Below are 144179 nucleotides of genomic sequence, written 5' to 3'. Positions count from 1 at the left end.
TCTCATGGAACCCATAGGCAACAAGCCAGAATGGCAGTCTTGGCCAAACTGGTAGGAAATGCAACCTCCCCAGTCAGGTGACATGGCACTTTTCCTCTCCCAGACATGATACCCTCTCCTTTTCCATGACCACTTCCTAGTTTAATCTCTGTCTTGCTCACCATGCCAAAAGATTTCTAATCAGTTTCTATGCATCTAGATTAGTTGTTCTATGTGTCATTCTCCAGTGACTAGAATGATTTAAGGAAGGCAAAACTAATCAAGTCACTTCCCAGATTAAAATTCTTTGATGGGGGGCACCTGGGTGGCTCAGATGGTTAAGCATCTGCCTTCGGCTCAGGGCATGATCCCTGGGTCCTGGGATCAAGTCCCGCATTGGGCTCCCTGCTCAGCAGGGAGCCTGCTTCTCCCCTGCCTGCCGTTCCCCTGGCTTGTGCTTGCTCTCTGTCTCTCTGTCTCTCTCTCTCGCTCTCTCTGTGTCAAATAAATAAAATCTTAAAATAAAATAAAATAAAATAAATTCTTTGATGGTTGCTCATGTTACCATTAGGATAATTCAGACTCCTTAATTTAGCTTTCCTGGTCTCCCCAGCCTCATCTCTTGGCTATGGTGAACTTCTTTCACTGTCTCCCATTGCCAAAGTATTCTCTTTTACTTCTAGGCTTTCATAGTACCTTCTACTCTGCCAGAGACAGTCCTCCCTCAGACAATGTATCCTGCTTTGGGCCTGCTAAATCTCACTTGACCTTCACTTATCAGATGAAATGTTACTTCCCCACAGTACACCTGACCATTAATTCCTGTTTCATTTGTTGCTCCCTCCAAGGTGGAGTTGAAAACCTGCCCATCTTATTCACCAACCTATCCTGTCCCAGAGTATATACTCAATAGATATTTGCTAAAAAAAACAAAAAATAATAAGAATTAATTAGGGACCACTTAATCCTTGGGCACTAAAAAGAAAAAGTCAGTTACCTTAATCAGATCAAGCCTGGGCCTTCCGCCCACACCATATTAACATCTGACTCAGAGCAGATGCTAACATTATATCAAGGTATCAACAAGAGAATAGTGAATATAATCCATCATTTTTTACAACAAGCAAAAGCAAAAAACTTAATTCTTGTAACACAGAAACTTATCCTGACAGTCATGCATCACATACCTTTTCTCAAACTCAACTGTTCAAGTTGCATTATTGTTTATTTCCAGCCTTTACTGTATCTGCTAACTGCAAAATCATCTGCTCGTTCTCCTCAAAATTTTTGACTGTGAATGCAGGGAAAACAGGCATTTTATGAAATATCCATATCTAAATTTAGAGGCCAGCCTATTATCTTTCTACGTAGATTTCCCCAGTTTAGCAACTCCTCTCCTCAGGCCATTCAGGTCTTTCTTAACCAATAACTTCATGCGAATATGCTCCCTTAAACTCCCCAGAAATATTTATGTTTAAAAAAGAAAAGTCAGGTTAGGTGTTTTGGTTACTCCATTAGTTGGCTAGGGCTGCTGTGACAAAATACCACAAATGGGGTGGCTTAAACAACAGAAACCTATTGTCTCAGTTCTAGAAGCTGGAAGTCCGAGATCAAGATCAACATCTTGGATTTCTTTGGCCTGCAGAAGCATCACCCTGACTTCTGTCTTCATCTTCACATGGCATGCTTTCTGCATGTGTGTTTCTGTCCAAATTTCTCTATTTATAAACATACCCAGTCATATTGGATTAGGGGCATACCCTACTCCAGCCTGACCTCTTCTTTCTTTTTTTTTAATAAAGATTTTATTTATTTATTTGAGAGAGAGAGCAGGAGTGGGAGGGAGAGGTAGAGGGAGAAGCAGGCTCCCCAGTGAGCAGGGAGACCAACTTGGGGCTCCATCCCAGGATCCTGGGCTCACGAGCTGAGCCAAAGGCAGACACTTAACTGACTGAACCACCCAGGTGCCCCTGACCTCTTCCTAACTAATGACATCTACAATGATCCTATTTCCAAATAAGGGGATATTCTGAGGTCCCGGGGTTTAAGATTTCAACATAACGAGTTTTGGAGGGACATAATTCAACCTATAACAGTTTCAATAACAGATGCTTTTATTTAAGTGAAAAATAAAATTTACTGAAAAGGGGGCAGTTTTGAAAGGTCTCAGTGATTGGAACTGTTTGACTCTATCCCAGGCACTGCAGCTAGGAAGACTGGATTCTGCTTCTTCCATCTTTGGACAACTCAACTCAAGACTGAAAATCCTAAGAAAGTTCAACTGGCCAACTTTGGGTCATATGCCCACTCCTTGGCTGCATAGGATGGTGGTATGGTGATGAGAGGGAGTTTTGTCAGGAGGAGTCTCTTTGGTTTCCATAGCAGGAGGGCAGGCACTTAGACTTGCTATTCTGCCCATAAAGGAGGGGTGAAGTTAATTCCTCTAAAGAAATCTGAGACCCAGGAATGTCAGAGGGGGAAAATAGATGCTATGTAGCCAAAAAGAAAAGAAAAAAAATGCCTCCATTTTTTTTTTTTTTTTTTACAAAAAGAGAAAGTAAACTCAAGAGGAATAGTTTCTTTCTTTCTGGTGTGAACATTAGACCCGGTAATAATGTATGGAGATAATTCTAGGCAAATATGAGTTGAAGCTTTGGGAAACATTTTGATCATACTACATGATGACTTTTTTTCTGATGATGTCCCTTTAGAATAGGTTCTTTTCTATGAGAATAGGCTCAGTATATGCCCATCTTTTGTGATAAAGATTTCCCAGAAGGGGATAGACAGGCATTAGACTTTTGTAATTCTTTTGATTTTTGCTTTTTCATACCAATCATTGGACCTAGAGGGGCTCTTGTGTGCTTACATATAGAAAGCAGAACCAATCCTAGGTGAATGCAATCTGATTGCCTCCCAGCCCCAGTGACCCAAGGTCTTTATCTTCTGTGCCTGCTAACTTACTCACACACTGCTCCCTAAGTGAAGGCCCTAGCTCATCTTCTTAAAATAGCAGTGAAATTCAGGGTATGGACTTCAGATTCCCTTGGTTCCATGGGATGGACCAAGCTGAGTAACATATTTCCTCTGAGCCTCAAGACCCGCTAGTGTGAAATGGCAATGATACCTCACAGGGGATAATACTCTCACAGGATTTGTGTGAGATTAAGGGCAGACATATTTGCCAAGTACAACTCAATCGACCTGAGAATGTGCATTTCTGTGGTGACAATCAGGTTGTGTTAACATTTATCATCAGATTTTGCTGGCCAGTTATTTTCATCTTCAAAACCACAGTACGTCACACCTTGTTTTCTTTCCTCCAAAAACCCATCCAAGTGTTTTTAGAATTCCCAGGGCAACCTCTCATGTCGCCACAACGGCTGCCAGCTTCTTTTCTTCTTCGAGGACATCTTGTTGATAACATTTGTCTGTCCGCTTCTCCAGGAAGACAGCTCTCCCTCTGCTGTTTTTGCTCCTTTTGCTGTAAAGACACGGCTTCTACTCTCTACATATACACTGTCAGTCTGATCCTTAGATTCCATGGACTTCTTGACTCTAACTAAAAGTACTAAACATTCTTCAGGGGACACTGGATTTGAAAAGTGAATTCAAATCTGTGAGTTACAGCCTCTTGTACTGCCATGCTGACCATGTAATGAACGATTGTGGTTGTTTGATAGATCACTGGAGGAGCACCATCAACACCTGTAGCTCCCCAAAATGTGACTTGGCAAGATTGGAAGGTTTTATTGGATTAGCTCAAGGATCAGTAAATTCGAAAATTTACTTAGGAGATTAAATAATCTTTTATTGTGACTGCTCTTACCTTTCCACTCAAATCTTCTCTAATAAAATTTCGCAGCCAGTGAAAGCGAAGAAGATTATAGTTTTGAGAGTTTTGGAAATGTGTTCACATTAGACATTCACTATACACATCAAACCTCAAAACTTGGTAAATAACAGTGAATGATTTCATGAGGTTCTTGACTTTGCCCAAACTGAAAATCCATACTCTTTCCTTGTTCGTGCTTTCCCCAACAAGTGCCTGATGTGCCCAGACATGGCCTTTCTGCTCCTTCCCCTCACACTACCATGGCCCTCTCTGCTTCTTCAGGCTACCCTCCCTAGGTACATTCCTCTGCCCTGTGCATCTCACTCCTCTTCTTGTCTACCTGGTTGGTCACTTTATCTGATAATCTTTGTTAGGAGGACCTAAGATGCTCCAGGATAATACTGGAAGTTCTACCCATTCTTTTTTATTTTTATTTTTTTTAAGCCTCCCTCATTCACCTAGCACTTTCACAGTTTTGTTATATCTAAGTAACCCTTGCACTATATTTTTCTTTGAACCAACTCTCATTTTAAACTTAAATGCATATTTTAGCTTTTATCCTCAGCAATAATACGTGTGGAAAAAATGGCTTTGACCTGTAAGTTATATAATTTTTAGTGCACGTTAAAATAATAGCTGTTAAAAAAGATCCTTTGTATACCACCTATAATCATGTAGCACTAGTAGCACCCTCCTTAGTCTATATCAGTGCTATCCAACAGAACTTTGTGATGATGGCAACATCCCATACTGTTACTGTTCAGCATGGCAGCCACTAGCAGCTGCATGTGGGTATTGAACACTTGAAATGTGACTAGTGCAACTGATGAACTGAATTTTAAAGTTTATTTAACCAATTTATACTTAAATAGCCACATGTGGTTAGTTGCTGCTATACTGGAAAACACGAGTCCATGTGGGAGGTGGTTGGATTAAATTCTCTCTCAGTTTTCTTCCAGCTCTAAAATTTAAAAAAATGAAGGGTTTCCACAAGTAAGAATATCCATGTAGATGGAAGAAGGGAAGGGCACTGGGACTAAAACTTTTGGGTAAGAGGAATTTGTCAATATGGCTAGCAAATATCACAGCTAATGTCACATAAAAAAAATTATAAAGGGGTGGTAGCTTTCATCAACTCTCAAGTCACCTCATCAAGATGGTGGCCTTGATGATAGAAACATAAGATTTAAGGGACCTTGATTAATTAAAGCTGGAGTTTTTTTGGTCCCCTTATCACAATTTATCCAGGGCTCACTGTATGCAGAGCAATTTATGAGAAAGTGATGCAGGACTCAGGAGCATAATCCCTGGTATGTGGTCAGGGCCTTCCGGTCAGGGACACACTTTAATGAAAGCCGTAGTTTGTACAGCTTAGAAAACTTTCAAGCACAGTTTTTGCTCCAACTTCGTTTCAACTTGAACAAACACAAGAGCACTTGTAGAGAGAAATTCTCCTCCAAAGTGCACTCTTCTGGTGATTACCAGCAGGTCCACTGGCAGCAGCTGGACTGAGTGTCTGAATCAGCTTGGCTGATTACCTTAATCACCTTAATCATAGAATCTACTCTCCCTGGAATGGTCTCAACATGGAGAGTGGCAGAACAGCCTCTCTAAGCTGAAAACTCCTCGTTAGAACATATTCTGATGCTTTTAATGAAGAGCTTATAATTTATATTAGGGACAAGATAATTTCAAGGCTTTGTGAATCTTTTGCTATTCTTTTGTTACTGATGGAGAGTCTTCCAAGAATGTCTTGCTTCAAATACTGGGCACATCCTTGAGAGGTGTTGTTGATGTCCCAAGGTGAGTGTCTCTTCCCTGACTGCTCATTAACAGTTTAAAGCAGTACATGGGACTTTTTCTTCTCTAGTCCTGCATTTTGAAGCCCCATTAATGCACACATATTTGGGAATGGGGAGTGGAGCTTGATACCCACTCCCAGAATAAGAACATTCCTCATCATGAATCCTTCCAAGTTGGGTCACTCAATAGACATTCTTCTCCACTGGGGTCAGACTACCTGAATATTCAAAACTGTGCCAGGTTTATTATTTTTTTTTCTTTTTAAAAAATGGTACATCAGTACATAAGGAACAGCAATTCTAAAACAATATGATGCATTCATGCCTGTAACAATATCATTAGAATTTTTATATCTTTTCATCGTTGTATGGGTTGAGTTTGTGAGAGTAAGCCATCAGGAGCTGTTTATTTCCTCCAGCATTGCCTTTTGGTAAAAGTCACCACAGAAATATAGTGACAGGGCTATGCTGTATTATCCAAACAACTAGATTTTTAATAGGCATGGCTAATATTTAATGATTGCTTATAATAAATGAACTCTTTGCTAAAATAATAAGCAATATCTACTGATCCTTAATTACTAATATTCAGACAAAATTTTAAAGAATATTACAAAATAAATTATAAAATAAACAATATTTTAGTTATAGCTAGGGCTAATTTACTATATCCACCAGAAAAATTAATAGCCCATTATGATTAAGAACATTGATCTTGAAGTCAGGAAGACCTGACTTTGAATTCTGGTGTTTCACTTCCCTCTTCTGTAACCTTAGGGAAGTTTCTAAAACTGTGTTTTTTCAGTTTCCTTCTATAAATGGGGATAATAATGTATAACTCATAACATTTTCTGTGAGAATTAAATAAATTTTTGGAAAGTGATTAGGATAGTCTTTAGCACAAGGTAAAAACCAAATAAATGATTTAACTAATTAGCAGTGGTATTATGCTTTTTAAATCAGTCCTTGAGGCACCTGCATGGCTCAGTCAGTTGAGCATCTGCCTTCAGCTCAGGTCATGATCCCAGGGTCTTGGGATTGAGCCCAAGCCCTGCGTCAGGCTCCCTTTGCAGCAGGGAGTCTGCTTGTTCCTCTTCGTCTGCGCCCTCCCCCCGCTCCCCCAACTTGTGCTCTCACTCCCTCTCAGATAAATAAATAAATAAAATCTTTAAATCAGTCCTTGAGAATATCTATTATCCAAAATTGATTCTAATTTTTAAATTTTAGGCCATTTAGTTTTCATAACTAAACACATTTATTTAGAACAAAATACTTATAGTGAGCACTTACACAGCACTTACTATTTGGCTGCCAACTACTCTGTGCCCTTCACGTACTTCACTCATTTAATCATCACAACAACCCGATGATGTAGGTACTCTGATCATTCCGATTTTACAGATGAGAAAACTGAAGCACAGATAACTTACTTAACTTACTTAAGATTATCCAGATAGTCTTTTTTTTTTAAAGATTTTATTTATTTATTTGACAGAGAGAGACACAGCGAGAGAGGGAATACAAGCAGGAGGAGTGGGAGAGGGAGAACCAGGCTTCCCACAGAGGAGGGAGCCCGATGCGGGGCTCCGGGATCATGACCTGAGCCAAAGGCAGATGCTTAACGACTGAGCCACCCAGGTGCCCCTACCCAGATAGTCTTAACAGAGCCAGAATAGGAACCAGGCAGCCGGGCTCCAGAACTTGTGCTTTTACCACTCATCTAAATATGCTGTCTATTAGGGCAGAAACAAAGGTTGATTTATGATTATAACTATATTATAATATATAAATTATATAATATATAAACATATACATAATTATAATACATTATAATTTAAACTAAACATGTTAATTGTTAAAAAATTTTTTAAAGCCTATATAAATCAATAATGCAATCTTCAGTACTCCTTCAACGGGGATTACCATACCATAATTTGCTCCTCCCAGCCCCTTTAAATGAATATTCTTATTTAGTAGACATTCTGCATTTGATATTTAAAATTCAACTTTTTCTAAAAGTTTTCTAGAACAAATTGAAGTTTTCTTCTTACACAGAAATTCTGTTTCTTTCCAATCTCTTAGCTTTTATAAAGTAAGAAAAATTTCATTTGTTTGTAGAAAACATCCTGAAAAGAAAACCAGCATCTAGTGCCAGGAACATGAAGGGAGAGTGGAAAGTATGAGACATTATGGTTGTTCATTTGAAAATTAAAATTTTATTTATTTATCTTTTTAGGGGTGGGAGGGACGGAAGGAGAAGGAGGGAGAGAATCTTAAGGAGGCTCCATGCCCAGTGCAGAACCCCACATGGGGCTTGATCTCACAACCCTGAGATCATGACCTGAGCTGAAATCAAGAGTCGGACACTTAACCAACTGAGCCATCCAGGTTAAAATTAAATTAAAATTAAATTTTAAACTAGCTAAAAACGGACTAGGGAATTTGGCAGTGACTTGATTCTGTGACAGAAATGGGTCTAAGAAACCCCACACTATGTATACAACAGAGTAATGAGTTCTAGGTGCTATAAAAACTGAATTTGGGGGAGGGGCACCTCAGTCGTTAAGTGTTTGACTTCGGCTCAGATCATGATCCCAGAGTCCTGGGATCCAGCCCCACATCAGGCTCCCTGCTCAGCGGGGAGTCTGCTTCTCCCTCTCCCTCTGCCACTCCCCCTGCTTGTGCTCTCTCACTCTCTCTCAAATAAGTAAATAAAATCTTAAAAAAAAAAAACTGAATTTGGGGGAAAGTATATGCCATTGTAATATTTTAAAATGTGGGAACTTCCAAAGTATATATTCCTGAAGTAACAGATCTTGGGGGTCAATATATTTTAAAAGATATCATTAGGATCATAACTATATATCTGTATATATTTTATATTTTATTTATTTAAACAATGTCATATACTGTATTTCTCTGTTTCATTAAATCTTCTACAAGCTTATTGTAACAATTCTTCTTATAAAAATTAGAGTATTTCTGTTTTTCATTATTACAAATAATTCTGTGAGAATTACCCTTGTGCATGAATCATTTCATATCACTTATTGCCTAGGATAGCATTCTAGCTGTTTAACTACTAAGTGAAAAGTTCTAAACTTCAGTGCCTATTACCAAATAATTTTTCACAAAAATTATGCCCATTATTACTTTTGCTAGAGGTGGAGCAAGATGGCGGAGGAGTAGGAGACCTGGATTTCGTCTGGTCTCAGGAATTCAGCTAGATAGGGATCAAACCATTCTGAAGGCTACGAACTCAACAGGAGATCGAAGAAAAGAATAGCAACAACTCTCTGACCAGAAAAGCAATCACTTTCTGGAAGGTAGGATGTGTGGAGAAGTGAATCCGAGGCGATATTCGGGAGGATAGATGGCGGGGGAGGGGGCCTCCGTCAACCACTACCAGCAAGTGATAGAGCCGCGAAGCACAAAATCGGAACTTCTGGAAGTCGGCTCTGCTGAGGGACGTCGCTCCAGTGGCTAAGCGGGGGGTGGAACCCTCGTGGGGACAGTGTGGTCTCAGGACCCTCGGGGTCACAGAAAGACCGGGGGTGCCTGAGTGTGGCAGAGCTCCCAGGTATCGGAGCGGGGAAGCCAGCTGCAGAGACAGAGCAGAGGAGCAGGCTCTCAGCTCGGGGTTGCCATAGACTGTGATCTGCAGCACAGTCGAACCACTGCTCCTCCAGCAGGGACCCAGCAAGCGGCAGATCCGGGGAGATTCCCCTTCCTCCCCTGGGAGGAGCGGCCCAGAGCGCACGGCAGGGATCTGCTGGGTTTGGAGACTCCACACGGGGTCGTGTGCCAGAGATAGAGATGCTCGGTCACAGGCTGGGTGAGCATGGAGTACGCCGGAGACTGCGGAGATGGGAGTGATTGACTGCTTTTGTCTGGGGTCTCACTGAGGAGTGGGGCCCTGAGTTCTCGGCTCCTCCGGAGCAGAGATTGGGAGGCCGCCATTTTCACTCTCGTCCTCCAAAGCTGTACGGAAAGCTTGCAGGGAACAAAAGCTCCCGAGAGCAAACCCGAGCAGATTACTTAGCCCTGATCGGCAAGGGCGGGGCAATTCCGCCTCTGGCAAAGACATTTGGGAACCACGGCAACAGGCCCCTCCCCCAGAAAATCAGCAAGAACAGCCAGCCAAGACCAAGTTTACCAATCAATGAGAATGGCAGAACTCCAGAGCTAGGGGAATACTGCACATAGAATCCATGGCTTTTTTACCATGATTCTTTAGTCTTTCAAAGTTAATTTTTTTAACTGTCTTTTTTTTTTTGAATTTTTCTTCTTCCCTTTTTCAACCAACATCTTATCAATCCCATTTTTAAAAAACATTTTTATTTTTCATTTTTAGAGTCATATTCTATCCCTTCATAGTAGTTACCCTTATTTTTGGCATATATATATAAGTTGTTCTCTTTAAAATTTTGAGATACAGTTTCTTCTAACAGATCAAAATATACCCTAATCTCTAGTGTATGGCTTGGTTCTAGTCTCCTGCCTGATCACATTCTCTCCCTTTTTTTTTTTAAACCTTTTCTTTCTTTTTTCAAACAACTTCTTTTCAATTCCTTTTATAAAATTTTTTATAATTTTCATCTTTACAGTTATATTCCATCCCTTCATCGTATCAACCCTTATTTTTGTACATATATAAGTTTTTCTTTCTTTAAAATTTTGGGAGGCACTTTCTTCTAACAGACCAAAATACACCCAAAATCTAGCGTGTGGCACTGATCTATGCACCAGCCTGATCATATTTGATCATATTCTGTTTTGTTTTGTTTTGTTTTGTTCTGTTTTTGTTTGTTTTTATCTTTTTTCTTTTTCTTTTTTTTCCTTTTTATTTTTTCTTTCTTTCTCTTTCTTTTCCCCCACTTTCAGGTCTTTTCTGATTTGTTTAGAGTATATTTTCTGGGGACGTTGTTACCCTGTTAGCATTTTGTTCTCTCATTCATCTATTCTCCTCTGGACAAAATGACAAGATGGAAAAAATCACCTCAACAAAAAGAACAAGAGGTAGTACCGACTGCCAGGGACCTACTCAATATGGACATTAGTACGATGTCGGACCTAGAGTTCAGAATCATGATTTTAAAGATACTAGCTGGGCTTGAAAAAAGCATGGAAGTTATTAGAGAAGCCTTTCTGGAGAAATAAAAGAACTAAAATCTAACCAAGTCGAAATAAAAAAGGCTATTAATGAGGTGCAATCAAATATGGGGGCTCTAACTGCTAGGATAAATGAGGCAGAAGAGAGAATCAGTGATATAGAAGACCAAATGATGGAAAATAAAGAAGCTGAGAAAAAGAGAGATAAACAACTACTGGATCACGAGGGCAGAATTCGAGAGATAAGCGATACCATAAGATGAAACAACATTAGAATAATTGGGATCCCAGAAGAAGAAGAAAGAGAGAGAGGGGCAGAAGGTATATTGGAGCAAATTATAGCAGAGAACTTCCTTAATTTGGGGAAGGAAACAGGCATCAAAATCCAGGAGGCACAGAGAACCCCTCTCAAAATCAATAAAAATAGGTCAACACCCCGACATCTAATAGTAAAACTTACAAGTCTCAGAGACAAACAGAAAATCCTGAAAGCAGCTCGGGAGAAGAGATATGTAACCTACAATGGTAGAAACATTAGATTGGCAACAGACCTATCCACAGACACCTGGCAGGCCAGAAAGGACTGGCATGATATATTCAGAGCACTAAACGAGAAAACTATGCAGCCAAGAATACTATATCCAGCTAGGCTGTCATTGAAAATAGAAGGAGAGATAAAAAGCTTCCAGGACAAACAAAAACTAAAGGAATTTGCAAACACGAAATGAGCCCTACAAGAAATATTGAAAGGGGTCCTCTAAGCAAAGAGAGAGCCTAAAAGCAACATAGACCAGAAAGGAAGACAGACAATATACAGTAACAGTCACCTTACAGGCAATACAATGGCACTAAATTCCTATCTTTCAATAGTTACCCTGAATGTAAATGGGCTAAATGCCCCAATCAAAAGACACAGGCTATCAGATTGGATTAAAAAACCAGACCCATCGATATGCTGTCTGCGAGAGACTCATTTTAGACCCAAAGACACCTCCAGATTGAAAGTGAGGGGGTGGAAAACAATTTACCATCCTAATGGACACCAAAAGAAAGCTGGGGTGGCAATCCTTATATCAGACAAATTAGATTTTAAACCAAAGACTGTAATAAGAGATGAGGAAGGACACTATATCCTACTTAAAGGGTCTATCCAACAAGAAGATCTAACAATTGAAAATATCTATGCCCCTAACATGGGAGCAGCCAATTATATAAGGCAATGAATAACAAAAGCAAGGAAACACATTGACAACAATACAATAATAGTGGGGGACTTTAACACCCCCCTCACTGAAATGGACAGATCATCTAAGCAAAAGATCAACAAGGAAATAAAGACTTTAAATGACACACTGGACCAAATGGACTTCACAGACATATTCAGAACATTCCATCCCAAAGCAATGGAATACACATTCTTCTCTAGTGCCCATGGAACATTCTCCAGAATCAATCACATCCTAGGTCATAAATCAGGTCTCAACTGGTACCAAAAGGCTGGGATCATTCCCTGCCTATTTTCAGACCACAATGCTTTGAAACTAGAACTCAATCACAAGAGGAAAGTCAGAAAGAACTCAAATACATGGAGGCTAAAGAGCATCCTACTAAAGAACGAATGGATCAACCAGGAAATTAAAGAAGAATTAAAATAATTCATGGAAACCAATGAAAATGAAAACACGACTGTTCAAAATCTTTGGGATGCAGCAAAGGCAGTCCTAAGAGGAAAGTATATAGCAATACAAGCCTTCCTCAAGAAACAAGAAAGGTCTCAAGTACACAACCTAACCCTACACCTAAAGGAGCTGGAGAAAGAACAGCAAATAAAGCCTAAACCCAGCAGGAGAAGAGAAATAATAAAGATCGGAGCAGAAATCAATGAAATAGAAACTAAAAGAACAGTAGAACAGATCAACGAAACTAGGAGCTGGTTCTTTGAAAGAATTAACAAGATTGATAAATCCTTGGCCAGACTTATCAAAAAGAAAAGAGAAATGACCCAAATCAACAAAATCGTGAATGAAAGAGGAGAGATCACAACCAACACTAAAGAAATACAAACAATTAAAAGAACATATTATGAGCAACTCTATGCTGGCAAATTAGATAACCTGGAAGAAATGGATGCGTTCCTAGAGATGTATCAACTACCAAAACTGAACCAGGAAGAAAGAGAAAACCTGAACAGACCTATAACCACTAAGGAAATTGAAGCAGTCATCAAAAATCTCCCAACAACAAAAGCCCAGGGCCAGATGGCTTCCCAGGGGAATTCTACCAAACATTTCAAGAAGAATTAATACCTATTCTTCTGAAACTGTTCCAAAACATAGAAATGGAAGGAAAACTTCCAAACTCGTTTTATGAGGCCACCATTACCTTGATCCCCAAACCAGACAAAGACCCCATCAAAAAGGAGAATTACAGACCAATATCCTTGATGAACATGGATGCAAAAATTCTCACCAAAATACTAGCCAATAGGATCCAACAGTACATTAAAAGGATTATTCACCACGACCAAGTGGGATTTATCCCTGGGCTGCAAGGTTGGTTCAACATCTGCAAATCAATCAACGTGATACAATACATTAACAAAAGAAAGAACAAGAACCATATGATCTTCTCAATAGATGCAGAAAAAGCATTTGACAAAGTACAGCATCCTTTCTTGATCAAAACTCTTCAGAGTATAGGGATAGAGGGTACATACCTCAATATCATAAAAGCCATCTATGAAAAACCTACAGCGAATATCATTCTCAATGGGGAAAAACTGAGAGCTTTCCCCCTAAGGTCAGGAACACAGCAGGGATGTCCACTATCACCACTGCTATTCATCATAGTATTAGAAGTCCTAGCCACAGCAATCAGACAACAAAAAGAAATCAAAGGCATCCAAATCGGCAAAGAAGAAGTCAAACTCTCACTCTTTGCAGATGATATGACACTTTATGTGGAAAACCCAAAAGACTCCACCCCGAAACTGCTAGAACTCAGACAGGAATTCAGTAAAGTGGCAGGATATAAAATCAATGCACAGAAATCAGTGGTATTCCTATACACCAACAACAAGACAGAAGAAAGAAATTAAGGAGTCGATCCCATTTATAATTGCACCCAAAACCATAAGATACCTAGGAATAAATCTAACCAAAGAGGCAAAGGATCTGTATTCAGAAAACTATAAAATACTCATGAAAGAAATTGAGGAAGACACAAAGAAATGGAAAAACGTTCCATGCTCATGGATTGGAAGAACAAATATTGTGAAGATGTCAATGCTACCTAGAGCAAACTACACATTCAGTGCAATCCCCATCAAAATACCATCCACTTTTTTCAAAGAAATGGAACAAATAATCCTAAAATTTGTATGGAACCAGAAAAGACCCCGAATAGCTAGAGGAATGTTGAGAAAGAAAAGCAAAGCTGGCGGCATCACAATTCCGGACTTCCAGCTCTATTACAAAGCTGTCATCATCAAGACAGTATGGTACTGGCACAAAAACAGACACATAGATCAGTGGAACAGAATAGAGAGCCCAGAAATGGACCCTCAACTCTATGGTCAACTAATCTTTGACAAAGCAGGAAAGAATGTCCAATGGAAAAAAGACAGTCTCTTCAACAAATGGTGTTGGGAAAATTGGACAGCCACATGCAGAAGAATGAAACTGGACCATTTCCTTACACCACACACAAAAATAGACTTCATATGGTTTAAAGACCTCAATGTGAGACAGGAGTCCATCAAAATCCTAAAGGAGAACACAGGCAGCAACCTCTTCGACCTCAGCCGCAGCAACTTCTTCCTAGAAACGTCGCCAAAGGCAAGGGAAGCAAGGGCATAAATGAACTATTGGGACTTCATCAAGATAAAAAGCTTTTGCACAGCAAAAGAAACAGTCAACAAAACCAAAAGACAACCGACAGAATGGGAGAAGATATTTGCAAATGATGTAGTATCCAAAATCTATAAAGAACTTATCAAACTCAACACCCAAAGAACAAAGAATCCAATCAAGAAATGGGCAGAAGACATGAACAGACATTTTTCCAAAGAAGACATCCAAATGGCCAACAGACACATGAAAAGATGCGCAATATCACTCATCATCAGGGAAATACAAATCAAAACCACAATGAGATACCACCTCACACCAGTCAGAATGGCTAAAATTAACAACTCAGGAAACGACAGATGTTGGCGGGGATGCGGAGAAAGGGGAACCCTCCTACACAGTTGGTGGGAATGCAAGCTGGTGCAGCCACTCTGGAAAACAGTATGGAGGTTCCTCAAAAAGTTGAAAATAGAGCTACCCTATGACCCAGCAATTGCACTACTGGGTATTTACCCCAAAGATACAAATGCAGTAATCCGAAGGGGTACGTGCACCCCAGTGTTTATAGCAGCAATGTCCACAATAGCCAAACTATGGAAAGAGCCAAGATGTCCATCGACAGATGAATGGATAAAGAAGGTGTGGTATATATATACAATGGAATATTATGCAGCCATCAAAAAGAAAAAAAAATGGAATCTTGCCATTTGCAATGACATGGATGGAACTAGAGGGTATTATGCTAAGCGAAATAAGTCAATCAGAGAAAGACATGTATCATATGACCTCACTGATATGAGGAATTCTTAATCTCAGGAAACAAACTGAGGGTTGCTGGAGTGCGGTGGGAGGGATGGGGTGGCTGGGTGATAGACACTGGGGAGGGTATGTGCTACGGTGAGTGCTGTGAATTGTGCAAGACTGTTGAATCACAGATCTGTACCTAAGAAACAAATAATGCAATATATGTTAAGGAAAAAAAAAAAGAAGATAGCAGGAGGGGAGAATGAAGGGGGAGAAATTGGAGGGGGAGACGAACCATGAGAGATGATGGACTCTGAAAAACAAACTGAGGGTTCTAGAGGGAAGGGGGGTGGGAGGATGGGTTAGCCTGGTGATGGGTATTGAGGAGGGCACGTTCTGCATGGAGCACTGGGTGTTATGCACAAACAATGAATCATGGAACACTACATCAAAAACTAATGATATAATGTATGGTGATTAACATAACAATAAAAAGTTAAAAAAAAAGTTTTCTTCTGAGGATTATCTGCTTATGCCTATATTTTAATTAGGATATTAATAATATTTCTTAGTAATCTGTATTAGCTCTTTCTATATTAAGGATATAGACATTTTAACTTTGGGAAATAGTCTTCCAAGCTTGTCATTTGCAATTTAAATTTCCTTATGAGTTTTTTCATATGTTTTGAAATCAGGATATATAGTCCTTATTCATAAATATCATAACCAAATGTTATATTTGCTTTAATAAGGCAGAATTATTTTAATATATTTGTTTTAATACTTTAATAAATTTAAATAAATTTGATTTGATATTTACTATTCACAATAATAAGAGAGCAGGCATTGTCTTCTAGACTACCATTACCAGCAATTAGCATCAAGCTACTGAAGGAAGAACACATGGAGTTCTTAAAAGGGGTCAGAAATTATTATTGTAATAAATCCAGCATATTATGCAAAAGACATATATACTTTTCTTCCCATCACCATTCCTACTAATACCTTATTATTTCTTTCTTTTTCTGTCACATTCATATTCAAATTGCCTTAAAAATCCATCTTAAAAAAGAAAATCTTGCCATTTGTGACAACATGATGGAAACCAAGGGCATTATGCTAAGTGAAATAAACCAGAAAAAGACAAATACTGTGTGGTATCACTTATATCTGGAATTAAAGAAAAAAGTCCAACACACAGAAACAGAGAATAAAATGGTAGTTCCTAGGGGCAAGGGGATGGGAGAAATAGGGATAGGTTGGTAGAAGAGTACACACTTCCAGCTATAAGGTGAATGAGGTCTGAGGATCTAATGTAAAACATGATGACTATAGTAGATAACACTGTATTGTATAATTGAAATTTGCTAAGAGTAGAACTAAATGTTCTCACAAAAAAAGAGAGATAAATATGTGAGGTGATGGATGTGTTAAGTAACTATATGGGGGGAGTCCTTTCACAATGTGTGTGTATATCAAATCATCACAATGTACACTTTACATATCTTACAATTTTATGTGTCAATTATACCTCGATAAAACTGAAATTGAAAAAAAAAGATGAGTAAGTTCAGGGGATCTAAGGTACAGCATGATGGTTACAGTTAACAATAGTATACTGTGTTATTATATACTTGAAAGTTGTGAAGAGAGATCTTAAATGTTCTTACCACAAAAAAGAAATTATAATTATGTGAGGTGATAGAGGTATTAACTAATGCTACTTGGTAATCATTCCTCAACACGTAAGTATCAAATCAACACATCAAATTAAACTTCAATAAAGCTGAAAAAATCTTTTCTAGAATATGTCTCTATTAGATTGTAATACTGGAACTTCAGTATCCTGCCTTTTCTGTCATTTCATTTCTTCTGTACTGTTTGTGTTAGAAGAAAATACAAGAGGGGAAAAAAAACCCTTCAATTTTTCCATTGCATTTGAAAAGCAAATTAAGTATCCTGAGGGCTCTCCACTGTGGGACAGCATGGGGCTATTGTTAGCATAGTGCATGTCACTCTATACATGAACCTTGCATACATAATTCCCCCACATGCTTGGAGAATAAGAACTTTTGACATGGAAAGGTCTGTAGAGACTGCTCATTATTTTGTTTCTGTTTGAAAATTAGGTAAGGGTCCTGACCAAAAGAAGACAGCACTTTGAAAAAAGAAAATCATTCAGTTTCAGCAGGACATGATCTGGATCAGCTGGAAAGAGAGAATGGTAGTCTTGACAAATAGGATTATTGAACAATAAGATGAGCACTGTGCCCCACCAGAGCTGACCAGATGGTGACAGATGTTGGTGAGAGTTGTTATCATCTTGTTCTACTCTTGTCCAACCTTCAAATCCCAACTCAAACTGGATGTCCTTTTCTGTCCAGCTCTCTGCTCAGCTGCTACTGGTGCATTTAGGCAAGGGAAACTGGGGGGTAAGCTCTTTAGCAGAAAAGTGCAAATGACACCAGACTGTCCCCTTGTTTTATGTGTGACTCCAAGTGCTTCCTTCAACTTTTCCTTCAGATTCCTTCAACTTGCTTTCACGAAGGCCCAAGATGGATATACTAATGTCTCTTCCTAATGGGCAAAACTGGGCTGATTAAAATAATACTAGAGGTTAAATCTTATTCCTTTGAGATATTTTGTTTTGCATTTGTTCAAAGCTTTAAAGGAGCATTTTCAATGTTGATTTACTTGGTGCATAGCAATAAAAACCTGGCAGTGTTGGGGCGCCTGGGTGGCTGAGATGGTTAAGCATCTGACTCTTGATTTTGGCTCAGGTCATGATCTCAGGTTGTGCAGGCTCCTCCCTCAGTGGGGATTCTGCTTGAGATTCACTCTCCCCCCTCTCTCTGCTCTTCCCCCACCCTGCACTCTCTCTCTCTCTCTCTCAATAAAGAAAGAAAGAAAGAAAGAAAATCTTAAAATTTTTTTTAGAAAGTAAACCTGGCAATATCAGTATGGTGTAATATCATTTCCTCATCCAGATTTTGACCTACTATAGTCCTTTTATGCTGGGATAGGGCTAAAGAGATAAAGAAATTCAACTTAAAAAAAGTACTTCAGTAGCTGGGTATCCAGGACCTCACTCTCATGTTCAGTCTCTGGCCCATCCCCAGTGTGGTGATTTTGCCTACAGAGCCATTCACGTGCTCTGCAGGTTCGTCTTCTCTGATTGCATTTATTCTCTCAAGCCAATCAGTGGTTGACAGGAACATACTTCCACTGTGTTTTACCAGTTTTCCAGGTAATACCTTTCATTAGGTAGCCACCACTAGCCTAATGTACTATTGCCATCAGGAACCAAAACAGAAAAATTGTCTAAAAGACAATCGTCTAAAAGCCTCTCTCATGGCATTGCCAGCTATGGGCTATCCCTTAACACATTTCCCAAACTGCCAGATCATAACCATCATTTGGGGCGCACTCTTGAAAAAAAACACATTGCTGTACCCCTTCCTTGGACAACAGCACTTCAGTGGGTTTGCAGTGGGGCCTAGGAATTTATATTTCAAAAAGCCTCAAAACACATTAAACATGTTGTATTAAAAAACCATCCCAAGTTGGGTCTTATGATCAGGCACACTTAGGAAACTATCTTAATTATTGCTTTACATCTTCTGCCTTAACGATCTGATGATTTAATTACATCTTAAATCTCCTGGCTGAAGTATGCCTTGTGGAGAGATTTCAAAGAAACAAGAAGGGCAGTTGGATATTTTAAAAGGTGGTCATAGGGACTGGAGTGTGAAAAGATAATTAAGGAGGAGAGACAGGAAAAGTGCTTCACGAAAGAAAAAGGGACAGAGTGGGAGCGAGTGGGGAGATGGAGCATTCTAACATCTAGGCAGCGTGATAATGACCTCCTTATTGGTCTTCCCGCCTCAGCCTCTGCACCCTCAAATCCCTCACAGCTGTCACAGCCATCTTCCTCTGGCCTCTCTTTGATTGCATTATTTCCCCTCTCAGAGTCCTGTACCAATGCCCAATTACCTCTTAAGCCAAATTAGCACTCTTAATCACAGGTGTCAAGGCCCTTCACCCCCTGGTTTCCTGTAACTAAGGGCCATCCTCAACCCCACTCACTGCCGCTCAGACTTTCCTCTCTGGCTCCCAGGCTCTGTTTACCAGGCCTTGGATGAAATTTGTCAGCTTGCTCTTGGCAGAGCCCCATCTCAGCCTCACACCATTTCCCCTCCTTCCCAGGAGGTTATGTGCCTTTCTTTTTTAAAGATACTATTCAAAAGTAACTTTTTCATTGTTAAATTCTCCCTTCCCTTGTTCTGGACCAAAATGGCCTTACAGTTTCCCTTCATGAAGCTCTAGTCTTCCTGACTCTAGGACCATGATCTCCCTTTTCTTAGAGCATTTACTTTAGAAAACTTGTAATTATAAATTCTTTCTCGGCTCCTTTGAAATGATATAAATTTTCTCCCAGCTTCTTGCTGGTTTTACAACTCAGGACATGTCTTTCTTAAGGACCAGGGAACCATGTCTTTGAAATGTAAACATCAAAGTGGGGAGCACCTCTGTCTCCCAGCCTCTGTGTGGAGGTGAGGAGTGAGGGGTACGAGCCAAACTTTGATAGGCTAACATGGCCTCATCACAGAGGAAAACATATGTAAATGTGTGCATCACAGGGATGTGCTCCACAAATCTAACTGATCAACCTTCCACTAATGTCCTCTAGTTCTTTTCTCCTAGCTCACCCCGGCTCTCAGCAAATTCCCAACTCTTCTTTCTGTAGAATTGAGTTCAATCTCTCTCCCCTATTGCAATAGCTTGAATAAACTCTCCCTGGCCTGTTTAACTTTGTCCAGTGTAATTTTCACTTGACATTACTTTACACCAGAAATATAACTGTATGTATAAATATACAACCAATACATTTCAGAAAAAACAAGACTGTATGTATATCACTGTATCTGTATATCTAAAGTGTAAAGCTTTTGAAGGTGGTGACCAACTCTCTTAGTACTACATTCTTCTGACCAACTCTCTTAGTACTACATTCTTCTGACCAACTCTCTTAGTACTACATTCTTCTGACCAACTCTCTTAGTACTACATTCTTCTGACCAACTCTCTTAGTACTACATTCTTCTGACCAACTCTCTTAGTACTACATTCTTCTGACCAACTCTCTTAGTACTACATTCTTCTGACCAACTCTCTTAGTACTACATTCTTCTGACCAACTCTCTTAGTACTACATTCTTCTGACCAACTCTCTTAGTACTACATTCTTCTGACCAACTCTCTTAGTACTACATTCTTCTGACCAACTCTCTTAGTACTACATTCTTCTGACCAACTCTCTTAGTACTACATTCTTCTGACCAACTCTCTTAGTACTACATTCTTCTGACCAACTCTCTTAGTACTACATTCTTCTGACCAACTCTCTTAGTACTACATTCTTCTGACCAACTCTCTTAGTACTACATTCTTCTGACCAACTCTCTTAGTACTACATTCTTCTGACCAACTCTCTTAGTACTACATTCTTCTGACCAACTCTCTTAGTACTACATTCTTCTGACCAACTCTCTTAGTACTACATTCTTCTGACCAACTCTCTTAGTACTACATTCTTCTGACCAACTCTCTTAGTACTACATTCTTCTGACCAACTCTCTTAGTACTACATTCTTCTGACCAACTCTCTTAGTACTACATTCTTCTGACCAACTCTCTTAGTACTACATTCTTCTGACCAACTCTCTTAGTACTACATTCTTCTGACCAACTCTCTTAGTACTACATTCTTCTGACCAACTCTCTTAGTACTACATTCTTCTGACCAACTCTCTTAGTACTACATTCTTCTGACCAACTCTCTTAGTACTACATTCTTCTGACCAACTCTCTTAGTACTACATTCTTCTGACCAGAAGTCTCTGTTAAACCACAGAAAGGGATAATGGAGTCTCTCTCTATGATTGGGCTGTCATTACACAGAAATGATGATATGTTTTAAAAAATTCTGAAGACACATTAGAACTTTTCTAGTAGAAGACCAAAAAAAAAAAGCCACTCTCTTTTTTAAGGTCTGGGAAAGGTTTCCTAGGTCAGAAAATGTGTTTTCTTCACAGAGCTACACACCTCTGTGTTTCTAAAGGTAGGGAAATTTGTCTCCTATGTGTTTTGGTGCATAGCTGCTGCCCAATTAGCAGAACCCCAGACTCCAGGTTTCTTGTTAGTAGAAAGTATTAAACAGAAACAGAATAAGGGTTTTAAAAAAGAAAAATCAATACAACATACCTGAACATTTTATATGCAGCATATGCACATAAAATATAACTGTAGGGTTATATTGATTTTATTGATTCATCAAGAGAAAAAAAATAAAATGCTTCTTTACCCCACGGTTTCTTCAAATAAAGTTGGAGGAGGAATATTACATCAAGTGTGGAAAATGCCCATATATATGTTCTTGTAAGACTGTCTTTTGTAAGATTGTGTCAAGTTTTAAAATGTTTCATTTCATACCGTATCAATATAGTTTTTTTGTTAAATATGTGGGAAAGGAAGCTCAATTGTTAGATTTAAATTAGAACAGTGAAAATCTACAGTGTTTCTTTTCTGATATTCAACTCCACCTGGGCCACCCTTGTTTTCTCCCAGTAAAGGCAAAGGACCACATTTGCTATTGAGTTGGGAATGAGGGCTCATTAATTTGTGGGGGACAGAGATTTTTCCTGGCAGTGCTGAATTGCCTTGGGGATCTCATTCAAGTGTTCTCTGCAGCCAACAGTGGGAAGAAACTATGTTCTCTAAAAATTCCAAAGGAATCCCTGTCCCTGTCTTCCCTTTCCTGGGAATGTGAAGAATCAAACTCTACAAAACGTACAATCAATTAATTTGTTTTTAACCTGAGAGCCTGTTGGGTTTTTTTGCTTGTTTTGTTTTGGTTTTTTGGTTGTTTTTTGTTTGTTTTTGAACACAGCACTCCTGGGTTTTCTATAAGTATTATTATTTTGGCCTCTAGGTATTGAATTGAAAGGAAAAGATGGTTACATGAGTGGAAGAGCACCCTGGGATATTGATTCAGTGTCAGTTTTCAGGATTTTGGTAAATCTTTAGACCCTGTTCTTAAACAAACAAAAAAAGAATACCCTAGATTACAAAAAAGCTGTTGATGACACTTAACATTTATTTGCATATGGATGTGAAAGTATACATTTGAGAATCACTTCCAAAACAAGGAAGTGCAGGTGGCAAACTTGAACCAATCTGCTAATCTCTTGCATCAGGCCAAGATTATACAATTTTCTGTTATCATGTAAAATAGTCCCTTACAATTTGCAGATACTGTTCTATGGCCAAGTTTATTACCCCCTCCCCCCCTTTTTTTTAAAGGACCTCTAGTTAAAACTATTTCTGTACTTTCCATTTCCTACCTAGAAATGCAGATGGGAAATTGATTTTGTGGATGCATTTCATATTTAAAAGCTTAGTGAAAATCAAGTAAATCGAACTATTCATGAATGAGCTTAATATTAGAGATCGCAATTTATCACTTTTGGGGGTTTAAAAGATTTTTTTTCTCTTAAGCTAAAACGCTGTATGAGGAGCCAAACTTGGATTGAGCACACTTTTTATCTAGACATTTCAGGCCCTGTGAAGGGCTGAACTGTGTAAGCAATATTCTAAATTTTTAATGATATCCTCTGTCTCCTGCCCCCTACCCCATCTCCTGCTATGTCAGCCCCTCTTAATTCCTTTGTCTCCTCTCCTTTCTCTAACTATTCTATATTGAGTCTACTGAAGCCTGACCACTGCAGGTGTGTTTCTAAGCCAGTCTTCTAAGTTGATCTTCCTTGAGAGATGAAGTGTCAAGGTTTGAACTAGATCTGTAAAAAAGGCTATATTTTGATTTCAAAGGAAAAGAGCAGGGTGTTAATATGGGGGTTCAGTCATAAAAGCAAACGTTATCCCAGGGAATTAATGTGACCTGGGCAGAACCACACTTGAATCCTATGCCTACTGTCCCTCATTCTGTGCCTACTGTATATATGCCTTCTATAAAATCACACTTCACTTAATATTTTATAAAACTATGTAGGTAATTAACTCAAAGGAATGCAATTGGGAGGACATATTACTCCCAATTACTCATATTACTCTCAAGAAATTTTGAGAATTTCTCAGAGAAAATACGTTATAGCAGGATCTCTAGAACTTGAATATTTTTGTATTTTTGTACTGTTGTTTTCCTTGGAGAGAAGCTATTGATTTGAGGAATTTGAAAGTTTCTGGAGGAGGAACTTGTAAAATTTGTAGGAGAAATATTTCTGAGATTAAAGGGGTACCAAGACACCAATTTCTTCTTTCAAAGAATGAGGATTTTGAGTTATAAATCCAGGGAGTAAACCCAGGTGGTCCCAGGCCCTAGTGGCAGAGATGGGCAAGTAGCGAGAAAGAAGGGACTGCATAACTTTTCTATTGCTGCTCTAACAAATTACCATAAATAGAGTGGTTTAAAAACAACACAAATTTATTATCTTAGAGTTTTGTAGGTCAGGAGTCCCACATGGGTCTTACTGGGCTAAAATCAAGGCTACAATCAAAGGACTGTATTCCTTTGTGAAGATTCATTTGCCTTTTATAGCTTCTCAAGGCCTCCTTGGCTCATTGTCCCAATTCCTCCATCTTCAAAGCCTGCAATGATAAGTTGAATCCTTCTCACACTGCCATCTCTGGTTTTCTGCAGCTACAAAGAGCTCTCTATTTTAAAGGATTTGTGAATAGTTGGGCTCACCTGGATGATACAGGATAATCTCCCCATGTTGAGGTCCTTGACCTTAATCATCTCAGCAAAGTCCTTTTTGCCACATAAAATTACATATTCACAGGTTCTGGGGATTAGGGTATGCACATCTTTAGGAGCCCATTATTTCATCTACCATCAGAATTATGGGCTACAGTTGGTTGTTAGGTAAGGATGTATGTGGGCTCTTCATCTCTAAGACAAATTCCAGGGGTGGGATTAGGGTAAAGTGAGTGAGGTACTCTCTTCAAGTGCAAAATCTAGGCAGATGCCAAAACTCAGTAATCAAAATAAATAATATTTTAAAACAATATTTTAAAAATTCAAAATTGTTGGGAAAGGTAGTCTCATGCAGGTAGTCTTTGAGCCTCATTTAGCTACATAAGAATGGGCCTTTGACCTTGAATACATCCTTACCAAGAAATACCCACAGAGTCCATGCCAGGGTAACCACCTTGTGTGGAAATACCTTTCCCTGTTTCAGATGTATGTTCCTTTGCTCTGCTTACACATGTATGTCAGTGCCTCAGGCACATCCCCAGCTTTCAGTATGTCTAACTCCACAGGGGAAGGGTTGGGGTGCTACTATGGTATGAGAAGGGTACATGGGCTAATTGCTAGCCATGAAGGACTGATGGAGCTGATTTTGCTCTCTCTTCACTATGTGAATAGAGCACTGTTACATCCAGGGCCACACTGTGTTGTGTTTTCCTTGGCAATTCTGACATCAAGATGCAATGGGCAGAAGTTTGGAGTCCTCCCCGTGACTGGTAACCAGTGCACCATATTCTGCTCCCTTGGGATTGATCCAATGCACAGTGTTTGGCTTTACAAAAATAAGTGCAGAAAATCCAAGATGAACAAAATATCAAAATTTTAACTAAGGACAGGTTGTTGTTTGTTTGCTTTATAGCCTTATATTATTATGCCAAGAGAACAGTCACTTCCACGTAGCCCACAGCTGGGGGTTTACAATGGTGTATGAAGGGACTGGGCAGTGCAGGGCTTTATGTGCCATCATGTTTTTGACTGTAGAAATTTTATCAATTTTTTTTCTACTTGGTTCAAAATATGGAAAAATATCTTGATAAATGTGTATAGGGGTGCACATTTTTCCTTTTGCCTCAGGCTACAGTAAGATTTTGTGTGGTAGTACCCTAAGCACCAGTGTTTGTGCTTTACCAGGCACTGTGTAGAGGTGGCCCAATTAAAGTGGTATTAATTTGTGGAAGCAAATCACAAGGCAGAAACACCGGATCCCAAGTCAGTGAAGTGAGGTACTCTTAAATAAATGAGATAACAACTTGAAGAACTCCTGTATCCTAGTAGGAATCTGCATCAATGTCAACATCATTAACCGTAGCAAGATCATCTCATACCTTAAGACTTGATTGGCAAAGACATGGTCCATGACCAGTAGTTATAGCAGGTTTCCTTATTAGCACCATATCAAGTCTCTTGCTTCCTATTTTTACTGTTTGTGGATATTCTTCAAGTTCAAGGAACCTCAACTGATTTATAGGCCCAGCAGCAAGGAGGAAAACTGTAAAGATGGCCCTTTAAAAAAGAATTTCTAAAGTCCTGTCCTAGAGAGTTACTGGGTAATGCTGTGGAGCATTATTTGCTTTTCAGACTGGGATGTACGGACTCCAGTGTCAGCCCTGTAACACATTTGTATCCCATTGCACAAAGACAAGAAGTAATAATGGGGGACATTAGCATATAAACCAATTCACCACAAGGAATTTTATAAATTTTTCTTAAATTTTTTTTTTTTTTTGGCAGGTGAAATGTTGAATAGTTTCCTCTTTACATGTATAAAGAATGTGAAAATAGAAACTAGGATGAGGCACAGTCAGAAAGATGATTCCAGCTTGTCAGTGATGATGAGCTCATCTACCCCACAGTCTTCATAGCTCCCATCTGGCAGGTAGCAGCGGATGATGATGGGGACCTTTCAGGCCTTGAGCTCTTTCATGGTGATGAACAAGGAATCTGTCTCCCCCTCCAGCTCAACCATCACAGGGGCACACATCACTATCTGGAGGGCTCAGGTGTGCAGCATGCAGGCTCACTCATACTTGGTCAAATATGGTGTGGTGATTTGTTTCTGGCTGGCCTGTGGTTCTCTTCAGAGGGGAGGATCTCCAGAGACTGAGGATCTCAGTCTCTAAGCAAGGACATAAGATGTGTATTCAGCCTACTGACAGTTCCTGGAATTCTGATATATGCACTAAAACTTGCAAGCAATTCAGTCCCAGTCAATTTCACACTTTCTTTTTCTAAGATACTCTTTCTCTTCATTCTTTATTTCTTTGTTAAATTTGTCTTGTCTTTGTTTTTCTACAACTTGACTATAATATGCTTAAGAATGATTTTCTTTGTATTTATCCTGCTTGGAGATTGCTGATCTTCCTGAAGCTGACGTATTTCTCAAACTTGGGAAAATCTTGGCATTATTTTTTCAAAATTTTTTTTTCTATACCATTCTCTTCATTCTTCTCCTCTAAGGCTATAAAGACTATCAAGATACTTGGTATGTCCTACAAGTCACAGATGATCTGTTAATTCTTTTAACCTTTTCCCTCTGTGTTTTACATTGTAGATATTTTTTATTAATCTATCTTTAAGGTCATTGATCTTTTTCACTGCTGTGTCCAAACTGCCAACAAGCACACCCGGTAAGTTTTTTTTATTTCATATATTGTGCATTTTAACTCTAGAATTTCTTCTTTAAAAATTTTTCCTCTCCTGAGCTTCTGCATCTGCATTCTTGTTACATTCATTTTTCCTTTAAGTCCTTAAACATATTTGTAAATATTCTTTTAAAGTCCTTGTCTGCTATGTCTAACACCTGGGTCATTCGAGGTCCCTTTTTATTGACTGCCTTTTACTCTTTTTTTTTTTAAGATTTTATTTATTTGACAGAAAGAGAGAGAGAGCGAGAGCACAAGCAGGGGGAGCAGCAGGCAGAGGGAGAAGCAGACTCCCCACTGAGCAGGGAGCCTGATGTGGGGCTGGATCCCAGGACTCCGGGATCATGACCTGAGCCGAAGGCAGACATTTAACCGACTGAGCCACCCAGGTGCCCTGACCGCCTTTTACTCTTGATTACAGGTCAGAGTGTCTGCTTCTTCACATGTCTGGTAATTTTTATTGTATGCTAGACACTGTAGATTTCATACAGTAGGGAGTCAGGAGAATGTTGTCTTCCTTTAGAGACTGTTGAATTTTGTTATGACAGATAGTCAAATTACTGGTATATTTTCTTAATACTCTCATAGTTGGTCTTTTAATATTTTGTTAGTGTCCTTAGTGTCCTAGGATATGACCTTTCTTCAGGGCATGATATTCTTGAGGCCCCAAGTGAATGCCTGAGGTGCCCACTGGGATTTTACTCTTGTTGGGTCAGAATTCCAACATCTTCCAGACATGCATGACCACCAATATCTCTGCTCAGCTTTCAGTCTGATTGCAGACATCTTCTGGTTGGCCTGCTGATATTTCTCACTGTGCATGACATCTTAGTTCTCAGTCATCGACCTAAGCAGAAGCCCCATGCAAACTTTTGCTATTTTTGCCCTAAGTAAACCTTCCTCCTCCCTAATATCCTGTCCTGTAACTTTCAGCCAATTTAGCAGCACTAAACTCTTACTTCTGTCTCCTCATCTCTGTGAGACTACTGCTCTCCAGTTGAGCTTCACTATTCTGTGCTGAGGCCAGGAAATTGCCTTAAGACAGAAAGCCCAAGTTAACATGGGGCTAATTTCATGCACTGACTGATATCTGATAAAAGTGATGAATTTTTTACAATGACGTGGATGGAACTAGAAGTTATTATGCTAAGTGAAATAAGCCAATCAGAGAAAGACAATTATCATATGATCTCATTGATATGTGGAATTTAAGAAACAAAACAGGGGCTCATAGGGGAAGAGAGGAAAAAAATAAAACAAGATGAAATCAGAGAGGGAGACAAACCATAAGAGACTCTTAAGCATAGGAAACAAACTGAGGGTTGCTGCAGGGGAGAGGCGTGGGGGGATGGGATAAGTGGATGATGGACATTAAAGAGGGCACGTGATGTAATGAGCACTGGGTATTAATATAAGACTGATGAATCACTGACGTCTACCTCTGACACCAATAATACTTATATGTTAATTGAATCTAATAAATAAAAATTTTTTAAAAAGTGGTGAGTTTTATGGTGGTAGGGTAAGACTAAAACCAACTGCTTGCTCAGTCACAGCCCAAAGCAGATCTCTCTCTGTTATATTTGAATGCTATTGCTTTATCATGTCAACTTTGGGAGTCAGGAGCCTGACCTTAGCTTTTGATTGTTTTGTCTACAGCAAATGCACAGTCTGGGAAAAGTTAAGAACTAGAGGAACGATCTTTGTACTTAGGAATAAAGAGAAGTAGAGAATCAGATGTGAGAGAGTGCAGCAAAAATTTAATTCCTTTCACTTGCAATCACTGTCTTTTCTTTCCTTTCCTCTATAGAAAATTCTATTTTCTTCATTCAGAGATCTCTGCTGATCTCTCTGCTCTTCTATAATACCTGCACTAGAATCTTATTTCCCATATCTTGGTTTGGACTAATTTTCTACTTCTAACATGGACATCTTAGACTTTAACTATTTTGGCATTTGACCTCTGACCAGTTTACTCCAAATTTTCTTGTACAGTTAAGCTTAAACCATTTTTCAGCCCTCAGTAATGTTGCCCTGGGGGTGATGCTATGCTCATGTGTGGTCTCCTGCAGTCCTGATCCCTGACTCACTTTCTCAGAGTCTTTGTTAACATCAACTCTCTTCCTTGACCGCACTTGCCTGTAAGGTTGGACCCCCCTAAAATGATACCGTCCAATATCTGAAATGCAGCTAACTTTGGTATGTCACATGATTTTTCTGGGGCAGTCTGTGTGGCTGGGGTAGAGAAAAGGAAAATAAGCCCTTCAGATCATTCTAGTATACCCTAAAGTCTGAGGGCTATTGCTGTAGGGAAAAGTATACAAGACATAATCTTTCATTCCTTTATCTCTGCTCCCAATCCTCCATGCTAAATAGAATGTTACTTGGCTTCTTCCAGGTCATGGCTTGCTTGTTTTCTTCCATACCCCTTACTGCTTTATACTAAAACTCAAATTACTCTAAATTAGAAGGTTGTGGGAGGTTGTTAGCCTAGAATATGTAATTTTATTTACGTAAAACAATTCTATGAATGTGTACAGAATTTTTGAGAATTACAGTACTCTAACAGTCTTGAATCTCTAAAACTGTTAGCATATGCTTTATTAATGATTTCTCACTATTGGCTGTCACATAGATAAGACACCCTAAGGATGTAGACAAGTTGGTAGCACTCAAGCTGTAACTCTGCATATTTCTCTTGAATTTAGAGAAATATATCAGAATATACATGATTGAGTAAGACATTATTGTAAGGATATTCCTAAAGTTATTACTATTTACATGAAGTTAATAATTTATAAAAGTCATTACTTTATTATTAGTAACATATTGCTTACCTCAAAAATAATGTCAGGCCAGTTTAGCCTGACATCAAGGTTGAGGACCAGTCCTACAAAGCATCTTTCTAGAAAACCATACTGGTAGGTAGCATCTATGGACTTTTGCAATCTGTTATACTGCTTTTCATCTCCTTTCTGAAAGTTACTGCAGTTTGTCTAGGGAAGTGGGAAGAGGAAAATGATGTCTTTTGTCCATACTTTTGTCTATAGCAATAGTTCTCAAATGTAGGGTGTACTAGAATGACCTGAAGGGCTTGTCAAAACACAGACAGCTGGTATCCGCCCTCAGTTTCTGATTTAGTAGGTGTGAGATAGGGCCTGAGAATTTGCATTTCCATCAAAGTTCCTAGGTGATGTTGTTGAGAACCACCATCCTGAGATATTTCAGAGTCTCTTAAGCCTGAGAATCCCCTGGAACTGATTCTTATTTTAGATACTTATGAAATAATTGCTAGTGACTCAGCTTTGGCTGACCTTCTGTGGCATTGCCAAAATCACTTAATGCTTCTGTGTTTCTATATCAATGTCTGCAAGATGGAATATGTCATGTAAAGCTTAATGACGCTCAGGCTCACATGAATAGTGCTATGGATTTGCAAGTACTTATTTTAAAGTATTATTTTGCAGACTTGGAAAATTCCCCGGAGAAGTTATGGTTAAGACTCCATACAGAAATTGAAATCCCTCTTTGGCTTCAAAATCACTTACTGTGGAGCACTGGCTTATTTGGAGGAAAAAAAAAAGTCAGCTTTTTTGTTATCTCAGTCTCCATGAAGTTATAGCTAAAAATAATTTTTAAAGTTAAATTGTCGTTAAATCCTAATGCCTGTTGATGCATTTGGTCAAATTTTGCAAGATTTGAGGAACTTTTAAATTTTTATACCTACCGCCTTTAAAAATTGTTTTAAATTTTAAAAAATCAAAAGGCTATTATTAATTATTAACTGGAAAAAAGTTCGTTTCATTTGAAAACAACATATTGGTTTGATAAGAATGTCACATTACATTGAAAGCTTCTTTGGGTCAGAGTCTTACAATGCATAAATTCTATTTTATCTCCAAAGTACCAGCCTTGACAAATGTTTAGTCTGGGCATTCTGTGTCCTCAGAGTAATAATTCACTTGAGACTTAACTTTCTTATCTGATATTGGTGATAATGCAGCACCATCCACAACAAAATTGTTTAAAGCCTTAATAAGATTATACAGTGAAAATATTTTGGGACAATGTGGGTCATTAAATATTTGAAGTCCCATCCACTAAGTATATATTTAGGTCCTGTAATAATTAGACAAGTTCTCATTTAGAATTTTTAATGGATTATTGCTCTTCTTAGGGAGTAAGGGAAATCTCTATGGCAAATCAACAAAACAAAATGACAGTTAAAAAATAAAACAAAAAAGCAGTGAGTTAAGTATAGAAGAGGGGGAAAAACCTCAAAGGTGAAATTTAGGGTTGTCCAAGCAAAAGTAGGTATCAGTTTTGTGAATGAAGAATAAGTCTTGGATAAGCAGTAGGGTAGAAGAGATGAACCTGAGATTCTCATTAATTCAGGGCCCTTGAAGTGGGATAATGTGTCCTAGCTTAGTAGTAACTTCTGACTCTTAGCAGAAGTAAGTACAAATCTTCTCTGAATTTAAGTATGCCCATATTAGACACTTTGCATTCAGAATAAGTTCAACAAAATAAGTTCACAATAAAAATGTCCAAAGCAACTAGCAACTAGCCACCATGAGAGATTTGGAAGGACAGCAAATAACAGATATGTGTCCCCAAGGACTTCAAATATTAGAATTTGCAGATATGAAATATAAAACCCTAAATTTTTTTGAAAGGTAAAATATGGAATAAAAAATAAGCAAGAAACAAGAATATATAAAAATAGCCAGGCATATTTGAAAATCATCCAAATAGAGCCTCCAAATATAAAAAATGTAAATGCTGAAATTAAGAGCTCAATAGATGTCTTAACCAAAGTTAATGTCACTGAAGAGAGACTGAACTATAAATCTAAATAAGCACCCCAAAAAGCAGCACAGAAAGAGGAGGAGATGGAATATGAAAGTTCCATAATTATGGAAGCTAGAAGGAAAAAAAAACTAAGATGCATCTAAATTGAGGAAATAGGTAAAAACATAATGGCTAAAAAAATTCATACCTGATAAAATACAGAAATCTACAACATAGGAATCCCATTTTATTCCAGGCAGATAAATAAAAAATAAATCCATATAGAGTAAATTTTTTGCAATATGGTAGAATATTTGTAACAAAGAAAGGATCTTGATAATAGCCAGAAAGAGAATACATATTACACATGAAAGAGTAACAATTATACTAATAGCAAACTTTTTTATAGCAATAATAGATGCCAAAAGATAGTAGAGGAGTATCTTCAATATGTGGGAAGAAACTATATTTACCAAAACTAGGTTTTAAAAACAAGAGTACAGGATGCCTGGTTGGCTCAGTGGTTTAAGTGTCCAACTCTTGGTTTCAGCTTAGGTCATGATCCTGGCATTGTGGATCGAGCCCTGTGTTGGTTTCTGCACTCAGTGCACAGTCTGCTTCAGATTCTCTCTCCCACTCTCTCTCTTTCTCTCTCTCAAATGAATAAGTAAAATTTAAAAATAAAGTAAAATTAAATTAAAATAAAAACAAGAGTAAAATGAAGGTATTTAAAATAAAGAAACCCTGGTAGAATATACCATTAAAAGACCTTCACTTTTAGTTAAAGGCTATATTTTAGAAAAAAAAAAAAAAGCCTGAATTGGAAGAAAAAAAATGAGTGAAGAAAGAAGAGCTATTTAAGAAATCTAAAAAAAACAATAGAAAGACAAAAAAACTAGATAAAAATAACCTGCATAGGGGTGCCTGAGGTGCTCAGTCGTTAAGCATCTGCCTTCGGCTCAGGTCATGATCCCAGGGTGCTGGGATCGAGCCCCGCATCAGGCTCCCTGCTCAGCGGGAAGCCTGCTTCTCCCTCTCCCATTCCCCCTGCTTATGTTCCCTCTCTCGCTGTGTCTCTCTCTGTCAAATAAATAAATAAAATCTTTTAAAAAATTATTTAAAAAATAACATTTTTATTTATACATATTTATTTATATTATGTATATATTTATACAAAATATTAATTTTAATGACAACCTAATTTGGGAGTTAAAAAGATATAACTAAACTAGTATAAAACAATGGTATGTTGGGAAGAAGTGATTAAAATCAAATTATTCTGAATTTCTTGTTTGTTTTTTTGAAAGGATAAGATATTAACTTTAGACTTTGTTTAATATTTAGGGTAAAATTTTAGGAATATTTATCAAAAAATAGAAAGGAACATACAACCCCCAAACAAATAGGGGGAGGTATTACAATGAGAAAAAGCAAATAAACAAACCAACTGAATCTCAATTATGACATCTTTCCTAAAGGAAAAGGAGATAATAGTGGGACAAATAAGAAGCACAAAGTTAAAATAGTAGAAACAACAAAAAAAGCATATCAATAAGAATATATTATTTAGTTATTGCCACAAATTTCTTAGTAACAAATCCTTTAACCACTCAGTGAATTAACACAGAAGCATCCATGCTCATGGGTCTTTAGATGGATTGAGGATTGGTAATCAAGGTGTGCCTGAGCTAATTGGTTTGGATCTGCTCCATATGTCTCTCATCCCCCTCCAAAACCAGCTGGCTAACCTAGGGATGTTTTCCTCATGGCTACAGCAGAGAAACATACAAGCATAATTCATTCATATGCTGCATTAAGCCTACTACATCCTATTTGCCAAATCAAGTCCCATGGCCAATGCCAAAATCGATGGAATGGGCACTATTATGTGAAGGTAACAACATAAATATTTATAAACAACAATCAGATACCAAGAACAATACATGTAATTACATTAAATTCACAAGTTATTTATATCATAAATAAATAAAAATGTAATGATTTTCCCAGTTACAGCAATTTAACTACTACCAGTTAAAAGAGATTATCAGATTAAATTTAAGAGAAACATAGAAACCTGGAGAGACTGACCATAAAAGAATGGAAAGAATTGGCACCAAAAGCACAGGCAACAAAAGCAAAACTAAACAAGTGGGACTCCATCAAACTAAAAAGCTTCTGCACAGCAAAGGAAACCATCAACAAAATGAAAAGACAACTTACTGAATAGGAGAAAATATTTGCAAATCATGTATCTGATAAAGGTTGATATCCAAAATATATAAGGAGTCCACAAAACTCAGTAGCAAATCATCATCATCATAAAAATACACTTAAAAATTGGTCAGAGGATTTTCAGAGAAGAAATACAGATGGCCAAGTACGTGGAAAGATGCTAAACATCACTAATCATTAAGGAAATTCAAGTAAAAATCCCAATGAGATATCACCTCATACCTATTAGAATGGCTTTTATTAAAAAAAAAAAAAAAAAAAACCCACAAAATAGTAAGTGTTGACAACTCAAAAAAAAAAAAAAAAAAAGAATGGAAAGAAAGATAACCAGGAACGTGCTAAACAAAATAAAACAAGAAGTTGTGAATGATTACTTTTGGGAGTACAGAGGGATAGTGATTGATAGGGAACACCAAGGGGCTTCTGGAGAACTGGTAATATTCTGTTGCTCAATTTGGTGAACTAAAATAAAGCACGAAAAAAGCAAGGAAGCAAGCAAGGTACAGTAGCTTGGGTGGCTCAGTTGGTTAAACAACCAACTTGATTTTGGCTCAGGTCATGGTCTCAGGGTCATGAGATCAAGCCCCATGTCAGGCTCTGTGCTCTGTGAGGAGTCTGCTTGAGATTCTTTTTCTCTCCATGTGACCCTCTCCCTGCTTGTGCTCTCTCTCTAAAATAAATAATAAATCTTTTTAAAAATGGAGTAAAAATAAAATGTAAAGCACAAAGCATTATTGAGGATAAAGTAGATCCCTATAGAACTGTAAAAAGTTCAATTCACCAGAAAAATATAACAATTCTAAACTTGTATGGATCTGTCTAAAGAGCACTAAAATACATAAAAGCAGAACATGACAGAACTACAAGGGAAATTTACAAATCCACAAATTCCCCTTATCTTTGGTTATTTTTAGGACAAGCAGAAGAAAAAATGTAACAATATGGAGCATTTGAACAAAACATCAGCAAGTTTGATTTAATGGGCATGCATGGAACTATATTGCCAATAATTAGAGAATACATATTCTTCTGCATTACACATGAAGCTTTACATACTAGGTCTTTATGCATTTCAAAGGACAGTATCATATAGATTTCAATACTATTAAGATAGAGATCATACATTAAAGGATAAAATTTACAATCATCATCTCTTTGGAAAATAACAAATACCTAGAATAGAATAATAATAAAACTACCACATAATAAAACAAAGAATAATGAATAGTTTGAAGGTGATGTCTATATATATGAATACAGCTTTTAATGCTAAAAACAGAAAAAAGGAAAGGCTGAAAATTAATTTGCTGATTATTAAACTTAAGATTTTAGAAACAAATCAAAATAAATCTGAAGTATAAAAATTAGATAATAAGTAAGAGAAATTAATGAAATAGAAAGCAGATACAATGAAGAGAATCAACAAAGAAAAAAGTTATTTTTTTAAATTTTTTTAAAAGATTTTCTTTATTGGGGCGCCTGGGTGGCTCAGTCGTTAAGCGTCTGCCTTCGGCTCAGGTCATGATCCCAGGGTCCTGCGATCGAGCCCCACATCAGGCTCCCTGCTCAGCGGGAAGCCTGCTTCTCCCTCTCCCACCTCCCCTGCTTGTGTTCCCTCTCTCGCTGTGTCTCTCTCTGTCAAATAAATAAATAAAATCTTAAAAAAAAGAAAAAAAAAAAAAGATTTTCTTTATTTATTTGGCAGAGAGAGAGAGCACAAGCCGGCAGAGCAGCAGGGAGAGAGAAAAGGAGAAGCAGGCTCACCGTGGAGCAGGGAGCCCCATGTGGGGCTTGATCCCAGGACCCTAGAATCATGACCTGAGTTAAAGGCAGATGCTTTACCAACTGAGCCACCCAGGTGCCCCAAAAGTTAGTTATTTTAAAAGACTAGTAATAAAGACGAACCTGTGGTAGAATTTATCAAGCCAAAGACAAGACACAAGAGTGATAATTTTTTATCAAAAATTTCACTGAAACATAGATGAAATGAATAGATTTATAGAAAACTATAACTTATGGAAACTAACTCAATAAGAAATAGAAATCCAGATCAGTAACTAAAAATTGCCCCACACTGAAAATAGCAAGCCCAATTTTATCAATAAATTCTTTAAATTTTTAAGGAAAACAGGTAATTCTAAACTTACACAAATTCTTCCAGATAATAAACAAAGAGGAAAAATCTCCATGACTTATTTTCTAATGCAAGTATAATCCTTCTACCAAACACAGATAAGGACTGTATGTGAAAGGCAAATTATAGATCAATCTTACTCATGAACATTAAAGCCAAAATGAAAAACACAGTATTATTAAACCAAATCCAATGGTTTTTATAAAAATGATAATATATCATGATCAAATTGAACTTATCCCAGGAATATAAAGGTGTTTTAACATTATAAAATCAATTAATATGTTTCATCACATTTGCAGATTAAAAGACAAATACCATTTGATCATCTCAGTTGAAGCAGAAAATCATTTCATATAATTGAACATCCATTCATGATTATCACCCTTTCCAACCTAGCAACATAAATATTTATCAAGAGTTTACAGCAAACATTCTTAATGATGAATTCTGGAAATATTCTTTTTAAAATTAGGAACAAGACAAAGATTTCTATCACCCCTCCTTTTTTTTTTTTTCATCATTGCATTGGAGTTTCTGGCCAGTGAAATTTAAGAACAAGAAATAAATGTAACTTTTGGAAAGAAAGAAACAAACCTGTTATCTACAAATAACATAATTGTTTGTATAGAAAATCTAAACAAGTGTAGAGATAGTTTATTATAATTAATAAGAAAAATTAGGAAAGTGACTGGATATGAGATCAAATAAAAAATCAACTGCGTTTCTAAACACCAGCAACAAATAGAGAAAGCAACTTAAAAAAGAAACTATTTTCAATATAAACACATAAAGTATTCAGGAATAAGTGCAACAATTATATTGTTGGTGAAATGTTAGTATGGAGAAAATTATAAAACATTATCGAAAGACATAAAAAAATAAAAAAATAAATGCAGAAATATCCTCATATTCAGGGTTAGGAAGAATCAATATTGCTAAGATGTCAATTTTCTCTAAATTAAATGAAAGTTTCAGGGCGAATCCAATCGAACTCCCAAAAGGGGTTTTTGAGGAACCTGACTAGCTTATGATAATATTTGAATAGAAGATCAAGGGGTCAAGAAGAGTCAGGATACTCCTGATGAATAAGAATAAGGTTAAGAGAATTGCCCTCCCAGCTACCAGATCTATTAAGCTAAGCTAATTAAGAGAGTGTGGTATTTGTGCAAGGGTAAAAATTGATCAGTGGAATAGCCAGCCTAGAAATAGATCTCATACATGGAAATAAGATAGATAACCGAGCTGGAGTCTTACAAATGTAATAGTGATAATTATTTATCTATAGAGGGGGGGGAAGAAGAAATTAGAATACTCTCTCATAACATACACAAAAATTATTTCCAGATGAACTAAATATATTAAGAAAGGTAAAATTTTACAAATAAGAGAAAAAGATTTAAAAGTATATCTTTATGATTTCAGGGTAGAAAAGTTTTCTTAAACAAAATGCAAAAAGGATTAACTACATGAGAAAAGTTTAGTAAATTTAACTGTAGAGGGCGCCTGGGTGGCTCAGTTGGTTAAGCGACTGCCTTCGGCTCAGGTCATGATCCTGGAGTCCTGGGATTGAGTCCCACATCGGGCTCCCTGCTCAGCAAGGAGTCTGCTTCTCCCTCTCCCGCTCCCCCCTCTTGTGCTCTCTCTCTCTCTCACTCTCTCTCTCAAATAAATAAATAAAATCTTTAAAAAAAAAAAAATTAACTGTAGACACAAGGTCCTTTACCTGTGCAAAATCCAGATAGCTATGAAATACAAAAGTTTATTTATTTATTTTTTAGAGAGGGAGGGGGATGGGGCAGAGGTTGAGAGAGAATCTTAAGCACAGCATGGGACACACTGAGCCACCCAGGTGCCCCATGAAAGTTAATTTTCATATGCAACTTTATTATTTGGTGACAAAAAAACAGATACAAGTCTATTTGTGGTGTTTCTTTGTAAGAGATGTAAATATTTACCCATTTTGCCTTGGATATACTAATGAGCTTGACTACAGAATTCTCTCCAGACTCTGTTGAGAGTGTTCATAATACAGAGAATATTACCTATGTGATCTTTCTGGGGAAAAAAATCCGAATCTGAAACAGATCTGATTCTAAGGGTTTTCAAATAAGGGACTATAGTCCTGAACATAAAGAATCAGAAACACATACTTCAGGATAGAAGTTACTTCTGGGCTATGATGGGGAGGCAAGAGATGGGATATGAAAGGACCACAAGTACTTTGAACACGATATAGGGATAGGTAATATTCAAGTAAAGGGGTTGGGGGTGGGTCATGATTTAATTTGCTTCACAATTTATGTGTATATGTGTGTGTGTGTGTGTGTGTATTTAGTATGTTATAGTAAACAATACATGGTTAGAAGATGTTTTAATTCTTCTTTCTTCTGTTTTCATTTTTTTAAACAGATTATTTTCTCCCTCACAAAACTGATTTCATGGTTCACCAATAAGCCATAAGCTACTTTCTAAAAAGCTGAACAACCTTCGCCCATGTGCACTGGGAGTCCTGAACAATGATGTCAACTGTCTTTATTCTTAAGCGCTAAAGTGGTTGATGCTTAGTGGATGGGTTTTCTTCATGTTATAGAACAATTTGAATTGGACCTGTTGGAAAGAAAATCTTCCTCCTTGTCACTCTGAAGGTTTTGATTTATTTCTTCTTTTTTCAGATGTGGACTGATTCTCCTGTAGATAACCTCACTTCTTTCCTAGCACGGCCCTGACTATCACGCCCCCTGGGTTGTGAATTTAACGCCCTTACAGAGAACAGGCACCGCAAAGCACACATTCTTGCTAAGAGGCAGGAGAGCCGTCAGGGTGGCAAGTGTGCTGGAGTTTGACAACCTTGATTCCCGCCTCAGGCAGTCTTCCTCAAGGTTCCGGCACTTAGGCTGGGAGCGGGGTGTTTAAACAGACAGCATCTGCCACCGCAGCCGGCCCTCCTGCTGCCTCTCAACGGGGAGGACATTCATCTCCCTTGGATCTCCTGTGCATTAATTTAGCAAAACAGTCTTCCTGCTGGTAAGCCAAAGTAATCAGAACACACAGGAGATAAGACTTCAAAAAGACAGTTTGGAGCCATTGGAACAACTCTACGTTTCTCTGATTGAGACTTTGGGGCACATGCTTTGGGCATATGCACTGAACATGTGTAGACACCCCTTTGGAAGTTGGGGTTTTTGCCCAGATCATCAGGGATTGTATTTATCTGAGGACTCTCCAGCCACCAGTTTGAAAAGCAGACGGGAGTTTCCACATGACAGGCCCTTAGGGCAGCGGAGATTCCACAAGATGGGGATATTCTCAAAGGAAAGTAGAGTAGCCCTCTACAAGGGAAAACCACTATGTCCTTAGCTCGAAGCAACTAGTATTGTTTCTTTTCTCCAAAGGAAGGACATCACACAGTGGATGCTCTTCAGTTTATTTACAGGCTTACTATAGGAAATAAAGCATTACTAACATGAAATCTAACACTTTGTCCAGTTTTGCTCTGAAAGGTCAACATATTTTATATAATTTGTAATAATCTGCTTTGTTAAAAACATTTACAGTTAAATTTTCATTTTAAAAATTACTTCAATAAACTGAATGATGAAAATGAAATAGAAAATGAAATAGAAATAAAATCATATATCATGAAAGAACGACTAAATTTTTTTAACCTCCTAATCACCAACTAATAAGGTCTCTAGCCTCTATGGAGCTTAATGTATTTTATTTATATTTATATAATTTTATATCATTATTTCATGTATGCTTCTATGGGTTCTTCTTTTTATTTATCAAAATCACATAAGATCTTTGAAATATTTTTAAGGACATATTAGTAGAGGTCCAGATTCTCTAGTTTCAAATCCCAGAAGTTCTACTTACTAAACTATACAACCTTGATCAAATTACTTAATATTTTTGAAGTTTTCTCATTTGTAAAATAGAATATCATAAAAGGCATTTGATTCCATAGTATTGTCATGGGAATTAAATAGGCTAACCCATATACAGTGCTTAGAACTACCTGTTTGGTACATAACTAGATCCTCAGTATCTATCATCTATTATTATTATTTTCCCATAATTACAGCACTTAAAAATGAAAATGCTTCATATTATTCCATGATGCCACACTCTTCATTTGCTGATGAAATATAGCTTTGTGGAAGTGTCTTGCAATAAGAAATTCAGGCCTATTTCTTTAAAACCTAGTTTTAAATAACCAGCGGAATGAAGCCACAAAGTAAATAATGCTATTAAAGTTTCCTTCGTGATTTATCACTTCATTTATCAGCAGTTGCCTTCGATCTTTGCCTGTATGGTTTTGAAGAACCTTGAATTTGTATTTGGGATCATAGAATATTAACAGAAGTAACATTTTATTCTGGTCTAGTTGAGTGGGTACAGTTCTGCTCCCAACCCAACCCCAACATTAAATGGAACAGCTTTTAATAGTTAAGCTTCTGGGAAATTTTCATTTGAATGAACAGCATCTCATCAACTGAAACAATAAAAACTTTTGAAAACTGCACACTTAGTTTACTCATCTCATTTATTAGAAGAGAGAACTGAGATGTTGCAAGGTGACATGGCTTATTGGCTGAAGGAGATGTGCCCTCCCTAGAAGGTATAGAACAAAAAGGAACTAAAAATTATTTGTAGGGTTTTTTTTGTTCTTTGTTTTGAATACTTATGAAATCCCAAGCTATGTGCATTTTTTCTAATGTTTCTGCAAATTGTAAAGAAGAAATAGATTGATTTTTAAATGGAATTTTTCTCTTTGTGATATTTAATATTTATCTTGTATATGTTATGTCTTTCTATGGATTATTTTGTTTACTCTTTGAACAACTTTCTATATAGGTTTTTTTTAAAGATTTTATTTATTTATTTGAGCGAGAACAAGAGAGAGGGAGAGCGCAAGAACACAAGCAGGGGAGGGGGGTAGGAGCAGAGGGAGAGGGAGAAGCAGACTCCCCGCTGAGCAGGAAGCCTGATGCAGGGCTCAGTCCTAAGACTCAGGGATCATGACCTAAACTGAAGGCAGATGCTTAATCGAATGAGCCACCCAGGTGCCCCTAGGTTTTTTGTTTTTTTTTTTAAGTTCTCATTTACAGATGAGGAATGTGAAGTCCAGGATCATCCAGTTAAAGGTGGAGTTGTGATTCAAAGCCAGCCTGTCAGGCTGCAAAATATATGCTCTTTATCAATTCTGTACTAAGAGAAAGACCACGTAGGTCTTACCACCTATGTCATTAGTAATGAAATTATATTGGAATCTTCTGATGGTTCATTAATCATAATCCAAAATTATTAGGATTATAATGAAGACAAAAACATGCAGTGAGAAACAAGTCATTGAAAAAAATATATAATGTAAGATATAAAACATTTCACTCATAGGAATAATCAGTGATAGGAATTTCAGGCATTACATTGTCCTAGTGGGAAAAGCTCTTTTGAGTCCTCTTTACATCCTATCACTGAAGCTATTGCTTACTCCATTCCACTTCCTAGTGTATGACTAGCCAAATACCATCTAAACCAGATGTTTGCAGGAAAGCCTTGGTAAAATGCCCCTTTATAGGTCTAAGGTTTCTAACACTTGCCATCCCATTAATGATTTTTTTTTTCTCTCCCTGGAAACAAATGGAATTAACAAATGGTAATTTCATCTATGGCTCTAGAATTAGTCACACTAAGATTATTGTGCATATTTCCCAGAAGATATATTTTACATCTTATAACAAATGAACCATTTAATTCTTAAGATTTTCCAGGGAGAAGTTTCTCAAGTTGCATCTTGCTGTTTAATGTTATTAGAGAAAAGAGAGGCCTAACTATTGCATCCATTCCATAAAAGATAATAGAATTTTGAGGTTAACAGAGTGATTCATTTCTGACCTATGAAATTGGGACCAGCCTTTTTGAAGTAGTCAGAAGGTGTAGGCAAAATACATTGTCTGCAACCACCTGTCCCCCCATCTGCCAAAAATGGGCGTGGGGGAGTTAAGACCTATTCAAGCTCTTGTCATCTTGAGCACTTGGTAATTGTGAAAAGCCCTACCTAACTCCTTCCCTCATCACTACTTCGTGATAATCACTGTCCCCCACAGCCCTGTCTCCCCATCATATAGAAAATACTACTTTCTTTTACATGAATATTTCTTCAGTTCTTACAAGTTACTTAAAGCACCGAAGTTAGTATATCCCTGTTACATTCTGGTAGCCCTTTGATTTTTAAAAAAGGGAAAACGTTTCTATTACACAAATAGATAATGAATACTCAATTGGACATAGAATTAGCAGACTAAATGATCTACTGGTCATCAAACATACATCCAGACTTGGGAGGCAATCCAGCCTTGAAGTTTTGGAGCCGAGTCACACTGTTTTGCATTGTACCGTCAAAAGAAGGGATTAAGAACTCCATGCAGATAATACAGGAAGTGGGATAGGGGACTACAGAATACCAGAATTCAGAATGCCTCTTGCTGAATTATGTCTCAGAATTTTTCTCAATTCTTGAAATCTCTTCTGAGTCTCCTGTCTATCCAAAATACTAAAGTCCAAGGGCTGCACCAATTGTACAAATTTCCTTGGATATGGCAAATGAGTCTTTCTCTCTTATTAGGACTAGATTATAGTCAGTGACATGACTTTTCTCCACAGCTGAGAACATTGCCGTAGTATGTTTACTAAGCAATTGGGCTGCCAGTTATAGAAGTTGTTAGACTTTATTAAGAGAGAGGACATAACAGGTGATGGCAATTAATACTAATCTTTAATTTGCCATTAATACTAATCTTTGATGGTCTTTAGGAAATGGTTAATTTTTGTAGGAAACAAATGCAGTTCTTAACTTTAATATTCCTTATGTTTGGAAAGATAAATATAGTTTCAGTTTTCAAAGTTCAGCTAGAAATAGACTATACTAGGAATTTTCAAAAGTTTGTCAAACTCAATTTCCTCTAGGGAACACTGCCGTAACTTCATCCCATATTTAAATAGTAAGCAGATTATAAAAAAATAACGGTAGATTATAAAATCTTTTTTGTGATAGCATGCAATTGCTGCCCATTTTGGCCTACCTAGAGGAAAATTGCCATTCGGTAACAAAAGAGGAGCCGTTTATCTGGTTTACTCATAGCAGGCACTGGAATCATAACTACAGTGATGATTGAAATCAGGTGCTTGAATATCATCTATAATAAGATCCAAGGGTTCTTCTATTATGAACTTCATCAAGATAACTAAATGAGATTGGCTGAACTAGCACTGAACAATGAACCCTATGCAAGTTGTACACATTTAATGTGCAACATAACAAATAATATACAGTGGAGCTCTGATAGTAACTTTCAGTCATTTCTCAATAAGAATTCATAAAATCATAGCCAGATAAGGGCAAGACACATATTGTCCTCATTTCATCTTCTTTCCAATTTATCTGTTTCCCTCCTTGCTCATATGCTTCAATCTCCTCTATCAGGCAGTGGAATTGTACCTCCATGGATACGAACGCATCTGTTTTGTTTGCTCTTGCACCCAAGGCAGCTAGCACAGTATTTGGCACTTGTTAAGTTTTCAATAGGCAAGTCTCAATGAACAGACAAATCTCTTCCTTAGACCCTAATGGGCACACCCTACTTACTGTTTTTCTGGTAGTATAATCCCTATTGCTACAGCCCCAGGGTCCTCTCTGTTTACTTTGCATGTTCCTTAGCTGATACCGATACCTGCTGAGGTGGTGGGGAGATTTTTAAAAGTGAATTATTCCTGTTTATTTAAAAAAGTAACACTATTTGACAATAATACTACTTTTTGAAGAACATTTTGAAAATATGCCAAAGTATATTGAAGAAAATAAATATCCCCCATGATTTTACTGCTCACACTTAAACATTTAGTACTTTGGGGATTTTCCTTTCTGACACCTTATGTGCATATATGTAATAACATATCTTTTATTAAGCAAATATCATAACTATAGCAGTTGATTTTTGAATTCAATATTATATATGACATTTTCCTAAGTTGTTAAATATTCTCCAAATAAATGGCTTTCTAACAACTGACTTTGGCCTTTTATATTTATCATTTGCATTTTCATAATTATTTCATAATTATTTTAACCACTCTCTATTTGTTCCACTTGTTTTCCTTGCTATTTTAAACCATGCCTTAACTAGAATCTCTGTACTTTTACTTCTGTATTCCTCCTACAACCCTTCCTCAGGATAAATTCCAGAAACGGAAATTCTGAGTTAAAGTCTAAGAATATTTTAAAGTCTCTAGATGCATACTGCTACACTTCTTCCCAGAAAAACAGTCCCAATTTCTGCTGGTTGGTGGCTTATCTTCCACATGAAGATGGGCTGGTAGGTAGAGCTGGAAAAACAAAAGCATCCCCCACAGCACAGGATTTATGAAACCCAGCTTGTTACCTACGTCCTTCTCACGTGCTGTCTCTGTTTGCAGCAGCCTGGGGTGGTGCTAGTTCACTATTTCGTACCCATTGCTACTTGAGCTTTACCTTGTTTTCTTTTTAAATTAAAGGTCTTTCCTGTGAAATTTCTGCTAGAAATGGCTGGTTCCAAGACTGGGATGTTGTAGAGTTAGTATCTGGCCTCTTTTTGGCTGCTTGAGACTTATTGCTCTACCAAAGCGCACAAGGGCTGTATAATCAAATTCAGAGATAGGGTCATGGTTAAATTACCAGAGTCAACATTTGTGCCTAAAAAGCTATTGGGACTGTAATCCACTGTGTGTGCTTAGAGAAAATGCACATTTACTCTTTTGGAATGTCATCCAATATAATGTGCTAAATAGACTAAAGCAGACCATGCCCATCAATAATGAGTAAAGTAGGAGTGATGACTGGCAAAGTTTAAATTCATGCAATGTGAGTTTGCAAATATGTTAGATAAACAATCAGAGCTGAGAGTCCCACACCATATCATAAGGACAAATAGTACTGAGTGTTTCAAGCTTATTGTTACCTAAAATAATAGATTAAACTATGTCATGCATGGATTTTCATTCAATTGTCCCCCAGGATGGAGGAATAACTTGTCTATAGCCCAACTGAGGCCCAAAGCCTCTAGTGTCCTCTGGCATGTACCTGAGTACAGATTGAGTAGATGACATTGAATTGGGTACACAGTAAGATTAACTTTTATATTTTTAACAGAAGAGTAAAGGGGTAGTCTTTTACTGATTTTTTTCTTTTTTCCCTCACTTATCTTCTCTACTGATGATGCTTCTCAGATGGGCAAGTGTAGAGAGAGGAAATGCCTGCTTCTGAGAGGAGGGATAGAATCATAGGTCATAGAATCACAGAATTGAGACCTGACTCAGGGGTTCATAAAATAATTCTCTGGGATAAAACAATGCTGTGCCAGAGTTAGCAGAGTTTCAATCCTCTTCAGGCAATTCACTGATTCAACCAATATTTACTGACTGCTTGTTATTAAACACTGTCCTAAGTCCAGAGATAAAACAATGGGCAGAAAACAAATCTTTACTTGCCTTTATGTTGCTTGCCATCTAACACAGGGAAGAAGATATTAATCACATAATTTCACAAAGAAGTGTATAAATGCAACTGTGAAGAGGGCCAAGATAGAAAGATAATGGAATTAACCGTGGTCAGGGAAGGTGTCCTTGAGAAAGTGACACTCAAGTTGAGAAGTGAGAGATACATAGGCGTTAATTTTGTAAGGAGAGGGTAGGTGAGGATTATAGATGGAGAAACCATGTGTTCAAAGGCTCTACTCAGTCTGAAGGGCTGCAAAGGTCAGCGTAGCCTTGAAGGAGAGAGTAGTGGGTGTATAATATGAAATACAGCTAGAGAGGTAAGTAGGAGCCAGGCCACACATGGCCCCCTAGGTCATATTACATATTTTTATCTTGAGTTTAAGAGTAACTGGGAGATACTGAAGGATTCAGCAGAAAGTAATATTATCAATTTTTTAATTTGAAAAGATCACTAGTTTTACCACAGATAACAAATTAGAAGAAGTTATGATGAATGGAGCCCAGCCAGTTAGAAGACCATTGCATTAATTAATATGAATAGAAACTGATGAGAAAGAATTTGGAAATGTAGGGTGGAGGGAAACAAAAACATGTACGTTTCTGGTTTAATTGTTTGGGTGATGGTGCCATGTCCTGAGTTTAAAAACAATGGTGATGAATCACAGACTTGCACCCCTGAAACAAATAATACATTATATGTTAATAAAAAACGTAAAAAAAATAAAAATAAAAACAATGGAAAATTACCAGATTCAGGAGAATATTTTGTTTGGTTTTGGACATCTGTTGAAATGTCTTTGAAATTCCTGAATGAGATGTGTAGATAGTTGAATATGTTAATCTGAGCTCAGAGGAAATGTACCAGCTGGAGGTAAAGTTTTCCAGTCCTGTGAGTGTTGGATATTAAGGCTGTGGATACAGATGAAGTTGCCAGGATGGAAGTTTGAATGAGTGAAAAGACCACAAGGCATAGGCCTTATCTGCTACATTCCAAAAAATCATCTTTCTCTCTGAGGTCGACAGATAATGAGACTTCTTGAGTTTAACTCCTAGGCCTTCTCCTCTTCTCATCTATCAAGAGATCACAGTATTTCATGAAGGAAAGTGGTTTATGGTAACATATTGTGTTGCAGAATCAAATAAGATAAAAAATGTTCACTGGATTAAGCATTATTACGGACGTCTGTTACTTTATTGAGAGCCATTTCAGAGAAGTCATTTAGCCAGATGATAGATTAGGCTGAGGAGTGAAGAAATGACACATAGACAAAAGGTTCAGACAACTTGAGAAGTCTGACTGTGAAGAAAAGAAGAGATTGGGGAAGTAGTTGCAGAGGAATAAAGAACTGTTGAGAATTAATGAAAGAAATTTAGACTGTGTAAAACTCAAAAGAAAAGTTCAATCGAGAGGTGAGATGCTGAATATACAGAAGAGAGGAAAGACAGTCAGTAGCAAAACCTTCTTAATCATTCGAGAAAACAATGAGTCCAAAGCAGAGGTGGTAGAGAATTCGGATTTAGCTGGGAAAAAAAAGACCCCTTTTTAATTTTTTCAGGAAAAAAGAAAGCTTCGATGATTGAAAATGTAGATGGATGTTTGATACCAAGGAAATGAGGTAAATTCCCAGTTCTTGGTAAAGTTCCTATATCTTTCTGAAAAGGTTATTTTGCTGAGTTGGGGAGATGAGGTGAGTGGTTTCAGGAGAATGGAAAACTTCGGACATAATCTTTGAGGTGAGCATTAAGAGTGAAGGAGCCGATTTATTCGTGAAGGGGGCGGAGCAAGATGGCGGAGGAGTAGGAGACCTGGATTTCGTCTGGTCTCAGGAATTCAGCTGGATAGGGATCAAACCATTCTGAACACCTACAAACTCAACAGGAAATCAAAGAAAAGAAGAGCAACAACTCTCTGAACAGAAAAGCGACCACTTTCTGGAAGGTAGGACGTGCGGAGAAGTGAATCCGAGGCGATATTCGGGAGGATAGATGGCGGGGGAGGGGCCTCCGACGGCCGCTTCTGGCAAGTGATAGAGCCACAGAGCACAAAATCGGAACTCTTAGAAGTCTGCTCCGCTGAGGGACGTCACTCTGGTGGCGAAGTGGGGGGTGGAACCCTCGCGGGACAGTGTGTTCTCAGGACCCTCGGGGTCACAGAAAGACCGGGGGTGCCTGAGTGCGGCAGAGCTCCCAGGTATCGGAGCAGGGAAGCCGGCTGCAGAGACGGAGCCCAGGCGCGGGCTCTCAGCTCGGGGTTGCTATAAACCGTGATCCGCGGCACAGTCGGGCCACTGCTCCTCCAGCAGGGACCCAACAAGCGGCAGATCCGGGGAGACTCACCTTCTTCCCCCGGGAGGAGAGGTGCGGGAGTGCACCGCGGGGATCTGCTGGGTTTGGAGACTCCACCTGGGGTCGGGTGCCAGATAGAAAGGCGCGGTCACAGGCCGGGTGAGCGCGGAGTGCGGCCGGAGACCGGGGAGACGGGAGTGACTGACGGCTTTTCTCTGGGGGCTCGCTGAAGAGCGGGACCCCGGGTTCTCGGCTCCGCCGGGGCGGAGACTGGGAGGCCGCCATTTTCACTCTCCGCCTCCAAAGCTGTACGGAGAGCTTGCAGGGAACAAAAGCTCCGGAGAGCAAACCCGAGAAGATTACTTAGCCCGGACAGGCAAGGGCGGGGCAATTTTGCCTCCGGCAAAGACATTTGGGAACCACGGCAACAGGCCCCTCCCCCAGAAGATCAGCGAGAACAGCCAGCCAAGACCAAGTTTACCGATCAATGAGAACGGCAGAACTCCAGCGCTTGGGGAATACTGCACATAGAATTCATGGCTTTTTTACCATGATTCTTTAGTCTTTTAAAGTTAATTATTTTTTTTAACTGTCTTTTTTTCTTTTTTCCTTTTTTCTTTTTTTTTGAATTTTTCTTTTTCCCTTTTTCAACCAACATCTTATCAATCCCTTTTTTTAAAAAAAACATTTTTATTTTTCATTTTAAAAGTCATATTCTATCCCTTCATAGTAGTTACCCGTATTTTTGGCATATATATATAAGTTGTTCTCTCTTTAAAATCTTGAGATAGTTTCTTCTAACAGATCAAAATATACTCTAAATCTCTAGTGTATGGTTTTTTTCTACTCCCCTGCCTGATCACATTCTCTCCCTTTTTTCTTTCTTTTTTTTTTTTTTTTTAATCCTCTTCTTTCTTTTTTCAAACAACTCATCAAATCCTTTTTTAAAATTTTTTATAATTTCCATCTTTACAGTCATATTCCATCCCTTCATCATATCAACCCTTATTTTTGTACATATATAAGTTTTTCTTTCTTTAAAATTTTGGGAGGGACTTTCTTTTAACAGACCAAAATACACCCAAAATCTAGTGTGTGGCACTGATCTATAATCCAGCCTGATCATATTTGATCACATTCTGTTTTTGTTTTGTTTTGTTTTGTTCTGCTTTTGTTTGTTTTTATCTTTATCTTTTTCTTTTTTCTTTTTTTCTTTCCTTTTCTTTTTTCTCTCTTTCCCTTTCTTTTCCCACTGCTTCAGGTCTTTTCTGATTTCTTTAGAGTATATTTTCTGGGGACGTTGTTACCCTTCTAGCATTTTGTTCTCTCATTAATCTATTCTCCTCTGCACAAAATGACAAGACGGAAAAAATCACCTCAACAAAAAGAACAAGAGGTAGTACCGACTGCCAGGGACCTACTCAATACGGACATTAGTACGATGTCAGATCTAGAGTTCAGAATCATCACTTTAAAGATACTAGCTGGGCTTGAAAAAAACATGGAAGTTATTAGAGAAACCCTTTCTGGAGAAGTAAAAGAACTAAAATCGAACCAAGTAGAAATCAAAAAGGCTATTAATGAGGTGCAATCAAATATGGGGGCGCTAACCGCTAGGATAAATGAGGCAGAAGAAAGAATCAGTGAGATAGAAGACCAAATGATGGAAAATAAAGAAGCTGAGAAAAAGAGAGATAAACAACTACTGGATCACGAGGGCAGAATTCGAGAGATAAACGATACCATAAGACGAAACAACATTAGAATAATTGGGATCCCAGAAGAAGAAGAAAGAGAGAGAGGTGCAGAAGGTATAATGGAGCAAATTATAGCAGAGAACTTCCCTAATTTGGGGAAGGAAACAGGCATCAAAATCCAGGAAGCACAGAGAACCCCTCTCAAAATCAATAAAAATAGGTCAACACCCCGACATCTAATAGTAAAACTTACGAGTCTCAGAGACAAAGAGAAAATCCTGAAAGCAGCTCGGGAGAAGAGATATGTAACCTACAATGGTAGAAACATTAGATTGGCAACAGACTTATCCACAGAGACCTGGCAGGCCAGAAAGGACTGGCAGGACATATTCAGAGCACTAAATGAGAAAAATATGCAGCCAAGAATACTATATCCAGCTAGGCTGTCATTGAAAATTAAAGGAGAGATAAAAAGCTTCCAGGACAAACAAAAACTAAAGGAATTTGCAAACACGAAACCAGCCCTACAACAAATATTGAAAGGGGTCCTCTAAGCAAAGAGAGAGCCTAAAAGCAACATAGACCAGAAAGGAACACAAACAATATACAGTAATAGTCACTTTACAGGCAATACAATGGCACTGAACTCCTATCTTTCAATAGTTACCCTGAATGTAAATGGGCTAAATGCCCCAATCAAAAGACACAGGCTATCAGATTGGATTAAAAAACAAGACCCATCGATATGCTGTCTGCAAGAGACTCATTTTAGACCCAAAGACACCCCCAGATTGAAAGTGAGGGGGTGGAAAACCATTTACCATGCTAATGGACACCAAAAGAAAGCTGGGGTGGCAATCCTTATATCAGACAAATTAGATTTTAAACCAAAGACTGTAATAAGAGATGAGGAAGGACACTATATCATACTTAAAGGGTCTATCCAACAAGAAGATCTAACAATTGTAAATATCTATGCCCCTAACATGGGAGCAGCCAATTATATAAGGCAATTAATAACAAAAGCAAAGAAACACATCGACAACAATACAATAATAGTGGGGGACTTTAACACCCCCCTCACTGAAATGGACAGATCGTCTAAGCAAAAGATCAACAAGGAAATAAAGACTTTAAATGACACACTGGACCAAATGGACTTCACAGACATATTCAGAACATTCCATCCCAAAGCAACAGAATACACATTCTTCTCTAGTGCCCATGGAACATTCTCCAGAATAGATCACATCCTAGGTCATAAATCAGGTCTCAACCGGTACCAGAAGATTGGGATCATCCCCTGCCTATTTTCAGACCACAATGCTTTGAAACTAGAACTCAATCACAAGAGGAAAGTCGGAAAGAACTCAAATACATGGAGGCTAAAGAGCATCCTACTGAAGAATGAATGGGTCAACCAGGAAATTAAAGAAGAATTAAAAAAATTCATGGAAACCAATGAAAATGAAAACACAACTATTCAAAATCTTTGGGATGCAGCAAAGGCAGTCCTAAGAGGAAAGTATATAGCAATACAAGCCTTTCTCAAGAAACAAGAAAGGTCTCAAGTACACAACCTAACCCTACACCTAAAGGAGCTGGAGAAAGAACAGCAAATAAAGCCTAAACCCAGCAGGAGAAGAGAAATAATAAAGATCAGAGCAGAAATCAATGAAATAGAAACCAAAAGAACAGTAGAACAGATCAACGAAACTAGGAACTGGTTCTTTGAAAGAATTAACAAGATTGATAAGCCCCTGGCCAGACTTATCAAAAAGAAAAGAGAAATGACCCAAATCAACAAAATCATGAATGAAAGAGGAGAAATCACAACCAACACCAAAGAAATACAAACAATTATAAGAACATATTATGAGCAACTCTATGCCAACAAATTAGATAACCTGGAAGTAACGGATGCATTGCTAGAGATGTATCAACTATCAAAACTGAACCAGGAAGAAATAGAACACCTGAACAGACCTATAACCACTAAGGAAATAGAAGCAGTCATCAAAAATCTCCCAAAACACAAAAGCCCAGGGCCAGATGGCTTCCCAGGGGAATTCTACCAAACATTTCAAGAAGAATTAATACCTATCCTTCTGAAACTGTTCCAAAAAATAGAAATGGAAGGAAAACTTCCAAACTCATTTTATGAGGCCAGCATTACCTTGATCCCAAAACCAGACAAAGACCCCATCAAAAAGGAGAATTACAGACCAATATCCCTGATGAACATGGATGCAAAAATTCTCACCAAAATACTAGCCAATAGGATCCAACAGTACATTAAAAGGATTATTCACCACGACCAAGTCGGATTTATCCCTGGGCTGCAAGGTTGGTTCAACATCCGCAAATCAATCAACGTGATACAATACATTAACAAAAGAAAAAACAAGAATCACATGATCCTCTCAATAGATGCAGAAAAAGCATTTGACAAAGTACAGCATCCTTTCTTGATCAAAACTCTTCAGAGTATAGGCATAGAGGGTACATACCTCAATATCATAAAAGCCATCTATGAAAAACCTACAGCGAATATCATTCTCAATGGGGAAAAACTGAGAGCTTTCCCCCTAAGGTCAGGAACGCGGCAGGGATGTCCACTATCACCACTGCTATTCAACATAGTATTGGAAGTCCTAGCCACAGCAATCAGACAACAAAAAGAAATCAAAGGCATCCAAATTGGCAAAGAAGAAGTCAAACTCTCACTCTTTGCAGATGATATGATACTTTATGTGGAAAATCCCAAAGACTCCACCCCAAAACTGCTAGAACTCATACAGGAATTCAGTCAAGTGGCAGGATATAAAATCAATGCACAGAAGTCAGTGGCATTCCTATACACCAACAACAAGTCAGAAGAAAGAGAAATTAAGGAGTCGATCCCATTTACAATTGCACCCAAAACCATAAGATACCTAGGAATAAATCTAACCAAAGAGGCAAAGGATCTGTACTCAGAAAACTATAAAATACTCATGAAAGAAATTGAGGAAGATACAAAGAAATGGAAAAACGTTCCATGCTCATGGATTGGAAGAACAAATATTGTGAAGATGTCAATCCTACCTAGAGCAATCTACACATTCAATGCAATCCCCATCAAAATACCATCCACTTTCTTCAAAGAAATGGAACAAATAATCCTAAAATTTGTATGGAACCAGAAAAGACCCCGCATAGCCAGAGGAATGTTGAAAAAGAAAAGCAAAGCTGGCGGCATCACAATTCCAGACTTCCAGCTCTACTACAAAGCTGTCATCATCAAGACAGTATGGTACTGGCACAAAAACAGACACATAGATCAATGGAACAGAATAGAGAGCCCAGAAATGGACCCTCAACTCTATGGTCAACTAATCTTTGACAAAGCAGGAAAGAATGTCCAATGGAAAAAAGACAGTCTCTTCAACAAATGGTGTTGGGAAAATTGGACAGCCACATGCAGAAGAATGAAACTGGACCATTTCCTTACACCACACACAAAAATAGACTCCAAATGGTTTAAAGACCTCAATGTGAGACAGGAGTCCATCAAAATCCTAAAGGAGAACACAGGCAGCAACCTCTTCGACCTCAGCCGCAGCAACTTCTTCCTAGAAACATCGCCAAAGGCAAGGGAAGCAAGGGCAAAAATGAACTATTGGGACTTCATCAAGATAAAAAGCTTTTGCAAAGCAAAGGAAACAGTCAACAAAACCAAAAGACAACTGACAGAATGGGAGAAGATATTTGCAAATGACATATCAGATAAAGGGCTAGTATCCAAAATCTATAAAGAACTCATCAAACTCAACACCCAAAGAACAAAGAATCCAATCAAGAAATGGGCAGAAGACATGAACAGACATTTTTCCAAAGAAGACATCCAAATGGCCAACAGACACATGAAAAAGTGTTCAATATCGCTCGGCATCAGGGAAATCCAAATCAAAACCTCAATGAGATACCACCTCACACCAGTCAGAATGGCTAAAATTAACAAGTCAGGAAATGACAGATGTTGGCGGGGATGCAGAGAAAGGGGAACCCTCCTACACTGTTGGTGGGAATGCAAGCTGGTGCAGCCACTCTGGAAAACAGTATGGAGGTTCCTCAAAAAGTTGAAAATAGAGCTACCATATGATCCAGCAATTGCACTACTGGGTATTTACCCCAAAGATACAAAAGTAGGGACCCGAAAGGCTACGTGCACCCCGATCTTTATAGCAGCAATGTCCACAATAGCCAAACTGTGGAAAGAGCCAAGATGTCCATCAACAGATGAATGGATAAAGAAGGTGTGGTATATATATACAATGGAATATTATGCAGCCATCAAAAGGAATAAGATCTTGCCATTTGCAACGACATGGATGGAACTGGAGGGTATTATGCTGAGCGAAATAAGTCAAACAGAGAAAGACATGTATCATATGACCTCACTGATATGAGGAATTCTTAATCTCAGGAAACAAACTGAGGGTTGCTGGAGTGGGGGGTGGGGTGGGAGGGATGGGGTGACTGGGTGATGGACACTGGGGAGGGTATGTGTTCTGGTAAGCGCTGTGAATTGTGCAAGACTGTTGAATCTCAGATCTGTACCTCTGAAACAAATAATGCAATATATGTTAAGAAAGAAAAAAAGAAGAAGAAGAATGTAGCAGGAGGGGAAGAATGAAGGGGGGGAAATCGGAGGGGGAGAAGAACCATGAGAGACGATGGACTCTGAAAAACAAACTGAGGGTTCTAGAGGGGAGGGGGTTGGGAGGATGGGTTAGCCTGGTGATGGGTATTGAGGAGGGCACGTTCTGCATGGAGCACTGGGTGTTATGCACAAACAATGAATCATGGAACACTAAATCTAAAACTAATGATGTAATGTATGGGGATTAACATAACAATAAAAAAATTAAAAAAAAAAAAAAAAAAGAGTGAAGGAGCCAAACTGGAGAGAGGTGATGAGATTAGGCAGTGCTGAAGGCACCATTTGAGGTTGGTGACTGTGGGTTTATGATGGAGCCAGTCTGGCCTATTGTGTAATTTTCTCTGACTGCATGCTGTTGTTGAGAGGGTGGCATCAAGAAAGCAGATAGTCACACACATTCAGTTATGGGGTTTCTTTAGAGGGGAGTAACGAATAAAGCAGAAAGGCAATGAAATTTGTAGCATTGTCAAGAGTATTACTGAAACAATGGAGCATGTATTCTAAATGGTCTCAGAAGGGAAATAAGGAAGGAAGAGGGACATAAATTGGGACAAAGTAGAGGAAGATTAGATTGGAGATCATGATGAAGTCAAAGAATTGTTGTAACAGAAATAATTAAGAAAAAAACGAGAGAAAAAGAGTTAGTGCTCAAAGAATATATTACAAATACATTTGAATTATTGCTTTGGACATAGAGAAGTCCAAGGCAAGATCACACTCATTGGAGATGCAGAGACTGAGGAACTGAGATACCAAACTACTGGGCCAGGTGACCCAAGGAGACAAGGATGTTGTCTTGGGAATGGTGGGGACTATAACAAGCCAATAATCAAATTCTCTAGTGATCTACAGACAGTGATCCTGACTTCAGAAGATGGCAGCATTTAAGAGGTAGAGAATTTGATGTGACTGAACAATGTAAGCCTCAAAGAGTCCTTCCTATCCCCTCCTCCTCCCCTCCCCTCCTCTTCGTTCCCCTCCCCTCTTTCTCCCCCCTACTTCTCCTCTTCTTGAGAATGAGGAGATAATGACCTAAAAGTAGCAATGAAGAGTAAGAGAACATCAATCCTACTTTCTAGATTGAGGGTATATGGGATGACAGAAAATAATGTGATGTTATTCCTTGAGAAAACTTGAGGGCATTTTAAGGTAAGAGCAGGTTGCTGAGACAGCAAAGAGTAGACAGCAAATTCGGAGAAGAGGCCAAAATACAGAGGAATTAACAAATTCTGAAATAATTTGATAGGGCCCACTGGCAGGGTATAAAAGATGGATAAGAGAGAGAGGCTGGATTCAGGCAAAGAAGTAAACAGTATCATGAAGATTATGATGCGGTGGAGGATTGAGAGTAAAGGTTTTACATGTCGGGAATTTATTTAAAGGTTTTAATCTCAAGAAACCTCAGATGAAGGTGAATACTAGGCCCAGTGGCCACGTGAGTTGGGTTTTTTTCATGTTGGAAGGTTTATAGTGGACCAGAAACTATATTCCACATGCTTTTGTTGACTGATGACTAACTTAGAACTTCCGACTACAAACAAGAAAGCAGATAGTCACAGGATCCAAGATTCGTCTTTTCATTCCTTTTTAGAAATTACTTTCTATTAAGTGTGGTGAGTCTTTCTTTACATACAATATTCTTCAAAACCTTTTGATTTCTATTGACTTTGATCTAATCTTTATTCTGACTTGTCCGTGTGTGTGTGTGTGTCCTCTGACTCCACTGTTGTCTTTACTGAATATTTAGTATGATTAGGTTGATTGGACTGGTTTCCATTAGCTCTGTCCCTGGTGGAGCCTTCAAAATATGCAGGCTCATTTGAGCTGGATTTATGAATTATCTGTTGCGTGTGTGAAACCAAAACTGAAGTTAATTTAAAGACCATGTGGTATCAATGGAAATTACAATTAAAAGCTGAGTATGGATGATTAAGTCAAACCAGGAATGATGAAGAGGCCAACAGACAAAAGGGAGTTCAGAGTTAGGCAGTGTAATCATGCATCTGTTTTTCTTTTCTTGGGGCCTCACACAGTGGAGGCATGAACAACTATCAGCTGATGGGATATTGGCTTAGCTCACGATGTAGAGCCTTCCCAGATGGCTCAATGCACTAATTTCCTTCCATGCAAAGGTCTGGGATTACCCTGAAATTTTGATGCCCTCTTATTTCAGTATATCATTGTTATTTCTCCTAAAAGTTTTAAAATATATTCAATAGTATATTATACCACTGTTACATACATAAATATATATTACTTATTGTCGACCTCTGAGAGTCGGGGACCTGGGGCGGTGAAGGAACTGAGAAAAAGAGACAACAGTATAGCGAGGCACAGGGGACCCCGAGCTAACAGCCTGAAGCGTCGAGGTTTATTTTCCATACTCTTATATACCTTCTACAGCGATATAGATCTATAATGATTTACAGCAGGGGTGTAGTAAGGCACATTCCTCCATGTATACAGGATTAGTCGAGCAGGTAAGAATCTTTAAAACAGAATTTACAGGACAAGGGAACAAAGAGGGCAGTGCACAGTGTGCTGTTTACAGCTGGCTTCCTACCTACAAAACATCTTCTGCTGCGTACTTTAGAACTGACCACACACGTTCCAAGGGCATTTCACTCTGATCCTTTCGGGTTATTTTTAACCCTGCAATCTCGAGTCTTCTCAGGTATCTCGGAGTCTGAGCGAACATGCACCAGTGGTCGTTGTGGCGTTCTGTTTCCTACAACTTATGACATAGTAATGTGTCCGCAATATATTATTGAGTGAAAAGGGTAGCTTACCAAATTGATGTATGATACCATTTATGTAAAATAGTGTGTGTGTGGTGTATATCATAGGCACAGCAGAAGGAGTCTGGAAATGCATGCCAAACTATTTACAGTGGTTATTGCAAGGTGGGGGGATAAGAAGTTTAACTTTCTGCTTTGATTTTTTTGTCTTTTGCGTCAACCAAATCATAGCATATAATAAAATATTTATAAAAAGTTATATACTAATACACATATCTATCTTAAAATGAATTAATCTTATTATATTGATTTTATGTCACCTTTTAGGATGACAGGCCCCTATAGGACATTGGAATCACTGATTCAGACTATATGATTTGGTGTCATAATTTTGAAAAAGGGACAAATTTTTTGTTTTGCTTATATAGTTGACACACACATAAACACACACGCACACAGCCTCCTTATCTTTAAGTTATGCTCTTCTTTGAGAGTGTGAAGCACAACAATATTTTAATCCTGAAAGACAGGTCAATTCATACATTTGTTTTTGTGAAAATGTGATGTCACATATTAGTTGGTAAAATCTGAACCAGTTTAAAAGATAAATTGTGTGACTGAAATGCTTAAAGATCTCCTAACAACTGGGTCAAATATATCAGAATAAGGAATATAGAAATTTGACAATTTTTATGAAGGAAAAGGCAGAGAATTCTAGGAATGAAAGAAAGTTCAAGTAATTAAGATATTTCCCATACTCATGAACTATTAAGTAGGTACCATGAAACCTAAAAATCTAGAAGGCATTTTTCAGTAGCATGCTATGGGTGCAGCAAGGAGGAGCTAAAGAGAGGAGTACTTACCTAAGTTTAGGGAACAGAGTAGCAATCAGGGAAGACTTAGAGGAGAAGAGACTCTTGAAGTGAATGGAAAGGATGGATATGAGTTAGCTAGGCAACAAATGCCATTATGAGTGAATGGCACAAATGGGGTTGGTGGGAAAGGATCGTATCAGTTGGGGAGTTTACATGCAGTAAAGAATAATAAATGGTGTTAAAATAAACAGAGATAAGCCTTGGAAGGGGTTAGAATGCTCAGCAGATATGAGCAATATTAATCACCACAGCTTTGGGTGTGAGGTTTTCTTTATGGTTAGTGCACTCTTCACGTCTTGCCTTTGGTTTAAATTAACTTGAAGACATTATTCATTTTCCTTTTATCGCATGTCTACACAAAATTATAATTGCTGGCCTTTATATTTGCTTTCTGGTGATTCTGTTTGACAGGAATTTCTCAACAGCAAACACTACTTACATATATTCCCTAAGTAAAGTTCAGTACCTGTCATATAATACGCGGGCTACATGGATATAGTGAAATGAATAAGTATTGGCAATTGTGTGTGTTGAGAGGGCAGTTTTCAACTCCTTTGTCTTCCACTGAGAGATGCAGTAAGCAGCAAATGGAGCCCTGTACCCTGACATCTCTATACCTCTAACAATATGGAGAAAAGGCTGACTAATCTTTAGGAATAGACCACTATCAGTCAAACAGTCTGGGAATGGGCTTTGTGATAGGTAGATTACATAGAATTGAAATGGATATTTAGCTAGTTTTGGAAGGAACAAAATATTGGCATTCTTTAAGCTGTTGAATTGTTTATTCCCCAAACTACAACTCTTCACTATTGTAGTAAATGCCATATTTCAGCACTTCACTAGAACTTTATGGGATAAAATGACCATTGATTGAATTCTGGGACTGTAAGCAGAGAGGTTGCCTCCTTGTGGTCTTCTAGTTCATGGCAGTGATAACACATCAGGGACCAGGAAGTCGGAGGCTTGAGAGTAGAGTATAATAAACCTCATGGTTCTTAACAAGGGCTGTACACCAGACTTGCCTGGATGGCCTTTTCAAACTAGGTATGTTTGAGCCCACCTTCAACACTTAAATGGAGTCCAGGCATGTGCATTTTGAAGCTGTTCCACTGTGGATGTTTACACATAGCCCATAGAGAAGTATTGATAAGGTGTATACAAACAGCAAGAACACAATGGCAGCAAAAACAACAGCAGCTGCTTTACAATTTATAAGTATTTTCAACTGATATTTTGCCTAATTTTCATAATAACCGAGCAAGATAAGTAACATTAAACCCATTTTACTAAAGGAGAAATTAGCCTGGCAAAATCCAGTAAATTTTCCAAGTTTACACTGCACAGAAATAGTGGAGCTAAACTCGATCCCAAACCTTCTGACTTTCTAACTTTAAAATTTTTGGCATCAAGTCCTTTACCTCATCAGATCATGTCTGAGAATTTCTTTTTTCCCACCCCATTCACCATAGCTCCTTCATTATCTATGTCCTATTCCATGGAATCCCATTCTTGAAAGCCCTGTTTCTACACAGATACATTAGAAGGAATTTGGATTTGGCAATGTAGCTTTGGGATGAGCAAATATTGGCAATTATATCACTTTGACAATTTCATCATAATTTCCTGACTTTTTCACACTGCAAAACTATACAGGGGATTTCCAATGACATTTTATGGGAATTCCAGACATGAGATTACTGTTGTACTAATATTGGAGAAGAGGAATTAGTATTAAAGGCTAATTCTTTTTTTTCTTGCCTAAAAATTACACAATATATCAACTAGCTACTAACTTCTGAACTCAAAGCTTTAATAATAGATGTACAGATATTCTTATTCAGCAATATCAATTCCCTGGGGAAATTTCTCAGAAACAAGTAATTTTGCATTTCTATATTAAGAATTATCAAATATCAGTCAAGGATTTAAGTATGTTTCTATTTATGGTGTAAAGGAGTTTATAATAATTATTTGGGGGAAGCTCTCCAGTCCTTTCACTTTTATCTTCCCTCGGAGTACAAGTTCTTTTTAAAGGGATTCTTGGGACGCCTGGGTAGCTCCGTTGGTTGAGCATCTGCCCTCAGCTCAGATCATGATCCCAGGTTCCTGGGATGGAGTTCCACATAGGGTTCCTTGCTCAGCAGGAGCCTGTTTCTCCCTCTGCCTGCTGTTCCCCCTGCTTGTGCTCTCTCTCTCTCTCTCTGACAAATAAATAAGTAAAATCTTTAAAAAAAATAGAGGATTCTCATTCACTTTTTTTTTTTTTACATGTATTAGACTTTATATTTCTTTCTATAATCTTGCTCTTCTTTTATATCTTGGTAACTCATTACTTTGTCCTTCTTCCCATGGGATTTATCTACATGGAATAGTGTCTATGAATATAATCTTGACCTTAAAAAATCTTTTAGACAATTCTCGAAGTTTCTGGAGGTAAAAGAGAACAAGTTCACAACTCAATCACAGTGACAACCCAGCACAAAAATCATGGAGGCAGCACCACTGAATGAGACATATCCTAAAGGATGGACTGCAAGACTTTATTTTTAGGCAAGGCATTATTCAGTGGCAGCTTTAACTTAGAACTAACATAGCTCCCAAGTGAAGTCTCAGATTAGCCTGATTTGTTTTTTAGCCCATCCATCTAAGAAATAGAAGAATTGAGTCTATTTATCAGCTCCCAACTCCTCTTTACATTTTTTTCCAACCTATTATTCAAGGTGGCTAAACTCAGGATTGTCACCACCCGACTTAAGCAATGAGAGTTGAATTGTGAAATGATACTATTTAGTTCACATTGTTGATGTGCCTGTGGGAAATAAAGCCTGATAAAGCAAAAAGAGAGCCAACTCTGATATCTATTTATCTATGTGTCCTTTCCGATACCTATTTATCTGGATGCACTAAGGAATGTCTTGTAATATAAATGTATTTTCTAAGTCATGGTGTAAATGAGAGAGAAGATGGAATACTTCTACTTTGTCAAATGAAGACCTTCTCAAAGACTTCTTTGCTAATTTATTCAACTTATTTTTGACTGAAAAGCCAACTTTAAAATCTTAAATTCTTCTATATTCTGTTCTCCTTCAGCCTCTGGGGGGCTTTGAGGACAATTGCTGAAGCTACCTAAAGAGATAATAGCCCTACTATCCACCAACAGCACATGCTCTTCTTTGAAAGTTAGATCTGACAGAGAATTGAGCCAGGAAATTAGTAGTCTGCTTAGAAAGTGGAGTGTTTGTATGGAAATCAAAAGCTATGTGAGTGTTAAGCCAAGACCATCATTTCTGTTCACTAAGTAAACAATAGTTGATCTGCTAAAACAAGTTTTTAAAGATAAATTATATTAGGAGCCATATTCATCATAGTGCAGATACCTGATAAGAATATTTGTCAGGATAGCAACCATATAGAATACATTTCTTTTTAATGTAACCCTTATATCTGGCTAGATATAGACCATGATGGTTATTATTCATTTCAGGACAAGCCATAATCACCTTAGAATGATAAGATCCTTGAAACGCTTTTGTGAGGAAAAAACTGTTGTCTGTATTTTAAGAGATGGAAGTAAAGCAAGGCAAAAATCATTCTTTTATGGGAAGTGTGTAAAATGCCCTTGAATGATGCTTTGTCATCATAACCAGATATTGAAAGGAAAGTTCCAATGCCTAGTCCAAAAAGCTGTAATAACCATAGAATAAGCATAGACAATAGTCCCTTGATTATGGTGACTATAAAACAGAAACTGCCCCTACAGTTAAATAACAACAAAAAGGTTTTGGTGAAAAATAATGACTGTGAAGAGGCGTGTTTCCACTATAGATAATTTAGTTGTTGTTTTTAGCTCAGCAAAAAGTAACCACAAATGGCTTGAACACCTTCCAAATCTGCTCAGGTAGGAACGGACACAACAGCAGTCATGACAACTGCACAGTAACTATCTGATAGGATATAAGAACACAAAGAGAATCAGAAAACTCATAGAAAATTGAAAACTTATGAGATAACAAAAGTAAAGCTAAATATGTCTGTCATAATAACAAATAAAAATGGGATAAAATCATTAATTAAAAGAAAAAGACTGAGTTTGGAAAAAAAAAAAGCCTGTGTGGTCTATAAGAGACCCCCCTAAAACAAAGTGATTTTACTTTAAAATCTAAGTAAAAGGATGAGAAAAATATATAGAATGCAAATGTGAGGTGCAAGAAAGAAAGTATGAGGGCACCTGGGTGGCTCAGTCGGTTAAGCATCTGCCTTTGGGTCAGGTCATGATCCCAGGGTCCTGGGATTGAGTCCCATATCAGGCTCCTTGCTCAGCGGGGAGCCTGCTTTCTCCCTCTGCCTGCCACTCTCCCTGCTTGTGCACTCTCTCTCACTCTCTCAAATAAATAAAATCTAAAAAAAAAAAGAAAGTATGAGTGAAAACATTATATCAAAACATTGAATTTGAGGTCTAAGAAAGATGAAATGTGCCTAAAAGTATTACTTTATTGTAATAAAGAATTCTAGACATATTAAGGGTATTAATACAATGGTAAAATAAAGGGAGAGGAGTGGGGGAGAGAAAGGAAGGAAGGAAAGGAAGGCAGGAAGGAAGGAAGGAAGGAGGGAAGGAGGGAAGGATGGAAGGAGGGAAGGAGGGCAGGAAGGGAGGGAGGGAGAAAAAACTCAAACCCAAACAAAAGTAGTTAGGGAAAGCCAAGAGCTTGTTAATTAGGTAGGAACTCCAAAATAAAACACTAAAAATAAAACATTCAATCCTCTAGCTAACTTAATGTTATGGGTTGCATTGTGTTCTCCTCAAATTTGTATGTTGAAGTCCTAACCCACAATATCTCGAATGTGATGTATTTGGAGATAAGGTCTTTAAAAGAATAAGTTCAATGTAGTTCATTAACACGGGCCATAATCCAATATGACTAGTGTCCTTATAAGAAGAGAAGACTGGGATACAGACCTATACAAAAGAAATACCATACAAAGACAAGAAAAGATAGACATCTGAAAGCCTAACAAGGAGGCCTCAGAGAAAACCAATCCTGCTCACACTTTGATCTTAGACTTCTGGCCTCCAGAATTGTGAGAAAATATATTTCTGTTGTTCAAGTCATCCAGTCTGTATTCAAAAAGTCAGTTGTATTTCTGTATGTCAGCAATAAACATAAATTGAAATTAGATATCAGTATCATTTTCAATAGCACCAAAAATATTAAATCTTGGGGGTAAATTTGATAAAAGATATGCAAATCTGTACACTGAAATCTATGAAACAGTCCTGAAAAGATTAGAGAAAACCTCAATAAATGCAGCATTATACCCTGAGTGAGCAGATTCAATATTGTTGTCATTCTCCCTAAATTTTTCATAGATTAAATGCAATTACAATCAAAATCCCAGCAAACATTTTTTGTAGAAATTGACAAACTGTTTCTGAAATTTACATGGAAATGCAAAGGACCTAGAATAGCCTAAACATCTCTGAAAAATAACATCATATTTAGAGGACTAAAACTACCTAATTTCAACTTATTTTTAAGTCTATAGTAATCAAGACAGTATGATATTGGAGTAAAAGTAGAAAAAACAATGGAACAGCATAGAGCATTCAGAAATAAAACCATGTGTATATATTGACAACTGATTTTTTACAAAGATGCAATTCTATGGAAGAAGTCTTTTCAACAAATTGTGCTAAAACAACTGAACAACCATATGGAAAACAACAATAAACAAACAAATAACAACCTGTGATCCATACCTCATAACATATACAAAAAAGCAACTTTTTAAAACAGGTCCTGGACCTAAATGTAAAATCTAAAATTGTAGATATTCTAGAAGAAAACAAAGGGAAAATCTTTTTGCTTTGGGATAGACCAAGGTTTCTTAAACCCAGTGCTACTGACATTTTTTACTGTGGAGGGCTGTCCTGTGTATTTAGGTAGTTTAGTAGCATCCCTGGCCTCTCCCCTTTAGAAGCTAGGAGTACCTTCCCAGTTACAACCACCAAAAATGTCTGCAGACTTGCCAAATATCCCCAGGAGAGCAAAATATCTCTGGTTGAAAATCACTAGGTTAGGAAAAATTTCTTAGATATGAAAATCAAAACCATAAACCATAAAAAAATAATTTGATTAATTATATATGAACAAAATTTAAAGCCTTCTGTTCCTCAGAAGACACTGTAAAGAGAATGAAAAGCCAAGCCACAGACTGGGAGAGAATATTTATAAATCATATATCTCAAAAAAGATTTATCTAGAATACACAAAGAACTCTTAATACTCCAATAATAAACAATGCCACCAAAATATTAAAAAGTTTTGAATAGACACTTCACTAAAAAAGATATACAGATGTGAAATAAGTACATGAAAAGATGTTCAATAACATTAGTCAACAGAGAAATGCAATTTAAAACATGATACACCATTACATAATTATTAAAACAGCTCTAAATAGAAAGAATGGCCATAGTAAGTTACCAGTGAGGATATGTTGGAACTGCAACTCTTATACACTGCTGGTAGGAACATAAAATGACACTGCATTGGAAAACAGTTTGGCAGTTTCTTAAAAACTCACACATATACCTACACATGATCCAGCCATTGCACTCCTTGGTATTTACCCCAGAGAAATGAAAGCATATGCCTATACAAAGACCTGTATAAGACTGTTTATAGGGGCACCTGGGTGGCTCAGTTGGTTAAGCGACTGCCTTCGGCTCAGGTCATGATCTCAGGGTCCTGGGATCGAGCCCCGCATCGGGCTCCCTGCTCAGCGGGAAGCCTGCTTCTCCCTTTCCCACTCCCCCTGCTTGTGTTCCCTCTCTCGCTGTCTCTCTCTCTCTGTCAAATAAATAAATAAAATCTTTAAAAAAAAAAAAAAAAAGACTGTTTATAGTAGCTTTATTTGTTATAGCCAAAAGAGGAAATAACTCAAATGTCCATCAACAGATAAATGGATAAACAAATTGTGGTATATCCATATGATAGAAAAGTACTCAGCAAAAAATGGAATGAAATATTGAGGCACCTAACAACATGGATAAATCTCAAAAAATAGTGATGCTGAGTGAAAGAAATGAGGCAAAAAAGAGGATACACTGTATTATTTTATTTACAGAAAACCTGAGAAAATGCAAACTCATTGATAGTGACAGAAAGCTCAGATTAGTGGTTGCCTGGAAAGGGGTACAGAAGATGAAGAGGGTACCAGTACAAAGAGGCATGAGAAAACTTTTTGGGGTGATAAATATGTCCACCATATTGATTGTGATGTTAGATTCATAGCTGTACATAAATATCAAAACTTATCAAGTTGTACACTTTAAATGCAGTTTATTGTGTATAAATATAAAAGAAAAAGGTACCATTTACAACAGCAACATGGAGTATGATTATCTAGGGATAAACTTAGCAAGAAATATCAAGGACAATTATGAAGACACTTAAGACTCTACTGAGGATATGAAAGAAGATTTAACTAGAAAGAGACTCATCTTGCATCTTTATTATTGGATAAAAAGATTCATTATTATAAAATTGTCAATTTCTCTAAATCCATCTATGATTTTAATGAAATGACAATATGACTCCCAATGAAACTTTGTTTTTTAACTATGACAAGTTTATTCCAATGTTCATATAGACAAAATATGTGAGAATAATCAGGAATTAAAAGAGAAAGCTATAGGAAGTTACTCTTAACCTACGACATTTAAAACATGTAATAAAGCCAGAGTAATTAAAAGTGTCAATTGGATGCATAAATTATTAAATAGATAATGAAGTAGACAAGCATCCAGAAATAGAACCAGCTGTATATGGGAAATAAACATATGGTAAAAATAGCATTAAAATGGATACAAAAAGAGATGGATTATTTAATAAATGGTTTGAGATAATTAATCATCAGACATTTGAAAAAGAAAATAATAGGGGTGCCTGGGTGGCTCAGTTGGTCAAGTGTCTACTTTTGGCTCAGGTCATGATCCCAGAGTCCTGGGATCCAGCCCAGCGCCTGGCTCCCTGCTCAGCAGGAAGTCTGTTTCTCCCTCTCCTCCTGCCCCTCCACCCACTTGTGTGCACTCTCTCTCAAATAAATAAACAAAATCTTTAAAAAAAATAAAAATAAATTTTTAAAAACTTTAAAAAATGAAAAAGAAAATAAAAAAGGCTAGAACATCACTACAGTCCTTACAAAGATAAATTCCATATTGACAAAGATGAAATGTTAAAATTATTAATGAACCAGAAGAAAATATAAAGGGATACTTTTATAATCTTGAAAGGTAAAGACCTTTCTTAGTCTAAAATAAAGGCCAGGAAATATATAACTAAAGATTTAAAATGTTGAATACATAAAAATTGAAAACTTTCACATTCCAAAAAACACCATAAACAAGGCTAATGAAAATAAAATATCTGCAAAGAAGAAATATAAATGGTCAGTGGGATTATATATATATTTCAGTCTTATTAGTAATCTAATAAACATAAGCAAAAACAATAAGATATGACCACCTTTCTGACTAGCAAATATTGAAAGACTGATCAAACTCAGACTGTCAAGAGAATGGAAATTGACTTTCTCATGTATTGTTGAAGGGAGTATGTAAACTGACATTTTTTTCCAGTACACAAATTAGAAACATATGTCAAAACTTGAAATATTCAATTACACTAATAAGCAATTATACTAAGTGGATAAATATACACGAGCTCAGAATTTATGAACAACGAAGTTCACTGTTGCTATATTTCTTCTTTTTTAAAAAAACAGGTTTCTTTATAGAAAAATTTTGAACATACAAGAGTAGAGAGATTATGGTATAATGAACCATTAACTAAATCACCTAGTTTCAACAATTACTAACATTTTGCTAATCTTGTTTCATTTGTCTACCCCTGTAGTATCATTTGAGTGCACTTTTATTTGGATGTGGAGCCCGAGGATATTAAAATAAGCCCAAAACAATATAATAAACTCCATAAATACTTTGGTATCTATACTGAACAAATAAAGACTTTGTCATAAAACATACCTGGAATAAGCTATTAACATTACCTAATACCCACAGCTCATGTTTAGGTTTCCTGAATTTTCCCAAAAATATCTGTTTAGGATTGGTTTATTTGTATTAAGATCTTAAGTTTCATATATTACATTTGGTTCACTATGTATTTTAGTTTCTTTTTTTAAATATGTAACAGTTCTTCCATTTAAAAAAAAATGTTTTTCATTGAAGAAACTCAGTCATTTGTACTGTAGAATTTCCCACAAACAGAAGTCAGCTGATTGCTTTCCAATATGCAATTTTAACTTGTTCTTCATTTCCTTATATTTATTGTAAAATGGTAGATATATAGGCTTAATTAAAAATTTTTGACAAGAACATTGCATAAGGGATGCCATATACTTCCTGGCAAAATGCCTCGTTGTTCTCTTTAAGTGATATTAAGATTCAGATGGATCCAGATGATGTCAACATGATGCATCCATTATAAAGTTCTCCAACAACTTCTCGCTAATTGTTTTATATCTATATTGATAGTTATACAGATTCATTATTTCATTAGGGATTACAAAACTCTGATAATCTAATTCTGTCATTCCCTTTACATTTACTTGCTAGAATTCTTTAAAGAACTTTCCTTTACCAGACTAATTGATTACACTGAAATAGATTTTGTACAGCAAAGACTAGCTTGATGCTATTCTTTTTTTTGTTATATTTTAGAATAATTGGCTGGTTTCCAGGAAGCCTCTAATGGTGACCATTGTGTGTGTAGTACTTATATCATTATAAACATGTGGATTTTCATATTCTTAATGTATTTCAATCTATTGCAGTCATTATTCTTTTGATGCACTCAAATAGACTCTTCGGTCTTCTCTAAAAAAAAAAAAAAAAAAAAGATGTGCTTTGGGGCACATCTAAATGTCCTAGGCTAGCTTTATATATTTCTAACCCTTGACTTAGATTCACCCATTTTCCCAAGGAGCTTTGGTATTCTGGTGGGGTGAGGGTGGGAAATAGTATTTAAAGATCAGAATCTGGCCACTGAGGAAGCTCAATCTTCCTTAATTATTATTGTTGCTAGGGCTTTTCAATGGATACAGCTAGGAATTAGGCATTTTTAGAAAAGATAAAGAATATTGATATTTTCAATTTTAGTTAAACTTATGGGACATTACTTTTCTTTTTTAGACTTGTATTCCTTTTTCACTGATAATCATGGTTCTAATGATATTGATATACTTATTCACTCAGTCTTATAATATGCCTATACTAGCTTCAAAATAACAAAAATATTATAACTAACTGAGTATAGTTCAAGATCACTTTGCAATTCCTTTTGTCCTTAGGCTATAAAGATTAAGGATTTACAGTCAAAATACTCTATTTTGGAGTCACTTACAATAATTAATTTTCTGTATGGTTATACAAACAAATTAGCATAGACTTAGATTTATTTAATTTTTTGTGATTTTTAACATTTTAATTTTTTTATATAAAATATGTACATGGTTTGAAAGGCAAACTATAAAACCAGGTACATTTTTAAAAGTCTAGCTTCAACTCTGTCTTCTATATCCTGTGTTTCTTCCATACACTTACAGGTAATCATTTTTGTTAGGTTTTAGTTTGTCCTTTTAATTGCTTTCTTTTGAAAATATAAACAATATGTATGTAGATGTATCCTTCCACTTTTTATACATAAACCAGCATAAACATGCTTAGAGAAGAGCAATGAGTTAGGAGTTGGAAGAACTGTGTCTTGGTTTTGCCTGAACTAGCAACTGAATACAAGATTTTGGAACACTTAATCATCCTGTAGTTTGGTTCCCTCATCTGTAAAACAGAGAAATCGCCCAGATTAGTTCATAATATTAGCATTCTATACTTTGTGATATTAAACAATGCCTATTTCTCAGGATATACAAATAAAGATACGTAAAATTGACCACACACACAAAAATACAACTTCACCTCTCGGCACAGTTAACAATGTATATCCTAATCTAAATACAGGGCCACAGTGGGAAAAATCTGGGCAACCAGTGACCTTAAATTGATTTGAGGTATTTGTGTTCTTAAATAAGCTTTTAATTATGCAAATGGTTGTATTATTACTACATTCCTCCTCATGCAAAAATGGTAAATCATACTGTCCAGTTTTCATAATTAGCCTGTCCTCTCTCACCTTCTTCCAGATGACTGTTTTATAATTTTTCCTTCACATTAAATTCATATCTCCTTCCTCATCCTCATATAAATGGATAATCTTGCTTTTTTACATACCTGCCCCCCCCAAATTTGAAGTGAATTTCCAAAAACTCCCACCACCACAACTACTTATTCATTTGCATCTATGCCTATTAACTTTCTCTTTTCTCCAGATGCTATGGAGGGAAGTATCCCTCCCACGAGCTAGGGCCAGCCTCTGCATATGGGCATTACAGCCTAACCTCTTTCACCTGATCATGCTTTTCCTAAGGCACCATCAACTTCTCACTCTCTATTGATCTTTTCCTACCAAATAAAAAATATGTGATTACTTTTGCCCTCTAAAAACACTCTCTTAAATCACCTTCCCTCTCCACATACTACCCCATATTGTGCTCCTTTTGATAGCAAAACTCCTTGGAAGAAGAATCTATATGCTCACTATCTTTAACTTCTCCTTCCATACTTTCTCGAACATACTGGAATCTAATTTTTGCTCTCTATGTAATTTCTCTTTTGCATAACCCAGATGCAATCCTATCATCTCCACGTTCAAAATGTACTAAGAATCCCAGCACTTCTTACCTTCCCAAATGCCATTAGCCTGGCTTAAGCCATTATTATTTCACACTTGTATGATGTTAATAGAATCTAAACTGGGTCTCCGTGCTTCTGACCTTGGTTTACTGCTATCTATTCTCAACATAGCAGCAAGATGTGTATAGCTAAAACATAACCAGGTTTCCCATCTCAAAATAAAACCCAAATAGCTACTATGAGCTACAAGTCCGTTCATGATTACTTTTCTGACCTCATATCCCACTGCCTTATTATTTCTCCAATTCAACTTCTTTTCCCCAAGGTCTTTGCACTTGCTGTTCCCTCTGCCTGGAATGCTCTTCCTCCAGTATCTGCATTGCTTACTTCCTCACTTCCTTCACATCTTTACTTTCCTGACTACTCTATCTAAAACTTCAAACTTTGCCATTGTGTTAGTCAGCTCACCCAGCTCAGCTGGGTGACTTAAAAAACAGGAATTTATTCCTCACAGTTCTGAAGACTGGAAGTTCAAGATCAAGGTGCCATAAGGGTCAGTGGTCTGTGAGACAGCTCTTCCTGGCTTGTAGAAAGCTGCCTCCTTGCTGAGTGCTCACATGGCCTTCCCTTGGTGTGTGCACATGGAGAGAGAGTGAGCTCTCCTGTCTTCCTCTTTTTATAAGGGCACTAATCCCATCAGGAAGGCACCATCCTCATGATCTCATCTAAACTTAATTACCTCCCCAAAGTGCCACTTACTGTCAAATTGGAGGTGAGGGATTCAACATGTGAATTTTGGGGGAACACAAACATTCATTCCGTAATAGCTTTCTCCACTTATATTTAATCATATTCCCCATCTTTATTTTTTCCTATACACTTGTCACCTTCTAAAATAGAATATATTTTGCTTAGTGTGTAGATTGTATTCCCCATTAGAATTATACCTCCATGAAAGCAAGGATTTTCAGCCTTTTATTTGATTCTCTAGTACCTCAAAAAATGTCTGACACATAGTAGGTGCTCAGCAAATATGTGTTGAATATATAAGTGCCTTAGAAGTTCAAGTAGGCCATAAATATAACAGAGATGTAGCCTTGTGAGGAAGAATCTGCTCAACTCTGAAATAAACAATGTGCTATGGGAAATCATTGTATTACGTTCACATCCATAATTGTGAACCTTTTAGCAGTCACTCAGTGAATTTATGAATTAAATCCCTCTTTGGAAAAATACCTAATTGACAAAATTATAATGAATAAATTAAGCTATCTGAAATAGTAGTAGCAAAGTAATTTAAATTCCAATGCTGATATGGGCATCTGTTTATTATAAAACAAAAGCTTTTTTTTTTCTTTACTTTAGAATAAACAACTGTGACAAATTCGCTCAATATTTCCTTTAGTTATGCTCATAATATATTTTAAACAACATAATAGGCTTACATTACCCATCTTGTTTTCAATATCCATATGGCGACTGTTATGTAAATGTTCCTTAAAAATAAATGACGCTGTTTAGTATACAATGTATGTTGTTTGCTACTAAAACCATGATTATGTGAAAGAAAAGAATCATTAAGTCATTCTAAAAAAAGAATTAAATTCCAGGAGAACTATAAATAGGAAATAGCTGATACTATAAAACTAATGTCAGAAACACTTTACTTGAATTTATCAAGATGGCATAACTTGGAAAAGGTTTTAAGATGATAATAGAACACATTTGCTAAGTTTTTCAAGAAATACAGCTTATGAAAGACACTGAAAACTGGCACCTGGGTGGCTCAGATGGTTAAGCGTCTGCCTTCGGCTCAGGTCATGATCCCAGGGTCCTGGGATCGAGTCCCACATCGGGCTCCCTGTTGAGCAGGGAGCCTGCTTCTCCCTCTGCCTCTCTCTCTGTCTCTTATGAATAAATAAATAAAATCTTAAAAAAAAAATTAGCTGTTACAAAACTGAAATCATATGATGGGAAATTATGAGTGAGGTAACCCAGTGTGTTACTTTGTTCCTTAAAAACCCAGATGAGTGTACTGAGGAGGGAGCCCTTGTGAGACTTAATGGCTATTTTAGATATTTCAAAAAATGCAGCAAAGATGTGGAAGTATTCTCAAAATTATTTTTCTTCTGTGGATTTCAAGCTCTAAGAATTTTGGATACTATTTGTAGCCTACTGAATTGGAAAGAGCTTTATAAGAGACTGTAAGTACATAACATCAAGTCAAGCAGTTAGAGACCACACTATAGATATGCTTGCATCTCAGGTAGACTCCTCTAAGGGACCCTTCAAATACTCTTTTTGAGTATAAAGGTGTTCTGCCATATTCAGTTATGGACACATAGAACCTTAGCATGTAGTTTAATTCCTTTTTTATACATGTGAAAGTGTAGATCCTGCAGGAATAAAGAGCTTTCCCATGGTCACATGAGTCAAGTTATATGAGATCAGGACTGAAACCCATCATGTCAATCAGTTAGTTTCCTTGCTGTCATAAGATTTTAAATCTTGTTTGTTACTGAATGATATTAGCCAAGTAACACACAAAGAGATTCACACATACATACATGTATAATTTTATTTATGCAGCTTAACTTCATTCACAATGGGGATAGAACCAAGTTCATAAACATTTAATGATATGTTCAGTGACATGAACATTTGGTTGGCATGTGATCTTCATCTGTTTCCTCGGGCACCAAATTTTCTTAGCAGCACCCAGAACCTGGGATGATAGTGATACACATTTTTTAAGGCTGATGAAAATGGTGCAGGAGTCTTTTTATTTATTTTCTTTTTTGGTAGCTGGCATTTGGAAAGATCAGAAGCAAATAGTGACTCTGGCTGTAAGCACAAGTACTTAAAATTGCCCTATAAAACTAGGAAAGAAGAAATAGGCTATGGAAAAATAGCATATTTGCTTCCTCATTACCTTCCCGCATACCAGCAGAGATGGGGTGTGAGGGGCATGCCAGGATATTGTCATCAAATGACACAAGTTTTTTTTAAAAATCAAGAAAAGAATTAATAAAATAAGAAGTAAAGAGAGGGGCGCCTGGGTGGCTCAGTCATTAAGCGTCTGACTTCGGCTCAGGTCATGATCCCGGGGTCCTGGGATCGAGCCCCGCATTGGACTCCCTGCTTGGCGGGAAGCCTGCTTCTCCCTCTCCCACTCTCCCTGTTTGTGTTCCCTCTCTCACTGTGTCTCTCTCTGTCAAATAAATAAATACAAATTAAAAAAAAAAAGTAAAGAGGATATTGCTAAAAAGTATATTGTTTATCACAATTTTCAGGTTTTCTATGTCTTTCCAAATTTTAGGGACTATGCATAAGCCTTCTATCATCAACATTTTCTACAGAATATATTTTACTTTTTATAATTTTTGAAGATATTCCATTAAAAATTTGGAGCTCCAAATTAAATTGTAGTAGTTCATCAATATTGAACCTGATTTGCGGGACCCTTGTCTTCTTTTACATGCACTCTTGAGATAGCAATTCAGTAACTTCCTAAAGATGAGCTTCTTCAGGTGGTGCATCTGCCTTTTCTATGTTAATACATTTTTCTGCTTATCCGAGATGCAATGATGTGGGAAACAAAGGCAGAAGAAAAATTATTAAATTTCCTTACTACCTAGAGCCCACTGACAAGTCCTTGAAACAGGCAGAGTGATATTCCTCTAGGGACTCAGCTGCCTCGATGTTAATACTTTGCTAAGGACAAAAGGCAATCCTAGCCTAAACCACCACCCCACCCCCCCGCCAGGATCCTGTAAGTCTACTTTAATGTATAAAAATTCCTTTGGAAACTTTCTTTATCTCTAAACCTCCCCAGGATACGTATTGGTAATCATCCCCCAAGCATATGGCCCACCGATATACATCTGAAGGGTCTCATGACTAAGGTTTTATTAGACGGTAATAAATGACCTTTTCCTAACAATAGCTAGCCCCCTCAAGGTCCTGGAATCCTTGCTTCTAAAATTCTTTAGAGACTTACGCTATCCCTAACTCTCTCCAAACTTGAAAGTATATAATGGGCTACTCCTCATGACCCCACTGCAGCTATTTCTGCCCACGGGTCCTGTCCCCATGCTTTAATAAAATCACCTTTTTTGCACCAAACACGTCTCAAGAATTCTTTCTTGGCCATCGGCTTTGAACCCTAATGTCTTTCCTACATCATATGGCGCCCAACATGTTTGTGGTTTGGGTCAAGGAAGTGAACTTGTAAAAGCACAAGAATATGGGTTGAGTAGTGAAGGATCTTAATGATATCCAGGGGTGGGGGGGCCACTGCTGATGGAATTCATAACCCCAGTGAACACCAGGCATTGCGGTGAGGATCCTGAGAGTGGATTAGAAAAGTGAATGTCGGCACTATGGGAATGTCCTTCTGCACAGAAAAGGAGTCTAAGAAACCTGAAACTTGCTCCCATTTGTTTTTCCCCAAACCTAGGACATCATAAAAATTCAGGCAGCTTGCTAGATTCAAATACAAATAACAACTCTATGGAAAAAATAACAACTTGTGATAATAATAATTTAAAAAAAAACATTAAAAAATGCTTACTCTTTCAAAAAGAAATACTATAACTTTTCAGTTGAATTTAGAGGATGAGACACCAAATAGACACTTTTATTTAAAATATTTATTTGTTCATTATATTTAAGAAAAAATAAAACAAAATTGGAGACCACAAATTTCAAAAGCAATGCATTTTGAAATGTGGGATGACCCATCAAGAATGGAGGAAACCACAAGGACTTTTAAAATATTGGAATGAAATACTCATGAGGACTACTGAGCTTGCCCAGGAATTCTTTCTTGGTTATAGTGGATATGCTAGATTGGCTCTTAAACATCCATTTCAATCTCCTTCTAATAGGCAGAGGCTGGAAAAAATCCCAGATGTGTTGGAAGTGAGGATTTCAAATGTGACTTAGGTCCTGCCAATCAGATACTCTCAAATGACACTTGCATTCAGAACTGATTTAACTTAAGAGCAAAGCCTAGTGTGTGACACTCATTTTGTGGGTGCTGATTTAGCAAGATTTGCATGACTCTGGGGCCAACAGTGGCAGCAGTGGGCTCTTGGACCCAGATCACAGCTAAGGCAAGAGTGATTCTGGAATCAGAAGTTGGCTCTTGAATTCCCTCCCAGAAGTCATAATTTTCTTGGCAGGCCAGTTCTACTGTGTGGTTCTGGGAGTCATTCCTGGAGGCTCGCCTAGAGCCTGCTTCTATAGCTTTTGTAACAATTTTATAAATACTTTATTCCCTGTATTAGATTATTTTCTAATTTCCTATATTAATTTTTTTTCCTCCTTAAAATAGCTAAAATATTTTCTATTACCTGCAGCTGAACTTCTACATGATAGTAGAATATATCCTTATCCTATGCTTTCAGTGTAGTCCTGCCAGAAGGGCTTAGGAAAGGAAAGGACTAAGGAAACTGAAAATCTAGGCCCTTCCCAAATATAATTGCTCTCTTCCTATTGTGTTCCCTCTAGAATCAGAACAACCGCCACCTCTTTGATCTTTGGCAACTTACTTGACCTCTCTGTGCCTGAGAATAATAATGTCTACCTCACAGAGTTATGAGAATTAAATTATGGAAGTGTGTAAACCACTCAGCATCATTCCTAGTACATAGTAATTTATCAGTAAATGAGATATGTTAGCATTATTACCTCTGTAGAACTTCTGTCATTTGTAATGATCCATACATGAGAAATGGTTTGCATACCCTTGAGGGTAAGAACTAGGTTTCATTCATTCATCTTTCTGTCTCAAGATTCTATCACAAAGCTTGACACTTTGTAGATATTTAATGCTTCCTGATTGACTGTTTCTAAATAGTCTATGAGTTCACAAAGATTCTCAAAGTTCTCAAAGTATCTTATTCTTTTATTTTCTTCTGGGAAATTAGAATATGCCTAACCCTTCATGGAGTCTTACTTGAGAGGGAGAGATAGAAGAGAATAAAAAATCTAAAAGAAGCTTTGTATATTATCCATTTCAGATCCAGCACTTCGTGTATGATGCAAGACCCAAAGTTACTATTCTGTGCTCAAGTTCACAAACCTATAAACCTGCAACCAGTTCCCTAAAGTCCCCCTATTAGGTTTTTCTATGACATTACATTAATGTAATGTAGTTTACATTACTACATGGAGACATGGAGTAATTATAAGTATGTAGGGACTTACCCCTGAAACCAAATAGTTCCTAGTGTTTAGAGGACTTAGGTTTTCTTTTATCATTTTGTGTTCAGTTTCTTTTCTTACTATGAGGCATTTAGCTGTCTTTTCTTGTTGCCATCAATAATCTGATCTCCAGAAACTCTCACCAATTTTCTGATTTTCTTCTAATCTTCAAGGGTTCAGAAAATCAGAGGCTATTATAGCCCAAACAAAAAGTAAATTGACTACGAGTGAGAGCTTATGGGATTTTTCTAGGGACAGATATAAATTTTAGTGGGCAGACCATTTGGTATTGGTTTTGCCCCTTAGGGCTTGTTTTCCCCCTTATTCTTCTGATTTCATTGGAGTTTTGATAATTGACATGACCACACAAATAGCCTTAGGATGTGTTAGACTAAGTATGAACACTGAAACAGCAATTACCCACAAGGTCAAATTCCGATAAATTAATTCTCTATGTAATGTAAAATGCTACAGTCACTTTGAAAAATATTTCAGCAATACCTCAAAAAGTTAAACAAAAATTATCATTTGATTCAGCAATTCCACTCCTAATTATATACCCAAGAGAAATAAAAAACATGTCCACAAAAAAACTTGTACAGGAATGCTCATAGCAGTCATTATTCTTAACCAGCCAAAAGGTGGAAACAACCCAAATGTCCATCAATGATGAACGAGTAAACAAAATGTAGCATATCCATATAATGGAAAATTATTTGACCATAAAAAGGGATAAGTATCAAGACATGTTACAACATGGATAAACCTTGAAAATATCATACTGATAAAAGAAGGCAATCACAAAAGACCAAATATCATATTATTCCTTTATATAAAATGTCCCAAATAGGCAAATTTATAGAGACAGATAGAAGACTATGGTTGGCTAGGACTGTGGGCTGGGGTGGGGGATGTTGTAAGGCAACTGTGAAAGTGATAGCTAAAAAGTACAGAAGTTTCTTTTTGGGTGATGAAAATGTTTTAAAACTGTGGCGATGGTTGCACAATTCTAAATATACTAAGAGCATTGAATTGTATACTTAAAATGGGTGAACTGTATGGTATGTGAATTATATTTCAATAATACCAAAAAAGTCTCCATGTAGCAAAATGACGGTCAACCTCCAGGTGAAATTCCATCCACTTCAAACAATATTTTATTCAACAAACTTAGAGTCAGTTCTTTAAAGTTTATTGTAAAAAGATCCTGAATGTAATAGTATTTTGATGAAAACAAATGTTTTTCTCAAATTGCTTATTCATATAGTAGGGAATTTGGCAAAATATCACCACTCCAAATTATCACCACTGATAAATAGTAAACTTTCACACGAATGCCTTGTGTTCCACGTAATCTTTTTTGTTTCATTACAAAAGACGTCACTGACTGAAATCTCACTTACAGAGTAACACAAACAGGATTTCTTAAATTAAAGGCAGGAAGGTTCAATAGCAGAAAGATGATTAATCAGCACAGAAGAATTCCTAACATCCTGCTAAACTCTAGTGGAGTCAACTTGCTTTCTTTTTCATTGTTACTATAGAGATCAGGGAACCGCAAGCACATGTGGTTTGGGCAGGAAGCTTCTTACATTTCATCAGAAACAAAAGGGCAGAGGGCAGTGGCACTGAGTGGGGGGCAGGACTGCACTGCAGAAGCTGGAGTCACGTTCTTGGTCCTGTCAGGGGTGGCTGGCTGACGCTGGTGACTCATTTGTGACTCACAGGTCTACTTTCCCCGTTTGCTACAAGTTTTCAAATTAGGTCCTGGGAAAAGATAAATCAGCTTATTGACCTGAGATGCTTTTCTGAAACTCTCCACAACAGGATTCTCACCTTCCTGTGTTGTTATTAAAAAATTTTTAAAACAAGACAACAAAATGACATTCCATTATCAGGTAAGTTTAAATAGGGGAGGATGGGGGAAAAATTGTTAATGATACAATCTGAACTGTCTAGAAGCAAATAGTTATATTAAAAATAAATGTATTTTAGCTGCAATCTTTTAGATTGTTTGAAAAAAATATGCCAGAAACTGATAAGAAAATCTCAAAATAATTACCTACACATCCTATTTTTATATAATATTGGATATTTTTCTCCATATGACAAATTATGGCTGAGGGAAACACTATCACAAGAAACTGTATGTGTTTACATACGCATGTGTGTGTATCCAAGTGTGTGTACATGTGTTCATAACTCAGACACACAGTATTTATAAGAATTCAGCTACTACAACAGGGCAGGAGATGAAATTATCAACATTATCAGTAGTCTAAATGTCTCTTGGGTGACAGGTTATTCAGAATTTTAAAAATTAAGATAATTTTTAAAGTAAGAAGTATAGTTTGCTAATAAGCTTCATATTCATGTTGATCTTTTGCAAAAATTCTTTTAAGTGATTATTTAAATGCTCTGCATTGTAATGCACACCATTTTCTAGCCTTCAATCCTTTACACTGGGTGTCAAGCTATTAGACAGGAACATTCTGAGACTCTCCGTCCATGGAAATGTCTAATGGCATTGCACCAATGTCCCATGCAGTGAAGAGAATCCATTTTCAGTTTTAATCCTAAGTATAAAGTAATTTTTGACAAAATGGATTTAAAACACCCCTCTAACTGGTACAGCTCAAAGAATTCTGATCCAATAGGAAGGAGGCAGCCCTGACCCTATATCCCCAGTCCAATTCCTCTCCCCACCTCCAGCCTAGAGTACTGATCCTACAGGAAAAATGCACATGCCAAAGGTTCCACATATATATTTTGTAATTATGTGTAGAACATTTGGGATGTAGAGCAAGAGAGTTGCATTATCACACTGACCCTTCTTGGGTTAGGAAACAAAAACTTAGCACATGCTATAGGCCAGGCTGGTCATATGGACCCAGGTCAGCTCCAATGACCTGTCACTCAAGAGAGGAGTCCATTCAATTAGCTACACCCTGGGAGAGGTGGCCACAGTCAATGGTAAGCTGGTTCAGAAGAACTGACTATCCTTTCTGGTTCAACTGTACATGAAGTTCCTGTTAGAGAATTCTATTTTAGCAAGGGGATTTGGCAATATAGTAGCAAATTCTTATACTGTCTTTAAAAATCCTAAATCAGTGAGAACAGATATGTGGAACTTTTATCTCATTAGAAGTTGTGGCATAGTTTGCTATTATGTATATAATGTAAATGCTAAATGGCTGGGGAGGGAGGCTAAGAATGATCAGACTATACTGTTGAAAGTCTGATATTTCCTAGGAAAATATGCATTTTTCATGTTAAATCCCATATTACTTTATAATATCTAGACTAATTGTATCAAGAAAGCCCTATTTATTTAGGTAAATTCACAAACAACTGAAACAGTTGATTAATCCCAAGGGCTAAGTAGCATAAATAAATCAATTTATGGGCCAACTGGAAATGAGGTTAGGGCAGGAAATATGCACACATTAAAAGTGAACTAATGTAAACTGAAGTGCTTTGAAACATAGCATACTTGCTCAAGGTAAAATATTATTATAATAATTGAAGAATATTATGGGTTTTAACATCATTACTAAGTCTGCATGATTTAATTTTAGATGCTTGCCAGTAAGAACTATGATAAATACCTATTTTCACTATATGCAGGCTTTCCTAAAGATTACGCAAATTTCCTTTGCCATGGGACTTTTTTTTAAGATTTATTTTTTATTTTAGAGAGAGAGAGAGAGAGAGCGCGCATGAGTCGGGGGAGAGGCAGAGGAGAGGGAAAGAGAATCCCAAGTAGACTCTGCACTGAGCATGGAGTCTGATGCAGAACTCGATCTCACAAGCCTGAGGTTCATTACCTGAGCCGAAATCAAGAGTTGGTGCTCAACTAAATGAGCCACCCAGGCGCCCCAGCCATGGGACTTTTCTTAAGTATATGGAGAAACTTACTTTTTTTTTTTTTTTTAAGATTTTATTTATTTGAGAGAGAGAGAGAGAGAGAAACAGCATGAGAGGGGAGAGGGTCAGAGGGAGAAGCAGGCTCCCCGCTGAGCCGGGACCCCGATGCAGGACTCGATCCCGGGACTCCAGGATCATGACCCAAGCTGAAGGCAGTTGCCCAACCAAATGAGCCACCCAGGCACCCCGAGAAACTTATTTTTTGTATCCACTTGAATACAATAAAGATGTCCTAATCAATAAGCCCTGGGTCAATGTCATTGCCCATTAACAACTTTTATAATTCACTGCTTAGGAATCAGCAATTTAAATTCTGCTATTCTGAAAAACTGTGGAGAAGCAAAAATCTTTTTTTTCTCTTCTTTCTTTTCTTTTTTCCTTAGATATATCTGAAACCAGTAACGTCCTTGGACTCATCCTTGGACTCATCCTTGGACTCTGCCCAGAATGTGATAGGACAGTGTGCCAAGGTGCACTGCATCTATTACCTCACTGGAGCCTCATGCAAACTCAGAGGCAGGCAGCAACTCCATTTATAGACGAGAAAGATGAACCCTCCAAATTATCTACCCTGGCTTCAAGTAGGCAGTTCACAACTCTGCACATCTCCAGGTGAATCACCTACTTTCTTCTCTCTGGATTTCTATGTGCTGTAAGTATACTCTTTGCTGGAATATTGTCTTACAGTTTCATGTATGAGAGAGGAGAGGAGGGAAGGGGAGCAGTGGGGAGAAGAAAATTGATAAGAGATGCTCTGGTTTCACGCTTCTGCTTCAAGAATGCTCCCTTATGTACTCCCTGATTTTGTCTTTGACCTTCCTGGAATGGAGGATCTCATTCTTCATGTGTGATTCCTAAAAAAGTGTGATAGGCAGAACAATGGCCTCCAGAGATATTTGTCTTAATTCCCAGAAACTGTAAATATTTTAGCTTACAGGGCAAAGGAGAATTAAGGTGGTAGATAGAATTAAGTTTGCTAATCAGCTGGCCTTAAATAGTGAGATTATCCTGGATTATCCAGGTAGGTCCAATGTAATCAAAAAGGCTCTTAAAGGTGGAGGAGAGAGGCAGAACAGAGTCAGAGAGAGATTTTGAAGCTGGAGGAAGGAGCCAATAGCCAAGGAATGGGGGCAGCCTCTAGAAGCTGGAAAAGGCAAGGAAACGGAATCTTTTCCAGAGTCACCAAAAACAAATTCTGCCCTACCAAATCCTAATTTTAGTCCAGTGACATCTGTGTTGGACTTCCAAAGAACTGTAAAATAATAAGTCTAGATTGTTTTAAGCTACCACATTTGCGTAATATGTTACAGTAGCAATAAGAAAACTAATATGTAGAGCCAATCTAGTGTTCTTTTGGGTCCTGGGGGCAGGTAGAACATCTGTCAACCTCTCCCGACTCTTGCCCACTTGTGTATTTTCTTAGAAATGGGTCACTTAGTTGGACCAAGGGAAAACGAGGACCCATGCTGTGTTTTTCTAGTACAACCCTGAGCTGCTCTGACAATGGAAGACCTACTCATCCTGCAAGGCCAGAAGGTACATTTATGTGAGGATGCTTAGAGGACCCACACTAGCATATAGTTGGATTCCTATCAACTGTGTTTACAAGTAATACCGGGGAAGAAAGATGTGAAAGTTAGAATAATTTTTCCATCCTCAAGAGTAAAAGAGTAAAATTTACATTTGTCATGTAAATATAGGTAGTACCTGTCATGTAAATAAAGGTAATATGGTGTGGCAGGTTTTCAAACTCTGCTTGAACCAGGATAGCATAACTGTTATAGCATAAGCTCTGGAGCCTGAGCCTGACAGATCAGAGATCAAGACCCTGCTCTGCCCACTAGCTGGGTGACATTAGGCATCCATGTAGCCTTGGGAGAGTCAGAGCAGAGAGCTGAAACCCAAAGGCTTCTAGTTACCACCTCACCCATTGAGTCAGGGATACTTACTATAAGAACTTTGTGAGTTACTTTAAAATTTATAATGTACCCATTTGTTATATTGATTTCTTAATGTTAAGTAGTCTCACACTTAAATGTCAGAATACAGGGGTTTTGTCTATAATGGGAAAAAAGAAAGGATGAGGAGGGTGGGTAGAAGGGATGTAAGTGGTTTGACCAGTTCTATATCCAGCTGTGTGAGACGGCCCAGATACCCAAGGAGTAGAGTGGCTGCTAACCTCAGCTGAAGGAGAGAAAAGCAGGCTGAGTTTCTAGGCCTTGACAGTGAACCAAAGCCTGGATGCATCTGAGAGGGAGCTTTGGACCTTTTGGATATCTGAATGGAAAAGTTACTCCTTACAGGCCATATTCTCCTTATGGGCCTATCTTATTTCATCTATTCTTAACAATTTCCTGAACAACTGATCAGTTGGGTATCATTGATATTGGGAATCTGCGAAAACAAGTGAAAAAATAAAAAGACTAGACTAAAGCCTCTTCCGTAAGGGTTCCCTGACTGAAGCTGATTGGGAGGGATAGGTAGTGGGACCATAAGGAAGTTATAGAAAGGGAACAGAAGAGCTGAGGACCCTTGACTCCTGTGGCAGAGATTTTGCTGAAAACTGAAATGAATTGGAGACAACAAAGCACATGAAAATAACTTTCCTGTAATTAAAATTAGGATTTTGTGAAGCCTTGAGTCAGATTCCTTGCATCATTTTTGGGAGGCTAGGAGCTTCATATTCAAAACACTAGGGTCAATTTATACTATTTTACTGAAAAGGGTTTTTAAAAAATTATTCCATGCTTTGAATCCTAGCCTTAGTTTGGCTTGACTGCTTGGAAATTCTCCTGCTTGTTTCAGTCCTGTGGGCAGTATGGATCAGCTCTCAGTGCCCAGGGCTCTGACCCATTGTGATTTTGGTCCTAAAGGGCAAGATCCTGGTCAATGAGAGATCTTCTCTGGACTCATCCCCCTTCCTCAGCAGGATAAAGGGATTCTCAATGATGAGGGGCTAACCCTGCGGGTGGCAGGCAATACTTATGGTTAGAAGGGCAAGACAAGAGCAGCAGATAGGAACTGACAGACATTAATGCAGTTTAATAATTTTTTTTTTACTTACTCTTCAATGGTTTCCTTTCCCATTCTCATGATGACCACTTCACCGATTTATGACTTCTCTTATACCCCCAAACCACACTCACCGTTATCAGGAAACCTAATCTCCCAGCCCATGGGAAAGAGAGAACTCTTGATACTTCCCTTAATTTTCCATTTAAATGTACACCAATCTCCAACCCTCTTTTCTGTCCTCCTTTGGGCTAATATTTCTTCCTCTCTATTGACTCCTCCTCCTCTGCTACGTATGTGCTCAAAATTCTCAAGCCCTACAACCAAACATTCTTTACACAAGTCTGCCTTCTCCTGAGGCCACCAAGCTCACTCTCCTCTCTCCTTCATCAATATAGTTCCTAAAAGGAAAGTATCTTTTTGTTTTCTATTTTCTCACCCCATTTTCATTGCTTACCTCACAGAAATTCAGCCTCTGTCCCTTCCTTTCTAGTGATGCTCTTCCCACAATGGTCACTTCCATCTACCTCCCAATTGTCAGACTGTTTTGCTCATCTCAATTTTCACTGTATTTGATTTTGAAATAATTATTGCCACCATTTTGTCCCTGGCACTATTTTAAGCATTGTCACATATTCCATTCAGTCCTCAACATAACTCTGTGCATTAGGTGTCATATTCCACATTTTATACAGAAGGAAGCAGCTTTGCTTGACACCTTTAACAACTTCCTCTATCTGGACTATCTTCCTCTCTTAGGGAAAGGAATGGACAAAGGTAAAGGAGTGAGGGAATGAGAGCAAAAGCAGTCCCCAAACCAGGTGGAGAATCAGGAAAGAGTAATTTTATGGAAACTAAAAGAGGAAACAACTTCCTCCATCTGGACTGTCTTCCTCTCTTAGTTTCTATAAAACGACTACTTCCTGATTCTCCCCCTGGTTTGGGGACTGCTTTTGCTCTCATTCCCTCACTCCTTTACTTTGGTCCACTCCTCTGCTTCTCCCACTCGGGTACACATTTTTTCTCAGTGATCTAAGTCAATCCTGCGTCCATATCTTTGTGCCATCTCTGTGTTCCTGATCCGTATTTTCAACTGCATAATTAGCACCTCCACATTCATAGTCAAGACACCAAACCTAACTTATCTTCCCAGTCACATTTACAATAAACATTTGTAGAATCTATATCACATTTCAGGTATGGTTTGCTGCCCTGGGGACATTCAGATGAATAAAACACAGTCCTGTCCTTGAGGACCAGGATATGGACTTGTAAATAATTATAGTATAAAATGTAGGTATTATAATAGAAGTATCAGTAATAGATCAAGAAGCAAGAGAAGGGAGCCTGTAGCTGCCTGAATGGCTCATAGAAAGTTTCCCAGAAGAGATGAAAACTTTTCATATGACTTTGAAGGAGATTTCTAGGCAGACAAGGGAAGAAAAAGATATTCAGTGCAAAGGGCCCAGTTTGTGGAAATGCACAGAAGTTCCAGAAAGATTGGCATACCTAAGAAAACTTATGGTTTGCAAGTTTGGATGCTTAGAGATGAGTATTCTATACTGGGGTTGACAGTACTACCATTTATTAAATTATTTACCTGGCCTTTTCCTCCCCCAATAAATACTATTACAATCAGTATTATTGATTCCATTTTCCACAGGACTTCTGATCCTATCATTATCTCCCTTTCTTCCCACGGTTACTGCCCTAGTTAAGGCTCTTAATCCAAATCATTGTGGATGATTTATTGCTTGAGATTTAAGAAAGAACTCTGCCTGCACTGTTACCAAGCCCTTTACCCTGTTCAAAAATAAATATGTTTACAAATCTAGATATCCTATTATACTTATGTAAAATTGTACTGGTTTAAAAACATCACAATAACTTTTCTCAATAAGAAAGCAGTTGAAAGAAAGCCCTACCATATACTTTTTTTTAATTCATGGAAGTTGTTCTTGTCTTCATACTTATCAATATGGAGTGATCGGTGTCAGAGACCAGGTGGGAAGGAGTCTATCAAGCGGAAGAAGACTTAAAGGATCAATGAAGATGTCTCTGAGAAGCATTTTAGGAGAAGGATATGTCAATGTGTCAGTAAAAAGATTTGAAATATGGTGATTACCAAAGAAGCTTTGGAAGAAGCCAGAAAAGTGAGATCTGCTTTATTAGGAGAGATGGGGAGAAAAGGAAATAGTGACGAAGTGATATATTTATGTATGTAGGATCCTGGCTGTGCCACATCCTGAGTTGAGATGCCTTTAACTTTTAATCCTCACCTTAACAAATGGCTTCTGTATTTTATATCTCTGTACCTATAATTCATTTTCAAACAGATCTGTAGATTTTGTTTGATTCTCATTCTAACTTTATAGATAGGAATTATTATTTAGTTCACAAATGGAAGGAACTGTGGCAGTGTTTAAGAGGCTTGAGATGAGAGCTGGTTAATAACCAACAGATCTGGAATTAGGTCTGTCATTCTAGAACTCTTACTATTACATGTGCCTGACTCCTAGCATTATGGAGAGAACTGAAATTATGTACCAAATATAGGTTTATTGAAGTCTGATTCTGAAAAATTTTGGAAATCAATGTGAAATTTGCAAACATAAGATACATTTTCAAAAAGATGTCTGAAAATTGTTAGTCCCAATTTTTTTAAGATTTATTTATTTATTTTAGAGGGGATGGGGAGAGAAACTCTAAGCAGACTCCGTGCTGAGTGTGGAGCCTGACAGGGGCCTCAATCTCATGACTTGGAGACCACTACCTGAGCCGAAACCAACAGTTGGACGCTTAATCAACTGGGTCACCCAGGCGCTCCAGTCCCAATTTTTGATTATACAGTTTTGTCTTCTGTGAATCTGTTTGTTCAGGCACACTCCCAATTTCATATAGCCAGCTTATTATCTTCATCTTGGCATAAATATATTACTATCTATCACAATGCATCTCCTGATTTGGGATTTGGTGTATTTGGTTATCATATAAATACTACAAGTCTTTAAAAAAGACTTTTGTATTGCTTACTTCCTGCCAATAGATCTCTTTTCCTCTTCTAAGCATTTAAAAAATTTAATACTTTTTCTTTTTAAGAATCAGTTTGAGCGAGTATTAAAAGGAGGAAATGTGTGTTTCTCACAATGCTGGGTCCATTTTCATGGGCTGGAGTAACAGAGCCCTGGCTAGGGGCTCATATGCCCTGCTAGAATTTTTAGACAACTTCAAAATATCCAACATACATTAAAGGAACAAGAAAAGGTTAATATCAATGATTCTTTAAACGTATCTTGTATAATTTACCAGGACTTATGAGATTTCATAAATGTAATCAGTGCAGTCTCCTGTGGGTACTTTTTCAAGACTGGAACCATTGTGGTAGAACCCAAGTCATGGGACAGTCTCATTAACCTCTCTTTCACCTGTGGCAGAGGTAGATGAGTGCCCCCTCACTGTGAGAGCAGTCTTCCAAATGCCAAGTCATTCTTTAGTCTTTAGGGGAAGAAGTGCTATCCAAGGTCAAAGAGGGGTCTTCTGAGCCTTCCCTTTGAGCTCACTAAAATACTCTCTGTTGCAGTGGGAGGTTAAACCACCAAGGTAGCCAACAGACACAGAAGAATTCTGTTGACAGAGCTTCTGAACTTTCACAGGCTTAGTTATCTCTTCCAGCAATGCATAATTTCAGACAATACATGCATATTATCTAGAATTTTTTTTACAGTTGCACTGTGGGGAGGGGTGTTATTTTTTACTGTGGCTTGTCAGTTTGACCTATTTGAGAGTGACTGCTACTCATCTTTCTCTTCTTGGAATTCTTAGAAAGCTCTGCCCTAACTTTATCCATATTTGGGGGCAACTTGGAAACTGAGGAAAGGGGGATGTGCTAATCATTGAGGTGGTGCTTACCTCTCTCTACCTTTCCTTTCTCCTACTGCATAGCTCTACTTTCAGAAAAAAATTAATATTTATACCTCAAAAATTTACTTAAAATATTTCATTTTTAATTCCAAGTCAAAGGATTTGATTAGTATTTATCTTGCCCAAGCTGTCATCCATTCTGACTTTTTGAGAAAAAAATTGGTTCTTTTCCTAAAATTATGGTACTTGACCATGGTTTGCAAAATTATATTTAGTGATAAAATAATCCTAAATTGACTACAATTAGTTTGTGAGTTCATCCCTAATCCTGAGAAGAATGTCAAAACTGAATCTGCTACCAGGAAACACTAACATTTCTTAAAAGGATTCAGAGATTTTTTTAAAATGTATTATGATGATTATTATGATTGAAATATCTCCTGAATTTCCACTAATCTCTCTCTCTCTCTGTCTCTCTCTCTGTCTCTCTATCTCACACACACACATACACACACACACACTCTCTCTCTCTCTCTTTGGCTAATTCTCTAAGTATTCATTCTATGAAAATATACAATCTGGTGATGACCACATAGAACAAAATTCTTCCACAATATTTTAGATACAATAGGTATTACTGACAAGTATGGTAGGGATGGGGCACTGGATGAAAATTATGAAAGTTAAGTAACATTTTAGAAAAGTAAATTAATTAATTTTCAGAGAACACAGATAACCTGAGAATAATTGAGTTAACCCTTCAGGTTTGGAAATGTAGAAGTTCTTTTAACCAACTTTGAATTAACCAGTTTGCCGACTTAACTACCACTCTCCATTCCTTTTGTAAATCATACCAATTGATGTCCACGGCATATGACATGCTCATGGACTACTAGGCCACTCTCTGGCCTGCCCACATATTTGTGCTACTTCAAAGTGAGTTGTATACTTACTAAGAGTAAGTTGTGATTGTTAGTGCCAAACCTGTTAGTGCCAAATGTGTGTGACATTGAAATTATGACAATTAGTATAAACAAACCAATAAAATACAAGTTTGAAGAGTTCTGGTTTCTGTGGAATCTAAGTTGCATACTTTAGAAATACTCAAAGTGAATTGTTTATATAGCTCTTGCCATATTAGGTGTGGATAAGAACACTGAAACATGGGGTGTGATTAGGGAGTTTTCTCTTTAAGTTGCTTCACAAGTGTCCTAAAGAGTTTTGCTCCACATTTAAAGAAAATGAAACTAAAACTTGAGGATGATACATGACTGGTTTGGGAAAGAAAATGATGTGGGACTCTGATCATCTGATCCATGCTTAATAAAAAGACCTTAACTCCACTGAAAAGATTGGCAAATGAACATATATTTGTATTTTTAAAGTTAAAATGTTTAAAATGTATGTATTACTTGTATGCCTACTCATTTCAAACTGGGTTTTGATTAACTTAACAACTACTAGTTCCAATCATGTTAGATAAGTAAGCACCTACCTTACCTAGGTTCAAATCAATATTCCATAAATAAGCAACTTTGGCATTTATAAAACTTCTTCCTGGGATTTATAAGGTCAACTAAGGTGGTTGGGGAAAAAGATTAGGTATCTTAAGGGACAGAAAGCTAATAAAATTGCTGCCACCACAACACAAAGAAAATAATTATTTTTGGAATTTACTAAACAGGGGCATAAAGATTACTTCAATCAAAATGCAGTAAATGCTGAGCCTCCCTTCAAAAACTGGAAAAGAAGAAACATAACGAAAAATAAATCTCTGAAACACAAGATATATGCTTCAGAAAAAAGAGAGAAAGGATCAGAAAAACAGAAACAGAACATGAGGGAGGAAGGTAATGGAGTAAGGGAGGGAGAGAAAGAGGAAGGGAAAGAGAGGAAGAGGGAGGGAGGAGAGGAAGAGAGAGAGCATGAGAACAAGAAAATATCGGAAAAAGAAAGAGAGAGAAAGTGATAGGGCAGTAAAATGTGTATTCAGATATTCTTAAAGATCCTACCTGGTCCTCAATTTTTCTGTTTTTGTTTGTTCTGCTAGAAACTCATTTATTTATTCAAGACTGGGTACAGGAGTTATTGACCTTTTCAGTAAAATCACTGTTAACATTTTTAATGGAGCTCTGAGCACCCAAATTATAAATCATCTAACATTATAAGGAAATTTACAGTTTTGTGAGCCATGCCTTATTGTTTCATCAATCTAAAAAAGCAAAAGGGTCTATCTTTGTCATAGGTTAGGTTCTCTGGGAAATAGTCCCTGAGGTGGAGATTAGCATGCTGACAATTTATTAGAGAATGTTGTCAGGGTCAGCCATTATGGAAGGGAAGAGGAGGAAGCAGGACTAGATAGAGGGAGTAGTTGGACTGTGGTCCAATTACAGAAAGGTCTACCAAGGGATATAAGACTTTATACTACCTCAATATCCCCCTCAATGATTAGATATAGGCTACCACAGGAAGGAGTATGATGGTAGGAAATTGAGGGCAATTCCCAGAGATAACTGAGAGCTGAGAGCTGTCAACTGGCAATATTCTGAGGGCAAAGTCCTTCAGTCCTGAAGGCCACCTAGCATCCATGACAGTCTTTATGTTCTACTTTGGGGTCAGTGTGGCTTAGTGGGGAAATCATAGTCATTGGAGATAGACCCAGTTTCCAGTAACTTTATCATGAGCCATGTGGTTTTAGACATGCTATTTCACTTCTCATCGTCTGTTTCCTCATTTTAAAATGCAGGGGATAATATCTACAACATGGATTTGGTGTGGGTGGGGTAGGATAAAAGGAGTTAATGTTTATAAAAGACTGGCAAGTAGTAGATGCTGAATAAATATTGGCTTCGTCCTACCATTTTCCAATGGGCCAAAGTGCTTTAAATAGACAGTACATTTTTCACCTGGGTAATTTTCTCTTTACACGCTCCCTATTCCATTTGCCATTTGGAGAAGAGAAACTAACAATATTTTCCAAGCTATGTAATTTAACATGCTACTTTTTATGCTCCTAAAGAAGCAATTTTTTTTTTAAGATTTTATTTATTTATTTCACAGAGAGAGAGAGAGACAGCGAGAGAGGGAACACAAGCAGGGGGAGTGGGAGAGGGAGAAAAGCAGATTTCCCGCCGAGCAGGGAACCCAAGGCGGGGCTCGATCCCAGGACCCTGAGCTGAAGGCAGATGCTTAATGACTGAGCCACCCAGGCACCCCAAGAAGCACTTTTTCTGTGAAGTTTTTCTAACTAAAATAGATTTCATTTATTTCAGGGAAGAAAAGAGCAAAATAAAAGAAATAGCCTTTTTTTTTTTTTTTTTAGTTCACTGAATCAGAGAGAGATTGAAAGAGAGATAGAAAAAGAGTATTTCTGTTACCACCTAAGATGTTTTATAACCTCCTTCCCTGCTCTTAAATATCTAGGGCTTCTGGCATATTACCCCACTCAAGCAACATTCCTTCCTCAAAGGAGTTTTTGTCTTTTAGACCAATGGTGGCTAAGCCCTGCTGAACTTGAAACAGATATTACAGTAGTTCTCAAAGTTTGGCCCCTCAGTATCAAACTGTAATGGGAGACTGTGAGAGATGTAAATTCACAGGTTGCAGCCAAGATCTATTGAATCAGAACCTCCAGAGGTGGTACCTAACAATCTGTAGTTTAACAAGTCTGCCAGCTGACTTTAATACACACTAAGGTCTTAGAACTACTGGAATAGTGTATCAATCAGTGTTCCAGCAGGAAATAGATACTATATTCAAGTTAGGATAACTCAGAAAAGGTTTATTAACAAAAGTATTTATAAAGGTTGGCCAGGGAAGCACAGTAGATGGTGGGATACCTTGGAGACTGTAACAGCAAAGCTGTTACCATACCTAGGCCTGAAGGGATAACGGGAGTAAGAGGTTACTGGAACCCAAAATGAGAGGATCTGGTGGAGATGATCCCTTGAGAGGAGCTGAAACCTCTGGCACATAGACCAGGTCCCACAACAGGGAGCTTTTTCCTTCCTGTTTTCTGTTGGGACTTCTCCATTGGCTGAATCCAACCAGAAGCCAGATGGCAATGGGTCCCAAAAAGGTCAGCCTCCCAGAATGGAGAGCAGGATGGGGAAGGGTGGAAGTTAATCTAAAATGGACAAATGGAAGAGATCTAATACAAGTAATATATCCTAAATGTCAATATTAATTTTTATTCATTTAAAAGTTCTGCTCCCTTAATTGTAGCTTTTCCAAACAGTTATTTCTGACTTACTTTAGAAGTAATTGTCTTGTGACTCCCAGTGGGTATGCCTTACTTTTATTTTTTAAAATTATTATTGGCAAGACTCTGAAAAATATGTGAAACTCTTGAGGCTAGTAATAAACTTGGGTTCAGATTGCATCATTTTTCTCTTTTCCCGGTGCTTATTTATCATTATAGGTATTGCTTCATTTAAAAGAGAAAATATGCCTGTGGCAAAAAATGAAAGTATTAGTAAGGCTATAAAGCCATGGGACTTTCTACATGCTGATGGGTATTGGCACAAAAATTTTGGAAACCAGTTTGACACTACCTAAAACACTTGAACCTATACTCCCTGCCCCAGCAATTCCACTTATATTTATCCTAGATTGGTTCATATCTGTACAAATAACAAGGTGGCATTGTTTGTAATAACAGAAAATTAACACATCCTCAAAGTTCATCAAAAGTAGACTGTTAATGAAAAAGCAGCAAAAATAAATTGGCAATATATTCATACCAAAGAATTGCAATAAAAATAAATGAACTGCAGGTGAGCACATCAACATTGGATGAACCTCTCAAATGTCTTTTTACATGAAAGAAACAAGTCAATAAAGTATACATATGATATTATTTCATTTACATAAAGTTTAGAAGTAGATAAAACCAAGCCAATGTCATTTAGGGATGCATCTATATATGGTAAAATTAACAAGAAACAACATAGTGGTTAATATAAAAGTCAGGATTCTAGTTATACGTGGTTATATAGGTGGTTATACATTGCAAAGCTGTTGAAACACAAATAGCCATTTAAATTTAGATTGGCACAAGGGATCAACTGGCACCTTTGGGGTATTTCACCTTGATGAAGGTACACATTTAATGTGTTAACTTTAGATTTTTCTGGTTCTTGGGGTGTTGGGGCGATACCAAATCTTCAGTTATACTTTCTAGAAATGATCTTCCCCTTTGATTGGCAACTATTTCCAATGGATATACTTTACCCTCTTCACTTACCTTATTTTCCTTTTGAAAGCTGACTTTCAGAGAAAGAGCCACACTGATTTCCTACCAGTAGTTAAATAAATTGGCTCAAGTGTAAATATCTTTTTGTTCATGTAGAGTTCTCACAATTATAACACAAATTTTTATTATGTAAATTTTCAAACACACACAAAAAAGTTAGAGAACATATAATGAATCTCCATGCACTCCTCACTCAGATTCAACAATTATCAACGTTTTTCAAAATGTTTTCTTCTTATAATGAAATTTAGATTTTAATAAACAACACTGACTTTCTCGAGTGCTGGTTTATGTGTAGAAGTAGAATGAACATACTTTGAAATTTAATGGATTTGAAATATGTTTCAGTTCATTGCTTACATCACTTCTGCGATTTGGAGCATTTTTAGTTATTTTTATGTAGTAGAATAAATTGCATTTTTAATAGTATCTCATATGGTTGCCTGAGGTAACACATTCTCGCACTGAATTATAATTCAGTAAGAAAATATATTATTTTTTCCTAAAATCAAACACCAGCATTCTGGATGGAATTAAGATTTAAGGCCTGAAATTTTATTATTTGGCTGATATTCAACAGTTTCTACTGGGTGGTAGTTAAGATATGATTATCAGAAAAAATTAATTTTCCTCTATTTGTAGACATTCTCACTTTTGTTATATTAACTTTATACCTTTGGGTTATTAGATATCAGATACTATATTTCCACATAATAATATGAACAGATCTTTTATTCCTCTAAGTCTAAATACTTCTAACTAGTTTCAAGTACAAGGAAGGGAAAGAAATGCTCTACTCTCCCACTGCAGATAGTTATCTTGCAGAAGAATGAAGTGGACCAAATGTGAATCTTAAAAGGAATTTAAAAATTTTAATCACAACAGTGGATTAGGCATAGTAATTACTGAATTGAGCCTACGTATTATATGATAATACTCAGACATTCCCTAAATTTAATTCAGGGGCAGAAGACAAAGGAGCTCTCACAGTGTACTTTTAAAAGTGCAATGAGAATAAAAATAAAGTTGCTTTTTGATTATCATATAATAAATTCTGCTTCATATACACAGTGGTTGCTCATATAAATGATCAAAGAAGGCTGGGGCTCAGTTTTTGGGTAACAGAAATCACCAACACCAAGTAGTCCTACTCACAAGCTTTATCAAGTACCAAACGGATATGAGAAGAGCATCAACAAGGATACCTCTGAGTAATCATGTCCTCCCCATCCTCCCTTCATTCCTCATGAGGATGTATCCAGGTTGGTGGTGATTCAGGTCAATGCCCTGCTCAAGGAGAGGAATATTCTACTCTAAGGGAACCAAAACAGAGGGCTACACTAGACTTTAAGCTTCATTCCTGAAAGGGCCACACTAATACCCATGTGATTATGATTCCATGTAAGACAATAATTCTATTATTCATCAAAATCATGGTGCTCAAGCTGTCCACATTGCAAGGCCTGAAATCTTGCTGAACATTCTAAATGCAAAAATGTCTTTTCTGTGCATATGCTGGGAGTTAGACACATTAGACAAAGAAATGCTACCTGCTGTCACAAATGAACTCCAAACTGTGAAATAGCTCAAACACTATAGAAGTTTAGCTTTTACATAACTTCCCGATTGATAGGTAGCTCTTGTTCATGTGGTGATTCAGGGCTCTGGGCTTGTTCCATTTTGTAGCTTTGTCATCTTCAGCACATGGCTTCTAAGACCATTGTGCCTATTTCATCAAGCTAGCAAATGGGGAAAGGGCTTAGAGGAGTTTTTATGAGCCAGGCCTGAAACTGGCATCCATCACTTCTGTTTCCAGATTCTACTGTGTAGCATTAAGTCACATGACTACCTGCAGCCTTAGTGAATAGCATAGAGAAAGAGGAAATGGGTTCTGTGGACAGCTGGCTATCTTCAACCACAATTATACACTTCCTTCTCTGTGCCTATTGGGTCCAGGTGTTTTCTATTTACCTCTACTTAGGGGCTTTCCGTGAAGAAACTTGGGCATGGCCTGCCAGACAACAAAGTTAAGATATTCATTCAACTTTATGTAATTAGTTCCCCATGGCTTTTGATGTCAAGGACTAATAATATCTAATTCTTCTTGAAGAAATTGTTACATTTAAGGAAGAAATAGAAAGGGCACTAATTTTGGAGAACTAATGTAGCAGCTTAATATTTGCTCATTAGAGTCCATCATTGCCAACAGATTTTGTGCTTTGAAATAATTTTCATAATTACTTGACTAAATTCCTCCATGAAAATAAATGGTGACAATTAACTCAAATTTTGCTTTAGGATGTAGATAATTAGTGAGTCTGTGTTTTCCAAATGTCTCTGTCATGAGGGCAGAGATGAGAATTCTAAATTCTTTCCTTGCAAAAGGGCAGCATTGAACTATACACAGAGCTTGATATTCGGAATTATGAAATCTGAACGGCACCTGGACACTCCATTTCCATGTGATTTTAGAACAGTCACTTCACTATTCTGTATAACATGATTCCATTTACAAAATATCTCTTACAGATATGTTCTGAGGATCATATTAGGATGATATCAATAAAAATATTTTTGAAAACTTATAGTCGCTATATGAGTTCTAGATGATATTTCTTTAACTTTTTTTACTTACTATTAAAGATTGGTATAAGGGACAAAAAATGATGCCCTGGTTAAACAGAGACCACTCACTCAGCCTCTAGCAGACCTTATTTTTATGAGGATTGTTTACTTCTGCCTATCTTCTTAGTGCTACTTGCCAGTGCCCTGAAATCGCCTCTGTGCTCAAAGTGTTAGGGATGGTCTCGTTGTCTCCCCCAGGACTCTCCTCCTGGAAATCTGGCTTGTTTTACCATCATGGGCAGAGGAATTAGCTCTCCTGAGTGAATAACCTAAGGCTTCCCTGTGAAGGTGTACAGAAACCCAGGCTCCCTTTTGTGCTTTGAGAGTCGCCAACAAGAATGTGAACTTAAACCTGGAGATACAGGCACATCCAGAAACAAGAATCATTTATCTGGAGTTATTAATAAGAAGTAAAACTACTTCATGCCTTATTGAGTAGAGCTCTATCTTTCTCTGGGGAGGAGAATTTAATGATTTTCCTTCTGAGAATCACTTTTCTATTGATCCTTTACATAAACAAATATACACTTTTTGCCTTGGGGAAAAATCAGATCAGAGAAATGAAATGTCTTAATGGACTAATATTTGAAAAATGAATTAAAAATGTTAGAGTGTAACAACCCCTTTTTATGGTTCATAAAATCCCCAATATCCTTAAAAGTATCCATAGTTAATACTTTTAAAAATCTCTGAGTTTATATTGTTACATTAGGTGAAATTTAAATAACTCTACTAACAAGACTGAAAAAATTTTTTGCTTTTTTTTTTAATTTAATTTTCTTAAGGAATTAATAACTGGCTTGGCTCAGGAATGTTGAAACTGTTCACAGCATTATAAGTAGAAACTGTGAAAGGAATTGCAGAGCCAAAAAAAAAAATAATAATGCAGTAAGAGGAATATTTTGTGTCGATTTTGCCTTTGGCTTTTCCTTCTTAATACCTGCATTACTATTAACTCTCAGTTGGGATAAAGCACTTGCTCCAGCTACTAGAACTCTTTCAGCAGCTGTTTCTTGAACACCTACTGTGTGCTGGACACTGTAGGTCACCAAGTACACAGTACTAAAGCTACCTGCAGGGACCATTCTAACCTGAAGTTTGAAATTCTTCTTACAACGCTCTCAGGGCAGCATCAATCTTTGAATGTGTTTAATATTGAGAAAAGAAAAGAATGCTTCTAAAAGTGAAAGAAAATATGATGATGCCAAAACTATTGCCCAAATTTTTCCTAAAAAAGAAAGAAAGAAAGAAAAAGACAAGGGAGGGAGGGAGGGAGGGGGGATGGATTCAGAATTTTTTTTAAAAAACTGCCCTGAGAATTGTGTCCTTTATCCACTGATATTTTTGAAACCAATATTATTAACCATCAACATCATTATATCTAAATAGCTTTCATAAAAGTTAATAGTTTAGAAATAACAGCTGACAGTTAAATGTCACAATGTGAATTACAGAACCAGTGTAGACTTCTGATCTTTTCTTTCTCAAGCAAACTGCACCTTTCCCGTTGAAAGGAAAAGAAAAAAGATACACTTCCAACAGGTACATTTTTTTTCCCTTTAGGCAAAATGTCTCATAAATTGAGATTCATTGAAATGTATACCTAGATTTTGGTGTCTTCACGAACTATAAAGGCCTAAGATTATTGCCTCAAAAAGGAAAAGGAAATTAGTTAATTCTGACCTTTTTAGCTGTGACTTCAATTTTCTGTGATTTTTAATTTCATTATGGAGGATTATACTGAAAATCATCCCAATATCCATTACACATTTCAATATCCATAAATTATGCTATTTCAGATCAGTTGCTAATTTGTTTATCTTCTCCTCCTTGATACCTCTAATCAGTTGCCTTACAAGACTTATCAGCAATACTAACAATGAGTCAAGGTCATGTATTATCAGTCTCTGTCCCTGTAATCTAGTTCTGAGTGAGACAAGAAATCTTTAGGAGACCAGAACAAACTGCCTTCCTCTCAGTGACTCCTGCTTTTCTTCTCATATTGGCTGTCCCCTGGAGCTTAGTAGAATGGATTCAGCCTTCTGTATGGGAGTGTGATCGAGTTATAGTACCTGTCACTCATTATTCAGGAGGTTATCTATCTGGCCACAGTGTTTCCCCATTTTTCTCACCATTCCATGTACTTCCCATCAAAACTGGGCCCTTGGCCAGGCAGGAGATTATTCCTATATGCAAGAGGACACTTTTAAAATCAAGGCTATGCAAGCTGAAATCTTCACACCAGGCAGGGCTCTGTGAAACTGCATGAGAGCATCTTCCCAATGTCGATGACTAAGCTCTACTATTATCCCCTAAGACCTGCATGTTTTCTAGTACTTGTATTGTCTCGTATGATGGGCAGGGCTATAACTGATATTTAGATATAGCTTGCAGGTATCACCCACTTTATATTTGCAATGACTAATTCACATAGGGTTGAGTACTATTTCAGTAGGAAAAACATAAATAGTTTCAATGCCTGGGGCCCAGAGAGAAAACTTATGGTAAGAAAAGAGTCTGACACAATGAGTGGTATTCTGTGACAAGGTCTGAAAATTAGAGAGGGAAGATAATCAAAGCACCCAGGGATGCCTGGGTGGCTCAACTGGTTGAGCATCAGACTCTTGATTTCGGCTCAGGTCATGGTGTCAAGGTCATGGTACAGAGCCCCCTACCTAGGGCTCCATGATCAGTGAGGAGTCTGCTTCTCTCCCTCTCTCTCTCCCTCTCCCTCTGCCCCTCCTCCCTTTCTAAAATAAACAATCAATCTTTTTTAAAAATCACCTGGACCAAGTCCTTCCCCTAGCATAACAGCTCTCAGGGAGAAGATATGTTATGATTTTAAAGTGAGAGCAGCACCTTGAGGTCCAACACTTAAACTGTGTAACACAATAGAGAGGGGAGCCTTTTCCTTTCCTGTCTTGAAGCAGCCTGAAGAATTGCCCTATCACTCTCAGTTTGGGAAGCATCTGTGGCCAGCATGGGAAGAGTTCACAATAGCTATGATTAGAGGCAAGAGGCACTCTGTTCTCATTCATGGGTATGTTTAAACACTCCATGGGAAGTTCTAATAATTATGGCCTGTGAAGAGTGGATTGAGCCAAGATGATTCATCCATTAGCCTGTCCCCCCCACCCCATTTCTACACATTCCCATTTCCAATGATCTTGTCCTCCACCCAGCCTTAGTCACCTACCCTACTGATCAAGACCTTCTTGTCTTCTTGTCCTTGTCATTAGCAATAACTGCTCTCCTGTAATGGACAATGAGCTCTCTGGCTTTTATTTAGGACTAATCCCTTCACGACTACCATTTTCACCTGCTCTAGAACTCTGCTCTTCCAGTGACTATCCCTCTCTTCTGCATTATCAACTTTCCCCTCCCAATTCAGCATATACAAAATCTCCAATCAAAAAAAAATTACATTCTACTCTTTTAACAGTAGATCCTTTTCAGCTGCTACCACATTTCTCTGCTCCTCTTTATGGTTTACATCTTTTAAAAGCAATGATGTCCATTTCCTCATATAACACTTTTTTACCCCAGTCCAGTCCCCATCACTCCACAAAACTGTTCTTTTCAATTCACCAATGACTTTCATGTTACGAAACATTGAGGTCAATTCTTAACCCTCATTTAACTTGGCCTCTGACTGTCATTTGCCATTATTGCTCGCTGTCTCCTTCTTGGAATACCTCTGAACTGTTTGTTGCAAGGCATTGTTCTTTTTTCTTCTTACTGCTTCTTATCAGTCTCCTTGTTTCGTTTTTCTCCTCTTCCTGACACCTAATGTTAAGAGAATTGTCTTCTGTTTTCAATTGTCTTTTGTTTTCTATATTTATTCCCAGGGTTCTCATTCTTTCCCAATGGCTTTAGATACCATTTATATGCTTAGCCCCCAAATTCATATCTCCAGCCTAACCTTTTCCTTGAGTTTGAGAATGTCTATTGGATCAGTATATACAATGTGTAATAGACACCTTAAACTTAGCAGGTGCAAACTGCATTCTGGATTTCCTCTCCTCTCTTCCCTAAACTTGTTTTTTCCTCAGAGTTCCCCATGTCATTAAATGTCACTAAACAGAACCACTATTCATGGGTCAAAGTTCTGCTACAAAGACCAGCAGAGACAGAGGGATGTAAGTGGTGGTTGCACCCTCCAGTTTATTTATTCATATTCGAAGCACCAGCTTCTTAATTACTCTCCAGCCATATGTTATGCTTCTAACTAATGGCCACATCTGTGGAAGAAAACAAACACTTTTCCACAATGTGATAATGCTAAATCCTCCTTGTTTTATAAGCAATCAATTGTATGTCATGGAACTAATTTGCACTGATCACTATTTTGTTTTTGTGTAGCCTGTGTTCTGCCTAAAACATGTGACCAAGTGATAAGTTATAGCCCAGATAATTAGGGAACAAGTAATTTAAATAATGATTTATACTAAGGAATTATAAATGACTCCAGGACATGTTCTGAACAGTTTGGGTTTTTTGTTTGTTTCTCTCTTTTTAATGTTTCCTTTTTAGTTCTCTGTCAACCCATTTACTGAAGTTTTGTTTTTCCATTTGAACTTTTCCACTTAGTATACATTTCAGTCAGAACCCCTGAGGAGTCTTAGTTCCTCTTAGCTCTAGAGGTTATTCTCAGTACAAGTCAGTTTGCCATTGTATTTAACAAGGTATGTATTTATTTATCAGCCATCTTGTTACTTAAAGGATTTGAGAGATGTTAATCTAAAAGTCTGTGAGGACCATACTGGTCATGAGTGCTTTTTGTGTGTATATTTTTTGTTTTGTCTACTGGCTCTGCTACTAGCTTTTAACATGTTAAATAGTATTTTGGTCTGTTCATCTGCTGCACCAAAGTAATGACAGACTCTAAGCAGCAATAAACAGAAAATTAAGAGCTTGAAAAGCATCTGGAAAATATGCAACACTCTAGATATGCAGAGCTTAATCTTCTGATGAAACTGGAAGAGAAATAGTACCTTAGAAATTTTCCCTATTTATTTCATTTTGATTTTTACTCTGTGACATTGAAGAACTAACCATACTTCATATGTAAGCCAAAATGAAAACCCTCGCATATTTATGGATATTGAAGCCTAGCTAATTTTCCTTTTACTTTGCTATGTTTATTAAACAACATGTTAAATTTAACTTAACCAACTTTATACAGCAGGTTTCTATGTAGAATGAAGAATTTCAAAATGTGGAAAGGAGCAGTTTCTTTCTTCAAAGAGCTTAAACCAGATAAAAGGATTCACATTAGTAGCTATAACATGTTGTATTTCTACGAAAAAACTTAGTTCAGGCCTAAGTATTTCTCCAACTAGATTCTATGTATTATCAAGAATCTTCTAGTTCCCTATATCTTAAGTTTTATTTTGTAATTTTTAAATTATTTGGAAATATTAATAGAGTACTACTTCAGAACATTGGGATGACTTTCCTGTAATCAAGAACTACTATAGACTTAAAATATGTCTGTGTTTGAGTTTTTGATCAAGCCGGTACCCTAAACTGATAGGTTTTTAAAAAAGATTTTAATGCATTGATAAGACTGTCTGGTTGCTGCTAATTTCCTAATGTCAAAGTGATAGCAATAGCCCAAAGTCTGATGAATACTCAGACTGAATTATTCTCCTAGTTTAAATACAAAATTTCTCTTCCAAAGTGATAATTCATAATTGAAAGATATATCTTAATTTGACTTCAGCTTTTAAATATATTTTAAAATATGACTTTATGATTTGACACACAAAAATTATTATGGCAGACTAATTTTTTTTTTAATGTTGTGGGCTAATAAGACAGCCACAACCAATCATACTAGTAAATGCTAATGATGGGTTTATACAAAATGTTGAATACAGATGATGTCATGGCACATTGTACATATGAATTTTCACAGTTATTACAATATAAAAAATAAGAACCACTTGCATCAAACATTGTTTTAAGCACTTTCTATGAATTAATTTCTCTAATATTGTGGTATAGGTAGAATAATAGCCCTTCGAAGATGTCCACATCCTAAATCTTAGAACATATGAATATGTTACATATATAGCAAAAGGGACTTGGCAGAGGTAATTAAGGTTATGGACCTTAATTAAATAGGGAGATTATCTTGAATTATCCAGATGGACTCAATTTTATCATAATGAGCCCTTAAAAGCAGAGACCTTTCTCTGGCTGGAAATCAGAGAGAGGCAGCAGAAGCAAAAGAAATTCAAAATATGAGAGAAACTCAACCCACTATTGCTAGAGAGAGCCACCTGGAGAGGTGAGAAGAAATGGAGACAGCCTATAGGATCAAAGACTGATCCCCAGCTGACAGTCAACAGTAAATGAGGACCTCAGTTCTGTTCCTGCAAAGAACCGAAGTTGCCCAACAACCTAAACGAGCTCAGACACAGATTCATCCCCAGAACCTCCAGAAAGGAACATAGTCTTGCTGATTTTGCTCTCATGAGACTCTAAGCAGAGGATTCATTGAGTCATGCTCCACCCAGAACTCTGACCTAGAGAACCATGAAATACAATAAATGGGTGTTCTTTAAGAAGCTAAATTTGTGATAATATGTTATGACAACAATAGAAAATTAATACAAATTTTTATAGTAGCTTGTGAATTGTTACTATTATCTCCATTTTACATGTTAGGAACCTGAGGCACAGAGAAGTTAAGTAACATACCAAGAACACCCAGTGGTAGGAGAAATGAGCCATTACTTGACAGAGTGTATTAAGGGTTTGTCACAGCCAAAAGAGTAATCTTTGTAGTAGTTAGAAATATATTTTCACTGAAAGAAGATGTAATGTGTGAATTATGTCTTTTGCATATAACCCGTAACAATTCATTAATAGCAGTATACCAGTAATTATTAGTAAATTTACTAATAAATATTAGTACATTTTCCTCAAAAAATATTTTCAACTTCATATTTATTTTAGAGATGCACAATTAAATTTGTTGGCCTAACTAATGAATTAATGACTAAAGAATGAGAGCTCCTTACTGAATCGAAGACATAATAACTGAAGATAATAATTGAAATAATGGTTTATCATGTTCAAAACCAAAATTAAGTGAATACACAAAGCATAAAACATTCAAATAACACAACAAAGGAAACAGTCAACAAAACAAAGAGGCAACCAATGGAATGGGAGAAGATATTTGCAAATGACACTACAGCTAAAGGGCTGTTATCCTAGATCTATAAAGAACTTCTCAAACTCAACACCCAAAAACCAAATAATCAAAGTCAAAAAATGGGCAGAAGACATGAACAAACACTTCTCCAAAGAAGACATATGAATGGCTAACAGACACACGAAAAAATGTTCAATATCATTAGCCATCAGGGAAATTCAAATCAAAACCACATTGAGATAACACCTTACACCAGTTAGAATGGCAAAAATTGACACGGCAGGAAAGAACAAATGTTGGAAAAGATGTGGAAAGGGGAACCCTCTTACACTGTTGGTGGGAATGCAAGTTAGTACAGCCACTTTGGAAAACAGTATGGAGGCTCCTCAGAAAGTTAAAAATAGAGCTACCCTATAACCCAGCAGTTGCACTACTGGGTATTTACCCCAAAGATACAGATGTAGTGAAAAGAAGGGGCACATGCACTCCAATGTTCACGGCAGCAATGTCCACAATAGCCAAACTGTGGAAGGAGCCAAGATGCCCTTCAACAGACGAATGGATAAAGATGTGGTCCATATATACAATGGAATATTACTCAGCCATCAGATAGGATGAATACCCACCATTTGCATTGACATGGATGAAACTGGAGGGGATTATGCTAAGTGAAATAAGTCAAGCAAAGAAAGACAATTATCAAATGGTTTCACTTATATGTGGAACATAAGGAATAGCATGGAGGACATTAGGAGAAGGAAGGGAAAAATGAAGGGGGGGAAATCAGAGGGGGAGATGAACCATGAGAGACTATGGACTATGGGAAACTGAGGGTTTCAGAGGGGAGGGGGGTCAGGGGATGGGTTAGCCTGGTGATGGGTATTAAGGAGGGCACGTATTGCACGGAGCACTGGGTGTTACATGCAAACAATGAATCCTGGAACACTACATCAAAAACTAATGATTTACTGTATGGTGACTAACATAATAATAATAATAAAAAAATAACACAACAAATTTTTGTCATAAGAATTGTTGTAAGATTTAAATGTCGTTGAACACAGCATGAGGTTCATTGTTAATTGTTATAAAGTGAGTATTTAAATCTGCTTAAACTTCCTGGATTTTTGGAATATAAATTATGTTAAAATTGTCTCTCTACAAAGTGACTTGTGAGAATTATGTGTAAATATGAGCACTAAAAAGTAGATCTGGCCACAAGAACAAAACCCAGCACATGCTTCTTATAAAGTATCCTTATAAAATTCAAAACTATGTAAACTATATATCAACAGAGGAGACCACAAAAATGATGGTCATTAAAATGCTATAGAGAGGGGGTGCCTGCATAGCTCAGAAGGTTAAGTGACTGCCTTTGGCTCAGGTCATGATCTCAGGGTCCTGGGATCCAGCCCCGCATCGGGCTCCCTGTTCAGCGGGGAGCCTGCTTCTCCCTCTCCCTTTGTTTGTGTTCCCTCTTTCTCTCTCTCTGTCAAATAAATAAAATCTTTAAAAAAAATGCTGTAGACAATTAAATGAATTTAATAATAAATTAATAAATATTAATATTAGGTTCTAGAACATGTTATAAATATAAATGTTAATTCTACATAGATAATATTAATTTATTAAATAACTAATAAATTATATGTATGAAAATATGAAGAATTATTTTCCTATAAAAAAATATATATATATTTTAAAGATTTTATTTATTTGACAGAGAGCGACACAGCGAGAGAGGGAACACAAGCTGGGGGAGTGGGAGAGGGAGAAGCAGGCTTCCCGCCGAGCAGGGAGCCCGATGCGGGGCTCGATCTCAGGACCCCGGGATCATGACCTGAGCCGAAGGCAGATGCTTAATGACTGAGCCACCCAGGCACCCCTATAAAAATATTTTCAACTGAAAAAAGTACAGTCATGTCAAATAATATTAGTTGTATTTTATCAATGGAAACGTGAAACAAACTTTGAAAAGATTTTCTTTTTATCATTTACTGTCAACTAACACAGTTGCTAATACTCTATTTTAAAATATAAACAATTTTTATATTTCTCATAATGTTATTTGTTCAACACGACTAGAATAAAGATGGTGTATGCCCTACATCTGAAAAATACACAGAACTTGTTATGAAGAGAAGTATTTTGTTGTATGGTATCATTGCAGTATATATAGGCTAGCCTTAGAAGTTAGAAATATATTGGAATATTATTGTTAGATTAAAATTTTATAATTATTTTATAATAAACATTTAATAATATATAATAGTAATAATTATAAACTGTATGTTAAAATTGTAAAAATAATTATAATTATAATCATTTGTTACAGGTCATTTACTCAATTTTTGCTTTCTCTATATTTGGCATATCAGAACAATGATTACAAGCAGTTTTATTGCATTCTGAAAACTTTTGGCTAGTTCATGGAACAGTTCTGAAACACTTTTAAAATTACAGGATAAAGTAGAAGTATTTCAAAGTAATATAATACACTTCAACTTAATATTAGCAAGTGTTTAGCTAATTTTCAATTTTGAGTATTTATAGACTAGCTGATGATATAGAAGTAATTTTTCAATATTTTTTGCAATATATTTCAATTACACTAACAAATGTTAACTTTATTTTATTTTACTATTGTTTTGGTGAGGAGCATTGTAAGGTGGAAAATTCTGTGTACAACATGGGGGCAGATTTTTAATTATTTTTCCCTTTGGGGTTGTTGTTATAGTAAGATAACTTAACTTTAAAGATTTTATATATTTATTTGTCAGAGAGAGAGAGAGAGAGAGAACACAAGCAGGGGCAGCAGCAGGCAGAGGGAGAAGCAGGCTCCCTGCCGAGCAAGGAGCCCAATGCAGGACTTGATCCCCGGACGCTGGGATCATGACCTGAGCTGAAGGCAGATGCTTAAGTGACTGAGTTACCCAGGCAACACAAAATAAGTTAACTTTAAATTGATGGCTTTGATAAAGTATTTGAGACATTTAAATTAAATTGAAAAGAGGATGCCTCATTTACCTCTAAACATTTATAAGTTCAGATACATTGTTGCTAAATTAAAATGGCATAGAAACCTAAATTAAAATGGCATTAGTTTTTATACATGATCTAACGTTAGTTCTAGAGGTAGAAGTTAAATTCATGCTTGCAAAGGAAGAAAAGAAAGTCTTACTGAAATTAAATCATTTAAGTATACTGGAACTATATTATTTTTCTGATTATCATTTTAAAGTGTTCAAAATTTATCTTAGGAATGTCTGTTATACCTGCCAATATATTTTTTCTATAAAATTTAATACTTGATCTGTTAACTCCTTTATGTTTTACTTGAGCCATCCAAATTATGTTAGTGAAAATTAAATTACGCTAAAATGCAAATTTATTCAGCATTTAATAAGTGCATTCTGCTGTCTTTCATATTAAATGATGATATATTGAATGATGAATAGGAATTATTTTTTTTTCTGTTGAGAAATTACAATTTTTCCCTAAGATACAGTTTTTAAAGGTTTTTGCCTGGCTTTAAGTGTCACAAACCCTCTTTCCATTTTTAAGATGACAGCCCTCTCATGTTTTACCATCATCTTTTGCCAAGAAAGACTCTAAAGTATTACACAAACTTCTCAGTAATCTTTTAAGTAAGTTTCTCTCATTCATACAAAGATTGTCTTATTTACATGAATTATTAAGACAATTCTCAAAATGTGGAATAGTACTGAATCAGTTCTTCTTTTAAAAATATATTAATATAAAATCTAGAATTTATGATCCTCTGAAAGAGAAAAAAAGAGACTATTTGGAAATAGCAGCAATTTGTCCTCTTAGCTCTAAATTTACAAATATTTGATGACTTTGGCTCATCTTGAAGTGCGTTAGCAATTAGAGAAATTCTAGACTCTCTTAAAGCAGATATTTCATAATCACTTATTGTTTTGTAGTATCCCCAATCTCAATGGTGACCACCACAGAGTTCAGAAATACTGAGTCAACTATGAAACAGACCCATATGAGCCTATATATACAAGGAACTAAGAGAACTCCTGGGAAGGAATGTCATTCCAAGAGAAGAAATCAGACGTGAAAAGATTGACAAAGCCTTAGTCACTGAAGGGAAGAAAGAGCAAGCCTGCATTTATGCTCTCTGCGTCCCAACTCATATCCTGTAATAATATAATGGTTAATGTCTGAAGGAGTAAAATGGAAACCCCCATTATAGAGTGTAACACAGAACAGGGAAAGAGGCTTTCTCTTTTTGAACTAAATGCAGAGTTTTGTCAACTGCAGGGCTCCGGTGCCTCCCCATGGGGCTGAGCACAGTCTGGAGAGATTGGCATGAGAATTTTCACTCTTCAAGTCCTTAGGGAACCTCAGTGGTGCCTGCAGGAGACTGTTATGCTTCCACGATGTGGAGAACTCCCATGAAGTAAATGTTTGGTGATGCTCAACTTTAGGAAGTCCGAGCAAAAGAGGAAAGAAACAGGAACCTGACATGGCAGCTGACCCCATGGTGTTGGATTTATGGGCACTCACGTGAGGCACTCCCAATAATGCATGAGGAGGAAAAGTCAGGGACTGGGTCTTTCATTAGTAGGCTTAGATAGATTTTATTTATGACCATTCTCTGTGCCTTCCTTATAATAAATTATCAATAACTGTAGGTTGAATGGATGATACAAAGGTAATCTGATAATATTCAACAGAAGTGGAAGAAAAAACTGGAATATAAAAGATCAACTGCAACGCTTATTTGTATGATTCTCCATTGGCTTACCTATTCTGTTTTTAGGATTTGAATGTTTGAAAGACAAAATTAAAAGGATGCAATTTTCAATCATCTGATGGTAGAACAAAACTCTCCCATCTTGTAGAATTTAAACGTTAATTTTGTCATAGTAAAGTAAAAAAGTTTTAAAAATTAATGTACATGTTGTGAAAGATCTCTTCTTTTTCCATTTTATACCTAGGATGATCTTCTAAAAATCAGGAATATATATTTACTTCTTAATCAGGGTAATTTCCTGATTATCAAATTCTGAATATAAAGATTTTACTTTGTAGTTCCTTTGCCCTGTGACAAAGTTTAGTGAATTCTGATGTTTAAAAAATATCCTAAAAAAGATGAATATGATGTCAATAATGAAGAAAAATGATGCATTATCGAAAAATATCAACACTACATGCTTTTGCAGCTGCCATACCAGCTTTTTCAGCCCTACAGGAATAATCCCTGATGAAATAAATTAATTGATGTGTGTCTTTGTTTAAAGCCTAATTAGTTTTTGTATGTGTGGGAAAGCTCATGTTGAAGAAATATTATTTCATTATATCACTTCCTTGCTTCAGATCCCTTGGTGACTCCCTACTACCACCTGTTATAAGTTGGTTTCCTCAGTTTAACAGACTTGGAAACTATGTTGCTAAGCAGGAGTTTTATTGAGGAACAATTTTAGGATCTATGCCAAAGGAAAGGAAGGGGAAAATAGCAGAATTAAGCAGAGGGAGAAGTGAAAGTGAGAAGTTGTCTCAGTGGAGTCTCAGCTAAGGAGTTCCGAGGTTGGGTTAACACTTTTGAGTTGTCCTCAGTTGGGGTCAAGGAATGAGGCCTTATCCACCTGCGTCAATCAATCGTGGAATGTGGGACAATGTGGGAAAGAGGCATGACCTTGGACAAGATGGCTTTTTCCACCTGAGGAAATCCCCTGAGGGGGCCAACAATGGATTGCTAAGGGCTTTCTGTTGACAGCTCTTCCAGCAGCTGGGGAGTTAAGTTATTTATTCTTTAAGGGGGATCTGGGCTGCACACTACATTATCTACATACCACCCACTAGGATGAGATCATAACTCATTAATATAGCTCGCAATCCCAGGCCAGATCCAACCTACCTTTCTAGATTTATTCTCTGCTATTATTCCACTTCCACCTTGAGTGCCAATCAACTCCCCTGCTCTTGTATGGCTCTATGCTCTTGAAAACAATAACCCAGGCACACTCTTTTCCCACACCTCAAAACCCCATATACTCCCTTAATCAGAGTTAATGCTTCTTCTGTGCTTATACCATTAGCATTTATATCATATTATTATCTATTTACTTATGAAATCCTCAAAGGAAGATAGCTGCTTTTCATTCACATTGTACAACCAACACTTAACACAAAGCCAAGTATGCAAAGGTCCTATAAACATTGAGTGACCAAATGAATAATGAATGAGCAATAATTCACAAGACCAGAGGGAAGGCAGATGTCATTTATTCCTTTCATGGAAACTGATTATCTTATTAAACATGCCCAGTTTATTAAGGGCAGAAATCAAATCTAATAGAACAACATTTACTCCAGTTCTGGTATGTGTCAGAAACTGTTTGGATTTGTGGAAAATACAAAATAAATGAGAGATACATTCTTTGTCTTTAAGGCTCCCATGACCTATTTGAAGAGATAGAAAACAAAAAATATAGAAATTAAATGGCACAACATAAAACAGTATTTAATATAAAAACACATGAGAAATCATAGACAGCCCACCTATTTAAAGATTTACTTATTTTTGAGAGAGAGAGCACATGAAGGGGAGGGGCAGAGGGAGCAGGAGAGACAGTCTCAAGCAGACTCTGTACTGAGCCCAGAGCCCAACGCAGGGCTTGTTCTCAGGACCCCCGAGATCACAACCTGAGCCAAAAACCAAGAATCAGATGCTTAATCAACTGTGCCACCCAGGAACCCCTTGGACAGCTCACTTATTATAATTGGGTGTGTTACAGAAAGTTATTTATGAGGTTTTTGTCCAGAATTCTGGACACATCTTCTCAGGAAACTGTATTTAACATACTAATCAATTTCCCTAGACAGCCTATATAATTCTGTTTATTAAAATTAAAATAAGCCTTAGTATTAACAGTGATATATATAATGTAGTAGCACTTATTGTAGCATTTTTTTGTGTGTCAAATTCAATTAATTGATTAATATGTTCAAATAGTCAATAATTGTTTTGATGAGCATTCACCACATGACAGGCAGTGGGATATAGCTGTGAAGAACTCAATAAGTTCCTTATCATCATGCAACACACAGTCCTCTGGGCAAAGAAAACATTGAACAGGGCTCATAATCAAGGGAGACAGTGTTATGAAGGGAACTGCAACATGCTATGGTAGCACTCAACAAGAGGCTGGGACTTATATAAGGCAGCGTTAGACTGAGGTCTTAAGGGCAAATTAGATGTAAATTAGAGCTTAGAGGGAAGAAGGAGGAAGGGTGAGTTCTAAGTAGTGGGAAGATCATGTATAAAGGTCAAGACATGGGAGGAAATATGCACATAGAGCCCACTTGAGTAGCAGATAAACCTGCAATATGGCTAGAGTACTGGAGATAAAGTGAAAGAAAGCTACATGTTGATGAAAAGATATATAAAGGTTACATCTTGGCAAGCTTTGTAATGAGATTGGTCTTTGTCTTAAATGTCATGGAGAGTTAAAGGGAAGCAGTAATACTCTCAGATTTGCATTTGTAGATACTCTGGAAGCAGTGCAGGGGAGGGGCTGTAAGGGTCAAAAGTGACAGCAGGAAGACAGGTGGCTAATACCGCCAATGAAATTGCACAGTAGCTTGGCCTACGGAATTGGCAATGGAGATGGACTGGAAGACGATGGTAGTAAGTCTGTAGAATGAATGATGATTTGAGATTGATGAACTGTGGGAAGTAAGGGAGAAAGAGGAGCTAGGGATGCCCAGGACCCTCTAAGTTCCAATAAGGTATGCCTGCAGCATACCTGTTTCCTCACCTGATCCAGGCAGTGTGAAAGGGGTTTGATTCTGTCCCTGTTTAGGCACTGGTCACAGTGCAGGAAAGGAGTCCCTGGGCAGGTGGCCGCAGCAGAGGCAAGGGTAGTAAGTGAGCCGCTGTAAGCAAAGCAGCCTGAAGGAACAGAGTGAGTCTGGGGGGGGCTGTACCCAGAAAGGAGAATTCCTGGTCATGCCAAAACAGAAAACACAAAAAGAAAGAGAAAGAGGGGGTGGGGGTGTTGGGGAGGAAAGAGAGAGCAAGGAAGGAGAGGAGAGGGGAGGGATGGGGACAGGAGAGGAGAGGGGGAAAAAAGAGCTCCTGACATCTGAAACTGATCTGATTTTCACAGGTAGACCTTAATGTTATTACAAGCTGGTCTCACATTCACAGCGAGGTCATTTTATTCTCCTGCTGGAAATAAACAATTTCTAACCTCAGATGAGGTCACCCTGAGACAATGATAAAATGAAACAGAGCAAGACCACTTCATAATTTTGTCTAAGCACAGACAAAAAACACGGTTATTGTGTTACCCACAAAACACCCAAACAGAGAAATGCTCTCTTTTTCTAACAGCATCCAGTCTAGGGCAAACTATTCTTCCTTATACCTTCTCTCAAATCACTCAATCCAAGCCCAAATCCTTTAGCAGATTCTTTGTAAATCCCTCTTACTGAGGTGCCCCATGGTTCCCCAAGCTGTGTGTTCTTTCCCACTGCAACGAGTAATAAACCCAACTTGAACAAGGTGGTTCCTGGTGGTCTTTGGCTGAAGGCACTGACAGTGGTAAGTTAGGAATTCATAAACTGTCAACTGCTTCCCTAAATGTGATGCACTGGCATTTTAGTACTGTATAATGGGACACTACAGGCACACAATAAACATTTGCTAGCAAAAAAGCAAGCATCTACAGAAATGAAGAAAAGACCACTGCAATAATCCACCTGCTTGCAATCCTTTCTGACCATTCTCTTGGTCTCAAATTTTGATCTAATCCTACACTGAAAAAGAAAACAGGGAAAAAATTAAAACAAAAACAAAAGCACAAGCCCCAGAGGATTTATGAGTAATGCTACTTCAGTCACGACAGTCTTTATTTTTTTCCTTTGCTTTGATTTTGCTCAGGGAACTTTTAGCTTTACTCATCTTTAATTACCTTAATTTCATGCTTAACTCTGGCACAGAAGAGATCTGTTTGTAATTTCAGATGAGAGAAAATGAAATTCCCCTCAGCAAAGTCAAATTTTAAAATTCAAGAGGAAGAACAATGTGCCAGCTCACAAAAAGTATCAACTTTACATTTCAAGGTAATTCAGCAGTAATGCAGTATTAAAGAGCTCAAGTTCTGTTTTGAAAACAAAACAAAGCAAAATAAAATTCAACAGTGAGAGAGATCCGTTTGGTTCTCTCTCTCTTTTATTGTGGTAAGAACATTTGACATGAAATATACCCTCTCAACAAATTTTAAAGTGTGCCATATAGTATTATGAAGCACAATGTTGGGAAGCAGATCTCTAGGACTTAATCACAACTGGAACTTTATGCCTGTTGAACAGCACTTTCTCCCTTCCCTCCCCGCCCCCCCAACTTCTGGCCACCACCATTCTACTCTCTGTTTCTATGAGTTTGCCTATTTTAGGTACCTCATGTAAGTGGGATCATGAAGTATTTTGTCCTTCTGTGACTGGCTTATTTCACTTAGCACAATGTCCTCTACTTCATCCATGTTGTCGCAAATGGCAGGATTTCTTACTTCTTTTTTTAAGGCTAAATAATATTTCACTGTATGTATACACTACATGTTCTTCATCTATTCATTAGTTTACAGACACTTAGGTTGTTTCCACATCTTGGCTGCTGTGCATAATGCTTCAATGAACATGGGAGTACAGATATCTCTTTGAGATCCTGATTTCAACTCTTCTGGAGACCCAGAAGTGGGACTGCTGGATCATACAGTAGTTCTATTTTTAGTTTTTCAAAGCACCTCCATACTGTTTTCCACAGTGGCTGCACCAGTTTTTTATTGTGGTAAGAAAATCAATCCTTGTCAACGATTTTTTTTTAATAATAGCCATCCTAATAGGAATGAGGTAATATATCTCATTGTGGTTTTGATTTTCATTTCCCTATGATTAGTGATGTTGAATATCTTTTCATATACCTGTTAGCCATTTGTACATCTTCTTTGGAGAAATGTCTATTCAAGTCCTTTGCCCATTTTAAAATCAGGTCACTGATTGATTGATTGATTGATTGCTATTGAGTTAGAAGAGTTCCTTATATATTTTGGATATTGATCCCTTAATAGCTATAAGGTTTGCAAATATGTTCTTACCATTCCATAGGTTGTCTTTTCATTTTCTTAATTTCCCTTATGCTGTGCAGAAGCTTTTACTGTCTCTAGAAAGTGGGTTATTCAGGAGATATTAATATTTTTCTTTAGTTTCTTATATTTTTCAAATGTTCAAAAAAGAACAAGACTCATTTTGTAATTAAAAAGAAAATAATAATAATGCATAGCAATTAACACAAGCCAACTCATGAAGCTAAGTAAAATGGAAAATGTTCTAATTGTGTGAGCCTTGATAAAGGTTATTTGAGGGAAAGGGGGAGATTTGGACTTACCATATATGGTTGTGTATATAAATCATGTTCACCAAGACCTTCCCTTTTTCTACAGTTTATTTGCTGGTAATTAAGCCAATGGCTCCAAGACCAAGAAACCACCTCCTGAAGCTTCTGATAAATTTCAGTTTGCCAACTTAATTTTCCGAGTTTGAGAAAGGAAGTAATGAGAAAATGGAAATATGCAGAAAGTTACCAACTCTTGTGCATTATGGATGATAACATTTAGCCGTTTCCATGAGAGGCAAATACAGAGATCATATTTTGCATTTTTAATACACTTCCTATATTTGTTGAAAAAAACTAGTATAAACAGATGCATCTCCCTAATGACGATGCTACAACTGATACTCCTCTTTACTGTGAAGAATCCAAAATTTTATGAAGAATACAGAAAACATTGCTGAGGGCAGAGACATGGTTTTTTTTAGAACCACAGCTAAGGTTCTCTTTCATTACTGATATATGAATCAGATTAGGACTGTGATATTGAGGAATAACATAACTAATAAAGCAATGCTTAGACTGCATGGAATAGAGGATATCACTGTAGGGCTACACGCTTTGTAATTCAAAACTGGAGATAATGTTGGGCACAGTGATGTTCATTTTGTAGGACTGTATACCAAAACAATGACATCCTAATTGGAACATGTCTGCATTCTACTCTTGTGCTTTTCTATGTATTTTGTCAGTGATTTTTTCCACCATATTTTCTAGCTATACAACAACTTAATCTCAAATTCTCAAAACTCCTTTTTATCTTCTTTAAATATTTATGTAGCATTCAGCACTTTTTGGAAAGCTATGAGTCTATATCAAACAAATACAGGGTTGTAAGCTAAAAGTCTGCAAACCACTGTCCAGGGGGATCAATTCAGAAAGTAGTATGTCTTTATATAAATTGGAAAAGCAACATGACTAACTTGTTATTAAAGGCAAAAGTGATGTTGATGTCAAACCACAGAAAATCTTAAGGGTGAAGGGTATTACAGAGGCACAGATGCAGTGAATCATCCATATTCAAATGAAAGCTTCTAACTTATGTGTAACTAATACTTTTTGAGAAGGTGGCAAGAGGTTTGGGGATTTTTTTGTAGCTTCTGCCCATTCAATGTTCTCTGCAACCATCTGCCAGTAAATAATGATTAATTCTACTTGACGTGGGTATCACAACTTGATCAGAATTATAAAATGATACATATCAAAGTGGAAAGATAAAATAACTACAAGAATTAATAAATAATCCAATTCCAAAGCTGAAATAAAGTTGAAGATATTGGAAAATTTTTAATCTGATACAATCAAAATCTAAACTTTCACTTATTTCACTCTACCAAGAAAGATATTATCTTTGTTGTGGGCTATTCCTGCAGGACCCAAGTAAAGACTGGGTGTGTGAAACCAGTGAACCTCTCTCTCCAGGAGCTGTGTTCATTGACTGAAATACTTGGAAATGGAGGGACCTTCTGGTAGAGGACACTGGTTATGGTGGTGGAGAGGGGAGAGCATGTCTATAAAAGAAACCAGCATAAAAGTAGACATCTGGTACAAGAAGCCAGACCCAGAAGCAGTATCTGAGGTTCTAACATGAGAGTTGCTCCAGGTTTTATGAGGTTATTGGTATTTGCATAGATCATACCTTGGCATGCTGGCTGTATGTGTGTTCTGGAGGTGATGAGTATTTATAAATCAACAAAGTTTAACACCTCAACATGGAGACTAGTGCCCAGGAAAACTGCATGCTTCATCTGCTTATGGTGAGTATAGGAATTCGAATCCATTTCTCAGCTAGGTAATGAGGCAGGGCAGAAGTGGAGTGAGAGGAGGTGTCTTCCCAATTCCAAGATCTTTCTATCTCGGGAGGAGGCAATCTTTGACAAAGGACTATAGGAAGATAGCATTGAGAACCATTATATCCATCCTATGAAGACATTATAAAATGAGAATTACAGTTTACCAATTGATTTACTTATACATGATAATACAGAACAACACATAAATCATTTCTTTTTTTTTTTTTTTAAAGATTTTATTTATTTATTTGAGAGAGAGAATGAGACAGAGAGAGAGCATGAGATGGGGGAGGATCAGAGGGAGAAGCAGACTCCCTGTCGAGCAGGGAGCCTGATGCGGGACTCGATCCCGGGACTCCAGGATCATGACCTGAGCCGAAGGCAGTCGCTTAACCAACTGAGCCACCCAGGCGCCCCACATAAATCATTTCTAATATTGACCTCATTTCTTCCAAAAGACTACATATAACATTTAGGTACAAATTTCAGAAAAATAATAAAACACCCCATGTAACCACCACCTCCCTTAAGAAATGGAATATACCAAATATAGTGTTTTCTTGCTTTACTTTTATTTTTTAGTATAAGTATGGTATCCAACTGGATATGTTCTTCTCTACTTGTAGAGAATACTCCTAAGAGAGTTATTGCTGCACCAAAGAGTTGTTAAACATGCAGAAGGGAAGGAAAATGTTTCTGAGGAGGATGTGCTGATTTCCACTCCCACCGGTACTCCAAGGGTACTCTTGTTGCCCCACATATTTTTCAACACTGGCTACTGTAAGATATTTCTTTGTTCTCCTGGTTTGTTGGAGGTGGAATGGTATTTTATGATGACTTTATTTTGCTTCTCCTTGATTACTAGTATAATTAAGCATCTTTTGATTTGCTCTTGAACCATTCATGTTTCCTCTTCCATGAACTGTCTTTGTCTTTTCTCTTGGTTTGACTTTTTATGGTTGATTTAGAGAAGTCTTTGCTATGCTCTGATTCTAGTCTTTGACAGTTATACATTTTGCAAATAACTTTCTCCCAGTAGGAGGCTTGTGTTTTTATTCTCCTTATGGGGTCTTTAATGATAATCAATGCCAGATATAAATTTTGACATATTTTTCAATCTTTTCCTTTATGTTCTGTGCTTTTTAAAAAGGCCTTAATGAAATCTTTGTGTGAATCAGAGGCATAAAAATATTCTCCTGTATTGTCTTGTAAACATTTTAGAGTTTTGCTTTCCACATGTAGGTCCATCTGGAACTGAATTTGGTGTATGGTGTGAGTCATAGTCCTAGTTCATTTTTTTTTCCCATCTGTAAAACCAATTTATTAAACAGTCCATCTTCTCTCCAATGATCTGTCAAGACAAATATCAAGCTTCACATGTATGTGGTTCTGTTTCTGGACTCTCTTGTTTCATTGCCTCATTTCATGGGCCATTATGGCACTGTCTAAATTGTTAGGTTTTTGTAAGTATTGTTGCCTCATAGCACTAGTCCTGTCATTCTTTTTTTATTTTTTTTTTTAAGATTTTACTTATTTGACTGAGAGAGAGAGAGCACAAGCAGGCAGAGCTGCAGGCAGAGAGAACAGGGACCCCAGGATCACAACCTGAGCCAAAGGCAGAAGCTTAACTGACTGAGCCACCCAGGCGCCCCTAGTCCTGTCCAAAATATTGGCAGTTTCCTCCCAATATTTCAATTCCACATTGAGATGTCATTATGTTATTATTTTAAATAGTCAATGTCATTTAGTTTTCTTCTCAGCTTTACCAGTTTGTGTTCACCATTATCTCTTGAATTTCAGACTTTGCTTCAGGGATCATTTTCCTTCTTCCTGAAGCATAATTTTAGAATTTCTTTTAATGAAGGTTTGTTATTGGTAAATTCAGTTTTTGTTGTTGCTACTAATGTTTGAAAGCATCTTTATTTTGTTCTGATTCCAAATAAAAACAATTATTTATCTGGGTATTCAATTCGAAGATAATTATTTTCTCTTAAGACTTTAAAGATTTTTTTTATATTTCTCCAGTTTTATCATTACTGATACAATGTCAGTTCAATTGTCATTCTTGTAGGTAATTTGGAACCATTTAAAATTCATATTTACTCTGGCTTTTTGGTCATATAATTACTATGGATTCCAACTCCAAATTTGTATGGGGACTGTCTACAATTACATAGTTAGGCATTGTCCATGGAGAGATTTTTATCTGTCTATCCATCTATCTATCTACTTCACCTGGAGCCAAAACTGAGGTAAGTATGTTGAGCTTTTCCCTCAGCTTCATCATTTTTTTGCTTGCTGATTTCCAACAAGAGTGCCACTTTTTTAGTTTTGGTCTCCAATATAGCCTTTGGATCTGACTTCTGTCTCCTGCATGGATAGACCTTCAAAACCCTAGCTTCTCAACCACAAAGGAATTTTCAGATATCTCCATAATAAACACTTGCTCCAGTGCTTATTTATCTTTCTGAATTCATGATTCCTTACAGCTCTGGTCTCTAGTGATTTTCTCCAACTTTCCCAAAAGTTCAGCCATGCTTTTAAAAAGATGCTGTTTACATTTTATCAAGCATTTCAGGTATTCTACACAGGGAATGTTTCTTCAGATAACCAAATCAAATGTGTTGTAGCAAGCAGAAAACTCAGACATTTTCAAACTCCTCTTTAATATCCTTGAATACTCCTTTAAATTCAATATACTCAACCTTTTCCATTAAGGAGACAGTAAGCTTCTGTTTCAGTTACAGGCCCACAGGCACTTTGCTTCTGCTAACATCTCAATTCAATACCAATTCAATATCCCACCTACTAGTCTTCCTAATCTTTAGAACTGTTTACATTGTTTGCTGTTTGTTCACTGACCTCTGCATCCTTCTACTTTTTTTCCCTTGGATTTCTTTGTCTTACATCTTCTATTGACTTCGAGTGTAACTGTTGGAATCATCAGATGAAGTTCAAACTACTGCCCTAATACAGCCTTGGCTCAACAGAGGAAAAATGTATTCAAAAGTGTAAACACAGCATGTGTCTTTCTGAGGTCTACCTGGAAGATGATAAAGTATTAATATTTGGAGTACAATAGGAAATGGGTTTATATTATTTTTGTTCTCTACCTTTTTGAAATGGCACCAGTTTTAGACAATGTTTTCCCCACCTTTCTGTCAGGCCTCTACTTCTGCCACCACCGAGGACTGGTTGAGTGACAGCCAAAAAGTAATAGCACAGAAGACAGAACATAGAAGCTTCCAAGAGGAGTGGAGATGTGCTAGTAAGCAGTAGTTGAGGATATATCAGAATACACATGCATGGGCAACGCTATATAAAACATGAACTGTACAACCACAGGATAAGCTCTACAAAGCAGAGATTTTTGGTGGTTTTATTTCTAGTTCCTAGCACATAGTAGGTACTCAATAAACATTTGTTGGAGGAATAAATAAATAAGTGATAACAGTATTCAATTTGAATTTAAGAGGTTGATTTGTTTTCATACTTTGCTCTGATGATATAGTAATATATAATAATAATATCACAATATAACATCAAAGTAGAAATCAGTTTAGTTAGATTCACTTTTATTTTTTTATTTTTTAAAGATTTTATTTATTTATTTTATAGAGGGAGAGAGAGCATATGAGCACAGGGTGGGATGGGCAGAGGGAAACGGAGAGAGAGTCTTAAGTGGACTCACTGAGCTCAGAGCCCCCACTGGGGCTCCATCTCCGGACCCTGAGATCGGGACCCTGAGATCACAACCTGAGCTGAAACCAAGAGTCAGACACTTAACCAACTGTGCCACCCAGGTGCCCTTAGTTAGATTCACTTTTCATTTTTCAAGTTTATTTTGTACAAAGAACACTGGGAAGTTAATAATGTATTATATCCTTGTTTTTCTGCATTATCCATGCCTGAAGTGAGCACAGTCATTGAGGCTATGCTACCCGCAACAGACATTAATATTTATGTGGTAGCAGCTACCACAAGAGCAGACATAGTGCCCCAGGGAAATAATTCACTTCCTTCAGATCAGCCTTGCATCCCAGATACTCATCAGTGAAGAAATGCCCTAGAATATCTCATTTGTTAATCGCCACTCAAAACCCCTCACACTTTTCCTCTCCCTCTTATTCCAAGTTTTCTATTATTTTTTCCAGGGTTGCCATCACCCTAATCTTTAAGTAAGGAGGAGCTAATGAATGTATATATATTTTTAATTAGCTGAAAATGTCACTAAGTGTACATGTAACTCCCTATATATAGTAGGTGTTTTAGAAAGTGAGCTATAATGATAGGTTATTAAGTATATGTTGGATGAATAATTATGTATGTTTTAAGTGTGTTAGGGGAGGTTGCTTTGTAAAATAAATCCCATAGTGAGTTTTGGTAAATTTTAAAATGGACCTACAGAGGTATTTAGAACAGAGAATAATCACCATCTGCTTTAAAAAATCTGGACTTTTATGCTTTGGAATTACCTAAAGCAGGGATATGTCTATAAAACAAACAAGTGTTTTTTGTTTTTAAGAACAGCATTTGTGTGTGTGTCATTTAAACAAGTGTTTAATCTTGTTAAACAATATTTTCTAAAGAAACCTAGGAGAGGGGCGCCTGGGTGGCTCAGTCGTTAAGCGACTGCCTTCGGCTCAGGTCATGATCTTGGAGTCCCTGGATCGAGTCCCGCATCGGGCTCCCTGCTCAGCAAGGAGCCTGCTTCTCCCTCTAACCCTCCCCCTGTCATGTACTCTCTCTCTCTCATTCTCGCTCTCTCAAATAAATAGATCTTTAAAAAAAAAGAAACCTAGGAGAATCTTGGATTCCTAACCTGGTTCATGTGGTTCTAGGACAGGATCCTTAATTCAGATGCTACTAGGAGCCAGATGGATAAAATAAATGAGTAAAGGAGGCTACTTGTAATATGATAAGGAGTATTTCAGACTGTGGCAAACCAAAAGGTGTATGGTCTAGCTCAAGATTTCCTGTCAACTGTCACCTTATGAAAAAGTTGGCAACTATTGCCAGATCTTGCTTTTCAAGAAAAATAAAAACCAGAATTTAATGTGAATTTTCCTACGTGGAAAGCATTAACAAACAAAATCGCAACATGGCAAAGATATGACCAGGCCATTCACAAAGGAGGAGACCCAAAAGGACAATAAACTTTTGAAAAAGTGAATTTGAAAAAAAAAAATGCATTAAAACAACGAGATTTCATTTGGCCCCAGCAGATTTAAGGATTGCCAAGGAGTCCAGCAAAGGGAACTCTCATTCATTTCTAGTAGCAGTATAAATTGACACAATCACTTTGAAGAGGATTTGGTGATATTCAATAAGATGAAAAATGCACATACTCTATGACCAGCAATTCCACCCCTGGATTTATATGCTAGATAAAACCACACACATTGGTACATTAAAGACAGTATGTGAATATCTGCAGCATCATCAATGAAAATAGCAGAAACTGGAAACAGCCCTAAATATCCTGCATAAAATGTTTAGAAAAATATGCTGCAACACATTCTTACAATGGGATATTTTTAAAATATGCTACTAAGCAAACACAAATCAAGAGGTGAAGGCAGCAATGTACAGGTTGTACAGAAAAGCTTAAAAACCTGGAAAATATATTTTATTTATATATAAATATTTATAAGTAAATATTACAGATATTTAAATATTAACATATATATACAATGATATAGAGAAAAAAGGCAAAAGAAATGGAAAAAAATTTAACTTCCATATAACTTACAGTCCATTGATAAGTCCTTGAGACAGGCAGAATGACCTTCTTCCAGGAACTCAACTGCCTCAACGTTAATACTTAGCTAAAGGCAAAAGGCAACTTTAGCTTGACATTACCCAGATCTCCAGGATCCTATAAATCTTCTTTAACATATGAAAATCCTTTTGGAAACTTCCTTTATCTCTACCCTCCCCAAGATATATGTTAGCAATCATCCTCTAAAGATATAGCTCACTGATATACATCTGAAGGGTCTCATGATGAAGCGTTTACTTGTCAGTAGTAAATGACCTTAACCTAACAACTGCTGGACCTTCAAGGTCCTGGAAACCTTGCTTCCAAATTCCGTAGAGACTTCCACTATCCCTAATCCTCTCCACCAACTTGAAAGTATATAATCAGTCACCTGTCACAATCCCAGAACAGCTCTTTCTGCCCACAGGTCTTATCCCTCTGCTTTAATAAAACCACCTTTTTGCCCTGAAGATGTCTCAAGAATTCTTTCTTGACCGTTTGCTCCTGAACCCCAACATTTCCCATCCTATAGTATGTATTGAAGGGAAGGAAAAATTCTGCCTCTACCCTCAAGTTTTTCCAGCTGGACTAAGATTTAAATTTACATGAGACACATTAACAGGAGAAAAAAAATCAAAGTTTTGTTACATGTACATGGAAGTTCAATAACAAAATTGAGACCTAAAGAAGTGACCAAGGCAGGCAGTTTTTATACTGTTTAGACAAAGACACAAGCAATCTGTGAGAAATTGACAGGACAAAGAAAACTCCTAGCTTCAACTAGGAAGGAATGCTGAACAGAATTTGGACTGGGATAGTAGAAAGTTACAAGGGTTGTTTATAGAGCTTCTCAGCTCTAAATTTCCCATCTCTGGTGATAAGGATGTCTCTTTACCTCCTGGTACAGGGATGGCACATTTCACATGGGAGATCTATTTCCTGTTTTAGGGGGACAGAGGAGAGTCTTAAGTGTTCTCTTACACAGGCTGTCTCTTAAGTAATTTTTATTTAAAATAATCAATACGCCAAAGTGGTACATTTTGGGGCAACATGCTCTTGGCCCCTACAGAATATACGCATGTATGGTACAAATAAATATTTACATACATTTACATATGAAAATATGCATAATAATAAAAAACATTAATTTCAAAGGAGGGATGGTGACTTCTGAAGGCAGAGAAAAAGGAATGGAAGCAGAAGGGTACATGAAGGTGTCCACATTAGCTATAGTGTTATAGTGCACTAAAAAACATAAAGATTCAATAAAGCAGAAAGGTTTATAAGAATTTTCACTGTATATTCTCTCCATTTTATTTTATTTCTTTTTTTATTTGAATTCAATTTAGTCAACATATGGCATATTATTAGTTTTAGGGGTAGAATTTAGTGATTCATCAGTTGCATAGAACACCTAGTGCTCATTTCATCAAGTGCCCTCCTTAATGCCCATCACCCAGTTACCCCATTTCGCCATCGACCTCCCCTCCAGCAAGCCTCAGTTTGTCCCCTATAGTTAAGAGTCTCTTATGGTTTGCTTCCCCCTCTGTTTTTATCTTATTTTATTTTTCCTTCTCTTCTCCTATGTTCATCTGTTTTGTTTCTTAAATTACACATATGAGTGAAATTATACAGTATTTGTCTTTGACTTATTTCACTTAGCATAATACCCTCTAGTTCTATCCATGTCCTTTGCAAATGGTAAGACATTCTTTTTGATGGCTGAGTAATATTCCATTGTGTGTGTGTGTGTGTGTGTGTGTGTGTGTGTGTGTGTGTGTACACATACGCTACATCGTTATCCATTCATCTGTTGATGGACATCTGGACTCTTTCCATATTTTGGCTATTGCGGACACTGCTGCTATAAACATATTCTATTTTATTTTTTAAGATTTTATTTATTTGAGAGAGAGAGAGAGAGAGGGAGAGCACACAAGTGGGGGGAGGGGCAGAGGGACAAATAGACTCCCCACTGAGTGTGAGCCTAACATGTGGCTCAATTCCAGGACCCTGAGATCATAACCTGAGCCGAAGTCAGATACTTAATCAACTGAGCCACCCAGGCAGCCCATCATATTCTATTTTAAATAAATCTAATGAAATATTTCATTAAAAATACTTATACAATGAGAAACCCTGCTCAAATACAAGAGAGCATATCTCAAATCATACAACTGCACTGGCTGTACCTTTTTAGTCACTTTTGCTGATTCTTCAACTCAGATCTGTCAGCATTTTCATTCTCCAAAGCTTTGCTTTGGGATTTTATCATCTCTTTGTCTACACTGGTTTCTTATGTACTCCCATTTTTCCTCCTGGACTTAAAAGCCTTCTTTATGCTGATGACTCTTAGATTTATATTTCTGGCTAGAACTTCTCCCCCTAAACTCCAGACTCAATTATTCAACTGTATACTTAACATCTCCACTTGTATGTGTGTTACACATCTCAAATCATCCATTACCCAACTTCTGGCTCTCACCCTCAAGCTTGCTTTCTGCAGCCCTCCCATCTCAGTAAAAAGCAATTCCATCCTTGTGGTTTCTCAGATCCCAAACCATGTAGTCCACTTAGAATTCTTTTTCTCTCATACCTCATATCCAGTCAGCAAGTTATATGTATGATTCAACCTTCAAAATATATTCAGAATCTGGTCACTTCCACTGCTATAGTCTGGTCCAAACCAACATCAACTTTTGCCTAGCTTGCTGCAATAGTAGCTCTAATTACTTCTACTCTTGCACCTCTTCAATATATTCTCAACATAGCAACCTTTCAAAAAATTTAAAATCTATTAAAATGTAGGTTAAGTATGTTACAGCTTGACTTAAACTCTTCAATGGCTTCTCACTTTAAGTAGGCAAAAGCTAAAAAGTTTCCATGGTCCACAATGCCCTATAGGGGGATAGTTTCTCTATATATCTTTGTATTCTTTCCTACTTCTTCCACTCTCCGTGCTACAGCCAATGACTCACCACCATTCCTCCCCAAACCCAAGGCTGATACAAGGATCTAGAGGCTTCTACACTTCTTATCCCCTTTATTCTACTCTATATGTCTCCAAATTTCACATCACTGACTCATGTACTCTCTACTTTACTGTCTTCTTTTTATTGTATGTCTCCTCTCCTATAATTTAAGTTCCATGAAGACAGGAAACTGTCTTTTGTTTATTGCTATATCCTCAACACTTAAAATTGTGTCTAGTACATAGTAAGCACTTAATAAATACTTACTGAATTTAATAAGCGGTGATAAAACAGTCATAGTAGAGTGAATAATTGACACAGAATCAAAATTTAAAAAATAATCTAGATAGATTGGAATTATACAGATCAAATTTTTACAGATATTGTAAAGGCCTGGATTTTGAAGAAAAAAATCAATTGTATAGGATAGGGAGGCATTTGTTCCCATATAAAGCAAACTAGCATATTTTAATTGATCAAATATTCAATATCTATTAACTTGGATGACATATACATTTAGAGTAGGATATAAGACTAAAGCTAATTTATGACACCTATACATAAGGCCATATTTTTATTCTTTGGGTAGAATAATAAAATCATACCTGAATCCTCTAATTTCACCATGGGTCTAATTTACACTGAAATGAAGTACCAATTTAATTGTCTTTGTAAAAATTAACTGTCCTTAGTTTCCTAAGAGCCTCTAATCATTTTTTGGTATCTATTCCCCATGTCTCTCCTTTTGAAGTATTAGCAGCATACTCTCATTTTATTGAAATTTTTAATTACAAATATAATATACTTTTCCTTTCCTAGTCTTACAGGCCTTTATTTAAGTCTTTTTTCCTTTATGTTACTGTGTTACCTTTCTTCATCAGAATTTCCTCAAAATTGGTCCCTTCTAGGGAAAGAGATACATGCTCTCTTAAGGCGGGATTGAAGTTTCTGTTTCTTTCCCTCAAAGCCTCTCTCCAGGGCCCTGGACATTGAAAGAGCTCAATAAATGTGTTTTGAATACAGGGACGAATGGAGTTGTATTAACAGACAGTAAGGACACAGGTATGGATGCATCAGCCCCTGCACACTGCCAAAATAATGAACTGGAATCATTGCAAGTGTTGAAACAGATGCGGACAGATTGTATGATGATCAACCTTCCCTTCCCTATTTTTTAATGCTTAATTTAAGAATGGAACATTTGATATTGAAATGTTACATTTTATGAAGATATAATCATTAAAATGAACAAGTTAATGAGGCAGAGAAAGAATGAGACAAGAACAAGGCTTTCATAGCATCTTTGCATCAACAGCCAGGCCATGGTGGGAAATGTTCCTACACCTCAAGAGACAAGGAATGCAATCAAGCGCCATACCTTAAATGGCTGCAGTCTAATGTGACAATAAAAAGAACAACATAGGCTACTTCTTTTTTATTCTTCCCTTTCTGAGTTACCCATCTGGATCGTAATATCACTTGTCTCTGTAAAAAGAGGAAACAAGCAGCCAGTCCTCAGCCATGAACAACATCCTCAACATCTCCACAGAGTACAATAGCTTTCTAATGCTAACACTGTACTACTGCTTCACATGCAGAGAAGGGGCAAATAATCGAAAAGTGCTCATTGCCTTGCGGCATAAAGTTAATATTGGAATTTGATAGATTTTATCCCAAAGGAGAAGTAATGCCAAAAAAAAAAATTTGTGGGATATGTCCCATCCTAAATTCCTCACATCTGAAGACTTCATGCCCAATATCTCTGCACATTTTATAAATGAATACTGTTGGCAATCATAAAAAAGTGGTTCCTTGGTTGAAGATCTCAAGTTATTAGAAGATGGGAGAAAATACAGCTATATCCTGAATTCTACTAACCAGAAAGACCTAGTCACCAAATAAAAAAGATTTACAGTTACTTTTAATGCCTGGGCTTCTGAATGAAGTTTTAAGAAAAATCAAAAGCTACTAGAGAACACGTAAAATGTAGGACAGGTAGCAACTATTTGAAATCACATAAATAAAAATACAAGGACTTGTTGTTATGTAATAATACCCCTAATGATTGTTTTGTGACTCAGAATTTCATCATCAAATTCATAAGATCAAGGCAAATCTTCCATTCTCATTTGATTTTGAATTATTTGTCCTCCTCTTCACATGGTTCCTTTTACTTTCTAAAGTCCTCTACCAAAAAAATACCAAAGGCATTTAGAAAGTTTATTAATTTCTCAAATTTATTATTCATTTCTAAGTGAAAATAAAACAGAAACCAAGAGGACACCAAATTAAGAATACAAAAGTGACACAATCCAAAAAAGAGGATGTTGATTAATAAGAAAAATAAATTTAAAAAAAAAGGGGGGGTGCCTGGGTGGCTCAGTCGTTTGGGTGTCTGCCTTCAGCTCAGGTCATGATCTTGGGGTCCTGGGATCAAGCCCTGCATCGGGCTCCCTGCTCAGTGAGGAGTCTGCTTCTTCCTCTCCCTCTGCCCCTCCCCCCTGCTCATGCTTGCTCTCTCTCAAATAAGTAAAATCTTTTAAAAAAATAAGAAAAGTAAATTTAGATCTGATTAGAAATTAGAGAGCAATCCAAATGTTCACTGATGTGAATTCCAAGATATCATTTATTTAGTATTTTTGCTATGAAAAGTACTGAGTGTCATATATTGTGCTAGGAGCTGAAGATGCCAGCTCACACTCAAGCAGGGCTTGACACTTAGTGACTTAAAACAACTATCATTCTCTCCTTCCCTAAGAGTTATCAGGATGGCTGGGTGGTTCTGCTAATTGTGGTACTCAATTATGTCAGCTTCAAGTCAGTGGGGTGATTTTCCTGATTTGGGGAAGACCTATCTGGAACATTGGATGGGACAACTGAGTTCACTTGGCTCTGCTTCATGTGGTCTCTCATCTTACAACAGGCTAGCCTGTTCTTATTCTCATCATGAAAGCAGGGGGAGAAGCCAAAGTGTCCATGACCTCTCGGGACTATGCTCAGAGCTGGTATTCTACACAGTTACTTCTACATTCTATTGGCAAAAACAGGTCAAAAGGGCAGTTAAGTCAGGCCAAAGGGTAGAGAAATAAACTCCACCATCTCAAGGGAGGAACTGTAAAACCACATTGAAAAGAATGTGCACAGAAGAAAGAGTGAAAAATTGGGGCCACACAATGGTTTTATTTGGGGACAGGAAGAAATATAAAGGAAATAGAATTTGGCTCCAAACCAACTCAACTAAGACAACACAGTTTGCCAAGTGAGAAAGGTATAGGATGCAGAGCACATAGAAATCTTGCCCACCATTTAGGGAACAATGTCTTTAGTATCAGAAGGAAAAGCCTTAACTCAGATCACCAACATCAGCAGCCAGTGATGGGGCACTTAAAAAGTTAGGTAGTGCTAAATCCTAGTGTTAAGCTCTACCTTTAGAGTTCTCTATGACCAGCATGGGGTTGGGCCTATTGACAGAGAGTGGAGTTGGCAGTTCTCAAAAAACTATGTGCTTGTTTTTTTGTTTGTTTGTTTGTGGGGGGAGGGGGGTTACAGTAAAGTTTTGACTTGCTTAGAGGATCCTGGACACCTAGAGTTGATCTCTTCTAGAAAACTCAATAATTTCAAAACCATATTTTTATTTGACTCTAATCAGTTCTTACTTCCCTTCTGACAAAATCCCCTTGGTTTCCTCCACTACATATACAATGATTTGTTGTTGTATTCTCAGCATAGGTACATCTGGCTGAGAGCAAATATCCAATAGCAAAAAGAAATGAGAGCCAGACTTAGCCATTCTCCTCTGATTACATTATGACTCAGGAGGACACCCACCAGTAGTTTTATTCATTACTGGATATTAAAATCAAAGGCCTTTAATATGCAGCAACAGAGTTGTCCAAATTGAAGCCCATCTGTACATCCTTGTAGAAGTTTTCATAGCATAATACACAGGCAATTTTAATAAACCTATTCCTTTTTTCTTCCCCAAAGGACTGACTAAAACTTCAGCATTATCTTGACGCCTCTTGGAGCATCACTAGCTCTCTTCTCAATTTAGATCTTTTAAAACTGGACTGGGCTGACCATGGAGGATTCAGTCATCAATTGTAAAGAGCCACCTGTTGTTCTATTATAGCCCAGAGTGTCTGTCTCTAGGACACAGATCCTTTTTCTCCCTCTTTCTTGCCTCAACAGATTTCTCATCTCTCCATTAGTCTTTATATTTTTCCGGATCAAAACCTGAGTAAAATTCTAGTAACTGTGGTCTCAGAAATGGTGACTTTTAAATCAATCTCTCCTCTTAAAATTTTATATCAGTAAAAGATATTCAGAAATGGGAAACATAATGAGTGGACTTCCAATGTGTGGTTCATATTATTTAAAAAACTTTAGGGGCAACAAAACTCTACTGCTATACCTGCACTTCGATTGCTTTTTTTTTTTTTTTTTTTTTTTTTAAAGATTTTATTTATTTATTTGACAGAGAGAGAGACAGTGAGAGCAGGAACACAAGCAGGGGGAGTGGGAGAGGGAGAAGCAGGCTTCCTGCCGAGCAGGGAGCCCGATGTGGGACTCGATCCCAGGACCCTGGGATCATGACCTGAGCCGAAGGCAGACGCTTAACGACTGAGCCACCCAGGCGCCCATCGATTGCTTTTAATTTTAAGATTTAGAGAGCTGTTAAATTCCTTCCTCTATCCCCTTACCAAATTCCTTTCAGTATTATGACCCATCTCAAACAGCAGACTATTCTCTGACATTCTTTCATGGTAGAGAAGAACCAACAGGTCATAATAGAAAATGGGTTTCAGAAGAGTCAGGTGAGTTTGAGAAGTTATTTAAACCTCTCTAAGCCTTGTTTTCTTTGTATTCAAATGGAGTTTAAAATTGTATGGATTACATATGATTGTTATGACAATTAAATGAAATAGGACATGTCCCATTTCCACACTGAGCGTTCACTAAAGGAGAATTATTATTATTACTATTAGAATGGAGAAACAACTCACTCAATCTTCAACTGTGTCTTAAAAACAAACAGAATGTGACACTGGCTAGAAGCAGCACTTACTATAGCTCTTACTTTAGTCAAATACTATTACGAGCACTTTCTATATATTAGCTCATTTAATACACGCTACAGGGAAATACTGTTGTTATCCCCATCTTACTCATAAGGAAACCATGGCACAAGAGATTATACAGTGAAGCTGAGGCCAGAGGACTAAGCAGTTACAGGGTAAGGATTCTAACCCTGGCCATATGGTTCTGGAGTTCATATTTTCAACCATGATATTATGTGGCTTCTGGAGAGAAACTGTCAGGGAGGGAGAATGCTATAGTTATTATACATTTCTCCAGTGGTTACATAGCTCTAATTAGGCATATGACTTGTTGACTGAGTTGGGTATTTCAAAATATTTTCCCTCCCTCCTTTAGAATATAAAATCCTCAGGGGCAGAGACAACGCACATTGTTTTCCTTATGTTTGTAGTACAATGTTCTGTATGCTGCAGGTCCTCATCAGGTCTTACTATCTGGCTCTCTCTGTTTTTCATTTCCCCACAGGGCTTCTAGGAAATGTATGTGGGTCCTGGGAGCTGAGAGTTAAAAAAAAACAAACCCTGAGGTTTGGCCTCCCCCACCCCCTTGCAAAATTCTAATTAACACTTCTCAGGCAGCTAAGCACTTCTCCATGTAAAAGAATCCCAGTATTCTGGAGAATAGCACTCATTTCTGGAAACTTCTGAAATGATGATGTTCACAGCTGCCAGCTTCCTGCTTGGCCCTGAGTCTCAGCACTGCTGAGAGCTCCACTTGCCACAGTCAGTAGGTTCCCTGGACGGAGGCTCAGATGCCTCTGAAAGTTGATGGGTAAGAACCAACCCAAAGGGAAGCCAAAGAGAACTCAGAGGGAAAAGAGTACAACAGTCTTTTTCCATCACTAGAATATCACATCACATTTGAAAATTTTTAGAAATGTTTTAAAATTATACTTTGTAGACAGGCAAAATGCTGTCCTTACAGAAGTTTGGGAACACTGCGAGAAGCTGCAAAAGATGCATTAGCTTAATCGTTAAAAGGCTTAACCTGAAAACAAATACCTTGCATTTACTATCCCAATAGCTCTACATGAAATAAAACTCATGATATAAATTTAATATATAAACAGTCATATCTTAGTTTGGATTTTCACTGTAACACATAACATGTATAAAGTGCAATATATTCTTGATCACTTAGGCTAGCACCCTGGTATTCAAAGCCTGTTTGGGCTGTCCTGCCTAGCAGTCAGGGGAATATGGGTTCAAATCCAAGTTCCACTTCTTATTAAGTATGTGACACTGCAGAGATTATTTAGCTTTCTCTTAACCTCAGGGTTTTTTATCTCTATAAAAATAAGGACAGTGATATATCTCTACTTCTTACAGTTATCTTGAGGATTAACTCAGAAATGACATATAATCATCTAACACCTAGAAGTTGCTCAATTAAAGAATATTACTATCTTGACTGATATTTAGGTTTTGGTCATTCACTAGAATATAAATCCCATGAGGATAGAGATTTTGTTTCATTCACTGATACATCAGCATTTAGAACTTACTAGTTCAAAAAAAATGATGGGAAAAAAATTATGGGAAAGAGGGAGCCCAATCTCAGTGGCAAGATCTCCATATGCAAACAAGTCTTGGAACAGCAGGGGAGGGTAGTGGAAAAGAAAACTGAAGGAGAGTTTTGATTTGAATAGGATAGGCACAGGGTTGGGGTTTCTCATGGGTTTCTCATCAAGGGAATGATATCTTAAAATACAGGGTTTGAAATAACTTGAGAAAATTGGAGCTTTACAGCAGGTTTATAGTGAGGACTGGATCCTATTCTATATTAGCTGAAGAGATACAAAGCCTCCATGTAGAGTTATATATTAGTGTCAACTTAGAGCTAGTTTCTAGTTCACATCATATGTTATTCTTATCTTGTATCTCTTTCTCCTTTTCTCCCTCACTCTTTCTTTCTGGTTTTCTTTTGCATTTCTTATCGATCCAGTGTGTATAAATTATCAGCCCTTATCCTCCTGTAGGGATGGTGATCCATTTTGTCTAGTTGACTCCCTTTAGTAAATGGTAATGTCAGAAACGTCTGGGTTTGAGTGAAACTGGCTCACTCTCCTGCTATGCGGAAATTTTAGTTTAATGAGTCAGTAGGAAAAGAAAACCTGCTATAATGCAATTCTTCTTTCTTCCTCCTATGATCTTTGGAAGATCTTCAAGCAGAAGATAGTTTGAAATAGAATGTAGACAACTCAACAATGCAAAACTCATTCTCCAAAAGGAATTTCATACACTCCCCAATAATTTTAGAAGATATTTTTACACATCTGTCTCAACTCATTCTTGCAATACAAAGACGGGCACATCTTATTTTTAATGAGAGACAGAGATTACCATTAACACAGAATTTGTATAAACCCAAAAGATTGAGTTCTGTGGGTTTGTGGTCATATATTATTGAAAGTTAGCAATAACTCTATAAGAAAATCACACATTTGTCCTATTTAGAGAGGGTCTGGAATATCCCTGATGATCTGAGCCTAAATCTAAGCCTGATCTATTAATTAATGGAAGTGAACTGAATCTTCAAGTTAACTGGGCTGTCATGGCTCCATGAGACTCTCTTAATCCAGTGCTTCAGGATACCAACATATCCTTATTCTTATTTATTCATATGAATATTTACATTCATTCTTCACTCTAGTCTGGAACCTGAGGGGAAAGAGAGCCAAGAAGATCTGGGCCTTACCCTCTGATTGTATCACAAGCCTAACATACATTCAGTAATTAGAGAAGATCTAAGTGAGAGTTACCAGACTCTAAAGGGTCAAACAATCATACAGAAAGCTTTGTAGGCTAAGCAATAGGAGAAGTATTTATGGACAAAGTAGGACTTGAGTCAGGACTTGATGGTGGCTAGTAGGAGTGAGAAGACAAAGGGAAAGTGGGAGCACAGTCACAGTAGCAAGAATTTCATGAAGAAACAAGTTCCACAACAGTAGGGGAGAGTGGTAGAAAACAACACTAAAGGACAGTTGTGACTTGAAGAGAACAGGCATGGGGTTGGGTTCTCTTACGGGTTTTTCATCTAGGGAATAATATGTTAAAAGCATTCTTTATTCAACAAATAGAAACTGAGCACCATTTTGGGCAAGTCATTTTGCCTGGTGCTGTGAGGGAAAGATGAGTTAGTTAAACTCTTTGACCTAGAAAAGCTTAGAATTTATCAGACCCTATTTAATAAGTTTTGTTTTAGGAAGAGGTATTTGAATAGATATGTATTTTAAATGACCACTTCAACAAGGTTTGGGAGAAAGTCTTATTATTAAGTTAAACGTAAACCCTCTTAAAGCCTTCATTAAAAATTCTTCTCCACTTTTGGTTCAAATCCACTTAAAAGTCAATTGCAGCACTGACTGGCACAAAAATATCTGTGGTTCTGAAAAATGTCTCCAAAGACTGGCATTTAATTCTGTCCATTCTCAGAGTTCGTGATATGAATTCTATGGGTAGATATAATTTCTGGATTTAGATCCTCTTAACATGATACCTCTTTTTTTTTTTTTTTTTTTAAGGGACTTCAAGATGCTCATTCTGATTCTTGGCTATAACCTGCCAGGATCTCTTACCCAAAGCAGATACTAACATCTGTTGTTTTCACTTGGGATGCCTCACATTGCACGAGTAATATTACTTGTCAAGATTGGACAAGTGACTCACTGTGTTTATCTTTCTCCTAGCTTTCGAAGTTATGTTGCTGATACTGAAATGTCAGTTCTTTGACCTTTGGATGCACAGAGGAGCCTCAGAGGATATTCCCAGCATTTGAAAGCTAGTTGTGAGAATTTGGTATGGAAAGAAATATTACTTGCAGTTTAACAGTCTTTTGGGTTAGTACAGGACTGTTTTAAAACAGCACTCCGTGTTCTTGGAGGTTGGTTGAGAAAATTTAGAGTACAATGTAGGTAAATGTAATTATTCCTTAGAATTACTAGATTTTCAGGGATAAGAAGTTTGAAAATAAGTTATTTTCTTTGGGATTACATATTTTTGGACTCTTGGTACACGTACTTGAGAAAGTGCCCTTAGAAGCCTGTTTTCTCTGGAATGCCTAGGACTCTGGACAGTATTATTCCAGTAACATCTTGATGAATAGGAAAACATTTTTACATCCCACAAACTTGAACTAATTAAAATGAACATGGGTAAAAGGCAAATGCAATTTTAAATAGTGATTAGCAAAATTTATTTTCCAGGGTGAAAAATGAATATGGTCAAGGAAATGAGGCTTATCAGGTCTTTCCACTTGCCTCACAAATCTTCTATGAATTAATAACCACTGACATTTTTATGAAACAATGTCATTCTCAGCACAAGTCTCTGCTTTCTGCATTATGACCACCTTTATAAAGGTTTACCTCAAAGTGAGAGGAATTAAAAAAGAGTCTTCACAGTACTCTTCAAACAATTACCAGGGAAGCAGCAAAGGGAAATGAAGGCCCAACTTATTTTGCCCTAAAGAATTCTGGCAATTGACATAAAAGTAATAGAAGTATATTGAGGAGAGAATATAAATGCCATATAATTACAGAGAATCCAAACTAGACGAATAATCAGGGAAGACTCTGAATTGGAGAAACAGGCTCTGTGACAGTCATTATCTTTAAAAAATTTCTTATGAGGGGGTGCCTGGGTGGCTCAGTTGGTTGGGTGTCTGACTCGATTTCGAGTCAGGTCATGATCTCTGGGTCATGAGACTGAGCCCCACATCAGGCTCCATGCTCAGCATGGAGTCTGCTTGTCCGTCTGCCTCCCCATCTGCCCTTCCCCTGGCTTGTTCTCATGTGCACACTCTCTCTCTAAAATAAATAAAACCAAAAAAATATTTTTTAAAAATTCTTGTTAGATAAGGTAACACAGTAGGAGTTTTCTACACCCACTAAGGCCCAATAAAAAAAATATGAAAATAGAACAATGTCAAACTTATCTGTCCATTACTATAAAAGCAATTTGAAACAAAAGTACATCTCTGCTATATTTCTTTTTCTAATAAAGAGTGATAAACTTGCATTTGAAGTTTGAAATTCTTTTTCACAATCAAGAGGAACTTTGGTTCAAGATTCTTTATTAATCACAATGAATGATACATTCAACATTACATTCACATACTTTCTAAATTAGTTTAATGTACTTAGAAAGAATTTAGGACTTCAGTGATAAAACATACTCTTGAGACCTAAAAACACAGTTCCATATATATGTAAGAGAAGTTTCATCTAGTAACCTTGTTTCCAAACAGAGAAACTTAAATATCAAAGCAATTAAAGCAACTTCCTGCCGATATATTGTGGGTGGCAATAATTGTAAGAGTAGTAATAGTAACATGAATCAATAATAAGAACTGAAAAGAGTCTCCCAACAACTTTGATGGTGTTTTGAAAATAATCATTATGTATGATGCTTTTGCGTAAGTTTTTATGTACTTCTTCCAAAATGCCTTTCATCCCCCCTTTTTTTAAAAGATTTTATTTATTTGACAGAGAGACAGAGAGAGAGCACAAGTAGACAGAGTGGCAGGCAGAGGGAGAGGGAGAAGCAGGCTCTCGCTGAGCAGGGAGCCCGATGCTGGACTCGATCCCAGGACCCTGGGATCATGACCTGAGCCGAAGGCAGCTGCTTATCCAAATGAGCCACCCAGGCACCCCCACCTTTTTTTAAAGATTTTATTTATTTATTTGACAGAGAGACAGAGAGAGCACAAGTAGGCAGAGTGGCAGGCAGAGGAAGAGCATCCCTTGCTTTTATACTTAGAACAATCTGTAAGGTATTAAAATCACATGCCATTGCACAAGTTCAACATATTAATAAACTCAGGCCAAGGAAAATAAATGACTTGCTTAAGATTGTGGATTTAACGGCAATCAGTATTATTCTAGTAACATCTTGATGAATAGGAAAACATTTTTACATCTGTTTCCTGGCTTCTTTCCTGGAGTCACAATTCTTTCTTTAATAACAGACAGATGTTGTGTCTATCATCTAACATCACAGCTATACCTATGCCTTTATCTCCAAAGAGGGAAGTGCTAGTGACATTACGGCAGGATGTGCCTGCATAAGCATGTGTGCGTGTGTAAATAAAAGCCCATGTGCCCAGAGCCTTTCTTTGAAGACTTCTGGTAAGCACTGACTATTTGCTCTTATGTTTCTTTTCCCTGAGAATGTTTGCATGGGTCCACGTTTAACAGAACCATGCTCTCAGATCTTTTAAGTCAAGTTACTGTTTGATTGCAGTTTTTGGTTTTTGTGTCTTATTTGTGAAATGTGGCCCTATCTTCCTCTGGAGCTACTTGATGCCTTCCTGCTTCCCATCTTCCCTATGTGAATGGCTGGGAGCAATGGATTTTGCTGTAACATATACTGATGTTTATAGACTGGCTGGAGAACTTTTACAGCAAATATTCTCAACCTAAAGTCATCAAATAAATATACTTTGGGAAGTCTACATAACTACTAAAATTATATATATATATGTAGAATCTCCAAGTATGTGCATATGATTATTTTTCTGGGGTAAAGATCCACAAATTCCTCAGACACTCAAAGAAATCTGTTGCTCAAAAGGTTTAATTAACAACAACTATATAATTAAGAGTAAATGCAATCTTTATCAAAATACCAGTGGCATTTTTTACAGAAATAAAAAAAACAATCCTAAAATTCATATGGAATCACAAAAGACCCTGAGTAGCCAAAGCAATCTTGAGCAAAAAGAACAAAGCTAAAGACATTGCACTTTCTGGTTTCAAAATATATTACAAAGCTATAGTAATCAAAATTGTATGGTACCAGCATAAAAACAGAAATACAGACCAATGGAAAAGAATAGAGTGGCCAGAAATAAATCCAGACATCTACAGTCAACTGATCTTTGACAAGCGTATCAAGAACACACAATAGGGAAAAGACAGTCTCTTTAATAAATGATGTTGGAAAGCTGGGATATCCACATGCAGAAGAATGAAATCAGACCTTTATTTCACACCATATACAAAAATCAATTCAACATGTATTAAAGACTTAAATGGAAGACCTGTTACCATTAAACTATGAAAAGAAAACATAGGGAAAAGCTTCTTGTCATTGGTCTTGGCAATGATTTTTAAGATGTGGCACCAAAAGCACAGGCAACAAAACCAAAAATAGACAAGGGGGATTGCATCACACTAAAAAGTTTTTGCCAGCAGTGGAAACAATCAACATAGTGAAAAGGCAACCCACAGAATGGTAAAAAATACTGGCAAACCACATATCTGATTGGAAGTTAATATCCAAAATATATAAGTAACTCAAACATCTCAATAGCAAAAAACAAAAACAACGAAACAAAATTAAAAAAAAAACTCAACACAATTAAAAAATGGGCTAAGGACATGAATAGACATTTTGCAAACAAAGACATATGAATGGCCAATAGGTATACGAAAAGGTGCTCAACATAACTAATTACCAAGAAAATTCAAATCAAAACCACAACAGATATCACCTCACACCTATTAGAATCACTATTATCAAAAAGACAAAAGGTAACAAATGTTGGTAAGGATGTGGAGAAAAGGAAACCTCTGTACAATGTTGGTGGGAAAGCAAATTAGGATAGCCTTACAGAAAACAGTATGGAGCTTTCTCAAAAAATTAAAAAGAGAACTGCCATATGATCCAGCAATCTCACTTCTGTGCATATATCCAAAATAAATGAAGAGATATCTGCACTCCCATATTCCTTGCAGGATTATTGACAACAGCCAAGATATAGAAACAACCTAAGTGTTTATTGACAGATGAATGGATAAAGAAAATGTGATACACACACACACACACACACACACACACACACGAATATTATTCAGCCTTAAAAAAGGACAGACTGCCATATACAACAACATGGATGAATACTGAGAACATTATGCTGAGTGAAATAAGATAGACACAAAGATAAATACTCCATGATCTCACTTATATGTGTAATCTAAAAAAGCCAAACTTATATAAAATTTTCACTATTTGCAGATGGCATGATATTATATATAGAATTAAAGACTCCACTAAAAACTACTAGAATTAATAAATAAATTCAAAAAGGTCACAGAACACAAAATCAATATACAGAAATCCATTGCATTTCTATACACTAATAATGAAGTGGCAGAAAGAGAAATTAAGAAAACAATCCCATTTACAATTGTACCAAAAATAATAAAATACCTGGGAACAAACTTAACCAAGGAGGTGAAAGACTTATACTTTGAAGACTATAAAACACTGATAAAAGAAATTAAAGACCATAGAAACAAATAGAAGGATATTCCATGCTTATGAATTGGAAGGACAAATACTGTTAAAATGTCCATACTACCCAAAGCAATCTATAGATTTAATGCAATCCCTTCAAAATACCAACAGCATTTTTCACAGAACTAAGCAAACAATCCTAAAATTTGTATGGAACCACAAAAGATCCCGAAGAGCCAAAGCAATTTTGAAAAAGAACAAAAGTGAGGGTATTACAATCCCAGATTTTAAGATATACTACAAAGCTTTAGTAATAAAAGTAGGATGGTCCTGTCACAAAAAATAGACACACAGATCAGTAGAACAGGGTAGCCAGCCCAGAAATAGACCCACGATTGAATGGTCAATTAATTAATATTCAACAAAGAAGGCAAGAATACCCAATGGGAAAAAGACAGTCTCTTCAACAAATGGTGTTGGGAAAACTGGACAGCTACATGCAAAATAATGAAATTGGACCACTTTCTTACACCACACACAAATATATACTCAAAATGGAAAAAGGACCTAAATGTGAGACCTGAAGCCATAAAAATTCTCAAAGACAGCACAGGCAGTAATTTCCGTGACATCAGCCATAGCAACATCTTTCTAGACATGGCTTCTGAGACAGGGGAAGCAAAAGCAAAAATAAACTATTGGGACTACATCAAAATAAAAAGCTTTTGCATAGCAAAGGAAGAAATCAACAAAACTAAAAGAAATTTACTGAATGGGAAAAGATAATTACAAATGATATATCTGATAAAGGGTTAGTATCCAAAATATATAAAGAACTTATACAATTCAACAACAATAAAAACAATTAACCCAATTAAAAAATGGACAGAAGACATGAACAGGCATTGTTCCAAAGAAGACATAGATGGCCAACAGATACATGAAAAGAGCCCAACATCACTCATCATCAGGGAAATGCAAATTGAAACTACAAAGAGATTATCACCTCACATCTGTCAGAATAGCTAAAATCAAAAACATAAGAAATAAGTGTTGGTGAGATATGGAGAAAAAGGAACTCTTGTGCACTGTTGGTGGGAATGCAAAACTGGTACAGCCACTGTGGAAAACAGTATGGAGGTTCCTCAAAAAATTAAAAATAGAATTACCATATGATTTGGTAATTCTACTACTGGGTATTTACCCAAAGAATATGAAAACATTCATTCAAAAAGATATATGCTTCCCTATGTTTATTGCAGCATTATTTACAATAGCCAAATTATGGAAGCAGTCCAAGTGTCCATCGTTGGATGAATGGATAAAAAAGATGTGGTACATACAATGGAATATTACTCAGCCATTAAAAAGAATGAAATCTTGCCATTTGCAACTTATGGATAGATCTAGAGGGTATAATGCTAAGCAAAATAAGTCAGTCAAAGAAAGACAAACACAGTATGATTTCACGCATATATGGAATTTAAGAAACAAAAAAAATGAATGAAAAAAGGAACAAACTAAAAAGAGACTCTTAACTATAGAGAGCAAACTGATAGTTATCAGAGGGAAGGTGGGTGGGAGGATGGGTGAAATAGGTAAAGGGGATTAAGAGTACACTTACCATGATGAGCACAGAGTAATGTACTGAATTGTTGAATCACTATATTGTACACCTAAAACTAATATAACTCTGTATGTTAACTATACTGGAATTAAAATTTAAAAAAATAAAATGGATTGAAGTAAAAAAAAGAAAAGAAAGTCAAACTCATAAAAGCAGAGAGTAGAATGGTGATAGCCAAGAGCTGGATGTGGGAGAAATGAGGAAATGTTGGTCAAAAGGTACAAAGGTTGTTATGTGGGATGAATAAAGGTCTGAAGATCTAACGTACAGCATGATGACTATAGCTAATAATACTATATTGTAATGGAATATTACATAGCTATTAAAAAGGATGAGACCGTACCATTTGCAATAACATGGATGAAGCTAGAATATATTATGTTAAGTGAGGTCAATCAGACTGAGAAAGACAAATATGGTATGATTTCACTCATATGTGGAATCTAAAAAAAATGAATAAACAAACAAAAATCAGAATCAGACCTATAAATACAGAGGACAAACTGATGGTTACTGAAGGCAGAGAGGTGGAGGGATGGGCAACATGAGTGAAGGGGAGTAGGAGATACAGGCTTCCAGTTATGGAATGAGTAAGTCATGGGAATAAAAGGCATAGCACAGGGAATATAGTCAATGATATTATAGTAGCATTGTACGAAGACAGATAGTAGCTACACTTGCATAGCATAACATACAGAGAAGCTGAATCATTATGTTATACACCTGAAATTAATGTAACATTGTGTCAACTATACTCAAAATTTTTTAATAATAATGATAATACTGTACTATATACTTGAAATTTGCTAAGAGAGTTGATCTTAAGTGTTTTCACTACATACACAAAAATCATAACTATGTGAAGTGATATGTTAATTAGCTTGTGATAACTTCAGAATATGTGTGTGTGTGTGTGTGTGTGTGTATATATTTTTTGTATTCCTTAAATATATACAATTTTTATTTGTCAAGTATACCTCAATAAAGCTAGCGGGGAAAAAAGAACAACTGTCTTCTGTTTTATTCTTTTGAGCATTTAGCAGACTATGTGCCAAAAACTTGCTGGAATACCCAAAGGTTCCATAGCAAATGAGAAAATCTTAGGGATTCTAACATATGAAACCATTATTACTACCTCCTAAGAAGTAATACAAGAATGATGTCCAGAACAATTAAGCTGATCTAGGATAGACAAGTGAAAGTGGACAAAAATACATTAATATAAATATGTTTCATGAAAAGGCATCTATCAAGCCAGAGGGCCTGCTTGGGAAGTTTGTTTTCAGCTGAGTTTCTAACATCTTTATATTATAGAGTTAAACATGGATGAAAAGTATCAGTGTTTATTTTAAGGTGGACTGTATATTCTTATGGCTAGAAGTTCTCTTTTATTTGCTTGCAGATATGCTGGGCATGCAAGCAAACAAGCTTTTATTTTGTAGCAGTCAAATAAAAACACTATAGACCATGAAATTATGGTTAATTACCTGTTAATTATTTTTTCCAACACACACAATGCTAAGAGCTATTGATTATACATGAATTGGGTACTCAATAAAAATGTGTGGGGTGGATGAGAAAATGAGTATGTTCAGGAATTGTCCAGAAGAGTGATGTACTTACAATAAACAGATTGAAATGGAGGCACTATAGGGAGTAAATTGGAAATCACAGATATGAAGTGGAAAGGAGCACTGAAGCAGGGGAAGGACAGATACTCCCTATAAAACAAAACCATTTACCTTGCAACTAGTGCTGGGAGGTATATGCTGCATTTCCTATGGAGGAAAATGTTTTAAAATAAGGCATGACCAAGTATTCCTAGTGTCAAGTTCAACGCCTGACATACACTCCATGCTTAACTGACCCCAAATCTCTTATAGTTAAAACACAAGAAGCTTAATAAATATTTGTTCAATAAATGAGTTGCTTTTCAGGTGGCTACATCACAGCCTATTCTTCCTAACTGAATTTTCAAAATTATACAATTTCCAGTAAGATGGTGGCCTGACCTGACCCTTTAGCCACATAGTGATGGAATCTTTTAGAGGTTCTGGCATGGTGAGCTGACCTGCACACTGTAGGATCTCTTCAATTATCATTCCCTCAAAAATTCATTCAAAGGTAGTACTTTCTCCAAGGGACCCTCCCTCATCTGATCATTAAATGATCACAACTGACATTTATTGAAAACTTATTCCATGTCAGCCACTGTTCACTGTTCTATGTATCCTGTACACATAATCTCAGGTTCTACCCTAGATTGTGGAACTGGGATCCACAGGTTTACCAGGCTCCCAAATGATTTGTATGCATACTGAAGTTTGAGAAGCACGGCACTAATTCATTTAATCCATGTGACAGCCTTGGTGAGGTAGAGTACTATTACCTTCATTTTAAAGAGGAGGAAATAGAGTTATATACATAAGGACACACAGGTAGGAAGGGTCAGAGCCAAGATTCAGACCCAGCAAGGCTGACAAGAGACCTAAAATCTCAACCACTATATTACTTTTCTTTTTGACAGCACCACCAACAAAAGTGACCCTCTAAATCTCTGTTAGAGCATAATAAAGGAACAATTATACCTTTGAATGTAGGAAGGTTAAATGGAACCTAAGGGCTTCCACCAAGTGGAAGTTGCTATAGAAAAAAGGACACAGGCTGTGAAACCAGATAAATCTGAATTTTGTCCCTTATTACCTGCCTGAACTTGTACTCATTCTTTATTCTATTAGCTTCCTCATCTGTCAGACTGGGGCTACAATTTGTCATATTGCTGTAAGAATTGAAGATAGTGTACTTATTTTACCTTAAAGTTATCTAGAATACAGAATGTTCTCAGTAAGTGGTAATTCTAATGAAAGGGATCTACAATTTTATGTTTTTTTAAGTTGAAACATGTATTTGAACATCTTTTAGAACAGCCATAACATCCTGAACAAATATCCAAACAAAACCTATACTTATTTTCCTAATCATTTTAACAAGAAGAAAAGCTATCTTTAAAATTTTTGATAGCTACGGTAATTATGAAGGTTTAACACAGTCATTCTGAAGGATAGGTTGAGTACAATAAAGAACTAGTCATTTTGGGGGCACCTGGGTGGCTCAGTCGTTAAGCGTCTGCCTTCGGCTCAGGTCATGATCCCAGGGTCCTGGGATCGAGCCCCGCATTAGGCTCCCTGCTCCACGGGGAGCCTGCTTCTCCCCCTCCCTCTGCCTCCAGCTCCCCCTGCTTGTGCTCTCTCTCTGTCTAATAAATAAATAAAATCTTTTATAAAAACAAAAAAACCTAGTCATTTTGCAAGAGTAGGTCAAGCAACAAAGGACTGAAGGTTTCTATTAAATTCCCAGGGAAAACACTGGAACTCTGGATCAGTCACAAGATGGCCCTGATCCTTAGGTTTTATCTTCTCTTCCTAGTATCCCTTGAACAAGGATGACTTAAGGGAAAAATACTGTAGCCAGATCTGGAATCATTCTGGAACATCACCAATATTACTTTCATATCTGAATGACAACTAGGAGGGAATATATGTAACTTTATTAGAACTTTAGAGAGGTAGAAAGTGGAGCAAACTTGTCTTCCCTTTCGATATCCTATTTCATAAGAAAAGATGTTTAACATAAGAAAAGATGTTAAAATTGAACTTTGAATTTTCAAACTTTGGTTACAAACTATTCCGTTATTTGCTCATCATGATTATAATTGAAATAGTAATGCAGGGTTTATGTCAGATCATAGACCAACTTCTTCTCTGTCCCCTGTGGAGATTCACTGTCATCCAAGGAAGGTATAGGGGAAGGACAGAAAATAAGCTCTTGGCTGCCTAAGGGTAGGAAGCCTTAGCCCTTAATATAGTTATCAAAGCCCTGGCAGCATGTTAAGGTAATTGGCCCAATCTAAAGCATATAATCTATTTTTCTTTATCTCCCAACTGTTTCCCACTACTATTAGGTTTCCATGCTAAGGTTTTCTGAGAAATAAAGCAATTATATTAATGTTGTCAATCACTGCTGTCAGGCTGATCAATAAGAACAATGTTAACCTTACTAATTAATTGCTAGCAATCACCTAACTAACTTGAAGAAACTATTAGTTGCACAAAACTGAATAAGGAAATGCTCCAAGTGATGTTTATAATGTGCTACTTGAAAAACAAAAGATTTCAATTCCTCTCTAAAATAGAATCTTTCAGCGCTAAGTGAAAAACGGTAGCCTCTTCTATTTGGTTTCGGATAGAAGTATATGTTTTTATCACAATCATCATTCAAGGCTACTGACAATAAATAAAGCTACTACAGATGTGCCATTTGTGTAGAAGTTATCCAAATAATTTTAACCTGACAGAGTTGAGCAAAAGCACCCCCTTCTCAGACCACATCATGAACGCATAATCATCTCGGTCATCCTGATTTACCAGTTTCTAGTTCAACAACAGATGAATGGGCTTCTTTCCTTGGGATTTTGAGAGACAAAGGAATCATTTAAATATTCCTCAAAAAATGTTGGTGAACTGTATTGAGATTATTAGAAATTTAATTTTGTTCTACAAGCAGGTTTACAATGCCATCCATGGGTTTTTACTCAGGTGAGGCACTACTTAGGAAGGCAACCTTGGTTTCTTGACTGAAATTGTCAGTAAAGCTATTTACATTGAGAACTCCTTTTTCTGGGACAGTGGGCAATCTGAAATTTACATGGTATCTCTAACATTGTGAGTTTTTTTAAAAAAGACTTTATTTATTTGAGAGAGAGAGGGAGCACAAAAGACAGAGAAAGAGCACACCAGCAGGGAGAGAGGGAGAAGCAGCCTCCCCCACTGATCAGAGAGCCCAACTCGGGGCTTTTATCCCAGGACTCTGAGATGATGACCTGAGCTCAAGGCAGATACTTAACTGACTAAGCCACTAGGTACCCCTAACACTGTGACTTTTTTTCAATCTAAAAAAAATCATATAAGGAGGGATTTTAAGATGCAGATTCCCAGGCTGACCCACTAGAGAATCTAGTCCAGTAGGTCAGATGTTAGGAATAAGAATCTGCATTTGCTCTGGCCCATGTTCTGAGAATCATGACTATAAACTTGAATCCACAGCCCAGCCCCTTCCAGACACTGAGCTGTCTGGATCTTATCAAATCCTAAACTCCCAAGTTCCAAGCTCCTCTGAACACTAGGCTCTAGGAGACTGAGGATGACATAGGAGTTGGCAGCTCCTCTAGGAGTTTTGAGGGTCATTAGGGAAATTGGAGCGGTGGTAGTAGCTATAACCATTTAAACAAGGAGAACTCCTAACTTAGAGCTAAGTTGGTGACAGCCTTAACAGCAGGCCTTTGGCATTTGTAGATTTAACATTCATAGTTTCAACAATTTGCAAATGATTTCATGGGTACCTCACATATTCATCTGTAACTCGTGAAGACACGAAATGGAATCTATATTCTAGAAAGCTGGTATAAACACCAGTCTCTTAGCTAGGAAGTGAGTAAACCCTTCAACCAACGTCTACATCTCAACAGCTTTTTGTTGTTCTCTATTCTCACAAACTAAATGTTCCAAAGTAAAAAACAAACAGTCTTTCAGTTATCTATAATAGGGCGGGAGGGGCTCTTTTTTATTTTCACTTAATAGTTCTGAAAATAAAGCCAAGTCTTTGAACAGTGATGCTGTATAATAATCTAAAATTTTATGAAGGTCTCAGGATCTGGTCCTTGTAAAATGGAAGTATTCTTAAACTGTATTTACTATTTCTGTTTTTATATCAAAGTAATGGAGGAGCACAAAAGTGACAAAGTGCTGCTGAGTTTTAATACTCCTGAGAGGGAATTGAAATTAAAATGTTAAAATGTTAAATTAGGGAAAAGATAATTTTCTCAAATGCCTTTTAAAAATGCTCAGTGTGATGACAGTGATATTACTAACTGTCAATGGTAGAAGAGCAAAGTTTGAATAATTTTATTTTCTTTTTTTCTCCACAAATTAAAACCAAAGTACCCCACTGGTTCTTTTCTCAAATTAAAAATTATGAGACTTTGAGTAGGCATCAGGGAGTAGACAGAAGAGAGTAATGCTGGCAAGTAAATTGTATTTATATGCCAATGATGAATGATGTCTCCTGTCTTTTTCATCCTTACACCAAAGAAAATGCTGTAGCCTAGTCTAGTTTTACCTGACGATTCATTTAATAAGTATTTTTGATTGCCTACTATGTGCAAGGCATTGAATGAGCTACCAAATAGAAACATTTCCTTCCTTAAGGAGTTTACAGTGGGAGAGAAAAGCATGGATATAATTTATTATAATCTAGGGCAGAAGGCAGAAGTGGAATTAAAAATGCAAAAATGAAACAAAACAAAAAACTAGTAGGACATAGCCAAGAGTCAATCAGAATAGACATCCTCCCAATCGTACATATGCCAACAGTCAACAACAGGTCCACCTATATGAGTGTTTGCCAGCTGAATGTTTGTGCCAATGAAAGGTGATAAAGGCCAGAGGAGAGGAACAGACTGTGAATTCAAAAAAGAAAAATCCCTTCAGGTGAGGGGATCAGGGAGAAATATTTGGGGCTCTGAAGAATGGATGGGATTTGAATAAAATTAAATGTAGTAAAGTGCTTGAAATAAAAG

General features: G+C 37.1%; 1 long non-coding RNA gene and 1 pseudogene across 2 annotated transcripts; one reads left to right on the top strand and one right to left on the bottom strand.

The window, feature by feature from the left end:
* Nucleotides 1-25948: 25948 nt before the first annotated feature.
* Nucleotides 25949-42346, bottom strand: LOC144379703 (DNA-directed RNA polymerases I, II, and III subunit RPABC2-like; annotated as a pseudogene).
* Nucleotides 42347-77558: 35212 nt separating this feature from the next.
* LOC118549060 (uncharacterized) lies at nt 77559-106887 on the top strand. Of its 2 annotated transcripts, none has more exons than XR_013442989.1 (3): nt 77559-77674; nt 80087-80355; nt 106597-106887. It is a non-coding gene; the product is annotated as an uncharacterized LOC118549060 (long non-coding RNA). The 2 variants fall into 2 exon arrangements; XR_004923879.2 differs by lacking the exon at nt 106597-106887 and adding an exon at nt 81127-81186.
* Nucleotides 106888-144179: the final 37292 nt, after the last annotated feature.

Source organism: Halichoerus grypus, chromosome 12 (genome assembly GCF_964656455.1).
Source record: "Halichoerus grypus chromosome 12, mHalGry1.hap1.1, whole genome shotgun sequence".
Lineage (NCBI taxonomy): Eukaryota > Metazoa > Chordata > Mammalia > Carnivora > Phocidae > Halichoerus > Halichoerus grypus.
Note: the sequence above shows the minus strand (reverse complement) of the source record. Positions and strands in the feature narration are given on the sequence as shown.